Consider the following 144,179-nt stretch of genomic DNA (forward strand, 5'->3'; position numbering starts at 1 on the left):
GTTGTTTGTTAGTTTCAATTCTTTTTATGTATTATAAGAAAATGTTTCAAATGTGTGATGTAAGGACTCGGTGGAGTCCTTCACCTGCTTACAGTGTTTCCTTGCGGACTTGATGCATCACAGTCAGATTTGCAGTCGCAGTCTGAGCGTCTGAGCCAGATGGTGAGCCGCACTCGGAGGCCGATGCCTGGACCATCCGCAGGAAAAGCTTTGGGCTGTCGGGCCGGTCAGGTTTTGGAGCAAGGAAACGTGTCCACTTGTAGCGCTGTTCAACCTGAAAGTAAAAACACCACAACCGTCAGTTTATAGTTGCAGTTTATAACACCATCACTAAAGACTGTTTACCAAAAACACGCATTCTTCTTTTCAACATGAGCAAAGTTTACTTTCTGTGGACTCATGGCAGGTGACGGACCTGGATCCCTCGCAGGAGATGGTTCAGGATCAAAACCAGGTGGTGAGTCACTCTGGGAGGTGGATGGGACCCCGGTATGGACCCTCTTGAAGATGGGGCACTGACCGTTGGGCCGCTCCAGGTCTGGAACATAGACCTTGGTTTAGGTGTAGCTCTTCTTGTTCTGGAGATTAAAACAAATAAAACCATCAGACCACTGCTTCACAACATGTTAACACAATGCACTGTATTGGGTTTTTGCAGATATCTGATATTGCAACTCATCTGGCCAATAACCAATATGGATCTATATACTTTTTTCCCCTACTTAATTTTAGCGATCATCAAATCTCTTCAGTAGTAGAATTAACGTCACACTTTGCGTTCTCTTAATGTGATGGCTTTTCAATGTATCTAATATTTATAGTGCAAAATAAGAAAAAAATCCTCAACCTTAAGGTTTATGTTTTGGGCAATATGAATGTTTGTTCTTTGCTTCCATATCTGTGATCTTTTCTTTTTTTTTAATGTGTCAAATGTGTGATGTACAGACTCTGTGGAGTCCTTGTCCTACATACTGTCTTTCTCTGTTGTCTCGGGCCACATGAGGGGTCAGGGTCCATGACAGGTACGGAGCCGGGTTCAGTAACCAGCGAGGGGCCACCGTCAGTTCCAGTTGGTGGGCCACTCCATGCCGTGACCCTCTTGAAGACAGGTCTCTGGCTGTTGGGCTGGTTGGGCCTCACACAAAGACCTTGGTCCAGGTGTAGCGCTTCTTCTTCTGGAGGTAAAACAAATAAAACCTTCAGACACAGTTCACATCACGGTAACATAACATGGACTGGTATAATATCATGACTAAAGTCATCACATCGTGTGTTGCGTCAATACTTTCAGCGCCTCAGTGCAATAATACATCATGCAGCGTCTGCAGGATACGTAGTGCAGGTGGAGAATAACACAAATTAAATTTCATTCATGTAGAGTCGACAACTTAGGTTTGGCTGCATTGTTACATTTTTAACACCCTCTGTTATGATTGTTTACCAAAAAAATAATATCTGTTGTTTACCAGCAAGAGATGTTATTTTTTGCTCAGTGTTAGACAAGATTAGATCATATGGTCCTTCTGTGTCTTTGATGTTTTTATAAAAATGTGTCAAACGTTTGATGTCTTTGGCCTACTTACAGTCTTTGGACGAAGATGGACATCACTTGAGACTCAAACTGAGAGTCAGTGCCATGTGGGGAGGGACTGTCCATATCAGAAGAGGGGCCAGGATCAGGGCCAGACGAAGGACCGGGACTCATGGCAGGTGATAGACCAGGATCCGTGCCATGTGATGCACCAGGTGAGGAGCCAGCTGGAGAGCCACGCCGGGGTTTTGATGGCTGGACCCCCTCGAGGTCTGGCTGTGGGCTGTGGGGCAGCATGGCATCTGCCCGAGCAGGGACCAGGAACCACTGAATTTGCTCATCCTTATGAAAAAAAACCCCAAATACAACCATCAGACCACTGTTTCACATTATGTTTACATACCATGGACTCTCACACCATAATGAAAAATCATCACATTGCATTACCACAATGCAATAACTCACCTCCAAGTTTAACTCTGTTATGATTGTTTACCAACAACAGATATCTTTCTCTCAAAGTCAGACAGCAGACTATATATATGCAAAAATGCAGCTTTTACAAAGCAAAAATTTACGCCTGGCTTCATTTAAAAATATGTCAATTTTAAGCTCTATTGTCTATATAGAAATGTCCATATTGGCATTTTTTTCCTACATTTTAAGCATGCTATGGCATTATTGCTCAACAAATAACTGAAGCTTGGTATTTAACTTGAATGCAGCTTTAATTTACTCATTAAAACTTGGTAACAATATTTATTTTAAACTAACTCCAATCTGATTAATGCACACTGCAAACGGAAAATGTTGCCAGGTTTGAAATTATGTAGCCTACATCTGCGCTTTGGTAAAATGCATGAAAAACAACAGGGGTTTCAAAAAGTGATAAAATCTTACGTCTTCCATGAGTGAATTCTCGATGTCGCCGACAGCAGGTCTTCCGAGCTTCGAGGGGAAACGTCTCTGAATTTTTCTCTGCCAGAAAAGTCGTCGAGAAAAAGTGAGTTTTTGGGTTTTCGGGCTCGTTTTGCAGCAGTCTGGTCGAAATGTTCGATTATCAGACAGGACGCTCGAAGAACACGTGATAACGTCTCACCGGCGTTTCCAAACAAACAAATAAACAACAGACTTTTAAAGTTTTTCTTGCGCCAGTTTCAAATAAACGAGCCGATGCGCTGTATTGTGACCATGATGCAAAATTTTGTTTGTTTTTAATTATTTAATTTTTGCGTCTTTCTTTATGATAGTACTAGTACTTAAATGTCCCATTCACGTGGACTTTTTTTTTTCAAGACACCATATGTGAAAAAATAAAATACAAAAAATAAAAATAAAAAGTAGCCTATGTAAATACACTCATTTTATATTCATATTCACCTGTTAAGTTAGTGACATCATCAACCATTAAAAAAAAGACTTCCTAAAGCTGACGCTAGATGTCACCCATGCGCCACTTCGCCTTTTGTCTCCAGGTTGAACAGCTAAAACGATGCTCATTTTTTTGATTTACAGGTGCAGAATATTCAGTGCTGAAATGTAAATAAGTACACTTTTTTTCAAGATACTTTATATTTACGCCACTACATATCAGAGGAAATATTGTACTTTTTACTTCACTACATATATCTGAAAGCTTGAGTCACAGTTTACTTTACAAATGATTAATTTTGCATTAAAAAAAGCACAAGAGGAGTTTATTAAACATGATGTATTGTTATGAATTCACAGAAAATTAACTGCCAAATATTTTGGGAAACATTTAAGTCTTTTCCATTTTTTAAATGATTTTGAGTTTCGAGGGTTGTTCTTAATTTTGTTTGTAATTTGGGTTACTAATATGGGTTTTTTTTTTTTTTTAAATATTTTGAGTTTGGGGGTGTTTTTCTATTTTATTTTAACAATTTTGGGTTTGGGATTTTTTTTAGTTTTAGCTGTTTTTTCTATTTTTATAAGTTTGACTTTTTGTATATTTTTAAAATAATTTTAAGATTTTTTGCCATTTTTTTACAATAAATTTGAGGGTTAAAAATAGTTTTTTTCTACATTGTATACGACAGTTTTTAATACTTCATGTACATTTTCCCAATTATATTTACTATTAATTATGTGCCATTTTCATTGCAAAACTTTTACTGGAGACTGGGTGTTTTCACAGGTTGGTAGTGTACTTTTACTTGAGACGGATCTAAATACTTCTTTCACTACTGTAAATATTACACTTTTTACTGCATTCCATTGACTTTACAGCTGTAATTACTCTGTGGATTTAGAAAATCAATACAAAATATAAATCAACTAATAATTGTGACATACATTTGAGTACCCAGTAGTACATAAAGTAATTAAACAGATGGGCCATTCTGCATGATGAGTAAGCTGAGTTTTATATCCGGTAGGCTACTTTGAGTATATTTTGATGCTTATATTTTTGCACTTAATACTTTTGAATGCAGGACTTTTACTTGTAACAGAGTATTTTACACTGTTGCTACTTTCACTGACATGGGTACCTCTTCTACCACTGTCTGTTAACATTAGTGTTTTCTTTTTTTTTCTCTCTTAGACACATTTCGGACACAGTTCATGCAGTGTGAAGTGTCTACCTTCACCACAAAAATTGATAAAAATTTAGGAGAATGTTGCTGCATTATTTATGTTTAACATATTTCTCACACTTTTTGTTGTTTAGCATGATATGCAGAAATTTGCTATTGAAACTTTTTATTCAGTCTTAAAACATTATGCAACCAGTCAACATTCAGGCCACTCTCAGTGTGCACACACACTTACACACACTCACACACACACAAAGTGCAGACATAAGACAATGTCATCAAAACAGCACTGTCTATGACAGATAGGCAACATGAAGAGCAAAGGTGCTTAATATTGCACATTAAGATCAGTTCAGGAAACTTTTCAGCCCGTTCAGCTTTACTGGTAGATGACCGCAGTTTTTTTTTTTTTTTTTTTTTTTTAACAATCAAAGCAACTGATTACAAAACAGCTAACAGATTACACAAATTCTGCATGTGGCTACCAGCATTTGTCATGGGACTGACGTTGATTTCCTGCACTGATCCAGTGAAGGTAGATGCGACTCTGTAGGAAGAAACTAAAAACGAGGTAACAGTTGATAATGGCCATCTTGCACACATCTCAGGATGGAAAGCTCCAAGTGCTATAAATTCAAAAAAGGAAAGATATTTTTTGCCAATCTTTAACTAACGAATGAAAACCAATTAATTGTACAAGTGCAGAGTACACTTGATGAGCCTGGTTTTGCATTAGTGAAACGCTGCAGAGAGCATGATAATAGTATGGCCTGGATAGCTGCAGAATTACTGTTTTTTTTATTGCCTTGTTGCTCTAAAAATAAAGTATTAAGTATTTTTTTGATTGAAATTATCTGTCACTGTTAGGCCATACCTGAGTCTCATAGATTGTACCATTACGGGTAAACATAATGAACCTTGAAAGCTAAATTATGGACTGTGCTATAAGCAATAATAAGAGTGAGTTATTGCTTGGAAGCAGCCTTTTATCAGGCCATCTTGGATATTTGTTCCTGCAGGAAATTACATACAGAAAACTACAAAAGCCACACAAACCAATCCTTATTCCACCAAGTGATAAATTAGCATTAAATTCCAAAACCACAACCTCAAAACCCAGCAGTGTCCTAAGTGGCTGCCCTCTCTGTCTCAGGAGCAGTCAGTAAAGGTGGTTACCATGTTACCCCTCCGCTGAGTCACTGTCCTGCAGTGCTGCTTCCCCGAGCCGTGGAATCTGCTATCAGTCCTGGAACCGTGTGCGTTAAAGGAGAACATCTTCTCCAAGTCCTCAAACATGTCGTCAAAGAGTCCTCCTCCGAAGCCTCCCTGCTGAAACTGCCTCCTCTGTCTGTTCATGGACTCCCGGTGGGCCTGGAAGTGGCCGTCAAAGTGTCTCTTTTGGTGGGTTTGTTGACCGTGGGAGTGAAAGTGGTGCTGGTGTTGCTGTCCAAAAGTGTCAAAGTCTTTGAAAATGTCATCAAAGTTGAAGGACTGGTAGTGCTGGTGGAAATTATAGCCGCCTCCACTTCCTCCGTGGCCCTCTCCTGGTGACGGGCCATGGCCAAACTGGTCATACTCCCGCCTCCTCTTATCATCTGATAACGTCTCATATGCTGGTCGAGACAAAGACGCGTTTTGTCAGTCATTGTGTTGGTTGTTTGGAGACTGCTGCTCTGAAGTCTCTGAATATTTTACAGTAAATCTTGAATAAAGCCAAGAATAAAGAGGCAGCTGATCTAATGATTATTTTCACTATTAAATAACCTGCCATTTATTTTCTCAATTGATTGCTTAGTCAATAAAATAAAAAAATAAATAGATAAAAATCTTAACATGCCCAGTTTAATTTCCCAGGGCGCAAGGTGGCATCCTCAAATGACACATTTTATCATACCAACAATCCTAAAATCTCAGTTCAAAGCCAGTCAAACTGATGCTTTTGTCATACATATATTCCTCACATTTAAGAGGCATGAAAGCAGCAAATGTTTGCCTCCTGTGGCACTAGGATCCCAAGCTTGCTGAATTGATATGCACAAACACAGAGAAAACTCATTTTATGTGGAAATCTACTTGGCAATAAACTAGAATCTGGAAAAAAAACAACTATACAAATATTGTCTACCTCTCATTTGTGCAATAACCCCCACAGCTGCTACAATGTTTTTGTTTACACAGTTTATATACTGGTTATTCTTTTTTGCACTACACTGTTTACACTGTTTATTTACTGATTATTCTGTTTCTGCACTATTTATTCTGCTGTTTACATTCTGTTTATCTGTTTTCTCTCTACTGCACTCATTACTATTTTTGCTCTTGTTTTTTGTTTTTTTTTTCTTTTGTTTTGTTATAGAGACTATATTTTTAATTCTTTAATTCTATTTTTAACTCTGTTGTGCCTGTGCACTTTACTGTTTGCCCTGTCCTGTCTGATATCATGGGATAGTGAGAAACGTAATTTCGATTCCTTTGTATGTCAAGTACATGTGAAGAAACTGACAAATAAATCTGACTTTGACTTTGATATGTTATTTAACCACTGACATTTCTCCATGTAGGCTACTTATTATATAAATATATTTTACTTTTAAAGACCTGTTTACCCATTGCCCCACATTCCGCACAGACTTACCCTCTGCTATCTCCCTGAACTTGGCTTCGGCGTCTGGGCCCTTGTTTCGGTCCGGATGGTACTTGAGGGCCAGCTTGTGGAAGGCTTTCTTGATCATGCGCTCAGAGGCATCTCTGGGCACCCCCAGTATGTCGTAGTAGTCCCTCTTGGCCAGGATGAACTCTGAGATGAGCAGGACATGAACCGCTAGCAGCAACACCGACTGCGCTGTGGCCATACTGCTGGTTTCGGCTCCTTTGCGGCTGTGAAGAGAGTTTGACAGCTCGGTTAGCGTTTCACACACCCCTGACACACACTGACAGACTTTTAAATACGGTTTAAAACGTCTAAGTATTCTTAAAAACAGCCACAATGTAAGCTGAATTGCGTTATCGGTGCACTGACGTTACCTGGTTTCAACAAAAAGGCGTTAACTCACTGTTTTGGTAAACTTTAACCGACTCTGCCGCCAAAAAAGCTTGTTAATAACACTCAGGGGTTTTTGGTCGCTGTTACAGATGAAATACTGACGACAAATAATGTTCTTGCGTGTTGGAAAAAGAGGTATTACCTGGAGAGAGGGTCGAAAACAGCCGCAGGACACGTCAAACAGCCTCCAACAAGCTCCAGCTGATGCGAAACGAAAGCTAGCAGTTGTTGACGAGCTGCATTCCTGAGCGGTAACACCACGACTCGCAACGCCATTGGTCCGTTTCTGAGCACAGTGACGTACTTCGCTGTGATTGGTGGAAACAGTGCGCACGTGGAGAGTGGGGATTGTCTGGAAAAGGACATAACAGAAGCGAGAGGGTGATCTTCGTCTACTTCCGGCTTTGCTTTTCTATGTCATTTTGGCGTTTCGATTGACTTGTAAGACCTAATCATGTTTTTAACCCAGTATGTTATATGATTTAGTTCATATGTTTACTTTTTGCTTAAAATAGGTGATGAATGTTTAAATTAAACATGAACAGACATCCATACTTTATTTGAGTGTTTAAAAACCTGAAATGATAAAATGACCCAAAACTTAGCAACCTATTGGTAAAAGCTTACAAGAAAATTGCTGGAAAATTAGCGCAATTTTTTTTTTTTTTTTTTTTAAATTATGTGACTTATTTTGCAAATATAATTCTAATAATCAAAGAGACAGTTTCTGGATTATTTTTGGAAACTCACAAAACGTTTTGCAAATAAAAAAACGAATATATAAATACACAAACAAAGTCAAAAAATAAAATGCAAATCTGTGAATACAACAAATTAATTTACAACTAAATTAAAAACACTTGTGAACATCTTCCTCACATTTAAACTTTGGTATTTGTGAATCCATTTTCTATTTGTGAGTCTCAATTCTATGCTTTCGGATTTGCATTTTATGCACACGAGTCTTCTTTTCATATTTTTGGAATTTGTTTGTGTATTTGCAGATCTTTTTATTATATTTGTACAAAAATTTGGGGAGTTAATGTGTGTCTGTGGAAGTTGATACTGTTGGAAGATATATTTACAGATTTCACATTCATGCACAGATTGTCAAACTGCTCACACAAATAATACTGAAATGAATCTATCTCCAATCATCTTACATTTTACCAGCAAACCTACTTTAATAGACAGACCCTTGATTAAGACAGTATACAGGTTAACATGTACAGTGAGGCCTTCCTTCGTACCATATCGTCCACAAAATAATTCCAATATTAAAAATGTAGACGCGAGATGGGACGATAATTATCTTGATCAATAAACACAGCAGCCCAAACGTCATCTCCGCTGAGAACTCCAACCCGGAAGTGACAGTTTTCGAGCTGGTTTTGTGTTTTCAAAACATTTTAACAACAAACGTGTCTGTGTGAAGCGTTTTCATGCAGTTTCGCAGCAGATATGCCGCGATACTGTGCTGTGAAAGTTTGCAGAAACCGCGGGGGAAGTGCATCGAGACAAGACAACAAGAGAATTAGTTTTTACCCGTATGTTGACTGTTTTCTCTCTGCTCTCTGACTTTAAGTGTTTGTGTGGTGCAGCTGCAGGTGCTTCTTTTCTGTTTTATATAGTGTCTTATGCGAAGATTATATTAGTCATAGAGACGGTGATATGTTGAAATGAATGTTTAAATCAGAAGAGTAATGTGTGTAAGGATACCTGTTTATAATGTTACTGACTGATATATACTTTATACAAACAGGACCAAGATCTCATTTAAAAATATAATAATGATAATGTGGATAACATAATATAATGATAAAATTCTAAAACATCCTCGGCATGGGTATAAAATTTAATAAAAATACAAGCATATCATTTTACACAATCCCACCATAAATCAGTAGCACCTCTAATCACATTTTTTAATTGTCGCATCAATATGTAAAGTGTCAGTCTGCACTGTAAATTATTTCAGACAATGGGGCAAAATATTTGAAGGCTGTCGTTCCAAGATGAGTGTTTACTGCAGGGACAGTCCTAAAGGGGGGTGGGCGTCATGAATAGAATATTGATGATAAATAAGTGATGATAAATAAGGTTGTCATTTTTGAAGCAGTGCTGGAGTGAATGCAGAGCAACGATAATTATGTTAATGATGCAACATTCAACTGGTGCTGAAACCATGAAAAGTTTAAAATCAGCCTTTTACTGTATGTTTTCCTTGCTCCCCTCAAAGGTTTCCCTTGCAAGACACATCCAGGCTGCAGAAATGGGTGGACAACATGAAGCGGGAGGAGTGGACCCCGAGTCGACATCAGTACTTGTGCAGCGAGCATTTTACAGAGGACTGCTTCGATATTCGCTGGGGCATCCGCTACCTGAAGAACACAGCCATCCCAACCATATTTCCCTCCACTGAGGATGTATGTATCTTTCTTGTTTTCCTGTCTAAACATCCATCACCGGTCTAATATGGATCAATCAATCCAACAAGGAGGAAAAAAAAGGAAGAGCGCACTTTCAGTTGCAGAAAATACTTAAAATTTTGAGGTTTATCACTGATTTATTGCCGTGAAACAAGCTTCTTATTCACTCTGTGATCTTTTGTGTTGCTTGTGATTAACCAGACTTTACTTTCTTTTACCTTAGGATGGAGACACCAAAGTTACCACCTTTAAAAGAAGCCCAAAGGCCAAACCCAGGACTTTAGACACTGAGTCGACTGGATTTGACTCTCCTCTCAACAAGAGGCCGCTCATTTTGAGCAGAACGTGCAAAAAGGTCCAGCCAAGCACAACAAACAGCATCGCTGGCGAACACACAGAGATATTTCAATCACCTCTGGTGTCAGAAAGTGGCATTTCCTGTCATTCTGATCTCTTAGAGAGACAGACCGCTGCTTGTGAGTTACCAGGTGACAGTGGAGTGACAGCAGCGTCCTGCCTCACACTGTCCCCACGAGGTGAGCCGCCGTCTGAAGAGCAGACTGACTCCATTGTGACTGTGTTGTGCTGTGAGTCGTTGGGCTCTTTTTTGGATGGAGAGGAAAATGCGGATGCAGCTGCCCTCCAAGCAGCACTGGGCCAGACTTTTAGCTTCGTCCCTGTGGAGACAGTCAAAGACGAACCCACGGGCTGTTTTTTGGAGGAGAGGGGACCCAGTGACGGAGAGCACATTTCTGTTTACGAGCACTCGTACTGCAGACCGGACACAGACAAAGATCAGCTTTGGAGTAAGATCCTGAGTTTGCATGCAAAGATCTTGGAACTGGATCGCAGGGAGGAGAACACTGTGGCCAAAATCCGCGCTCTGGAGACTGAGGTGGCAATCCTGAAGAGAGACGGAGCTGTTTTTAAAGAGAAGCAGAAAATTTTAGAAGATTATATATCATCCATGTTGCTTTGATTTTGAAAATAATTACACGATATGGACTCTGAAATTGAATTGTAAACTTGTGTAATGGATTTTAATTGTTGCCATTGAGTCACTTTTGCTAACATGTTGCACATGCTCCCATACATAAAGCACAGCGGCACAAATTGGGTCTTGTGAGACTCTATTGGTACTCAGTGCTCCGCAACATTAGCCAGGTAAGACCATCCTGATGACGTGAGCTCAACATTGTGTTTCTCTGGATTTTCTGCCAACCCGAACCATTTCAGTGGGCGGGTGTTACTCTCGTTGACAGACAAACACCTTCAGCCAATCCTGATGTTAGCATTAGCGTCCGCTCGCTCCTCTACTGTACAAATATATCATCAGTTAGACAGTAACAGTCATAAAATACCATTTTTATATATGTACCCTTTGCATGTGACCTAGTCAATAACAATCCCCACAAGGTTTTTGCGATACACTGGCATGCAAGTATATTTTGGCATCTGCATGGTCGTGATCCTCAGCTTTGCAGCCCCTTCTATCTGCTCCTCCGTCACAGCAATTAGCGATTATTAGCAATTATTTGTATATGTGCATTTTTCTCACCACCAACAGAGCCAGTTAGTAAATCAAGATTTGGGCAAATCCATTCAGACAAAAGGAAAAAATGTAATTTTCTTCAAGAAATACCACAAATGCATCCTCTTGTTTTTTTTTATCAACTCTATCACTGATTTAACTTCACTTATCAGCTGTTTACTCTGCTAATGTGAGAGTTAACACTTGTTGCTGTGCAGGCTGCCGTTTATGTTTTCAAAGCCTGCATGCTACATCATCCACCATAAAGCGGTCCCTAAATTGGCTGCCTATGTATTCAGCCACAGACCGAAACGGTGATTGGCCGGACTAGACTGTGGTGCATTGAAATTGTTCACGGTGCATAAAGTCTAGACTGGGACAGGAAGAGAAACAGAGTGTTGAGCTCATGTGATCAGGATGGTCTCATCAGGCTACCACAACATTGCTTTCAATATTCCTTCTCCGTGAAGGACATTTTGACTTGTCACAGTAGGAAACACACAGGTATAACTTATCAAAGTAATGATGGCTGAATTCAATTTAACTGCTTTGATTTCCTGTCTGGTATTCTGCATGCTGCCTCGCCGTCACTTCCACTAGAGCACTTAAATAGAGCAGAGCTGTTGTTAATGTTATTAGTAAAACCTGTGCTTTTCTTGCTATGACAATTAAAAATGCCTGCTGTGAGAAGGGCGGGGGCCCATCGTGTGTCTTATTATCTGTTTTTGTCCACATGGTGGCATATCATTTCAGAGCGTCACTAAAGCATTGGTTTTTAGCCACTTATTGCTATGCATTTCTGATACATATCTGAGATTTTTTGTCACGTTTACAGTTTTTGCATGATTGTATCTTTGTTGTGATCAATACACAGTCATTGAGAACCAGGAAAAGTCATGGAATTTCCCAATTTTCACGGCATGGATAATTATATTAATGGAATTAGTAAAAATCATTGAAAGATTTGGAAAATTCATGGAATTTTCTTGTGTGTAATGCAAATAGTTGTTTCAGTAATTTTCTTAAATATTTTTTGTAAGGGTAGTGCTGCCATGCCAGAATAAAAAAAAAAAACAGATCAGTATCAGGTAATAACATTGTTTCTTGTTATAATGATGTTTTTCACATTTTAATGTTTGAATGTACAATTCTGTGAACGGTCATTGAAATTCGTTATGGATCCTTGAAAAATCATGGAAAGTTTGGAAATCTTGTCAATGAAAACCTGATCAATACATTGTTAATGGCTCACCATGAATCATGCCTGAACCCTTTTTAATATCTTGATATACAACTGGCAAAAGTTATTTATTTAAAAAAAAAAAACACAAAAAAAACCCCCAAAACATCACCCACTAAATGATAATTTGTATATCAGTTACTGATTGCATATTACCTTGAATAAAATAAAAGGATGAAGTTATGCTCTTACATATTAAAAAGTTCAGCTTCACTGTGATATCATAATGTTTTACAGAAATCCTTTACTGGCCGTTACTCAACGCCATAACTCAAGAACAAAAGGGGAGACATTTGGTCAGATACTGCATTGGTGAAACTAATTTTGATACTCCAGATCGTATAGATCTTCGGTGCTATTATGTGCATGACGCATCCATGCTTTCACAGACATGATTGTAAGCTGTAACTGCTTCACTGGGACATTCAAGTTTTCTTCACGGATTCAAGGTAACATGTAGTTAGTAATTAACATACAAATGATCATTTTGAGAGCGAAGCAGCACATGATTGAAACAGCTACAGCTTTCTGTTGATATTCAATTCTTTCCACTACACAAAAAACACCATTCATACTTGTAATGACCCTGACTTCAGTGTTCTTGAATCACGAGCAATCACCGGCCTGTCATTCTCTGCAATATCCCGCAAGTCTAAAATATTCTGTTTCACAGAAAAACTAATGAATCAATTCTGAGGTAGAAAAGAGCACGTTGTAAAGGTGTTTCTAACAGCATGTGCTTCTCAGGGGGCTGTGTTTGTGTCCACTATGTCCCTGGTGATTGTTTTAAACCCCCACAATGACATAAACATGAACCAGCGGCAGGATTTATCTCCCACTTTCCCACCCTCAGGCTCTGAATTAGTCATCATAGTATTTTTCCAAATGAGATATCTAATTCTGTTTGAAGCAGTTTTCCAGAAAGAAATGCGCCATAGGCTGTCTTTGCACCGTAGCAGGTCTGGGCACAGGGAGTGGACTGTGATCAATGTATTTTTATCCCACACCTGTGGTGACAATAGCAATGAATTGCTTAAATAACACCTGTTATGCTCGTAACTAGCAAGCATCACGTCACTCAAGACTTTAATAAGGCTAAAAGGGCAGTCACAATGATGGCATGATGATGGTTCTGGGAGAATGCAATGGTCTTTAATGTGATTGAGAGGTAGGAAGGGGAGAGGCTACATTGGTTTCAAGTTAATTAAAAATTGATTGCACATATGAAAGGATTCGCAATTGTGATTTCAAATGACTCCCAGGTTTTGAGTAACATGAAAAGGTTACACATTTCCCTTGCAAAGATCGAGCCCAGCAAGGATTAGCAGAGTGGATTCTGAAAATTAGTAATGAAAATGGCATGGTTATAATCCTTTTGTTCCACAGCTCAGCGGGAAAACAAAACGTCATTGCAGTGCATTAGTCTCCTTAATGCACTGTGACAATTTTTCTCTTGGCAAGGAGCAAATCCTCGAGACATAAGCATAGGTCTTGATCTCAAAGCACGGTGGAGTAATGATACTAATCTTTGTTTGGAAACACGCAATATTAACAAAGTCAAAAACCTACTCAGAGCTAGGGGAATGTAAAGGCAGTTCAATGAACAAGGATTAAGAAATAAAATCTTCATGATTAAATTTAAAAAAAAAAAATAGGATAGCAAATTATATTGAGAAACTGGAGGAACCTGGAGTCCTTTTTTAAGGGTTTTCCACACATTCATTTATTTTTGGACACACACATATTTAAAAGCCAAAAAAGAAAAGACTAAAGTTTGCTGTCAGTATTTAAAGGTCACATTTTAATTACATTACAACATTAAAAATATGTCACATATGTCTGTCGATGTTGTGTCTAGCCTGGCATTCAGTTTCTCTGTATAGCGTGTAGAAAGAAAATACAGGTTTTTGTCTGAGATATTCTTTTGTTGCAGGTTTATTTTTAAAGTCTGACATGCAGAAAACCAAAATCTTAATATTTTTAACCAAAAACCTTAATATCAATATTGTAGGACTGAGTATTCACAAAATATTTATTTACACAATTAAATATTTGATAAATAATCATCACTTGTGTGGATATACCTTGCGATTCAAAACGCATATTTTTACTTTTATAGTATATACTGCAGTTGCCCTACAAAGTATGTGCTGTTACATATATAGTATGCATACAATTAGGGCATGCTACTTCATCATACCATGAACTTTGACCCTCTTGCTCATATTGTCGTCACATATGCCGTCTGTATTGCAAAATCTTAAGCAAAAAGAAAAAGTATGCGATTTGGAACGCAGCAATAATAAAGAAGCAGTTAATGGCAAATGAAAGAAAAGCTATATCAGCCTCAGAAAATCACATCACTTTACTGTAATGCAGCCTTTAAAACCAGGAAAAGACAACACTTACGATATTGTCATATCCAAAATCTAAGATGGTATCTCGTCTCATGCATTAATATTGAAATATTTCCCAGACCTAACTCCAGCACTGAATGAAGGGGAGTATTGTGCTCTATACAAATGTGCCTGGGGAAAGGCTGGCATGTTTTATATGACATAATGTCTAAACTTGTTTGACCAGCTGCTACAACATATAAAACATGTATTTTTTCATGCATGATGGATAACTCATGTGCACACACACTGAAACATTGACTGAGAAAATATACGCAGAAGCTAACAGAAATTCAATCTCTTGTAAGGCAATGCTGAAACTCATCCAGTTAGATTTTTTCTTAATAATTAAAGAGCATCTATACACAATAACAATCCAAGTTGTATCTGGAGCTTGTCAGGTCCTGGACTGTATCTGATGTGACAAATCCCTTGAAATCAGTTTTAGTTAACGTAATTTTTTTTAGCTATAGTAGAGATATATCCAAGGGTTTGTGCAGCTGTTGAGGCTGGCCAGCAGCATTATGATGGCAAACACTGGACCTGCGACGGAGAAAAAAAGAGAGAAATATAAACAAATTATGAAAATGGGTGCAAAAGTCCAAATTTTCTGAGGAGCAAAGTTATGGACAAACTGTTTCAAAACTGGGGGGACAAATATGAAATGTGGGAGGTTGGGGGTCCACCAAGAAATACTGAGCGTCAAGAACTTTTTGTAGTGCATATTTGTGCCTATCCTGCATCAGTTTAGGATGGAAAGGAGCGGTGTGTAAGATTTAGGGGAGTTCAGTAGCATCTTGCGATGAGGATTTCAACCTGGTGAAACTTCTCCAAGTTAGGATTCCCTTAGAGTCATCGTTCAGGGGGTTTTAACCAGGAGACAAATTATCTGCAGAGATCTGTTCCTGTCCAGAACAAACAGAGCTGTTGCTTTAAACACGTAAAAAGAGAATAAAGCTGTTCTGTGTTACAAATCAGTGTGTCTCCAACACTGTTTGGCTCGTCACAGACGGGCCGCTAGTGAAGCATCTGCTAATGTGTGCTCACTTTTGTTCCTCTAATAACCTCAGATTCATACATTCAGGAGGTTTTTAACAGGAGCTGAATTATCCACAGAGGTCTCTTCCTCTCCAAAACAAATGGACTAGGTGATTTAAACAGGTAAAAAAAAAAACGGAATAAAGCGGATCACATTAAAAATCAGTGTTTTCCCAATGCTGTTTGGCTTGTTGCAGAGAGGCTGCTACCTACAGTGACCAATGTGAAATGCGAATGGACCAGAGAGACAGCCTTTGGACTGTCTGTTCTCAGCCACTGTAGAAATGTGGTGGTGCAACATGGTGGACCCATGCAAGAGGATCTGCTCCCTTTGTAGATGTTAAAAAAGCTCATTCTTACCAACCAAAAACACCATAATTCTTATTTTAAGATGGTTATACTCTGAAAACATACTTATATTCCATTTCTCATAAATCCTACACATTATAGCTTACCTTTAAATATATTATTATATCACTATATAACTTGTAGTCCAATCCCAAAGTGACATTAATATAATGTATCTTTGGTCCTCAAAGGATGGAGACCTGATAGACCTCATTTGGACAAACCTTGAGTAGGCGCACTGCTAGGGCTCCAAGCAGACCATAACTGGACAACAAAGAACGGGCTCCAACACACCGTGTATGTCATTATAATCACAAATGTCATTTTCACAGTCTTCAGCATGGTGTTGGACACCCCCTTCATGCCCGTGCGTCCTGCTTGCAGCGCCTTCCTCTTCATGTTGAAGTAGATTGTTGTGCATATTCTTATTTGGCAGTAAAGCACAATGACTGCAGGCAGGGCAAAAACTGACAGGGTGATCCAGGTGATGTAGACCCTGCTCCCCCACGGTTCAATAAAAGTCGCCCAGCAGTCGTACTGGTTCTCCTTCACCTCCTGGAGAGAGAAGATGGAGATTTGAGGGGAGCTGAAGGCAAGAGAGATGAGCCACGCTGCGCCTATGGAGAGGTATCTCCTTCCGCCATTCAGGAAGGAAACCATCGGCTTACAAACCGCGTGGTACCGGTCTATGGTCATAGCTACGATCATGTAGGTGGAGGCAAACATTCCGACCACCTGTAGGTATTTTACGGACCGGCACAGGAAGTCCGTGCCGCGGAACCTGTGCGTAATTTCCATGAGAAACTGCGGGAGGACTTGGAAAAAAGCGACCACCAGATCAGCCAGGCACAGGTGCAACAGAAACAACTGCGTCCTCGTGTTTCTTTTTCGCTTCTTCCAAAGTGTGCACAAGAAGAAGACATTGCTGCACGTTGCGAGGACAAAAACCAAACCCAAAATGCCAGCTCTGATGAGCGCGAAACGTTCATACGCGTCTCCATCCTCATCTGTCGCCTTTTGAGAGCCGTTGCTGCTGGAATCCATTTAATTTCTGATTTTTCCTGTGTGTCCAGTAACTTCTTGGTTCATTTGGCGTTATCGTTCAATATTTAGAGGTTTTAATACTGTAATGTTGGCACAGAAGCATCTCAACATTTTCCTCCTTTGCGTGCGTAATTCCAAGTGACTGTGGTGGCTGTGAGAAGGGAGAGCCATCCACTTGAATGGGTGAGGGGAGGTCACTCACTGGGGACTGAATGTTCACAAAGACATTTAAATAAGTCTACAATTTACTGAATTGTTTTTTTTTTGTTTTGTTTTTTGTTTTTTTTTAAACGCTTGATCAAACCAACTTGAAATTTTCCAAAATAATATTCAAAACCACAAAATGCACACAAAATCCATATACACTTAAGACCAAAATGAGCTGGTGCTCTTTGAGCATGAGCGGATTATGAAACAATGGGCCCCTGGGTACAGACATAAAAAAAGGCCCCACCACCTTAAGAGCAAGACACAAAGACTGTTGTTGTTTAACATGTATTTATAGTCATTATGCATCTCTTGCAACTATCAAACATGGACATACTGTATTTGCATAAGTGAAAGGTGCAAATAGGGTACATATTTTTTTATATTATTGTATTTGATCTGATGTTTTTTTTTTGTTATATTGTATACTTTTTTTTTTTTTTACCACTGAGATCACTTTTTTTTGCATTTCTCTCTTGCTCTTATAGCTTCGGTTTTGTGGTTTTGTGTCTCATTATGATAATTTAGTGTCTACTTGTTGTTTTGTGTATGTTTGTTTTTGTGTCTTTTTAAGATACATTGTGTTTGTTTTTATCTGAGTTTTGTTTTGGCCATGTTGTGTCTCTGTGCAGATCTTTTTGTGTCTCTCAGATTATATTGTGCCTATTGGTCGTTTTGTGTATTTGAGGTCATTTTGTGTCTTTTTTGGTCATATATCTCTTTTGGTCATGTTGTGTTTGGGTAAGGCCAAATTGTGTTTATTTTGGTCTTTTGTGTGTCTTTGAGGTCATTTTGTGTCATTTTCTGCAGTTGTGTGTGTCTTTTTTGGCCATGTTGTATGCTTTAAAGCCAAATTTTGTCTATTGTTTTTAAGGTAACTTTGTGTCTTTTGGCTATTTTGTGTGTCTTTTAGATCATTTTGTGTCTTTTTGTGTGTCTTTTTTGATGATATCATGTCTTTTTGGCCTTTCTGTGCAGATCTTTTTATGTCTCTGAGATTATATTGTGCCTTTTGGTTGTTTGTGTCTTTGAGGTGATTTAAAGTCTTGTTGGACTGCTTTTTGTCTCTTTAGTCATTTTATGTCTCACCTTATACTAGTCAGTGCAACAGGAGCCTTCTATTGTAATACTACAAGCTGTTTCGCTAACTCATTATAAACTGACTTTTATGCATAAAATCAGTGGAGTACTTCTTTCAAGCACCACACCATACATCATACAGAAAATATCCACTTTTTGTCTCTTTATTTTTTTCTCGCTATTTAAAAGAAAAAGTTGAGCATTACAGTGTGGCATAATTGAGAGCCGTGTCACAGAATGTGTAGGCAGCAGTTACCAGTAAACGCAGGAACATATACATATGCTGGAGCAGTGATAACAAAAGGGAAAACTATAATGTCTTTGCCATGACTTCACGGATGACAAATATAATATAATACATACTTTCTAGGTCATTAAATGGTGTTCATATTGCACAATAAAAGGTGGCGTAGGCAGAAAAAGATAACAATGTGTCAGTGTCACTAATGCAGCCTCCATTATACTCTCTTACCCTCTGCTACCTGAGACAAGTGAACAGAAGCTGTTTGTTCTTAACAAGTACCTGAAAGAGCTGCGGGTATTGCTTCAAAAGAAGTTGCAATAGTAACCAAAATGCTATACTGACTTTCAAGATGTTCATTTCATTATGCAGTTCCTGTAAGGTGCAAAACTATAAATATATAGAGTGTAACAGTATGCTACAGTGGCATCAGTAATTGGTTGCGCTGTTTTTTTTAAGTGGGTGTCACTAATCTGATTATAATGACTTTTAATACCATATCATCAGCAAGATTACCACCCTGTGATACTGAAACCGATGTTTCCACTGTGCCTCTTAAATGTTTTCAAGTGAATTGCTTAACAAAAATGGCTGTTTCATTCCTCATCATATGAACATAATCCTTCTGAAAAGGCACCCCCACATGTATTAACCTCTATCCCAAAGGGGCAGCCATTTGTCCGTCTCTGTCAGATGGGAAACATATTATTATCATCAGCAGCAGTCTGAAGCCATTGTCACATAGCAAACCGGCCTGCACATGAGATAACTGCTGCCCAGCATGTGAATTGATGAGAACAATGTTATAATAATAAATTATGCATTGGCTCATAAGTACTGTGCCACCCCACTGACTTAACAGCCCTTAGAAAAAACAGAGAGTGAGACACAAGTGTGTGTGTGTGTGTGTGTGTGTGTGTGTGTGTATGTGTTATTCGAGAAAGAGCTAATAAATGGTCAATTAGTTATAAAAGGACTTGGGGTTTAACACATATTTAATTAACTCCAAAATGTTTTCTTTCTGAGAAGCATTTTCATCATGAGATGTTACTCTTTCAATGTTCAGTGGTGTAATGTAGGCTGACAAACATACTTTTACTTTTACATTACTACTTACATTTCCCTATTTTTATTTATTTCGCCTATTTCACATATGCATTATTCATTTCATTTCCTTAAATTTGTCATTTTATTGTTTTCAACCCTAGCCTAGATCCCTCTCGCTTGTGCTCAGTTGGACTGTTCAGTTGTCTGTTCTTGTATTGCCTTCTATGATTCCCATTCCTGCTTTTGCTTTGACTGTCAAAGCACTTTTCAAACTCTGTTTTTAAAAGTGCTTTATACAATAAATAAAGTTAAAGGAAAAAAATGGATGTGTTCTTTAAATCCTGAAAAAAAAGACCTTGTTTTAATTCAAGAGAAATATAAGCTCCATCTTTAAGATGGTGTAGATTATGAAATATTTATATATATATTGTAATGCTCCAATTTCTGATCACTCAGCTTTTTTCATCAACAGCATTTACTTGTACTTTTAAAACTTAAATACAATAAATATCAGATACTTTGTTTTTTGCTCTTTACGTAATAGTCCAATTCGTATTGATGTGTTTAGCTTGTGATTGCTTCTTCTCTTGCAGTGAAATGTATTTCTATTTCAGATGTTTTGTCGACACTCAGCGGCACAAACTAAGCATTGCCCTGTAAAATGCCCCAAAAGCTACGACACTGCCCTGCGTCACTTCCGCCATTCTTCCTGTTTATTTTTTCTAACTTGCACCCATACAAGTACTATACAAGCCCCGCACTGAATGAACTATATTCCTCAACGCCTTTATCTGTCTCCATTTCGTATGGTAAGAATCATTTTATTTATCTGTAGCATTGTGTTAAATTAATCAATCTAACAATACACTCTGTATTTATTAGCTCACGGTAGGCTAACAGCTGCTAATGTAACGCTAACGTTAGTTACTGTACCCACCGCCAGCTGTTTGCCGAGCAAGCCAGCTTGTAATGGGCACGATGTGTCTGTTTTTAATGGCAGAGCATATTATCAAACACAAACTATTGTGTAGTCTTGAAAACGAGCTGAATTTGTCGTGAGATCCAGCAAAAACGTACAACTTAGATGTGTAACGGTAATGCTAACGCTAGTATGAAACGCTAGCTAGCTAGCTACAGTCAACCAGCGTCTACTGTCGGAGGTCTCACTCATTTTTAAGCTTGAGACTGTTACTTCATTTTTATTTTCGAAGTGGGTTGATACAGACTTGGACAAGAGGAAATCCAAAGCCACTTTGTGGGATTTAATGCCGAAACTTAACACATTTAGTGTTACTTTTGATAGTCTTTAGGAAGGTTCCAGAAATCTTCTGGGGGGTTCAAAGGTCCACAGCTTTCCGGAGCAAAGTCTTGCTCTCAATAATGTCCACCAGCCACTTCTCTCTGAACCTGGTCCTCCCGGGTGTGTGCACCAGCCTGTTTGACTCCACCACAAAGTGCACCTCCACAGGCAGAGACCGGGGCTTCACTTTAGATATCCCCACGGAGAAGTAGACGCTGGCTGTCCCCTGAATTGGCTTCCGAGAGGTCGGGGTGGTAAAGCGGGCTCGGTAGTGGTAGAAGGTTTGATGCTCCTCCTCAGTCGAGTAGAGGAAATCCAGACTATAAAGCCAGCAGGGCGGCATCTCCCAGGTTTGGACATACTCCCCGATCTGTCTTTTCCCTACCTCGATAGTAAAGTCTTTGCTTGAAACCCAGTTTATATTGTTGACCTCACTGTCAGGGGAGTCCTCCACCGGCTCCGTTGAGACTGAGTGACGGTGTCTTCCCAGCACAGTTTTCACAAGCTGAGCGGACTCTGATGTGAAATTCAGCAGTCGATTATTTTCCATATTGTCTTTTGTAACAATGGACAGCACAAAGGACGTCTTGGATGCCTTAAGCTGTTAGTTTGTTAAAGCTGTTTTGTTGTTGCTGCTGTTTCCATGGCACCCAGGATGGGTGTGGTGGCAAACAGAGCCCTCTGTTGGCCCTCTTTCCATTTGCACTGTAATATACTAGCTCCTATGAAGAGGTGTTGTACTAACTTTTTTTTCGAAATGCTAACACAGTATATGGTAACTGTGAGAAAAGGCATAATATATTTATAAGATATGGTGAAATGGTGATTCAGTGTGCTCTACCAAACAGTTTAGCAGGATGTTTAAGGGTTTTAATGATTTTAATGATCTAATATATATATGTTTTATTTATATTTTTTCTCAGGAATCATTGGAACAAGCAGAAAATTTTCCCTCTAAAATGGAATTTCTACTATAACATGCTGATGGCAGGTAGTTTGCCAGAATGCTGCATTATTTCACAGACATTAAGCATCATCCTGTTGCCTGATTGACTTCAATTTCTTCGCTCTTGTTCCGGGTGAGCTAGCAAACGCATGTCGCGAATCAGGACCACACTCGACAGTGTCACCAAGGCAGTAGGCAGCACAGACCTCATCTCCAAATTCTCCCGCCTCAAGCCTGGCAGTGCCACAGTCGACAGCGCTCATGCAGAAAAGGCTCTTGTAAAAGCCGAGATCTTAACTTCAAACAACACAGCTGCAGCATCGCCACCCGAAACCACCATGAAGGAAGAAGAAGAGGGAGAGAGGAGCACAGCGGAGGAAGAGTCAGACAAGCATCGGCAGCCAGTTACAGAGCACCCCTTTGTTGCCACAAAGAAATCTAGTTTAGCTTCAGCTGCAAATGTGTCTGCGTCTTCTTCGACTGTGGCAAAACAAACGATGCAGCTGTTTCACCCAGCAGCTCTGTCCACCAACATGGATGAGACCTACAAAACTCTGGCTCAGCACATTAATAGTTACTTTGGCACCAGCACGCAAGAGGGAGAAGGAGACCACAGGCCATCACAGCAGCAGCAACACAGAGAAAGGGATGATCCTGTTTCTGAGCCCACTCTCAGCTCCGTTGCTCAAACAACAAGGGACCACATTCCTAGTTTGTCTACAGTGGCTGAGGCTAAAAGTACTGAAGCACCTACTACCTCTTCTCCCCCTTCCGGTTCAACTCCATCAGAAAAGCTGAGTCCTCCGGCAGGGACGCCCTCCTCTGACATCCCTGCATCTGAAGGTGCAGTTCAGTCCACCTCTGTGCCTACTACCTCCCCTAAAAAAGGCTTCACCCACTATCTCTCCTATCCTCGGCCCAGCGTTCAGGCGTTTGTGGGCAGCTACATCGCACCCCTGGTCCCCAAATTCAGAGGTGATTCCAAAAGCATCGCAGCTGAAAAAGACAAGTCTGCAGCAGTCACTGTGGCAGAGCCCGCTGTGGACAAGGCAGGAGAGAAGACGGATAGTGAGGAGGAGAAAGTGGATAAAGTGAAGCAACAGCTATTGATTCAAAGAGAGAAGGTAAAGAGCTCAGTTTGGATCTAATGAATGCTCACGGCAGGCCAAAAGGGCTCAGATTGTTATTGTCAGTGTCTGACACCATAATAGAAAGGACCCTACAGAAATATCAAATGTTTTTCTTTCTCCTTTACTTGATGCAGCCTGTTTGTTATTGAGTGTGTATCGAAGTCTTGCTTTAAAATACAGTAAGTCTCGCTCTGAAGTCTTGCGAGATGTGACTTGTTGCAGGAAGATAAGCGGTGGAGACGTTAGTAAGAGCTGGAGGGAGGAGTGCTGGTAAGAATTTGTTACGAAAAGCGTGTCTCAATGTCATTGCTGAATATTTAGCTGATTTCGACAATGTGGAAAAAGGGTTTTAGACTTGTCCTTGTGCGAGACTTGACTGGACACAATGACAAACAGAGCAGATTAAGTAAACGGTAAGGAAAAACATTTAATTTCCATTGAGGGTCCTTTCCATACTGTTGTCAGACACTTTCAATTTGAGGATGTCAGTAGCAAAAACAAGCACTTTTAGTTGACATAAATTAACAGTGCAAAATGCCACGTGTTTACATTATAGCCTGTTTAGCTGTTCCCTGCAGCAATCCTATGTCATATTGGACCAATGCCAAAAATTGCCATCTCCATTAGTCAAATAAAAACAAAATACATGGGAAAATAGGGTACTGTTTGTAAAAAAAAAAATAGTTTCCCTTTAAGGCCTTTTAAATTAAAACGTGTAATTGGCCTTCTATTTATCAGATGGTCCTAATGTTGTGTACGTGTTATATATTTGTAACGCAGATAATAGCCAGGGTGAGTGTAGACAACAGGACGAGAGCCTTGGTGAAAGGCCTGCAGAAAGTGACTGATGTCAAGCTCCTCACTAGTCGAGTGGAGGAGCTCAGTTATCACCTCCTGGAGTTCCCAGAAACGCGAGGTGTTGCTATCAAGGTCAGTATGTATCACTGTTGATTTTTTTTTTTTTTTTTTATGTACCCTAAAGCTCACATGTATTGCACCGTTTTTGTAAGAGGGAAATTTTACCAGACAGTTTGTTTGTGTATAATTGTGACTTTTAGGAGCGTGTGCTGCCCTGTCTGCTGCGATTGCGTCAGGCCAGAGACCTCCCTCTACAGGCTGCTGTTAGAGAGGCACTCGCTCTGGTTGGCTACGCTGAACCAGTTAAAGGCAGAGGAATTCGGGTCCTGGCTATAGATGGAGGCGGAACAAGGTAAACCGAGGGGTAAAAATGAAAGTGCCAGAGCCATTTTCATTTAAAGAAAAAAATTTTTAAAAAATCCTTATAATTATTCCAATTTGAGTCAGTCTGCTTCTATATTTTCTGTTCATAAAGCAAAATGTGACCAACTGTAACATATGTGGGCAAATAAAAGAGTGCAGAATACAGAATTTACAGCACAAAGACAGAAAATCCAGAGAGAGCAAAATGACAGTGCTGAACTGATTTCTTTCTATTATAACATGACAGAAACACAAAGTTACCTATCATCAAAGGCCAACTGTACAAGGCTACCTCTATTGTAGTGATATAGTATATTTGGCTGCATTTTTTCAGTCTGTAAACCTTGTGGCTATGTTTCAGGGGACTGCTGGCCCTGCAGACTCTCCAGAAACTGCAGAACCTGACGGGTAAACCAATCCACCAGCTGTTCGACTACATCTGTGGAGTCAGCACAGGTATGTTGTCATCACTATTTTCTTTCTCTTTCACTCTTCTCAAACACCGACCACTCATGGGAATTAAAATCCAATACTGCCTTGCTCAGTGGCACATCACACTCGTTCTTTACAACTTTAGGTGCCATTTTGGCCTTCATGCTGGGAATTTTCCAGATCCCGTTAGAGGAGTGCGAGGAGATGTACAGGAAGCTGGGCTCGGATGTCTTTAAACAGAACGTCATTGTTGGAACCGTCAAAATGGGCTGGAGCCATGGTTTCTACGACAGCGAAATATGGGAAAACATCCTCAAGTTAGTTAGTCTTTCTATTCCTTTACAACTCGATTTCATCCTTGATTTCAAAGACACTGGGATAGTCTATATATAGTGTGTATATATATATTTTAATCTGTTTTTGTATTCTCCTCAGGGAAAGGATGGGCGAGGGGCATATGATTGAGAGTGCCAGGGACCCACACTGCCCTAAAGTGAGTCACATATTTTTGTCTAAACAGTGTGGAGCTGAAAAGAGGATTTGTGCATTAGTTTATTTAATTAAAGATGTTTATGTGCAGTGTAGTCACACACAGAGACATACAATGTTCTTTTTTTTCTTTCTCTTTTTTGCCCTTTGTACAGCTAAGCACTTAGGGAAACACCAGCTTGTTGAAGTGCTGTAAAAATAGAGATGACTTGCCTTGCTCCTCTCTGAATATGCTCTCTGTATGTCCACCAGGTGTCAGCAGTGAGCACCATCGTGAACAGGGGTTTACCGCTGAAGGCCCATGTATTCAGGAACTACAGACTCATGCCAGGAGTGAGATCTCACTACCTTGGAGACTGCAACCACAAAATGTGGCAGGCTATCAGGGCCTCGTCTGCCGCCCCTGGCTACTTCCAAGAATACGTCTTGGGAAAAGACCTCCATCAGGTACGACACTGAACTGAGAGAACTTGGGAATGTCTTTACTAAGTTTAGTTCGAAATTTAAATATTGAGGTTTGAAAAAGGAGGTTGATGATAACACAGGAGGAGTTGCCATATGTCATTTCATCCAATAATTCAACAACATGATCAATACGTTCTGCCACTGTCCTTGGTTATCTAAGAAGTCACTTTTCTCTGAGAGCCCTTGTTTAGTGCGAGGGCGTCATTTCCTTGAAATCTTAGCAATCAATACACTAACACTATGTCACTGCATTGCCAAGTGCCAAGGACAGAAGCACTGAGCATTACACTGCAGTCTGAATGTGTGTGTGTGTGTGCGCGTGCGTGTGTCTACATCAAGGGTATGTGTGCAGATTTGCTTCACTCTTCCAAACCTTGAAGGCAGTCCTTTAATTGGTACATTTTTCTCCTCTGGCTGTCAGAGGTCTGACAAAGATAGAGAAAGTGAACAGAATGAGATGGAGGTAGAGAGAGAGAGACCTTGGACCGGCCCTTGTGCCCTAAACATCAAAGGCCTTGTCCTATTGTGACTTAGCCTGCTGTCCTATAGAGACACGCATACAAAGCTTCTGATTTGATCCCAAATGAAAGATAAAAGCTAACAGGACTCCTGTCTGTCAGACCGACACTGTCTAAAAGCATGTTTCATTTGATCCAAAATAGGGGAAAAAAACACATAGGATATGATATTAATCATCAGTCATCTTCAGTATAATGAGCTTCACATCTCTCCTTCGCATTCTCACACTGACTAATGACAGTGCATTAGGTAATAAATGCAAGCTCAGTTTTCCTTTCTTAGGTTCAAGAACAGTCGATTAGTTTTAAGTAGGGTGTCAATGAATGAAAAATGGCTGCTGAAACATCTGATAAATGACTACATTGTTTGTAGCATTAATGTAGTTTATTTTCTACCACTGTGATCTTTTCTAATACTTGGAGCCACATATCACAGAGCGCCTGTATTTTATGAAGTTTGATTATTAGGCCAGATATCTTTAGATGGTTTTTATGGGCAGCAATTATGCTCAAGGCTTAGCTTCATTTCGATAACCTACTTAGGCAAAATTAGCCTTGTCCCTGCTCCTGACAAGTATTTCTCTCCCCTGCCATTTCCTAATGCGAGAGTCCTGGTAGACAGCCCTTAACAATGTTTCAGTCAATAACAGATTTGTATCTCCAGTCCCAGCCTGTATGTTTACCGCAAGCCTTGATCCTTCTCCGCATTTAGAATGAAAACAAATGGCCTGCTAGTCATTTGCTTGAGCCGAAGCTACTTTGTTTGCAAAATAAAAATGTAAATGCAGCCTCTATCCCCAAAAATGTGATGTTTGCCAGTTTTGCAACTAATGTATAAACAAAGCAGAAATCTGATCATACTTTGTATTAGCATTGCTACATAACAAGATGATCTTTTCTTAACATAACCAGTCTCCAGTTAAAATGTTTATTCCAGAGGAGCACGATTGCATGAGATGGAGGCATTCGTTTTTATAGTAGCTTTTGACAGGCAGAATTCAAAGAACTGGAGATTTCGACCTCATATAACAATGCGATGGTTTGGATATCACTTTCATGTCTAATGCAAGTTGTGTTTTTTCCGTTTGCACGTTTTTGTGTTCTGTTTGCTTATTTCTGTTCCCGTTCACATGTTTGCAGAAGTCTCTGTTTTGAGCTGTTTCCCAGCGACTGGGAAGGGATGACAGCAGGGATGGAAAGACAGAGAGTGAATGAGTTGTATGCGTGTTGTTCTCCACATTCCTCTTGGAGCTGCATAGTGTTTTCATCGACAGTTTTGAGCTACCGTTGCCACCCACCGGTCTCACTCCTACTCTAGTTTTCAGCACCAGCAGCGGTATTTCTCAGGAGAATTCTGCCATTGCACATTAACTGAATGGAGAGTCTCAAAGAGAATCAGTGTAGAGGTAAAACATTACCGTCTTTCAGAGGCTGAAGCGGGCTGAGTTTTAAAGCTAGAGTGAATATACGGGTATTAAATGAAACTGGAGGACCGAAGGAATCCAGTATTACCAAACATGGTTAAATTGTGATGAGCAAAAAACTTTTCACAGGGATTACTTGACCTCACTTCCCAAGATATGCTAATGAAAATGGGTTCTCTGAATACCTGTGAGTCTCCCCTGTACAGACATGCCCACTTTATGTTCATCCCATGCAGTTTTTGGCAAAACCATGTAGTTTTTCTGCATGCGGTACAAGTGTGTTATTTTCTTCTGTTGTATTTGAATATTTATGCATACTTGGGTCCCTAAGGAGTCTTGCATGAAGATTGATGATTCTGGTGGTCCCCACAGTAGCAATTCCATTTCATTGTTCATTGGCATTTTTGTTTTTTTTTAATGGACCTCACTGTATAAAATGACCTCTCAGATAATCACACCCTCGTGAAAATTTACAGTCACAAACTAGAATTCTGGAGCATTCAGCAGGTTTCCAGAACAGAAGTGCTCACCATCCAAATTGCCGAAAATGTCATTTGCCTTTTTCTATGTTGTTCCTCAAGGTCTTGGTGTGTTAATATGGTATTTTGTTTTATCAGTGCTCAAGTGGTAAAAATGCTTTATATTTATTTAGCAAATCTATGAAACAAATGGTATCAACCCAAAAATTTCTGAAACAACTTATGAGACAGAATGTCACCATGTTCTAACCCCTATACTCTCTAAACTTTAAACATTTGAATTGGCATTAGAGCAAAACACAATGTTTATATGTTCATAGGAAACAGTATGAGGCCGTAGCAGTCATTTCCCTGCGTGAGGATGCAACTGAATTGTATTTGTGTTGTGACTGGATGCAGGCTGGATGTCATTCAGTTACGTGAGACCCCAGGGTGAGAGGTTGAGGGTCAGAGCTGTGGAGCAGCTGTGTAATTAACCTGCTGTCTCAAGAGTGCGAACTGTGTTCCCGTGTTTCTATAGCTTACACCGATGGGTAAACAGCTTCATTGTTACGCTAAGAATCGTATGTTTTAGGCAGTATTGTCCCCACAATAATAGCAGGTTGGGCCAGTTATCAACCGACAATTTAAAAAAAGGTTTCCTTGAACAAAATATTAAGCATATTGGTTTTTTTTTAACAAGTTAGAGTGAAGAAAAGTCATAGTCAATAGTTAATTAATCATGAAAGCAAGTATTAACAGATGAGTAGGAACATAACAGTAGTTTGTTCTCATGTTTCTTTGGGTATTTGTCAGCACCCATGTTTTTGGGGTCTGCCTGTGTGTGTGGTTGTTTGGTTTATCCCAAATGAAGGAGAGGATTTAAGCTCTTTTGGATACTTTTCTACTGTCCACCCGCTGAAGAGGCGTAGAAATGACCTTTACAATCACTCTGCTGGGCCGGGTCGGACCTCTTGTGCGCCACACTCTTCAGCTCCATTAATCCAATCCAAGAGCCCTTCAGTGGTTGGATATGGTCCAGAACTGGACTCGGGGAAAGACTGAGTGAGAGCGTTTAGCACTAAATCGGCCCCGGCATCCTTTCAGCTTGATTGTCCTCTTTCTGTCATTGTTGGCAACATTTAGATAAGCAACTCTTTCATGAATCCAGTAACATTATTAAGAGGAAAAAAGCATGTATTTTGTGATCTAAATTAAGCCAGACAAGATTATAATACTCAAATTCAATATGCTGTGTCAACAAAGCTAAAATCAGGGTAATGCAGAAATTAGACTCTTTTATTTAACTGAATTCTAGACCAAATTATATTTAAAAAGACTTATTTTAACTGCTAAAAAGACAGTTTTCCTACTTGTTTACTTCTGAATAAACAGGGCTGTTTGCCAGAGCAGCACATCTCTGGCCAGGCAGTTTCTTTTCCTCCGGCTCAAAGCTGTGACGCTCTGGGACAGCTTGTCCACTTCACCTCATATGTCCCCTGCAGGCTGTCACAACAAATATATTAAAACTAGAGGCACATTCTATACATATTAAGTGTCCTATATATGTGCATCAACCTTGCTTAGTAAGCATGAGGAAATGTTGCAAGGTGACTTTGCAGTCTTTGAATCTATCAGCCAACATGGCTGATAGATTAAAAAGCTAATTTTCTGCTGTGTGCGAGTTGTTAAATTTAGGTTACTTTGGGAGTCTTTGATAATTTTATTGGTGGTTCACCTTCATTTTATCATTTACCTTTCCATTTTTAGGACGGAGGACTTCTCATTAACAACCCCACAGCGTTGGCCATCCATGAATGTAAGTGTCTGTGGCCTAACACGCCTTTGCAGTGTGTGTTGTCTCTGGGCACTGGACGGTACGAGACGACAGGCAAGAACAACACGACCTACACAAGCCTCAAGACCAAGCTCACCCACGTCATCAGCAGCGCCACAGATACCGAGGGTAAGACCATACATCATTTTGTTTGCATTCGTTGATGTCCCACACACATTTATTTATAAACCACAGATTAGAGGAGTATGGCGACAGGCGGCATGATTCCTGTAACTGGTGTTGGACTTTGACAGCTAAAGGCTCCCGACTCTGTCCTTATTTCAGAGGTGCACACCATGCTGGACGCGCTCCTGCCCCCAGACACCTACTTCCGCTTCAACCCCTACTTGAGCGAGGACATCCCGCTGAACGAGAGCCGTGTGGAGAAGCTGAACTACCTCAAGGCCGAGGGGGAGCGCTACCTGGAGCGCAACGAGGCCAAGCTGAGGAACGCGGCCAGTGTGTTGGCTCAGGAGAAGAGCATCATCCAGAGACTGGCCGAGTGGGCAAAGCTCAAGGCCGACATGTACGAGGGTCTCACCTTCAACTCTAAGCTGTAGTTATTGGCTTGTCAACAGCGTGAGCACAAGTGAGTTTTTAATGTAAGAAAACTTAAAGTGTAAAAACGCTCAAGGCCCGAGAGACTAGAGGGCAATCTGGACACAAATTGAAAGAAAATTTGAAATTACTTGCTCATATTTTGTGATCATCATGTAACTAACACTAAAAGGACTGTTTGAAAAACCTATAGCTGTAATTATTCATAAAAAAGATAAAAGTATTCTGTAAATAATAGCGTGAAATTACAAATACGATGTAATTTATTCTTTTTTTGGAACAGAAAGTGTCTCTGATGGTGATAGAGTTGGATCCATTTCTGGTTTTGTTGGTCCGGTCTGGTGTACAAGCTTGAACTGGTTTGATTTTATGCAAACTGCAAAGTTTTGTTTGAAAAGTACACACTTAGAAAGACAGCAAGTACCCGCCCATCTTGTAAGTGGTTACGTCTCCAGTCTGATCTCGAGCACACAGGTAATAGGTCTGTGGTTTGTTTACATGACGTGACAGAAGTGCATATTAAATTGATTCATTGTCGACAGAGAGCCCCGATGTGAAGCAGTAGTTGGATGCTAGTTTTCGGCATTGTGTTCCACTCGAGCGGCTGCTGAGTCAAGTGTGACACAGTGTTTAGCTTAATATCAAACCGGTTTAAATTTTTCACACCAGCCTAACCCTAGATCGGGTTTTGACAGTTTGATGAACTAATTTAAAGGAATTGTTCGTAGTTCATAAATGTATGAATTTTAACATGTCTGAACGTGTTGGTTAACTCTTTGACATGCTGGTTTTTGTTTTGAAATGCTAATGTGGCACTGACACATTACCATATTATGAATAATTAATGGTAATATGATATCTGTTGTTATTTTATAAAATACACAAGACGACTGATGTCCGCTTGCATTTTAAGTTACTTGAAGACATTAAGATGTAATTAACATGTGGTTGCACAGGAAAAACAAAAACATGACTGCCTATTTCTAACACTGTACAGAAGAAAGACCTCATGCACTTTGTAAAATGGAATTCTTAACCAAGAAAATGTAAATAATACTTGAAGTAATAATGAATTATTTGAGTGCTCTTGCTAGAATTTAAGAATATGACAACAAAAAAGATTCTTAATTTCCTGTATTGGCACATCCAGACACTGACATCTGTTCCAGTACGAATGATAACGTGTCAGATTGCGGTTACTGTTTTCCTCATGGTACAAAGCATGTTCTCCATTGTGGCCCATTATTCCATGAAGTGTTTGCCTTTAACCTTACTCAAGCTTGAATTCCTCAGCCCTGGTTGTTGCTGTCGCTTTATAAATTTAACACATTTTTTACATTGTGAAAATCCTAACAGACCTGATTCCTTTCCTCCTTATTGTCTATAAAATGTCATGAAAAAATAAAACATTACAAAACCTTGATGTAGATACTGTTTTTGGTTTTTTTTGCATGATGTTATACATATCTTTCTGCTCATAAAGCCAGTGGGTTTGGAGAATATGTGACATTATTTAAATCATGTTTATCTGCTTTTACATTCTGCTGACACACACATAACTCAAACACATCACAAAGAGCCGTCACCATAGAGCCGTCACAAAGGAATGCAAAGTGTCCTCCTATGATGAATTGCTTTTTTCCCCAATCGCACACATTGATTTTCTGCTTTATTGTTTTGATCCCATTGAAGATCCACTTAAATTCCATGGCGTCATTCCTCCCAGTCACACTGTTGTTACCCCAATCAACGTGAACAATACACCACAAGGAGGCATACCTACAAACCACCGCCACCATGACAGATGTCAGAAAGATATAGAAAGATATGTCTTGACTGATGCTTCACTCGAGGTTTCAAACTGTCAAAGTTAGAAGTGGCTTGACTGAGAGATTCATGCCCCCTTTTTTCCACTGCCAGCTTGAGCTTCACCCAAATGTCATTTCTGATTTATGACTATTGCCTACACTTGGCCTTGCTCTAGAATGGTCTTTCCATTCACGACAAAACCTTGAGTAAATGATCCTACAACAGTATTTACGTTGAATGCTGGTATTATAGTAGAAAATGTGTTTTTTTCAGAGACAAATAGGTACATAAAGTCTAAGTTTACATTTACCAAGGACTGCTAAGCAGCTGTTCCTGATGCACAAGTAGGCAAACAAAAAGTCCACAAGCAAGACAGCTAATTTCTGAATTTGACTTGTTGGAACACACTATCCTTTTTAAGGAGTCAGTTCACCCAAATCCCAAAACACAACTGCTAATAGTCAGTGTAGGGAGTGTTAGTTTTGAAATGTAATAGGTTACAAATGGCTTGTTACACTATTAAAAGTGTAATAAGTAATGCAAGTATTTTAGTTACTTCATCAGAGTACTGTGACTTATTAGATTTGATTGCTTTTTGATGATTTGATGATGATTTTTTTTTTTGATGATCAATGACCATTAAAACAACAACAACAAAAAAAAGTTTGGTAAAAGGCTATGCCGTATGAAGGCCCGCTAGATAAATAAGACTGGGATTATACTGCATGAGTTGTGTCAGAGATGTTTTATATCGTTTTGCTGTAGCCCTCAATGACTTCAATTAATCAAGAATTGGTTTTAGGATTCTTTGTTCACCCTTGAGGCATGCCAGAAACACTGAATCTTCTTCATGTATTCAGTGTAACACAGGGTAAGAAACTGAAACTCAAATGATCATTTGTGGCGCAATGTATGAGCAGCATGAACATAATTCCCTTCATGTACACTGTTGGCTTAAGAAGGACTATACTTCTAGAGTAAATACCTTCAATTCTGGGTTTGTAAAGCCAAAAACTATCTGAATGACTAGATACCACATGGAGGAAGTGACTTAGGTGAGCAGACCTTTTATAGGTACAGATAGAAGAGAATTTTCAGGTGAGATTGATAATTTTACCACACACAGTTTTGCTGATCTGAAAACTTTTAATGCAACCGTGTAATGTTGCTGTAAAATTCCACCATCAAATGATCAGTATTTGTCTCCTGCTCAGCCGTGTGGAGACTGAGTATCTTTGACAAGCACAGTCAAGACAGACAAATGAGGTGAACATGAGATTAACACTCTGTGGCAATGTTCATCCTGTTGGCAATTTGCTTGAGCGTGAAAGGCCAAAGTGCTTAGGTAAAGTCTGCCAAGCTGTGTTTACACGAAGAAGAGGGAAATATTTAAATATAGTTCATACCACTGCACTATTATTTGCTTGTTGTGGCAGGAGCTATCCGTCTCTCCTCCTCCTCCTCAAACAGAATTGAATTGTCTGGTCTTATGGTGTTCCCTAGCAACCGTCATAGTTCTCGTTTACAGTCTTCTCAATGTATGTGTGCCCACGTTTGCCTAAAATTGTCCCTGATCTGGCAGAAATGTGTTACACAATCGACCTCCTTTATTTTGCGCTGAAAGTGGGCTTTTGAGCGATCACATTGGAGTTGGCTCACTTTTTCTCCTCTTGTTTTCAAGCTCCTTGCGGTGGCATGCAATGTTTATCAGCTTAACGTCTGCCAGGATGTGCCTTCTTCTTGTACAAACAACAGTCCAGCATGCAAGGAGAAGTTTGTACAAGTCGTCTCACATTGTTTTGTTATGGCTCTGCTTTTGTTTTTAAATGCGCTGCAGCATCAGAATCTTTGGTTGTAGATGCAAATAGATAAAAAAACGGTTGCCAGCCTTAAACAGGTGATCATAATTTATGGGTACAGTCACTGCAATGATGCAAGTATACCAGCAAAAAATTCCCTGTGGAGTTAGAAGTGTGTGTGCAAAGCCAACACAGGATTCATGCGTCCTATTTGTCAAAGCTAGAGGACAAACTCACCTAAAAGACTCATTTAAGGCTCATAAGTTAAGTTCTTCTGCGCTTTCTTACCTAGGTCATCTCAGGATATGTTCCCCAGGTGCTTCACATCACTGATTGTCGGTGATGTTGCTCTCTGACCAAGTTAGGAAGGCCGTAAATGATAAAAGAATGGAAGCTGGTATCTGTCAAAGAGACATTGTCGCGCTATAATATATCCCATCCTGTGTAAACTGGTTTTAAAGTACACAGTGCCCCGGAGAAGGCTTGGCACAGATCCCAAAAATGTGAAATGATACTGGAACATGACGAGTGTTTTGTCTTGGACAATTCGCTGCAGCTTTGGGTAAATTACCGTACATATCTAGTTTACTAACATTTTAGTCCAGTAGCTATAAATCAAAAAAAATCTCCTTATGGTCCCAAACAGCCAAACAGAAAAAAATCTGCCTCTTCTTTTCAAGCCCCACAATCCTGGAATTAGCTGCAAGGCAAAAACTTAGAAACTTTACCTTCTCTTGCTATCTTTAAATGTGTTATAAAATCAGTTTTTATAGGACAATTCTAGTGCTTTTAACCAGTGTTTATTATTTGCTGTGATTCTTTTTAGCCCCCAAATCCTATGTTTTGTGTCTCTTATGTTTTGATTTTTTTATTTGCCCTGCTTGATATGTCTGTTTGAAACAGGTATGCAGGATTGTCAGTCTATGTAAACGCCCTTGCCAGCAAAAGTGAAAGCAAATCCCAGGTTTAGAGTATGGTCACACATTAGCGAAATTAACATTGATGAATATTTGCCTCCCAGCGACGGTCACTCGCCTGCATTTGCTCATGTGTAACCGTGTCCTCACTCTCATGTGGCACTTTGTCTCGCTATATTTGTGTTTTTGGTGCTGTATTTTTTAAATGCTTTCTGCTTATGGTCTGGCGTCTGGTTGCCATCCTTTTATAAAGCCCTGACCTCACCTGAGAGCTGTGGTATAAACGTCTCAAACACAGAAAATGAGAAAATATAGGCAAACGGCAGAGTCTCTGCTGATAAATACACCACCACACACTTCTAATGAGTCATAAGTAATGGTTATTGGGGTTTACTTCTCAATGAGATGATGCACTGTTTATTTCCGTTTTAATCCTATATTTAATCCTGCAAAGAATAACTTTAAAGGATAAATAAAATTCAAATATATATATTATAATAGACGTATGTAACAGAGACACAGTTTGAGAAATTGTAATGAAAATATCTTGAAAGTGTCTGAGAGTATTTCACACTCCCCAGCAGTATTTCTGTAATGTCACATTGTAGAAAAACACATCTGTCTGTCGTATCGTTTCCTCATTGACAAAAAAAAATGGCAGAGCAGTTTACACGGTGGTGTGACTCTCCACACATCTCTGCCAGTCAGTTACACCTGCACACACACACACACATTGTATTTGTCCAACAGCCGTGCACAACTGTCAAACAGCTCTGTCTGTGCCCACCGTTTGTAGCTTCTGTGCAATGTAAACTCAGTCCTCTGGATCAACATTAAGATGTTTGGAAAAATATTCAATGCTTTTTAAGTCACACCCCTGGAAAGCAGTTACGCATTTGAATCAGTGTGCTGATGCAGAACTCTACAGGTTTCTGGGAGTCTTGCACATGAATGCAGACATGCATTTTCATCTCATGTTAAATCATGTTTTGTGAGAACAGCTCTATTGCCAAAAATTGTCGTTGTTTTGGTCCCAGCCTTCCCCCAGGACTTGTCCCAATCACTTGTAGCAACAGCTCATGACTCAGTCATGAAAGCCCCTTGGCGCCAGCTGAGTGTTACATGCATTTATCATGTGAAGAAACTGTACATGTACACCCTTTTTTCCCCACACAGTGCCGATGACCTGAACAGGCTTTACAGTGAGTTATATGTGAATAAGCCGTGGCAGCAAAAGCCAAGCCTGCAGGTTTGATTCTCAACACTTTTCATAAAAAATGATGCAGTTTAAACAAATGTCAGGTATATTATTTAAAGCAATCATTTGACTGGTAGACAAAGAGTGAGAGAGTGGACATCACTGGTATAAATGTCAGGGTCTTAATGTGTGAGAGACATGCTTCGGCTGTCCCGGATTGAAACTGAATGATGGTTGTTCACACTCAGCTGCTGTGTGAGTTCTGCAGCTCAAAATGTGTCAGATAAGACACACAGGTGTGTCTGGTGTGTCATGAGAAACATCCAGAACCTGCTATTTATATCCATTTTAATCCACATGACACATTTTCACATGTGTCCTTCAGACTGTCTGATTAAAACATACCAAACTCCATGTATTTTGGGGGAATTTTAAGCTTTTTTCTAGAACTGACAATAGAGAAATGGCAGAAAATGACTGAAAACAAAAAAGAAAGGCCACCAGTTGACAATGCAGTTTACCGACAGTGTCCCAGGTCACCACGGTGCCCGTTTGTTTGTGGGCGCAGTCGCTTGAATTTTGTCTTTTTAATATGAACTTGAATAAAATAATGTTGTGTATTTCCTGTTTTTTTATTTATACATTTTTGATTAATAAAGCCATGAAAGATTAAATGTGAGATCAGATATCTTATAAGGTGCAACAATAATAGATCTCTGCAGGGTTATTGTTTTTTTTTCTCACATATCTGTCTGCAGGTCCCACTGCTGCCGCTCGTTAATACGGGGTCGCTGTAGTTGCGATTTTCTTTTTCTCTTTCTTTCTGCACCAGGTTGGCACCGACTGTCAGATAGAGGAGGGGAAATACAGAGGTCTCACTCTGAAATATTTGTCACGTACCAGAAAACACATGTGGTAGAGACTGTTGTCTTGTTGGGGTGGGAAAAAATGTAAAGTGAATGTTTATAATGTGTAATACAATCAATACATATTTCAAAGGGTTAACCCCTTAGAACCTGAAGCATCATCACTTCTCTTGTGCTGCCTTTAAGACAATCAAAAACCTTTTCATATATATATATGAACACACACACACACACAAACGAATATATATGAACTGTCCTGCAAATTGCCAGAAATAAGTGGAAACTTTAAAGAAATTAGAGAAACATGTCCAAAAAAACTATAGTTATATTTATCATGATTACATATTTGAAGTTGTTCAATAGAGCTATTATTATTATTGTTATTATTATTATTGTTATTATTATTATTATTATTATTATTATTATTATTGGTATTATTTTTAAGCACTATTTTCGGATAATTTCCCTGTTTATTGTTGCTAATTTTTGGGTAATATTCTCTTAAGCTGCTCATTGCCTTCTTCCCATGTTTTTAAAAGACATCTAGCCAATCTGCTCAGGTCTATACGGGTAAAAAAAACAGGGCCAAGGTAAGGCTTGTAGCGCGGTTCATCTGGTATCAAACAATTTCAACAACCTTCAGCCCCTTAAAGGTGCCCGGTTTTCGCTCCTGAGTGAGTCCTCTTGTCGAAAGCATAGACGATCTCTGTGGCTGCTGGTTTTTGACAGCGGCGGGGGAGCTGGTGAGGAGAGCGGAGGATCCGTGTGGACCACAGCTTGCTGCTGCAGCGGCTGAGGGGGGACGGACACACACTCGGCCGGGCACGGTCCCTCAAACACACATACACACATACACACACACCTCTTCATTTTCTCCAGCATCAACACACACTCAAAGCCAGGGGAGGAAGCAGGAGCCGGTTACAGCAGACGGTGAGTTTGAACGCGCCTTTCTTATCCTTTTTTATTTTATTTTTCTAAAGATGGAGATTGCATTCTTCCCCTACCGTTGTCTTCAGTTTCCTCATATGTCGCTTGGTGCAGTGGATTTGTCAAATGTGCACATTTTTTTTATTTTATTTTCACAAGCATCCCGGTGCTGCCGCTTGACTAGGATGACCAGATGCAAATAATATAGCAATATGGGCGCCGATTGACGTGTTTTTTCTATTCTGCTGAGCATCAAAGGCAGACCGTTGCAGCCTCACCGCACTGCATGTACTGCATCTTGAAGAGCAACCATCAAAGCAACTAGAGGGAGGGAGAGCAATGTGTTGATCGGCTGCTGGGCTGGATGAATGCATGGAGCGGTGGCTGCAGCAGCAGCAGTAGCAGAAGGGTTTGTGCTTATTGTTGCTGCCGCCGGCCGGTGCAGGCAGGCCCGCAGGCTCACAGGATTATTTGATGTCTGCCGGTGATGCTGCTGCCAGATGTAGCTCAGCTCCTCCAGCTGTCAGTCCAAGTGTGTTGACTTTAAGGCAGGCAGCAAGGCAGCACTGAGGCCTTGTTTGCAGATATGAGATGCAGAGATATTGATAGTCAGCAGGTGTCAAACAGTGTAGGGGGTGGGGGCAAAAACCTCGTATTTTTTCTATTATTGATCAACATTTTTCATAGATTTTTCCATAAAATAAATTACAGGGCTCATTGGAGGAAAAATGATGTTGATATTTTACCAGTTTTCCTCGCAAAATATTGTCTGATAGAGGGAGATATATTTTTTAATATTCCTCCAAATGCAGATGCATGGACATATCAGAAGTTGGAGTTTACATTGGATTTGTCACAGTCAATCAAAGAAGATGATTCATCCTCTTGGATTTGAAAACCACTTTAGCAAAGGAATCCTATAAGCCTCATAATAGCAGATAGTTTTATGCCATAAATTGCAGGCATGGGCGAAAAAAATCAGTATAGTGTCATGATATTTTGCCAATGCTTTGACAATATTGTATGGATGCACTGGTGCAAATATATTTTTTTTCAAATTACTGTTGATATTGCAAGGACAAATGAAATTACAGTTTATCGCAACATATGTTATTATAATACATATACGTTAATACATTGAAAATTGCAATAGCAGGACTTAAGTATTGAGAAAATGTTGTATTGTTACTTGAGTATCGTGATAATATTGTATTGTGACTTATATCGTGATGATATTGTGTTGTGACTTGAGTATCAGGATAATATTGTATTGTGACTTACATAGTGATAACATGGTATCGTGACTTAAGTATTGTGATAATATCCTAATGTGGGACCTCTGATGATTCCCTTTACATTTTTTTTTTTTAAATCACGAGAATGCAGGAAATGAAGTACTTGCTGCTCAAAATTATCTGGTGGAGATAGAAACTGTATGCATGTTGATATGAATGTGATGTAGCCTAATGTATATAACATGGTTATTTTATATTGCCGGATATCATTCTGTGCTAAAGACCTAATTGTTTTGACATTTGGATTTAAAGATGCAAATTGATAGACGTGTGCAGAGGCGTCTTGTCGCTCAGATAACAAACAGGCTTTCATTCCCACTGGGGCCACAATTCAGTATGTTGGATTTTTTGCAGAACACGTTTGTTTGATTGGTGATATATATCAGATGCTTGGCAATGTATGTGATCAGTGTATCACACCTGACTACAAAACAGTCTAAGAGTGGGAAGAAACACTGTCATGTTAATAAAAATCTCACTATGTTGAGTTTAGAGTTATCTGACGCAGTGTTAATGTTTGCATCTGCTGTTGTTGTCACATCATGTGATAGAATATGACACGTTGCACTGTTTACTTTGACCCTAAACCATACTTCATGCAAATATGTCCCTATATTATTATTATTATTGAGCATTCACACATCTTTTCTATGTAAAGCTATTCAGTTGTGATCAGCTGCAGTGAATGGGAAGCTTTCTGTTGTGTTGAAGCTGCACTTGAATGCTAATATCAGCCTGTTAACCCACATTCTGAGAGCCCCAGTCAGCATTTTTTACCATATTAGTGTGATATCTGTATTTTCTCCTCTAAATAACAGCCATACTCCTAATGAGGCTCTCTGCAGTTATGCTATGACCTTTCGTTCGTGAATCATAGTATAACATTAACAAAAAATCAGGCTATTTAACACTTGTAGGCCTTTTTCACAGAGGACATGGCGATATGTCACAGAAGAAAAAGCACAGATGTAAACCATCAAATTAAACAATGGGCAAATTCCTTTAAGACTGGAATAAAGCACTGTCATCGTTATGTTATAACTAACACCTGTGCTTTTCATACTATTATAAGTCAGAATGTCTGCTATGAAATACCTAAAATCTAGTGCTGTATCATGTTGTGGCATGGCAAGTATTGTGCGTTGGCATCACGTTGGCAAGATTTTTTCCCCCCAAGCGGAGTCACAGACACAACCTCAGTCTCCTGTGGTAACTCCCCCAGACTCGTCAGTGCGGAGCCATCGCCGAGCCATTACTCACGGCAGATGCAGTGTCATCGTCACTCTCCCGCTCTCCTATTTATCCATGGCCCATTAGACACAAGTCAGGTGATGGAGCTTATGGTGGTTTAGGTTCTCATTCTGTCGCCTTAAGTGATAACATAATTTTCAGTCACGGAGAGGCGCATAATTTTGCTTTCAGGGCTGTTTGGGGATTGGGTTAAGTTCTTTTATTTCATTTAAAGAAAGAAATTAAATGTACAAAACTCCATTTACCTTCTGTTCTTTTGACTGGTGGTTTCTGAGGTGGATGGTGGATCAGTCTCTTGCTCGAAAAGTTACAAAAAAATCCACTGTGGTTCACAAGAATGTCTGTATACTTGACGTAATAATACAGCTAATTGGCCATTAAGTAAAAAAAAAAAGAAAAAAAGGTGCCACACAGTGATTTAGCATTGGCCAGCACTCATCATTGGGCAAGGATTCATCGGTAACACTTAACCCAATTTCCTTTTGCTAATAATATGTTGGATTTATGTTCATGTGTATTTTCAGACACATTTGAATTTTTGAAATAATAGAAAAAAAGTAAATCAAAATTTAAATTATCAGTAGTTTGGTGGCTCCTCTGGCAGTAACGCTCAGGACCCCCAGGGGTCATGGACCCCCTGTTGGAGCGCCAGGGAAAAATTGTTTCTTAAATTTAAGAAAAAAATGAAAATTTCTTGTCACAATTTCCTGATGTCCAAAGAGATGCCTTCATTTTGCTTGTTTTGTGTGGCCAACAGTTTAAGACAAGATGAGGGGAATTCACACTTTTTAAATGATTGATCATTAAAAGTAGTGAAAAAATGTCCATCACAAGTTCCAAAAACTCAAGGGGATGACCTTAAATGCCATGTTTGTGTAGACCGATAGTCCAAAGTCGAAATATATGAAATCAGCAATACTAAATAGTGAAAAACAAACAAAAAAAATGCATCCACGTTTGAAAGCCTGGAACCAGCACAAAATTGTTCTTTTTCTTGACTAACTGCTTAACACAGGCACACTTGTCTTGAAAAAAAAAAAAAATTACAAAACTGCAAATTAGCATCACTGTCAACTCATATGGGTAATGATTTGCCTGCAGCCCACACCGTCCCTGATAAACTGAGGAAATGCTGTTCAAAATACTGTTTGCACATCTGCATTTTCCAGCTGCATAATGCTGCTTATGTTTTGTGTAACACAATGCTGCAATTAGGGTTTCGATTCTTCTTCTCTGCCTCTGACACTGCTGCAACCAGGAAACAATGGCTCTTTTTTTAATTCATCCCTTGAGGTCGTTAAGCTTGCTCTCTAAATAAGCAACCATCAGTGAAGTATGCAGGTGCACGAGTTAATGAAGTCATCCTGTTTTTTTGCTTTTTTTTTGTCTCAGTCTGGATTTATAAGCTCACGTCGATTAGACCACTGTGGGGGCTGCAGCCAAATGCATACAATTAGCATCATAGATTCTTCAGTATGCTTAGGGTTAATAGCATCAGCACCCTGCGGCGATGATAGTGGGTTTGGGGGGGAATCACATAAACACCCCCACACTCTCGGCTCACAGCTGGACGGACATGTTTGGGTGGCTGTTTTCATTAAAGGACCAGGACATATTAAATTATCATGACTGGCTGAAGATTGATGAATTGGAAAATGGGGGAAAGTTAAAGCTGCGGCTGGAGTGTGATACTCTGCTGCTGATTTGAGCAGATGCTGTTGTTCTCGCAGCCTTCCTAACAAGACAGATGGTTTTTTGTTGTGTTTTTTTTTTGGGGGAAGATGATGTTATTGCTTGGAGATGGGAGAGACCCAGTTTTTGCACAATAAGGAGTTGTGAACATAACAGCTGTGTCAGACATGCTGGATTTCAGCACGAGGGTTTAATGTCAGGTATATTTCTACCACTGTGATGTTACACTAAAGCTGACACGGTTAATTAATTAATCAATCAGTCGATCGACAGAAAATTGCAATGAGTAATGATTTCACTTTTCAAGCAAAAACCCCCAATATAAGGTTTTGCTACCAGTCTGTTTCATGTCATTGTAAACTGAGTGTCTTTGGATTTTGAAATCTTGTTAGGACAACACAAGACAATTAAATATGTCACCCCAGGCTCTAGGACAGTATGATGTCACTATTTTACAATTTTCTGATATCTTGTGGACAAAATGACTGATATAGAAAATAATGGTCACATTAATTGATAATGAAAATAATCATTAGTTGCAACCCAGCACTTAACACCTCGCACAGTATCTCAGTATAAGAGTACAAGTTGTTGTATTATAGACATTGAATTCATCAGTCTAAAAATAAGGTCTTAGCTGGTATTAAGTTGGCTTAGATTAATAAAAATTCTTAGAAATTCTCAGACATGGAAAGCAGGATTTTATGATTTTTTTCTGACGTTGCATTGTAAAATATTACAATAATAGTTAACATCAATTTTTTTGTTAAATAATTTGATAAATTCCTTTTCTTAAACAAGTCATGATGAGGATCCAAGCACTGGAATCTCACATGCACACAAGTGGCATTAAAAAAGGTCTTAAATCTACTCAGCCTTGAGCTGCAGGAAAGAAAATAAAAATAGGAAAATAAGAGGGATGAGAGGAGGTAAAGAGATGCCGAGAACACAAAAGGAGAAGAGGAAAGGAAAGAAGAGGGATGGAGAGGAGCGCAGTATAGGGTAAAAGAGTGATAAAATCATGAGTGGAATGACTAAGAGAGAGGAAAGCTGCAGTAAGGGGGAGAAGAATAGAAAAGAAGAGAGAGGAGCGACGTGCTGCTGTGATCACCAGCTGTGCCAGGACGCATCTGAAGAAGAGCTCGAGACTGGAGATTAATAAAAGGAGACATAGCATGCCACCTCTGTCACACACATATGTGCACACACAGTCATGGACACATTCCCATGATAAATAAGCTTTTAAAGGTCAATAATGTACACATACATGTTTTTAGTGTACCATAATGCATCAGTGGGCCGCAGATGAGTTGTTTGTGTGGATCAGGTGGGCAACAGATGGGAGAGTGGGTGAGAGCAGAGGAGTTGCCAGACTGGTAGTAGCTGTCACTTGCTGAGTGTAAAAACATATCAGCAATGTTTGTCTGAACGGGTGATTTAATTTTATGTACTGAGCCATATGCAGGAGATCACTTGTTTTCAACATGGTGGATGAAGTTTAATCCACTCATAGATTAACCCTTTGAAACTTAAACAAATTGGCTTGATTTCTTTTAAAAATATGGAAAGAAGACAGTTAGCAACTTAAGAGGAAATTACTCCAAAAATTATGGAAAAAAAACCTGTTCAAAAGCACAAGAAATGTACCTAAAAATTAGCTAAATAAATAAATAGATAAATAAAAACACAAAGAGAAGTAAAAAAAAAAAAAAAAAAAAAGCAAAAAACCCAAAATGAAAACAAGGAAATGGTCTTTTTGGATATTTTCCCCTTGCTTAAAAAAAAAAAAAAAAATCTAAATCTACTTATTTCTTGCAATTTGCGGAACACTTTTCGCCAAGTTGCTTGTTGCCTTAAAGGGGTCTGAACACAGCACAAGAAAAGTGATGCGTAAAGGTTAAGAAAAATGAAGGTAAAAAGAAATTTAATGGGAAGTATGAGGATTTTGGCTCTTTTACAGACAACAATCGTAATATGTAAACTTCTGTCAGAGGCATATGTTATTTATATATATTCTCTTTTTTTAACAGTGTTAAGGGAAACAAAGGAAAATGTTCAAATCCCAGTGGTGGGAGCTTAATTCTTCGTACAGTAGGCTTAAAAATAATATTACCCCCCATCCAGCAGGATCTTTGTCACAGCTCTAAAATGATTAGTGAGGATTTGGGTCAAAGAAGCCATTAAAGAGCTGCTCTTATCACATCACACATCCAATTGGTTCAAGGCACCAGGGTCACATGACGGGTGTGAACCAACCAGCCTTAATAATTATTATTAAAGATGTTTTTAAAGGGCATAATTGAATCTGTCAGCTATGGATGATTTTTTTTCTGTAGAGGACTGAATCATCACTTTAGGGAGGGATAAAAAGTGAGATTTTTAGCTTCTTTTCTCAAAGGTAGACATCTTTTTACCCCCAGCCATGAGGAGATTAGTTTGATGGGAAATTTATCTTACCAGAGCCTTTACACATGATTTGTAGAGTGTGTAATTATGTATAGCTTTTTAGGGCTTTTCATTGGCCCGAAGCTGATAATGTTTATGCTACACCTACGCAGGTCCCCGAATATTCCCCGTGGCAAGACTGGTGTCATTTCCTACACTGCAGGGGGCATTTATATCTGCAGAATATACTGGTAACATATGTTGGCAGATTTCACCCTGTGTGTTGTGTCACAGTGTCTGCAGGTCCTAAAAAAGTCTTAAAATGTCATTAAATAGTCTTACGGATCCAGTTTGTAGGATTTAGGGGGATATATTGGCAGAAATGGAATACAGTACGCTAAGTATGCTTTCTTTATTGTAAAATCACCTAAAAATAAGAATCCTAGTGTTTTCCTTAGAATGAGCTGTTTAATCTACAAAAGAAGCAGGTCCTACAGAGTCCGCAGTGTCACACCGTCATGTCTCTGCAGAGGCCCAGAATGGACAAACAAAACACGGACTCTAGATAAAGTCATTTGTTTTTGCATTGATCACTATCATTAGCAGCCCCCTCTGCAACCAGTCGTTTTGGAAAAACACAGCTTTTTAAATGTAAAACTATTTTAACAGTTTATATCACCTGGTCCATTTATTTAGAAGAAGATAATTGGATAATTTAGCTCCCAGTAAAAACCTCCTGAATGTCTGGATCTTACCAGTGATAAAAGGTGAGCACATATAAGTAGGTGCTACCATGTTTTGTAAGTTTTGTAAAAATACATTTTTTTTATTGTGTAACTGCTACATTGAGTGTTATTACTGGTTTAAATAGCTGGATGTCTTTGTTTTGGAAAAGAAGAGATGAATGTGGATAATTTGGCCTCTGAACAATAAACACTGAAGGAAATCTAACCGGTAGAAGTTTCAGCTGGTTGCAATCTGCAATCCTCATCACTAGATGCCACAAAAGCCCTCTAAATTTTACGCACTGCTCCTTTAAAGAGTCTTATTTTATAGTCATAATTTGGCTTTGTGAGATCTTGATTGTCACAAACATTTTATGTAATTTCATTTATCCATCTTTTGATTTTTTTCCCCAAAATGAGTCAAGTTCTTCTGCATGAAAGTCCACATTTCTAATTATAGAAATATTTCAATATAGTATATAGCATAATATATAATATAGCCTGATAGTCTCTTTATACTTTATACTTGTACCTGTTGAGGAATTGTGGATTAACCAATAATAACCATATTCCTACATAAAACCCACTTCTGCATGGGACCACATTTCTTCAATAAGAAAAGTCTCTTTTGTCCAAAAATCTGTCTTAATTTGAGTTAAGAATGAGTTTAAAAAGGTCTTAAAAAGCACTAAGTGTTTAATAACTGTAGACAGCCTGTGTGTATGTCTCTTCATTATTTAGTGAAGTTGATCTCAGCAGCATTTGTGAATTCTATCTTCCAGTAGCATTTAGGGGGACTCCTGTAGTAAGACATATACTTTGTGGCTTAGTTGTTGTGCGCATCTGCTAATCATCACTTTGTGTATGGTGTGGGAAAAGCGGCTCCAGTTCAATGGAGCCCGCATGTGTCCTCAATCCTACTCGTCTGACCCCAGAGAGAAGGCCTTTCTGAGGGCAGCCCGCCTTCAACAAGTGCCCTCTCCTCGTACTGAAAGAATGTCTTTGTAGAAAAAAGATACAAACTGTCAAACCGGCAAATGAGGAGGACGGAGAACAGAGGCAGTGTGGAAAAGACATCTATCAACTTAAAATGTTTCTGCTATCAGATAAACCAATTAAAGACGGACAGATTCTCATCTTGAAGAGAGAAAGCGAGAGTCGTGTAACATCTGTCTTGTTAAACATGCTCTGTTTATTCCAACTTTTAATTTGATTGAAACTGTATGCTCAGACTGTGCGGTGCAGGGTCAGTGGAAACCCCCATATAACACTCACTTCCTAACGTATATGTGCAGCATATACAGCGCTGCTCCACAGGACTATGATAAAATTTTCAATGGGTTATATAAGAGATGTACAGCAGCACATACAATGTGTGTGTACTTACAATTGCAGTCTCATGATAGGCCAGACTGGGACACTGGCATGGTGTATTAGAGGCTCAGAGTAGAAAATATATACACTGCATGTACAAAAAAAGGGTACGTGTAATTTCTCTGCATCTACATTGATTAAAATTATATTGATTTTCATTGATTAAAAGCCAGTGATGATAACTTGCTCAATTGTAAACAGCACATAAACCCATGTTAACGCACCTTTGTGTCTCAGCACACTGCGATGCGGTCTGGCTGTGGTTACTATGACTTACTGTTCGAATAAGACATTTCCTGTTTGTTCTTGCTCAGCATCATTTGATGCCTCTGGATGTCGGCCCATAAAAGTCACTGGCGTTTCACATCAGTGATAATGCCCCACCCTGCCACTTTAGCCACTCTGTCCTCTCTGTCTCTTTCACCCCTAAAACTGCTGAGCCCGCTGTTTTTTGGGCTGCCAGATACCCTGCATTGTCCCATCAGAGCCAGGCTGCTTTACTCACCTTGCTTTTTTTGCACCCTGACGTAATGCAGCCGCGGCTGCTGTTGTAGCACTTTAGCTTATTGCAGTCGGACATGAGATATGAGACACTTCAGCTGAGGATGTGGATATATCACCTTTGCATGAAACAAACTTGACGTGATTTTCTCTCTGAAACTCTGTGGCTGGTACTGATCAAAAGGAGGAGCAGATTGTGATCAGGCCATTTTCTATCAAATTAGCCACTACCTCTGCTCTCCTGATGTCTGGTCTGTGGGGAAGAGATAACCCTGATGTCCCTGCTCTGACGGCAAAGATACACAGTGAAGATAATCATACAGCGAGATTGAAATCAGACACACTACCTGCCCATAGGGCATGTACTGTACACACAGAGATGCAGTGCCACAGAGGACTTGATTTCATTATTTCTAATACGTAAATTCACTCAGTGCCACCAACAGATTTTAACAACATTAGTCGGACATAAAATGACTGAGGCTACTCCTATCCTTTAGAAATTAAGCTAATTGTTGACATCTTTTCTTTCTTTTCTAGCACAACAAAAAACTATTCCATGGAAACAAGGTTGTTATGCTGTAAAAATGACGTTATCATATATGACATTTGAACGCATCTACATTCTTTAAATTGTAATCACTTCCATGCCTGGGAGGGCTGCACACGGCTCTGCACTATGCCTGTTTGCCCAGCTTTCTTTTTCCTCCCAGCATTTTCCCACCATATACACACTGCTGGTATTGACCCTCAGCCCACTCCCTCTCTCCTCCACTCGCCGCTCTGATCCGTGACTCACAAAGCCCATTTAACCTTTACCCAACGCTCAGTTGCTTCCCCACCGTCTGCAAGAAGCAAGTATCACTTTTTTTGTAGTTTCTGGTAGTTTTTATGGAATTGTTTTTATGACATACCACTTAAACCTTAATATAGTTTCATGCAAGCAAATATATATGAGGAGAGAAAAAAAAGCAGACAACTGGCTCAAAGACTGGTATTGATTACTGCAATGCATCAGTGTCTGTGGAGTCTGTAAGGCAAAGGAAGCCCCTTCACTTTGTTATATTCATTCAAGCCAGTCATCCATTACGGCTACGGGATAAATTACCTGCAAGATATTAACTTTACAAAAGGCCCATTAATAAGTGGGAGAGCAGCTACTTTTCTAAAATGGGTATCACATACTTTTCCCACGCTGGTTTCCTCCATGTGCACACTCATATAACCAGGGAGCACAAGCTATCAGGTGACCAGGGAGTGTCCCGTAACTGTTGGATCACATGAACTGTCACTGTCACGTCATGGTTTTAAAGCATTATCAGGGAAATAATAGGATGTGTTTCTTGATAGTGAGTGTACTGTGAAAGACCTCAGTTCATCCTAAACATGTTTGCTATTGTCACCAGAATCATGGGATGTCTCAGCCTGAGCAAAACTGACATGACACAACAGAAAAACATCGACAACTGCCATTACTGACTGTCATCTTATATGCTGATAGGACGACTGCAGACAACAAGACAAATATTGGCCCATACTGAAAAACTGGTGCATCTCTAATCACAATTCTATCCATTAGTCTGTCAATACACACATCACTACTAGACTGAAACAGCCTGTTATTTCTTTTATGATATTTTAATAGCATTTAATATCGCACAGCTTTGATGCACTTCTAATATATTTTGTGGCTGCCCAGCTCTATTATCTCCCCATCAATTATCCATCTATTCATACATCAATCTTTATCCTCCTCTCCTCAGCAGCTGGTGTTTTCAGGGAAGACCTGACTGATGTATATCTGCCTTTCACTGGCCTGCACAACAAAGAGAATATAATATAGAAATTTTGTGCCCAGAAGGCTGATAACGATGTAGACAACCATTCACTTCATAAATGTTTTAGCAGGGACCAGCCCTCTCTCAAAAACATTTTGAAATGAGGCAGTCATCCTTCTCCTTACCTTTGCCTTTACCTTTGTATGCATGAAATAACAAGTTACTAACTTGCAAAAAATGCAAACTTTTACTGGTTCCAGCATCTCAAATACAAATATTGGCTGGTTTTCTTACCCTTTTCATAATATTAAATGTAATATTTGTGGTATGATAATGTTGGATATAATGGCCAAAATTATTAAGCCAGCTTGGACTTTCTTGTATTTTGAGATGTTTTACAAACTAAATGATTAATAAAATAAATGAAAATAATAGGCAGATCATTTAATCATGTAAACAGCTCTGGTGTTAAACTGTTGGGGCCTGACACGCCAAACCGATGGTCAGCCATCGGTCAGTGTTGGGCCATTGGTGAACATCTGTCGCCCTAGTTTTTGCAGTGTGTTCCACAACGTTGGCAGTGGTCGGCCCTTTTCACCATTTTTCAGCTAATTCACATCCAGCATGTTGAATTAGCATTAGAGACGGCCCATTAGTTAATAAAATCAATCTGACTAGCATTTCAGCTCAGAAGCATGAGAAGCGAAACGGAAGTGAGGAAAGTAAACAAACTTTTTTAGATAGGATCAGATAGATTTTCAGATAAGATTTTGCCATTGAGCTCTTTAACAGATGGTGTGTATTTGTTTGTATTATCATTTGCTCATGCACAGTCGATATTGTTTGTTTTTTCAACTTTGGGTTGTGTTATTGATGTGCTAACTGGCTAACTAGCATCTTGAATCCATCCTGTCAGTCTCCCACTTTCCCTTTTAGAAGTACAAATACAGACTGTGACCGCCTGCTGGTATGGAGAGTTATTTCCTTGCCGTACATTGTAGTTGGCCATTGGTTGTAGTCCTTGGTTGTAGCAACTTTTGGTCAAGACAGGTGACGTGAGGTGACTCAACAGTTGGCCTTCATTGCCTTTACTTCTCTGATGTCAGTTTGGTGTTTCTGGGCCTTTAAGGATCTCTCGGTCCATTGCCCATTATGCCTCTTTAATAATGCAGCTTCCTGTGTTTGGCATACTGCGTGATATTAAGGCATTTCGAGCTCGCCGCATGACATAATTTTACAGTATTTAGAAAAATATGTAGAGATATTAGTGACTAAAACTACAAAGCAGTACACAATGTAATACTTTGTAATGCCTCAGGCATTAAATAAACACCCGAGCACACCGGAAAATGGCTAAAAACAACAATGTTAAGCCGCCCTAAATTGCTATTTAAGCTGTTGTATTGAATTATGTCAGGTGTTTTTGGTCCAACGTCTTGCAAGTGTGCTGCAAGCTACAGAGAAAGACTGACTTGAGGGTTGACTGCAGGTGAATAATTGATGTCCTCTCACATATGCAAAAATATGTCTCTTATCTTCTTGCTTAGAAGCACCGCCACTGCTTTGGTGTATCAAAGCCAGGCCACAAAATACTATACTGACTGATGAATTATTGAGTGCTTTGCTGCTTTTGTCACTTGCACTCAAAATTCTCCACACAGCAGGGTTGAATTTGGGATGATTTGGGGGTGTACTGCCCTTCTTCTGTCAGAGAATCTGGAGAGGAATAGAGTCTTTAAATCAGGTGTAGGATTTGTTTATGGTTGTTGCATCGTCTGGTGTCAATTTCCTTTTATTTGTACCTTTTTTGTGATTTGTAATTCACTCAAAGACAGGCTTTTCTCACTCTAGACCCACACTGATTGATAGTCTATCAAGTATCACAAATCAATAGGTATCAGCACATGGGGTTGTATTGACAACAAGATTATTGATCCTGGGATTAGGCACGGGGACCCGCAGGGCAACTGAAAGCTGAAACCCCCGTTTTTAGACAGTACTGTGATCTTTCACAAGCTCATTAACACAGGCTTGAGTGGGTTAACTCAGTTTATCTTGGTTAGCCAAAATCCCAGCAGTCAGATGGGCATTTTTTTAAATGGAGCTTCCTTTAGCCAAAAGAAGGGGGATTCAGTTCTCACCATAGCCAAAAGATTTTCATGGTCAGTCATGTTTTACAGAGCTGCTATCCTGCTCAATACCGCCTTTCTTTTTGCTCAATACTCCTTAAGTTCATTTTAAGGCAAAGCACAATTGGATGAACTACAAGCAAAATACACCAATAAAGATTTCCTTAAAGCGACAGTTCACCTCAGATTCAAATTTCTCCTACCTATCGCAATATTTATCAATCTAGATTGTTTTGCGTGTTGGAGATATCTGCCATAGAGATGTCTGCATTCTCCAGTATGATAGAATAAGATGGCACTCGGCTTTTGGTGCTCAAAATGCCAAAAAAAGACATTCGAAAAAACTCACCAGCAATGTGTCTTTCCAGAAATCATGACCCAGTTACTCAAGATAATCCACAGACCTTGTTGCGAGCAGTTTCATGATGGAACTACAGTATTTTCTTTCTACCCAACTGTACTGCGCTGAACGAAGCTTGGAAGCAATTTAGACTGATAAATAGCACTGCAGCCAAGCAGAAAAATATGTATTTTTGATTCTGAGGTGAACTGTCCCGAAAATGAACAACAAAACAACAGTTCTATTGGTGTCGTGATGTAAATTCTCCTCAAACAAGGCTAGTAAACATAATAGAGGATGCATTTGCACAGATGGGGTTGTGGACCGTCCCAATGTAAACCCGGGGCTGCTTTGCTGCGAGGGTACACTCATCAGCTCAGACAGCATCTGTTTTTAGAGTACCAAAGTGCTGACTGGGGCCTTTGTATAGAGATACAGCTGGGTGCGTGCTGTCTGGCCTGCCACGAGCTCAGCACCACTGGCCAACAAGGCTGTACAGCCCTGTGGGCAGCAGTGAATAGCGTATGCTTATGTGTGTGTGTTTGTGTGTGTGTGTGTGTGTGGTTAGAGATTGAGTGGAAACAAGCTGCCAGGGTCTGCTACTTTGGTACAGTGACATGTACACGTGACGCTGCAGTCATTTTGTGTAGACTTACAAGATGTTTTTCTTTAAGAAAGTGTGGCAGTAAAACTTTATATACATGTTAAGATGGATGTTTTACAGTTTACAGGACAGATCGCTGTCTGCGCTTCAGTCACATTACTCTGCTGGTCAGGGTCTGCTTAACAGGAAAAAATATTAGTCTGTATCTATAATCAACAGAAGAGAGCTCTACAGATTATCCAATGTTGGCTATTTGCCTTGTGGCAGGATATGTAAGAGGGATATGAACCAATGACTCCTGTCTTTTGGTGCATCAGAACAAACAGCATGTTTAAAGCAAGGTGATTAAATAAGAGAATACTGTTGTGAAACTCCAAATAGCCTTTGCATGTAAAGCTGATATAAAGTATGGATTATATTAGAATAAATAATGATTTTAAACCAGTTTTAAATCAAATATTTTTAGATGATCAAGTTTTCAGGCTGATTGTTAAAATGTAACAGATTGTTCTATAATGTGTGTCTGTCTGAGTTGCTATAGGGCAGAGAAAAGTTTTTGGGAACTTTTGCTGTTGTGTGGGAAAATAATGGTCAAGAAAATAAAGGGCAGTGGTCGCTATTTTGATTTTACACTGTCTTAAGTCACGTTTTTTGTTTTATTAATTATTCAGTTAGACAAACCCAGGAGACTTGACTACAAAAACAGAGATCTGAAAAAAATGCAAACCCCGTTTTAGTTTGAAAACTCCAGATGGGCAGAGACAGAGATTTTTAGAAACAATGACACAGACTTCCATGTTTGCTTCAGTCACAGCTTGTAAAGCCAAAACATTATAACTAGGTCTGCGTACTTTTGTGATTTCATCCTTCTTGTGTGAGTAACATTACTCCTTTTCCACCGACATGCTCGTCTGGTGAAGGATAATGCTTCCTGCTGGTATCACTATGTCACTGTATTTGCTTTGCAGCAATTCCCACCTTGTTTTCCACTGCCTTAACCGCCCTAAAGCCATGTGTTACTTTCAGAAACAGTTCCACCTCCCCGTTGGTCCGCTGGTCTCACTTTTGGTCATCTCCATTGTATTTTCTGTAACTAAGCTATCAACTGCAACCTGTTCCCTGTTTATATCAGTTTTGTGTGCATGCCCAGTGTGTTGGTATAGGAGAGATTTTTTTCTGAAACGGTGCAAAAACACTCATTTGTACAAAGATTGTTTACGTTTCAAAATGCCATTTTAAAATGAAAATGTATCAATGTAGATGTGGCAAAAAATACTTGATGTTATCGAGTCTATTCTCCAGAGATGAGAACAGAGGAGGTGTTGATTATAGTCTTTGGGGGATTGTTTGGAGATTGGCAGGTGTGAAAGAACCCATCTCTTCAAATATTGATTTTTTTCTGCTCCAAAAGCCGTGCAAGGGTGTCAAAGGATAGATTTAAGCAGTCCTCCTCAGTTCAAACATTGGTGTCGAATAATGAGGTTATTGGGACACACACACAGAGTCTTTTCTCAGTGGATTATCATTGTCAGACATTTTTATCCAAAGGATTTTAATAGCAAGAGGGTGATAATAGCATATTGTAAACCTGTGACTCTTTGAACCTCTCAGACTGGAGTCTGTTGTTGACTGGATTTGACTGCAGGTCAGCATGAATTTGTTTAAAGAAAATCAGGGCAAAGGTGGGAAGCAAATAAAGTAAGTTTGTCTGTTTTGGTTCATGTGTATGAATTGCAGTATATAGATGCACGTGTGTCCGATTTATGCTACGGTGATCCTGCGTACCGCAGCAAGGAAGCAACAACATCAGTGTGTTACTGAACCATGACAGCATCCAAATAAGTCCGACCACGCTCTCTCATTTTGCTGCTCAGGTGAGGTCACGAATCGCGGTTACATAGTTCAGGATGGCCTCAGGAACATTTGCATGAGGCCCCTGTTGCCTTTTAAGGATTCTTTTGTTACCTCACAAAATGTAAGCTCTGTAGCTCTCATTTAACAAAGCTGAGAGCTTTGGAGGCGAAAGCCACGCAATGCTGTTGAGTGTTTATTTGACCTCAAGGGCCATAAACAAATACAGCACTTATACATGCGAAAAGCAAAGCGCACAAACACGTTTACTCAGCGAACACGAGAGCCCTGGCCAGTGCTTAATGCTGCTGTTTCGGTAACGGTCGGTTTTGTCCTCTTGAAGCTCCAAGTCCTTTGTCAGAAGTGGACTGTTGATGTCAAGTCTAGCAGGTCGAGTGAAGTGAGTTTTAGAGCTTTCACATTCAATCTAGTGGAACTGCTGAGTGGAGTGTAATTAGTCACTTTGGGTTAGCTGTGCACAGACACACAGATTATTACATCTTGCTCCAGTCATGCACACCCTACATATTAGCATTTCACTGCTCTCACTGTTAACAATGACCACCGAAACTATCCCAAGACTACCCCTACAAAAAAGTAGACATTTAAAGAAGAAACAGACAATTTTCCAAATGTCCCTCTCTGCCCCTAGCATTTCAAAGTGGTATTATTGTTTGTATTGCTGGTGCAAAGATGATTCCCACTCAGTGCAGACCTTCTCCTATTAGAGTTTTTCTGTTTAATTAAAGTGCTGATTGGTGGAGGAGTCTAAGCATTTAGTATTTTAAACACCAGAAAAATGTCGGTGTATTTCATTAGATTTTCCCAACTGAGGATGTCATGTTTCTCAAGAATTTTGCATTGATATGGAGTTTTGGGTTTTCTGTCTATCACCTTGAGAGCCTGCTTGTAAATGGAGAGACTATAACTTTTACTTGAGTCCAGCTTGTCGTACAGTATGTAAGTTGGGGAATGAACAATGCATTCATATATATTTTTGCTGCTGCAGTCGTGATTCCACTTTAAAACAGAGGCTCTGGACCTGTGTCATGAAGCCCAATCTGGTAATCCATCTATGTAGAGAGGTCATACTGTATGTGAAAAATCACGCCACTAATCCCACATTGCTGGGGTTCATCCTGGGGTAATCTGTGTGAGGAGGGTCAGAGCATCCCTTTAAGCTGCATCAAAATCCAGAGTTTGGACTGACATTAAATATCATGTTTGACGCTCTGTCAGCAGGACATAGCCTGATCCCTACCCACATTTACCCGGAGGGAGGCGTACTGAGAAGAAAGAACATACATCCCCATAGTTCCTTGATATTAACTTAAAATAGCAAATTCAGTATGTCATCGCCTGTCATCACTCATCTCCAGTTTTGATCATCCTTCAAAGTGTCTCGCGTCGCACGATGTCTGCCTGCAGGATATACCAATTACACAGCTGTGAGGCGCTTTGTTTGTGTGGCGTGAGACAAGCAGAAGAGTGAGAAGCGTGTGCAGTCTTTTCTCAGTATCATAAAGCTACAATCTGGCGTCAGTCTCCACGCAGAGGCTTTGTTGAACCATTAAAAAAAAGTGATATCCCATTTACAGTAATCTCACTTGGTTAGAGCTTCACTGCCAAACACAAGTGTAATATCTACTCTTGACTGTCACAGTGAGCCGCTGCGGTGTGTCTGAGCTGCCTTTGTGTGAGCTTGTCACTTCCTCATCACAGCTTTAAGCCTGAGAACAAGTTTTTGTGAAGGAGTCCTAAATTAATGAGATCACATAGAGAAATCCCTCTCTTCTGGTGTTACTAATATTAGGAGGCCTCAATCCTCTGTCCTTCTTCTTCTGCCTTTCTCTGTGTTCACTGGAAGATATGCAGTCAATATTAGACATCTCCCAGGCATCCTATAGGTCTATACCCTCCACTGTTTGCCCTCCCTTTGTTCTTCACACTCTCATTTCCACGTTTCCATTTCTCACTGCCCTCCACTCATTTTCACTCTGCATCTGTCTCCATCTTTGCCTTTCCCTTGCCTCCTCTTTGTGTTCTTCATTCAGATAAGATGGTCTCTAGCGTGCTGGCTGCATGGGCATTTCTCCAACGTGTTGCTGACATGTCATGTCACTGATGGCCAGGCTGTGCTTGGTAATCTCCATGGTGATGCTACAGCCTCTCAGATCTCGATGTATCTGATTTCTTTAGTGATACTGACCACTATCAAGTCATTTTGTGTCAAACAGAGAAAATTATTGACGAGAATATTTGGTGAACTAATTGATAAATAAGTGTAAAAACAAATGAGTTTCATCCAATTGATTTTTGCAGTAATTTTTCGCATCTTTCCTTATCTCCTCTCTAACACAGCCACCTTAAAGTTTGCTATGGTTAGAAAAAGATCATTTTTGGCTTAAAATAACCGGTTTTGGTGGCACAATCACCATTGGAAACGCAGCGATAACTAGTTAAAAAATAAGCCTTTTTCGTGGTACTGTCTACAGTGGACACTAGGGTTGGGTATCAGTACTTGATAACTTTAAGGTATTGACTGAAATAACCCAGAATCAAATCGTATCGAAAGAACTCCACTCAAGCAATACCTGCATCGGATCTTTTTTCCACAGGGAGTCAGATCATATCTGCTGGATAAGCAAACTTTCTGCTGCTGCTCTTCTCTTGGCAAACGTTCCCAGTAACCCAGCATCAGCAGCAAATAACCAAAGCTGAGCCTCTAAACAGATGCTGGAAACATGGCAATGACTTGCTAAAAAAACAACCGGTTATATTGTTTGTTGGTCTTAAACAGTGGTTGGCATCTTGGCAGGGGTCTCACCAAGGTGTTATACCGCTCGATGTGCAAAAATGCTTCTTTAAGTCAGCCAGTACTGAAGTCCTAAAAAAGCTTAAAGATCAAGTGGTAATGTTTAAAAGCTAAACACGAAATCTGTGACCAACTAAAAAAACTTTCTGTCTAACTCTGGCCATGAATATTGCTTTAAGATAACACTTAAAAAATGTGAACCTATACTTTTAAACTGCAAAAATACCTAATATACATCCACAAATGAAGTTTGAAGTAAATTATTCAGTTTATGAAGCAAATACTCATTAATAAAGTAGCTTTTCAGTTGGGGGCAAGGTTTGGCGACGGGGAAACACTCTCCTTTCCCGCAGAAGCCAATATCATCAACATCCTAAAATGGTTGGATGATATCATCTAAAACCTTCTTCCTGAAATACAAGCCTTTTTGCCAGTACACATTCTGACTTGTCATAATGGGGAAAGCAGAGGTGATGCAGGTATATTCCAGTATATGTTACAGTAAACCAGTGAGCTAGTGTGCACAATATCAGGAAGCTATCAGGAAGCTCAGCCATCATTCCTTTCATTATTTACCCCTGTACTATTCCTGCTGTGTCATGTCAAAATGTCTTTCTTAAAAAATATCTATTGTCAGTTTTATGGAGATAACAATAGATGTAAAAAAAAGTATTTCTATAAGTAAAACAACCCCCTGCACAGCCTGCAGAAGTCATTCATTAACATAGAAATCAAACTCCTTGGCAGGCCTCTCTCTCACTGTGACCGATTTAATGGAGCCGAGCGTCATAATCTGCATTGATGGTGGCCGTCTTTTTCACTCAGTTTACAAATCTTCTTTCTCCACAGTCTGTTTCGTCGTCTGTTGCTCCAGACCTCCCACTCTTCTGTTCATCCATCTCCCTCTCCTGCTCCACTCTCGCTTTCATACACTCCCTCTGTTGGGGCTGTAAAATGACTCTGATGATTGAATCCTGTCCCCAGAGAGCTCTCATACCTGGACATTTTTACAATACGCTCCCCTTCCCAGAAATCTAAGCAGAGGATCAGCAGCAGAGGAATGCTACTTCCTACTGTTCCTTAATCTTGATTTATCTTTCTCACTCTTACCATCCCTCTGTGTGTATGTGTGACATTCTTGATGACTCCATTGTGTGGTGTCGAGTGGGAACAGTGGGGATGGGAGAATTGTCCCTTTAACCTCTGGAGGGGGAAAAAAAAAACTTCCAGGCGGCAGTAAATCTCTCTGATTAAACCCAGCTCCCTCTGACCGCTCTTTTTGTGTGGGACTGGTCTGTGTGTGTTGTCTGTCATCTGAAGGATGCTCACAGACTGTTCAAATTAAAAAACCTTCAAATAGCCATGGTTACCAACTCCCCCTTCCCCTCACAGTCTCTGTGTCCAACACACACACACACACACACACACACACACACACACACACACACAAACATTATAAGGCAATGTGTGTTTAAACTCTTTAGTGGAGACTTCAGAGGCATCTGTAAAGGCCATCCTCACATTATAAACCGTGCTCCTCTTTTGTGTGGTCCCCCAGAGTTCTATTCTGGGTCCGCTTTTATTCACTATATACATGTTACCTTTGGGGCAAATCATGCATACACATTACACTGATTTTTATTGCAGCAGTATGTCCTGATTACACCTGGTACCACCAATGTGAGGCGACTATATCACACCTGTCCAATTTTAATATGCCAGGGGATTTTGTAAATGGTATTGTGGAACATTGTCTCAATATGACACAATGACACGGTGTACTGAACCCAACCTGGCAACCATCTTAATTAGGTCATTTGTCATTTTCTGTGACTATAGGCACATGTAGACAGATGTGCATGGGCGCACAATACGCATGCACACACCCACAGTAATAAATAAGCCCAAGGTCTACACCAAATCTCATCACACACAGATGGTATGTCTGCGACTTGATGAACAGACAACCTTCAGGCTCCAGACAAACAGTCGTCACCGCTCAGGTTCCACTGCTTCCATGGATTACGACGAAGACAGTGTGGCTTTACGTCTCACAATAATCACGCATTTTACGTCTTGCTTGGCGATGTGATAAACTGAAAAACAGTTGCAAATTCCTTCAACCTCTTTTCTTTTGTTGGTCTGCTGCTGATACCCTATATTTGTTTTAAAAAAGCAAATGTGTTACTTTTGTGTTTTTGGCTGTTTGCACCGGTCAGCTCCGAGGCAACTGGTGTCTGGAACGTGTTTCAAAGAGTGAGAAAGTCGGACTTCATTCATGGCTGCCTGGGCACTGTGCTTTAAGTAATACAGACTATTTTATCGTGTTTTCCTCTGGTGTTAGTGGAAGAGAATAGGCAGAAAAATGAGGACTGATCCATTTGGATGGCAGCTTACACCTGCTTTTATAGTTACAAGACCCCAACTGTACATTTAACATAAGGAAACGTGGCTTTTTGAAAGTGGCTTTTCTCAAAAATGATGAAAAAGAGCATAAAGCACTGATGAAATTTCTATTGCATACCTGCCAAGGTTTCATTTGAAATGCATATGAAATGGGTTTTGAGGGTCCTCCACCAGAAAATTTTGAGCATTGCAAATTCATTACCTGCATTCTGAGGATTTTTTGGCACCAATGTTTAGCCTTTTTGCATCAATTTATGGTGTAAATGACTTTAATTTTGCAAAACAAAGTTCTCTGCAACTTTCCTGTTTTTATTGGGGAACACACACATGTTCTATGCCAGTTTTACCTTCTGCTACTCCTGTAATTGAATGTATAATATTTTTGGTCCTTAAAAGGATTTCAACCTACTTGTAATTACATTTTGGTCACTAATAGTCATTTGAACCCACATTCAAAGTAATGTCATGTATGGGTTTTTGAGGATGTGTATTAACCCCTGAGTACAGAGGTGACATAGGGGTTGTTTTTAATTCATCAGTTTGTGTGTATTTGTGTGTGTTAATATTGTGTAGAACCAGATGAAGGTAGAAGTGGGTGTGGGTCCAGGCAGTCAGGTCATGTGTTAAGTGTTTTTTTTGGGCAGCTGCTGCCGTCACTGATTTCTGAGGCCCCTCAGCCTAGGGGATTAAGACACACACACACACACACACACACACACACACACACACACACACACACGTGCATCCACATTTTTATTCACGCCTGGGGTCAGTTATTTCATCACAGTCTGCAAAACCCTCCCCATGTGCCACACACACACAGAGACATTCAAACACATGCAGAGCGTACTGGTTCCCAGTGGATCCATAAACTCAGGCAGCTAATTGAAACAGGAGATAGATAGTGGTATTGCACCGGGCTTTGGGACATGCGGCTTTAGTAATCAGACATATAGTGATCTCACTGTAGTTGGTATGAGGACATTCAGAGAAACACTGGCCTTTATCTCCAGGCAGCGTTTAAGTATTCACAGAGCTTACATTTCACATTCACACTGTTGTCATAGAGATATTTTAGTTCCCAGCAGAAGATGAAGTGAACGAGTCAGATCTATTTTTGCTTCATGAATTCTTCTGAAGGCTCATCAGACAGATTCAGACATTTATTCTACACTGTGGAACACTTAAAAATGTATAACGCTTGTCAGGTCGCTCCTGTATTGTCTTTGTCAGCAAATGCCAATAAAGTTTGTTGGGAATAGAGTCAGCGTGCTAGAATCATATCTGATAAGTGAAAATTTACTGAAAACTGTTGGGAGTTTCACTTGGCTGAATGTTACAGCTTTTGAATAGCAGGGTTTCACACATAAATACGTTACATAATGCTTTATATGTTTAAGGATGTTTTTTCAAAGTAATAGTGTGACATTTAAAAAAAAAACAAAACACAGATTGCTTAATTTTCAATAGTTAGATGAAAAAGTGATCCTTCTCTCATGTCTGTTAAATATTAAGCTACTACGAGCAGCCAGTTAGCCAAAACATAAAGGCTAATTTATTAATATATTTCACACAAAAATCAACAGAATACAAATCATTCAGGTAACTCAGGCCGCATTGAAGCATCGCCGGTAAATACTCCCTTGAAGGGACAGAGAATTTCACTTCACAGTGACAAAGCCAAAAAGATCTTAGGTAGGGTTTGTTATTTTATAAAAAAAAATGCAAATGAAACTTGGACATAGGGATTTTTGGATTGATTGACTGGATTGATTTTAATAACTTTGATGTACTTAAAGTTTGCATTGTGCAGCTGTAGGAAAATTGAAGTATTGGATTGGGACTCTGTACCGGCAGATGATCTGCTCAATATTAAATTACTTGGATTGAGAGCGGGGGCAAAAACAAAAACGTGATCAAGACATCTGTAGTTTTTACATTTTTTTTGTACATATTTTGAATGTGTTGTGTTCATTTATTAGCTCTAGACTTGCTGGTAGGTGGATTTTGTTGGCTTTGGGCAGAGCTCTGCCAGCTGCTTCCAGTCTTTATTCAAAGCTCAGCTAACCATCTCCTCCCTGTAGCTTGTCGTGTTATTGGTCTTATCGTCTAACTCTTCACAAAAAAGCAAATAAAACTATTCATTTAAAAACTATTCCGTTAAAATGAAAATGCATTCTTTGTTGTCATATGGTATCCAGGGTCTGTCTCTCCCGTCGTCTCCATGGTAATGCGTTGGAGCATGAGGTCGGGCCTGCTAGTGTCTCTCCCCTGCCATCTCCCAGCTCTCCTCTTCTCTCTCTTCTTCTCCTCTATCGCTCTCCACCCCCCTCTCTGCACTCTGATGATGAAGCGCTTTTAGATTTGCCCGTTAATAATGCATGTTTCTGATTCCCTCTCGCCCTTCATTTTTTTATGTGTTCTCTCTTTCTTCACACTCTTTCTCCCATCATCCTCGCTCTGCCTCTCCTGCCGGGGATTTCTGATGTCTCGGTGCGTCCCTGTCTCCGTTCATTAACATCTCCCTCCCTGCCCTCTCTGGTCTCACTTTGACTCAGTTCAATTTGTTTTAGTTCAGTCTAGGTTACTGAAATCATTCAGTTCAATTTGGCACGTTTATACTTTCAGAATAACTTTAGTTTGATTCCCATGTGCTGATGTTAGATGGTGACGGGTCATGTCGCAGGCATTCTTCCAACCTCTCTTGCTGTGACAGCAGCTTCTCACCCCATGTCATCGGACAGAGTTCAGAGATCTTCATCTTTTACATGCCCGATGAGTTCAAACAGCTCAACCTCAGCTTATTAATGGCTACTCACATAATCCACGGGTCTTTCTGCTCTGAGCTAACTACAGTTTTAATGGCTTCACGTCTAAATGGGCCGGCGTTCTTTGTCTGTCACATTTGTTTTGCTAATGTGAGATGAATGGAGAGTCTCTCTGGAGATTATGATAATGCATTCACGGTCACGGAGGAAAGCCTGTTTGCGGGGACACGGGGGGCACTGTGTCGTTTATGCGTGTCCCCTGCTGGAGGTAAAAGTAATAAAAATGACTGCAGACATTTTGGTTATTGATTGAAGGTCCTTGTGTTCAGCAAGACAGAGTCATTTACTGGGTATTCCCTGGAGAGTGAAGAGGATGTGCTCGTGTATTCATGTCGTGCTGTGTGTGCGACACTAGCCTGTATTGATGAATGAATTCAAATCTGAAATCTGAAATCTCAAATAGAGTTTTTGGTGGCTGTGCGTCTCTTTGCAGTCTTTACGTATCTTTTGTGGTTTTGTTTTGTCTTAGTAAGGTCATTTTAAGTCCTTTTCGAGTCATTTTGTGTCTCTAGGAAGTCATTTTTAGTCTTTTCTTCATCAGTGCATGTAAACTTCATTGACGTTTTGCAGGTGAAGGTCAGGGGGGGCCCTGACACTTTGGCAGAAAAGCACAGACTATTCACAAATACAAGGTTACACCTTGTCATTTCGTAGGTGAAATTTTGCTTTAAGTGCTTGTTGGTGACCTGATGCTGATTTGGTAATAGGAGTTAGCTGATACAATTTAGCATGAATGGAAGCTGCAGGACTTTGACCAAGTATTTCTTTGCCAAATGAAATGTGATGAAAACATCAGTGCTACACAATATCACAGGAGATAAGATAGTAGCAGTTGTAGTAGCACATTTTTTAGGATTTTAAATTATATACTGTATGAAATTATGCTGTCAGTTTCAGAACTGATTAGCCAATTTTGGCTGAAAAACACCCCCATTAGCAGCTAATGTTCTTCTCATTATTGCAGGTTTGAACCAACTCCTGAAGACAGAAAGCAGCTGAGATTAAATCCTCATAGGTGAGTCAAATGTTGCAAATACTCTCTCTGCTGAACTTCGCTTTATTTGTCTCTAAGTGTCTTGTGATGTTGTTATCCTCTGCTCCTGTGTTTTGTGTACACACTGATGTTACTTGATGTGTGAATCAGCAGCACCCAAACATCCTCCTGTTCTAGTTTTGGATCACAATGTTTGCTGATTTCATGTCTGGCCTTGTGCATGTGTCCCAGTAATATGGGCTGTTGTGCTATGTTCAGCATCACCCTGAGGTGACAATGTATTGTTTCTTGGATTTATATATGCATTAACACATAGTATAGTGTGGCTGTTACTGACAGCACTACAAATATTTGTGTTTGGAAATGCACTGAAACTGCATTTTTACTAGTTTTTCAAATCATGGCTGTATCTTTAATAAGAAAGGTCAGTTAGCATGGATGAAAAGTGCTGAGTGTTGAGGCGTGCCTTACAGCTGGCAGTGACTGATTCATACCATTTGCAGCCTTGGCTGTGTCCTCTTGGTATGTGCAAGTACTAACCTAGCAAACTACAGTAGCGTGGTGCAGGGGTGGAATTTTGATTTCAAATGTCTTATTACTATACAAATACAGTAATAAGCGACATTTAGCACTACTATGTGAATATTTTAAATGATAAACAAGTATAATGTGCTGAGTATGCAAAGTCGGTTAAAATATAAAGTATAAACTAGAAGCACAGTAATAATAAAAAACAATTAGCACAAGTATGTGAATATTTGAAAATGTACATGTCCCCTGTGTTCCGCCCTTGTGAATTACGCCCTTGGCTTGATGCTTGTTGCAACATCCTTGTGTGATGTTAAAGACTAAATACAATTACGCTGATGTGGAAAATAACTAATAAGTGAGGTGAGATTCTATTAAAGAGTGGATGTGAACACATCTATGGAACAAGCTAGTAGCTGAGGAATGTTGCGAGGTGTCAGATTAAACTCATGGTTTTAAAGATAGCTCAGTTATTGGAAGAGTTGAAGATGAATCCCTAAGCTGTGTAACAGTTTTGAAGTCCATATTGGCAGGGTGAAGGAATTCTTAACAGATTGCCTTGATTAGGAATGAAATGACAGCAAAAAACTGCATGGGATGAGCATAAAGTGGGCATGTCTGTAAAGGAGGGACTCATGGGTACCCATAAAACCCATTTTCATTCATATATCTTAAGGTCAGAGGTCATGGGGTCCCTGTGCAATGACCCTGCTGTTTTTCCGTAGTCAAAAACACTGGAGCGTTATTCTGCCCCCTGACTGAGAAACTAGCATGACATGGTTGGTACCACTGGATTCCTCAGGTCGTCCAGTTTCATGTGATTCCATAATATCACTCTAGCTTTAAAACTCAGCCTGGTGCACTCTCTTAACAACAGGAATGACGGCCGGCAATCAACGACGATTAACACGTTAACACTGACAGCCCTAGTAAAAAGCCTTAAGCCTACATTAAAGAAAACACTGACAATAACAATGTGTCCACACCCAGAGAGGTGAAAGGATAATATGAATATCCAGCATGTGTTTGTTTAAATGCGACTGGAAAAATAGGAGCCACATGTCTTGGCATCAACTGCTGCTCACCTGCTGACACATGACACACTCAGGTGCACACACCACACACAGACAGAGAGCACAGATGCTGTTCAACACACACTGATATAACACATGAAACAGAATGCCAATTTTTTCCACATTGTTGTTTTGAAAATAATATTTCATTTTCCACCAGTTTACAACCAAATGTTGTAAAAGGAAGTAAGTACAGGATGCACACTATGCATTTTGAAGAGTATTACTGAATGTAAACTTTTCTTGTCTACAAGAAAACTCCACCAATAGCAGGCCAGTAGTACACTGAGCATGCTGCCTTATGGAAACCCATAAAACATATTTGTCAGTAGGGAGCAATGTCTTAGTAAGTAGAGCAGGCGCTGCAGCACAGTATTACATAACACACCACTACAATGTTTCCACCTCCCTTTACTATCACTGCTACCTGAATAGCCCCATGAGAGCACTCTTATATTGCACTGATCCATAATTTTAACATTGAGTCATTATCACAGCAGTTTATTTTACTGAAAATATGGCACAGGAAAGTGGTTTGAATTCAGTTATTGTAGGTTGTATTGATGTATTTCGTCTCCTCTCCCAGTCTTTGCCCTCCTACAGTTTCCTCTCTCCTCCTCCACCCCTCTCTAGATGAGTAATCCTGATGAACAGATGGGTGGAGGAGAAAAAAAAGGGCCATGCCAGCTTGTTGCACTGCCACAACGCGTCAATCAGTCCCATCCCCCCCCCTCTCACCCCCTGCCTCGTTTCCATCCCATCATGCACTTTTCACACTGTTACTCCTTTATCATTATATTCTTATATTTGCTCTGTTAGCCCTGATGGTGTTGTAGCCAGTCCATTTATCAGTCCACCATCTGGCTAACCTTTCATCACCACCAACAACTACAGGCCAGATAGCCATTAAATTTACAGTGAACTTTTCTTCTTCCTTGACAATAAAATGCGACCAATTTTGACTCTTCACAGAAAAAAAAATTAATCCTTAGCACGACAACAGGCCCTAAGAATAGTAACATCATCAGTATGCTGAGCAATGCTTTTGAAGGGTGTGATGAAGCTACTACAAAGAAGGTCCTCAGAAATTGATCAGGCCCAGTAAAATAGAAAAGGTGTATAGGAACGTCAGCCATAACGGTCTTGACCTGAAGGACACGAAAACACTCATACAAATGCACATACACTATAACTCATGTCATAGTAAAGCCCGGAGTCACGCACCAAGGCCACGTGCATCTATCTGCTCATCAATACCTTTTACCTAACAATATCACACAGGAATACCAATGAGACTCTGCTGGTTTACTGGCCCAGCTGGATTTATGTGGCTGTGTTCACGCTGTCACACTGTATTAGAATGAAACTGAGAAGTATTGATTTTAGGGGCCTTTTATCCTTTTTATTTTGCACGGATTAGTCCATCAGTTCGTTTTTTGTGTGTATTATACATCTGAATATCTAAAACATACTTTATTTTTAAAATGCCAAGGTTTTTTTTTAATATATTTCTAAAATATTATTAATGCAAGTATTTGTGTCTGTTAAATTGACCAGGGTATGAAAATTCAGACCCGGCACATGCTTTACACTTAATAACTTTGCAGATGAGTTTACGCCTCGATGTAGACTGGATCGCTAGACTGTGGCAGTGGTGCAAGCAGCGTACTGAGAGATGATATTATTTACATTTGTTTTAGAGAGAGGTTATGATAAATGTAAATGGCAGAGACGAGAAATATGATTGGATAAAACATGAGTGTAACCAAAAAGACTGAAGTACCTGAGTGATAAGGAAGGGTGTGTGATATGTTGCATTTTAGAAAATAATTTATTTTTTACGGGACTGTGTTTTATAAAAAGCTTATAATTGCTAAAGTCACATTCTCATTTCCATTTGTCAAATACTCATGCTTGGTCAGTGGCCCTGCACGTCAAACTATGGCGCTCTAGGTACTCCTCCAGCATCAGTTTTGGACGCTCAGGGATGACGTGTCGATTGAAATCACCCATCATGGTTTGGTTTAAAATAAGTATTTTTACCACCTTTTGGCTCACAGGTGAAAGTGCAGAGTTTATTTGACCAGTCCACTTCCCTTTGCCCACCTAATACAGACCTTCTTGCTCTGTATACTACAACAGCTGCTTGTATGTCAAAAAACAAAGGGCCTGGATTTCTTAAGTTAGGAGTGAGACCGGGTTAAGCAGATTGACATTACAATAGGGACTGTTACATTCAAACCTCAGTTTCCACAAGACAGAATGTGTGACTATAAAGGCAAGAAAATAATAGAACACCAGACTCAATTTGTTTCCTCAATTTCATATATGAATTTGTACTGGTGCGCACACAAAAACACACGGGAGCAACCACACACATATAGCCAGCATGGCTCTCTGCTTTGGCTGAGCTCACAGCTTTTGATGAGATGACCCTAGACAGGCGAGACATGCACTCACAAACACACACAAATGCATACACACTCATGTGCACATGGGCACACACCCAACACCCAACCAAGCCCCCGGCAGCCAACAAACCAGTCCATACGCTTGGCAAAATGTGTGCAATTGTCCAAATATCACAGCGCTATAATTGGATGTCAGATGAAGCGAATTTTAATGGCAGCCATCAGTAATGGCTTTTGATGAGTTACACATGGATGAGTCCCATGTTTTGTTTTTGAGCAATTATCATTTTTTCAAAGCCATTCCTGTTTAATGATACGCTGTTGGTTTAATTAAACCCCAATTTATAGCTATTTGAATTTATATTTTATACACATAAATTATCACATTTTTTAAAATGTAGAATTTTTTTTCTTTAGCTTAGTAATAATTGTGAACACTTTAGACTGACCATTTTCCCCCTATTTTGTCAAAGCAGGTTTTTTTCTTTTACAAGATTAACACAGCAGTTTGTGTTAACAATGCCTCATCAGGTGGAGGGTGTGACACCTTCTGAGGTGTCCTTCCTATTTTTTCACCTTTTCAAAGAGGATCACTCAGTTCCCTGAATGTGCCTCGAGCAAAGCTGTTGAGATTCAGTTCATGGAAAGGCAGGGCTGCTCTCATTCCCTGAAAAGGAAAAAGAAAGGGGGAACAGGAAATGACAATAAGATATTTCTATGGCAATTCATGTCAGGGGTTTAAGAGTGTAGGGGGATGCATGGGAACTCATCTCAGGATGGTTCAATTTCCAAGCCGGTAGATCATCAACTCTTCAGCTTTGGTCGTCACCTTTAAACTATTCTGTAGTTGTATATTTCACTGTTCAACTCGAATAACGCAGAATTACATTACATACAGTAAATGAAGATAAGGGACTGAAATGATTGTGTCCGCCTGGGTATTTCCATCACTGCTGATAAATACTAGTGACTAAAGTCATTTGTGCGAGGAATAATTTGTGTTTTTAAATGTTTCCCAATAAAGACAAAAGCCAGATATTGGTGTCTTTTTTGTCCAGTAGGAAAGAAGCTATAGAAAAAGCTGTTCAATGAAGGTTGGGACATGGTTTTTCTGCAGAATTTAATTCTCACCCCTGTCTTCTTTTAGTATAAATACACTTATTTTTTAGTATATAAAAGTCTAAGTATAGAAATAAAATATTTTTCAACATAAGGTTGTTCTATGATAGTGCACCACCTAATAAACCATTTGGCAACATGCTGCAATATAACAGTGTCATAGCATTCAATAGCCTTGGCTATACAGGCTTTTGTGACAGCCATGTGAACTGTCATATGTGTCCTTGAGCAATAGGCATAAGATTTGCATTCTCTGTTATTGTACAGTGCCAAATTGGTCAAATGGAGATGAAGTTTAGGAGAAAGCCACTTTAGTTAACATTAGTGTTTTGAGACTACTTCCAACACCATACACCAAGTTTTATAATTACATTTAAATTAGAATTATGTATTTATATATGCAGATGACACTACTCCTTGATCTGTAGTGTATCTTGTTTTTTGGACACTGCAGAGTTTTTATTTTTTGTACTGTATCCAAATCAAACTTAAGCACCATTTAGTATGTGTGCATTTTTCCCTTCTATCATAACTGCACACACTCAACCACTGTTTTATTGCCGGAGGTATCACCTTGTGCCCTAGAACACCCCTGCCGTTTCAGCGTTATCCCAGTGGTAAACAACATGAAGGACAATAGCCCCCACGGGTGGTTGTAGAGTTGTGGATGGAGAGCAGGGAGGGCGGCATGCTGACCATCAGCACTTCACAAAGCCTGAGAGAAAAGCAGTCGCTGGGGGATTGTGCGGATGGTGCTAGAAAAACTGAACCCAAAAAGGGAAGGCCCTGTGTGTGTGTATGTGTGCATGTACAAAAAGAGGCTGAGATAGTTTGTTCTGATTTTGGTGGCTGAGTGTGATCCGGTTTGGGGGCTATTGGAGACAAAGAGGCTGCCAGTTCTGTCCTTTCAATGCAAAGAAGTGGTGTTAGTGTAGCGAAAGCTCCTCTTACAATAACTTCCAGTGTAGCTGCAGCTTCCGATGATGTCAGCAGTTAAACACGAGGTTGCTTTAAATTAAGCAGTTGTGACTTGTAACTGGAGAGCTGCTGGTTCTAACCGTGACAAGGTGACATGGCTGAAGTGCTTTTGAGCAACAGCTAAACCTCTTATTGGCTTTTAAGAATATACCAATAATCTTTCAAGTATGTGTTTCTGAAACTTTTGAAATACTATTTGTGCTAAAACCGCCACAATCTGGACATATTTGGGGTATTCTGTGAATATTTCCTTGGAAATAAGATCATACCAATGATGCAAATATGCCATTACCTCATCCTCACTATTAAGTTTTTTTTTTCAATAAACTTCACACCTCCTCTTCCATTCCCTATTGTCAAGTGTTAACCATAAAATACACCCTGCATAGCTTCACTTTAACTTGAGAGTGAGTGCTTTATTCCCACCACTCATAATGTCTCTCCTTACCTTCCACGGTAAGACAATGGCAACATGATCCACCCATTGTCTGCAGCACAAATGTGTTTTAGTAAATAATACTTAACGTAAAAAGATATGAAACATGCATGAATAGCAGCCCATCTGTCAGGATGGATTAGTGAGGCAATGCTGCCCCTTGTTTTTCCTTTTTCATCAAAAAAATCCAGTCAAGGCTTCGCCCCAAAGAAGTAAGGCCATTTTCTCATCTTACAATAGCCTTTGTTCATGGCAGACCCATCACTTGATGAGGGTTTGTGGAGGACGGAGAGAGAAAGAGACACGAGAGACTGAGCAGACGTCCAATAAAAGTTATCAAACTGACAGATACAGAGACAAGGACAGAGAGAAGTTCGGAGGTTTCCACTCAGGGTCAGCCCTTTTTTCATGTGTTTACACAGGACTGGTATGTTGGCATGTCTTTGTATTTCTCCGGCTGTTTAATACATCTGTATCTGTATTGCTGCACATTTGCATCCCTCCTCTACATACACTAGAAGTGTGTTCAACCCGCAACCCTAGCCTGTGTCTTGATGTATGAGAAAAAGCCATATATTCATTTAAAGCTGCTATGGATCACTCTTGTATGTGAAGGGGGTCGCTAAAAGCGACAGCTAACAGTAATGAGCTCACTAAAGCTGAGATCAAAATAAAGGCTACATTCAAAGATGTGTGCAGCCCAATCAATAGGGTCCCCCATTATAAGCTCCTGGCTCACATTTCTTTTAAATCGCAGACAGCTGTATTGTGACTGAAGTAATCCAGTTGCAAGATGGTCTCTAGTAGTTTTGTTATTTCCGGCTCGCAGTTTTACTAGTTTTAAATCACTCTCATCAGCGCCACTTTTTGGCAACAGCAGAAAACAAAAAAGTCCAAAAACTTTTGCTACATGCAGAGCACCAAACAACAAAGTCAGTGACTTTTTGGTGACCATAGTGGTGCATTTAGAGCTAGTTATTCACCTCAGGAGATCGTGGAGACCAAAATCAAAGCTAATAATGGTTCCATAAAAATTAATTTCAGATATCTGCAAAAGTTATGTTCAGTCTCTAAAAGATAGCATATTATACACTATGCATAGAATATTCCCTGCTGGACGCACAAGCACCTCCTCATTCACACATGATTGCAGGATCAGTTTTCTAAATACTGCGATAAGTTCTAAAGTTCTCACCTCAGGCATTGGCTGCATAAAGGTGTTTGTGGTCCATATGCACTGTTTGTGTATTTGTGGGCCCTCGTTTTTCTTTCCAACTATATGTACAGTTTCAGGGAGTCACAGTTTTAAGGGTGTTTTTGAAGAAGTTCAGATGCACATTCCCCCGTAATGAAGTTTTAAGTCTGCTCTAAATGTCAGCAGTGAAGTAGTAGTTACAGTGGCTTCACATTTAGGCTGCAGTTCTGCTTTGTGCATTTGTGGAAACTCTCATGGCTCACAGCTCCTATTCTACTGACCTGGTTACTGGAGACTCTCAGACTGTATGAAGGCCACCACAGTTCACTGTAGTCTGGTTTGTGTGTGATGATGCATGTGCTGGATGTCTACCCCAAAGCAGTGAAATTTCTCTGCAAAGAAAATCCAACACAATTTCTCGATAGACCACGAGTTCCAAGATGCAAACTTATGATATTTGTACATTTATGTAAAAATAACAATGTATATAATGTGCGTACTGAGCTACACACGAGGGAGCATCAAGTCCAGTCTGGTTGAAAGCGGTCCGACTCTGAGTCCATTGTCTTAGCAATATCTCTGTTACTGTGATCTGATGTGACTGCAGATGACTGTGTTTTCATCCCTGCCTCTAATTCTCTTCCTGCCTCCCCCCTCATCTGTCTAGTCAGGCTGTCATGCCTCAGTGTCTCTCAGTGTGACTGAAGGCTGCGGAGTGACCAACTTAGCACGTTGCTTCAGGGTTTGCAAACTGAGAGGCAGGGAGACTGTTGGGTTTGTGTCAGCAGACTTCATGTCATTCTTTGTTGGTGAGGATTGTTGACTCCAGTTATATATTGAATATCCAAAATATATATAAAGTCCTGTCTCATCTCTTCCTAGAAACTTTACACTATACTGGAGATATCTAGGGACGGCTTAGGGCAGTTTCATTGAGAGCAAATACTAGTACAATGTCTTGCTCAAAGACATCAAATTGCACACAAATGGTTGAAGGGACACATTGGTTTGAGATGTCCACTTCAACAGTTCAGCATATCACCAAATTATGCAACATTTTGGATAAAATACAATTTTTGCATTCTTGCTGAGAATGAGAAAAGAAATTTGATAAGACATATGAACAACAGGTTACCTTAGCATTAATACTGAAAACATGGGAAAATGACCCTTTTTGAGTGTTATCACTCAATTTAAATGGCCGTTATTAGTCATCATCAGTTCATAAAAATGGATTAGATGGGTCCTGCTACACCGACTAGTATGTCCAGGGTGCTGTAATCAATGCATTAAATCCAGCTAATATCAGGAGTTACGTAGGTTTTACTGAAGCAAAGACAACATTGTTAGGTTCAGAAAAAACAGATTTGACTGAAAGTAAGTTTGTTACATGACATAAGTAGGACTGGGTATTGTCTAAAAAATTATGACATCATACCATTAGCAGTACCCTTTAAGTGATAAAGATACCAATAAAGTCCTTAATTTGATACCTTTTTTCTTTATTTTCTTCATTTGATATCCATTATGCACATTGTACCATTCAGCTGCGTAAAATGCCACCAGATACTCACGGGCCACTCACATGTAAATCGAAGAATGCTTGCAGTGATTGGCTGTTAGCAAAACCACATAGACTGAATTTTTTTTGCCAGATCTGGGTACAAAAAAGATAGAATGCAAGTATTCTTTGACTAGTTTTGATACTAGTTTTGGTTTTACTTGGAACTGGGTTATTTAATTTCACCATCTCTGACGTTTCTACACTCACTTTAACGCTCTTTATACTAATGTCAGTTGACTTCCTGCTGCATAACAAGAAACATTTCAATTTATACACTGATAACGGTATTCTGAACATACTTGTCAGTGTAAGTGACAAGTGTATCTATAATGGTCAAAACCATCAATAATACCTATGTAATCAAGTAATAACATTGCAGCAGGATGGAGAAACTTTTAGCCTGTCTTAGATCAAAGGTAACAGAATTATTGTATTAGTCTTCTTACCTAATTCTTGGAAAAAATTAAATAAGCTATAGATCCAACCAATAGATCCGGGTTTTTCAACTTCAATATGTGGTGAAAATGAAAACTAAAAATGGATTTATTCGGAGGCCAAGCTGCTGTGCGACCTCACCACTGAATTACATTTTCATAAGCACTTATATAACGGTCCTGTGGTGCAGTTTCATGGCTTCCTGTAAGAGATTGGGTAATAATGACTCATCCATTAATGAAGACTCCAAGTGTATCATTGCAAACTCTCACTGTTGAGCTTGAAAGGGCGACAGAAGGTCGACTCAATTTAGGAGAATGTGTGAAGATATAAGCTTTGACTTTTTTTTAGAGTGGCCAGTGGACGTTTGCTGTCATCATCTAACAAAATGTCCTTTTGAAACGTTTAATGAACACCCTCCTGTTCACTCATGCAGATGTAACACTGAGACCTCAATCAGAAATTTTAGTCTGACAAACAACCAGACGACAGTCTGGGGTCATGGCCTTTGTTTAAGAAGAAATGCAAAAGAACAGATCACAGTGAAAAAGAAGAATGGAGACAGGAAATGGAGAAAAGAGACAAGGATAGAGTGATGAAGATGGAGAGGCAAAGTTGGAGGACTCTTTGACCTATGGGCTTTGACCACTGAGTCAGAGAAGAGAGGAGGGTGAGAGATGACCTGCCCACCAGCCAAAGTCATCCCACTCATCCTCCTGTGAGTTCGCTTTGTCATCATCTTTGGGGGTTTTTGTGTGTGTGTGACCTGTAAGGAAATGAGCAATGGAAAATGATAATTACCCACTTCACTACAAGGATGAATGTTAATCTGTATATGTGTGCTTCTGTGAGAACCTTTCTATAAGGTAATATCGCTTACAGAAAAATAACTTCCACTGCACAGCAGGCTTACGGTAAAGCCTTTAGCTGTGGAAAAATTCACTCAACAGACTTCAAAAACACTTTGCAGCATGATCAAATAGGGTTAAACAGGTATGAAAGCATGTTGGTCGTCTTCACTTAAAAGGTCAAAAGTTTAGTTTAATGGCGCATGATCATGCAAGTGAAATGCTGCGAGGAATTTCCAACGTGAATGCCTCAGCGGTTTATTCCAGTTAACACTCTGTGACATTCTAGCTGTTGAAATATGGAGATGTTGACATTTGTACATGGCAGCTACTTTTGTGTATGTGTCTGTTTTGTGTTTGTGCCCGTGCTGGGAGAGTCATCTGTGTTGTCTTATGATTTTTTTTGTTTTTACCCGGCAGGCAGTTAATCTCCCTCTGCCTCTCTGGAAATGTGACCCAGGTCAGACATAAAAACAGACCGACACACAGAAGAAAAACATGACAAAAGGAAGAGTTATTATATATCCATGTGGGAGGAGTTTTTAAACAGAAATTATTACTTTATTAGTGTATAAGTAAGTATAACATGATGAGTTAGCTTAGATTGGTACAAAGGCCAGAAAGAGGGAAACAGCCAGCTGGGCGCTGTCTAATGGTGACAATAATTGCCTACCAGCACCTTTAAAGCTTAATAATCGTCATATCATGTTTGTTTATTCCATACAAAAGAGTAATTGTGTGTAAGGAGGATTTCACTGCTGGAAAGGCGGTCTTTTCATGAATTCAGTAAAAAGACAAATAGTTGAAATTCATGCTACATGACAATAACCTGCTGTTCCATAAAATGGAAAAAGTCAGAATTAGCCATGCTCGCTTAATACAGCTCTCCCTGCCCTGCAAATTTTATTTAAAATTAAAACAAATAAAAATCTGATAGCCTGCTTTTTCTCTCTTTTTCGGGAGTTTGCTCCTTTTATTGTTGAATGTGCTATACCACTTATCAAGAAACATAATAAAAGACAAAAAGTTAACTTGAATGCAACCCACGTACACTCAATCTGCAACCCGTATTAATCGGGCCCTGCTTTAAAGGAAAAGACCAGTAAAGCAGTTGATGCATTTTATTTTCCCTCGGGCTATACAATTTCTTTTACCTCCTCATCTTTTCGTCTTTACTTCATTTTTACCCATTTGAATATTCTGTTCATCTGTTTCCATCATCCACCTCCCCTTCTCCTTTTTGACACTCATTACCTTCGAGACAAAAGTCCCAGCCTTAACAGGTAAAAGGCTTCACTGTCTCTCTGGGAGAAAATGGCCAGAGGTCCAGCAAGGCTTAATCTGTGTGTCGCCGCGGGGGAGGCTATTTCTGCCGCAGTAGCACGGAGCATTATTGTAATTAATTTGAAGATGGGCTATTACATTTGCATGATATCACATTGCCTTTTTCACAATGAGATCAGAAGATTTAGCATGCATGGCCGGCTTTTAATGCATTCAGTCCACAACATTGTGTTGCTCTCTTTTTCTCTCTCTCTCTTTTGTCTTCCCTCTAGATTAACTAGCGAGAGTAATATCCAATAGGACGTGTCGGCGTAATTAGCTGTGTCCTGGGGTTGTATTAGCTAACACACTCTGCCTAGCTCAGCGAGATAAAATCTGACACACTACTTTCTGTGTGTGTGTTCATTAGCGTACTCTCCCTATGTCATCAGACATGCTTCCTCTCCAGCAGAGTGGAGAAGTAGCAGGAGTAAGTCAAACAGTGAGCTTGATTGTTTCACCTTGAAATGCTTCTGAAGACTTCAGCCCCCCCGTGTGTGTTTGTGTGTGTGCTCTGCCTGTGTACGCACATGTGTTTGTGTGTCTACATGTGCAAAGATGCATGTGCGAGTAATTAATAATGAAGATGTCAGGTTTCGACTGCGCCGTTTACCTGGCAGCAGCACACTGCTGCACCTCAAAATCTCTCTCTGCCTGCTGACAGGAGTTACTGTCGCTCTTTGGCTGCTGTGGTTCAACCAGCTCATGCAATGGAAGAAAATGTCTACTGCAACATATCATTTAGTCCAGAACTGAGAATTAATATCTTGTCTTTACACAATAGCAAATTTATCATGTTTGGACAGGGACATTCAGCAAAACCAGTATATACACAAGAGTATCTTGATGCCATTGGTGCAATGATGTAATACCACTTTGATAATAAATTAATGCACTAATGCACATGTGGTCGAGGCTCACTTCAAGACAGAGCACGTAGAAGGGAGATACACACACAATGTCCTGCTCCCTATGGTGCAGTTTATAGAAGCCCATTAATGCCAACATTGTTCTATGTCTTTGTGACGGCTGTACGTATCATCTGTCTCATTCTTATAGACCACGCAACAGAAGCCAGCGCTCAGGGCTTGCACTCATGTGTAACTTGATCCATATAACACACTGACAATGATACTTTCGCTACTGTGGTGCGTTAGTGCATGCATGTGCCAATCTGCGCGTAGCAGAGTTGTGATTGTTCCGGGTGAGCGCACTCACATGCCATATGTTTACAGGCAAACACGTGGTGGACAGGGTATCTCAGTGGTGCACATGGGATGTTGTAGTAAGCAACGACTCTCAATTTAAGAACACAAAAGACTGCTTAAACATACAAGTCTGTGTCTTGTTTGTAAAATATAGAACTGGCAAGCCAGGATACTCAAGTTGTTTAAGTTACAAGGTCTGGAAATAAGTTTGTTTTGACTTTCTCTCCTAAAGTCTTTACATAGGCAGGATGACAGACTATCCAACAGACAAGGCACCTGTGATCTGTGACTTATACACCCTAGTTTGGATGTTAACCTTTGAGAACAACAGTGAACTTTGGAGAAAAATGCAGCAAGTAAACTTCCCAATGTGGTTCAGGCTAAATACCCTGTACACACGTCTTTCATTTTTTATGAACTGATCTGAGATACTTAGTCATTTTGACCCTTGTTGGTGTATGTGTGTGCGCTTGAGCCATAGACTGTAAAAATAATTGGCATAGCTTCTGTGTCACCCATTGGTTTGTGCCTGCCTGGTTTGACCCTTCACCCTTCAATCCATATTTGGATGAAAGGGTGGAGCTGTGGAGGAGCAAGGGGTGAATCTGAGTCAGACTGTGGTGACGCCTCACAGACAGGCTGTCACCCTAAGCAGTCCCTTAATTATGTGTGATTTTATTCCTTAATAAAATGTAAATGTGTGAGATAAAAATTTACTCCCCGTTCAGGTGTCAACTGGTCATGAACAGAGAAATTAGATACCACAAATGTTTTTTGTACCGGCTGTGAACATTTCTGCTGTTCAGTTGGGCATTTTAACATGGGGGTGAATAGACATTGACTCGCTCTTGGAGCCAGCCTCAAGTGACTATTCAAGGAACTGCAGTTTTTTGCACTTTGGCGTTAATTTTTCAGTCCTGAAAGCTGACGCCTGGTTTGAGCACATGCTTGCTGATCATTCAAAACATTTAAGTGACTTAAATGTCACGTGTAGTCATGTGTTCTCTTTTGGACCTCTGTACAGTGTGAATCCAGACTTCAGTTGCTACGTTGACCGCCCTGATCGTGTCGTTGAATCTGGACAAAAGGCTTTCATCGTGACACACCCAACTATGGACAGGAACAGGAAGTGGGTGCCGAGCTTCGGAGCAGTGCTATTGACACTCTTGAGTCACATGACCTCAGCACTGGAAGTGCCTCTTGATCGTAAGTAACTTTTATTATACTTACTGGAATAGTAAATTCAGAAAACTTTACCAATTACTCTTCTTTCATCAGCCGTTAATGCTCTAGGGAAAACTAATGAAAACACAATTCAACACTCATGTTGAGTAATAATTTCATGATGAAGAACATTTCAGCCTTTCAGGGCCGCTCAAGAGGTTTTAGCTGCAGACTGAGCAGCAGTTTACTGGGTTTCTTGTGTTTCAGCTTTGCATGTTTTAGCATGAAACTGAGTCTGCAACTTTGAGTTATGAAATACAATTGTGAAGAACTCTGTCTCCCTATTTATCACACATCCTGTGTGACATCCCAGCTGGCCACCGACATCGTTTGACAGTGACAGTGGGTAGAAGTTGTGACGCCGGCTGACCAAATTTCAATATCAGGACAACATCTAGTGCCAATGTCAATTGGACATAGAATAGTGATGACAGATGGCGTTGATTTTTTACTGGTATTAAGTTGTGTTGTTGAGTAACGAAAATCCAACGTCTTTCAAAAATTTTAAGCCAACTTCATCTTGTAGAAGAATGACAACATTTAGTTGTAAGTTATGGAGAACTACATCCAATGTCTGCAAAATGTCATAATGCTAACGTCTACACAAAGTGAAATTCAAAAGTCATTTGACATTTAAAGTATTGTCACCCATAGCGACCTCCATCTCACTTTGTAGTGTGCACGCCCCATGAGGGTTGAGGTCTTTGCAACGGCCCGAGTTTGAGTAGTCCCACAAGCAGCTCTCTGCTGCATGTTATCCCCCTCTCTCTCCCACCTTTCCTTTAGCTCCATTTCTGTCCTAACAATAAAGGCAAAAAAAGCCCAGTCAATAAACTTAGAAACGATATACAAAGATATCATCCAACCAATTTTTATCCCAACTAATATTTAATATGTGTTTTAATATGTGTTAAAGATGTCCAGTGCCAGCTGGGATTATATTGTCTTCAACTACTTTTCCTGCATTGCTTGAACCTGTCTGATGAAACTGAAGCCACAGACGCATTTACTCACACAAACATCAGCCAGGCTCAATATAAAATGCTTAAAAGTACTTGAACATCCAACTTTCACCTGAACCTGTGCTTTCCTCCTTGTAAAAAAACTAACTCCTTTCCTCAATATTCTATCACTGTGGTACGGCGTGTCACGCTGGACAAAAAGCTAAAGTACTGGAAGGATGTAAGTTGCCTCAAACACTGCTGTGACTTATAGTGTTGAGTTTTTGCACTGATTTTGCTTTTGTGTGGATTCTAGCAATGGTAGATGTGCATGCGGTTATCTCAACACTGTTACTGTGTGAAGTGCTTGTTTTTGGAGTGGTGCTTGGTTTCACTTCATGGACGGGTAAGTTGTTGCAGCCCCAGATGGTGCTACACTCGATTGTGTGAATGTTTGTTGCATGGTGCTTGAATATGTTTGATTCTGTAAGCCCCCCAGTGTGCTGTGTTTACATTTCACTGTCTGAACTATGCTTCTGTTCATGTTTCTCCAGTGCCACAGCCCCCCACTATCACGCTACAGTCCCCGAAGGATTACATCTTTGATCCCCGGGAGAACATCGTCATCCACTGTGAGGCCAAGGGGAAGCCTCATCCCAGGTGAGACACTCCATTCCTCCCATCCCACTGACGCTTGTTTATCCATCCCAATCACATACTACTGTACTCTTGCATATTTTACTTGTTATTTTCACAATAAAAGCTTGTGAAATGCTGAACATAAAACCTGAAAGTCCCAGAAATCAGCATCAGATAGATTTTCATTCAGCTTTATGTTTGTCTCTGAAATAGTATTTGTTAATTAATGAGGGCAGCTTAACCTGGAGCAGTGTGGAAATATGAATCGCTATAGCAACTGTTGCCATGGAGACCACTTAAGAAACACACCTGGCAGAGAGAGTTAGTTTAGATTTGCCTCTAGCCACTGAATCATGTTAGAAGCCACTGAACTCCTCAGAACGAAATCACTGATTACGATCAGTCTGCACGAACGGCCCACAATGCATGTTGATGATTTGAACAAACGGGCTAATACTGTGACATTTCCGCTCATTTGTGTTTCCTAATAGCTTCAGGCTTAGAAAACAGGGTGATAATTATTATTTGTTGACTCCAGCTTTTCATGGACAAGAAATGGGACCCACTTCGATGTAGAGAAAGACTCTAAAGTCCTGATGAAGCCTGGTTCAGGAACTCTGGTCATTGACATCAGTGGGGAAAAGGCTGAGGCCTACGAGGGAACGTACCAGTGCACGGCACACAACGAGCACGGCACGGCTGTATCCAACAGCATCGTCATCAGACAGTCCAGTAAGACTTCTGATTCTATTCAGTTACAATAATTACAGTGGTTTTTGTAAAGTAGAATTTATTTTGGAGGGATTAACTCTTTGAAACCTGGAGCAACATCACTTTCTTGTGATTCTCTCAGATGCCTTTCACGAGTATTAACACCAAACAAACTGGTGAGATTTAATTGAAAAACATGGGAAAAAAAGGCAACGAGAAACTAAGAAATGTCCGGCAAATTGTAAGAAATTATGAAATTTAGAAGATTATTATTTAAATATCTATAGAAAAATAAAAAGCTAGGGAAAAAATGTATTTATACTGACCAAAATTACATATTTTATAAATAATGGTACAAAATTATTATAATTTTAAGCACCTTTTCCAAGTCTTGCTAATTTTTGGGTCTTCTGTTGTTGCTGTTCTTCCCATGTTTTTGAAAGAAATCAAATCAATTTAGCCAGGTTTCATAGGGTTAAGTACAAGTTGTTTCAATTTCAAGTTTCAATTTTAACTTTGATTCCCATTCTCCTTTATGCAAAAAATGCTCAGTCTCACATTTGCAAATATGAATTCATGTGATTCATATCATTGTGAATGTATGAGAAGCTGTCAGTGCCTCTGTCTTATGTGTGTGACTCGCAGGGTCCCCCTTGTGGTCGAAGGAGAGAAATGAAGCCATTGTGGTGCAGATGGGGGTCTCCCTGGTGCTGCAGTGCCGACCCCCTGCAGGGCTGCCCCCTCCTGTTATCTTCTGGATGGATAACAGTGAGTCATATGCACGTGTTCTTATCTGCACAAATGGCTCAAGGACATGAGAATCTCACATCCAGTAGAAAACAAAACAAAGGAATGGACACAGTGAATATCAGGAGTCACTGTGGAGACCCAGCTATCCATACATGCCAACTTAAATTCTGTGGAGAGGACTGATGGAAAAAAAGCCTGATGAACCCTCAGGAAGCATTAAAAAAAAAAACTAAAACAAGCTAATTACAGTGACATTTTCTTTGTTTCATGTCCAACTGTCTCTCTCCCCGTCCTCCAGACTTCCAGAGGCTACCGCTGGATAAACGAGTGTCCCAAGCCCTGAATGGTGACTTGTACTTCTCCAACGTTCTCCCAGAAGACACCAGGAGCGACTACATCTGCTATGCCCGCTTCCCTCACACACAAACCATCCAGCAGAAACAGCCCATCTCAGTCACCGTGCTGGACAGTAAGTCAAGAAACCTTATACAACTTTATTTGACTCTCTTCTAGGACTTAAATGTTAACTGTTGTGTATGTGTTTTTTCAGTCGAAGGTCTTTTCCAGACAAATTATTTTTTAAAAAATTACGATTTTTAGTTTCCTTAATTTGACATTTTACAGGCCAGTCGCCAAGAAGAAATGGCACTGTACGTTCCTGCAAACGATATGTTGCATTTGTATGTTTTAAGTTTTAAAAGTGCAGTATGGAACTGACTTATCAGGAGGTGAAGGTGATAATGGATGGCGTGACACTGAGGTGAGACCAAGCAGTAAACCACTGTTAGAAAACAAACAACATAACCAGTTGATTTTTAGCAAGTCATCGCTGTTTCCAGCAGCTTTTTTGCCATGAAATGTGGGTGTTTTGTGGCACCCCAACACTGCATTTGCTGCTGGAATAGTGCCACAAAAAGTGGTTGTTTTTTTACCAAGACATTGCTGCACTTCCTTCCTGGATTCTTCCCTCAAAGGCAGGTATTTTATGTCAAAACATGATCTATTCCTAACCATAACCACATGTTAACCACAGTGCTTTTGAAGTATAAATTTGCATCGTATCCATGACATAATAACGTACAAATGTTGCATATCATTGGTTGTCAGAAATGTACAACGGCAATTCTTTTTTTTGCTGGCAACTGGGTTGCTTTTACCACCATTTTTTTTAAAGGTTTTAAAAACTCTTCAATTGCAGTTTTGATTTCTATTCATGTAGCAGAGTATGGGATTTTCTGTCACTATTTTCCCTTTACTGACACTTTTATTTCACGTCTAGATGTTTTCCCACATTTTGTGATTAATGGGATCTTGTGAAATCCATATGTTGCTCATGCAAAACTGCATCAGCCTTATGAATCTTTGTTCTTCCTGTACTCTGCATTTGCTGAACTTTTTATAAAGTGTTTCCAGCATTAGAACAGTTGTCACAATAGCATATATGTAGTGTTATAACCATAATGTGTTAACATTTTTGCAGCAGCACAATATTATTTTGTACTTAAAATGCTTCGAAGCTAATACACTGGTTAATACACTGGGGGAACCATTGTGAACAAACTTCTTTTCATTCCTAGTTTTGCATGCTTATGATTTTCTGTTATATTACAGTGGAAACAATGAATGAGACTGTGGCTGCTTTATACAATTTCACTGATTTCTATAGTGGTGAGTGATGCTGGTTTATTCTCATTCAGCCCTCCTCAGTGTGAACCCAGCCCTGTTATTACTCCCTGGCCTTTAACCTAACACACACACACACACACACACACACACACACACACACACACACACACACAACACACACACACACACACACACACACACACACACACACACACACACACACACACACACACACACACACACACCTTTAACTTGGCCTCAATACCCTCCTCTGTGATTATTTAACAAACTCTCCCTCTGGTTTCTCTCCTTTTATCCATATTAGTTTTTTTGTGTGGAGTATTTCCTTACCCAAATTAAAAGGTCTAAAGATGGAAACTTTGGTTAATACGAAATAAAATGTCTTGACTAATGCATGATAAAATACTTGTGCGGTATGTGGAAAATATAATAAATCCTGAGATATTCTGAGCACCCTATAAGGCATGCAAAGCACTGCCAGCTATCATAAATACACTTAGGACTGATTTTGTGATCTGCTATCTGCTGCTTTCGAGTGCACCCTCAGTGATTTTCCAAGATGGCCACATATGAAGCATGATATTATATTGCTCCTTTTCCACCTTCTGAAATGGAAAAGGCTCATTCGTCATCCATTTTCTGACCTTTTCTGCAAATGAATGTTAAAGACATTTAGATCCTTCCATTAAGAACTTCTGAATGATGCGTGTGTCCCCGGGGGGTTGCTTCTCTCCAAGATGAGACCCCTGTGTTGCCATAGCAACAAACCGACAGCTACATGCCCATAGGGAGATTGCTCTTGCTCTCTGATTCTGAGATACTGCTCATACAGCATGTGACAAGGTTTTAAGAAAAAAAAAAAGTACATTGTATTGGATCACATACTCATTTACTGTCCCTTCGTGACAAACCACTGTTGTAACTCCTCCCTTCACAGTGTTTCCACTGCTTTTTTCCCTTATGAGAATATGAATAGCCCTCTTAACTCATTGTTTTTCCCAACTCACAATGTGGCACAAGTACAGAAATGTTTGTTGTGGTGCGGTTCTGATTTGGTCTTGTGTCCTCATGTGTTCAGACAGCCCAGAAGGGGAGCGTCGCCCCGGTTTCATGTTGCCTCTGGGCACCACCAGCACCAAGATGGTTCTGAGAGGGGAAACTCTGGAGCTTGAATGCATCGCTGACGGCTTGTAAGTTGGCATCTGCTGTAACTTACAACTTAAATGTAACTGTGCTTTATAAATGTTATTTGATATAAAAAAAAACTGTCAGTCTATTATTAAAAGTATGCAGAAACAAAATGTAGTAATTGCTTTTATGACAGGCCCACTCCAGAGATCTCCTGGCAGAAGGATGGCGGAGAGCTGCCGAACAGCAGGATGTCCTTTAATAACTTCAAGAAAACACTCAAGGTTTTGGATGTGACAGAAGCTGATGGTGGGGATTACCGCTGTACAGCCACAAATAACTTGGGGACTGTACACCACATTATCAAGGTCACCGTCAAGGGTAAGCAGGTTAACAAATTTTTTTTCTTGTTTCAATCAGTGAAGGGTGGCTCACCGCCATAATTTTTTTCTGTGGCCAGGAGGTGTGTTAATGTGTTTCAGGCAGAAGTTATTTTTTGTAACATGTCAGCATATCACAGGAGTCACATGACTCAGTTTACTGTTTGGTTGCTTACTTTTTGGCCTCAAGTGGCTACTAAAAGGTAAACTATCCCCAATACTTGATTCGGCTGCACCTTACAGGCCACAGGCCACAGCTTTGATTCACATGGCGGCTTGCTGCAGGCTACACGTCACTGCTTGGTGTATTTTCCGTGTTAGAATTTGATTTTAAGGTTTCTTTTGTACTTTTGGAATTTATAGTAAAGGGGTTTAGGTCGGAGAACCAGGATTTGTGTAGAGACTTTTGGTTTATCAACTGTGTTTTGAATTTAACAAAAATGGCAAAACAAAATGTACTGAAAGATGATAGAGCTAAGTGTTGATTGGCGAATTGGGATTGGTAGTGCTGGCAACACTTTAACAATTTTTTTTGTCAGTTTTAAAGTGAAAATAGAAAAATTTTTTTGCTTTAAATTCCATAATTATGAAGTAAGCACAATGTAATGGCTACAGAATTATGAAAAGTTGTTCAGATTTATTCTTCATAAGCCTTGCTTTTACTAAGCAACTCTGTCTATCATTAGGGACGATCTTTGGTGGAAAAAAAATACTAATTTTAATCTTAAATTTACATTGATGCAATTATTTCTGCATCTGTAAAGTACCATATCATGTAGCAACATCATGTAACAAAGGGCTTAGCATTTTGTCTGTCTCTCTCAAAACTATTGCTCTGTCATCCACAGCTTCTCCTTTCTGGGTCAGCGCTCCCAGGAACCTGATCCTTGCCCCTAATGAGACTGGCATCCTGACTTGTCGAGTCAATGGAGATCCCAAACCTAATTTCTTGGTTTGTCAATGGCGTCCCCATAGAGAGTGAGTAACATGGGACCATGCTTGAGATATTATACTACATATATAATCATTTATATACAAAGCAAATGAGTTGTTGTAGTGGGAATTGAACTTCCAGTTGCAGTTTTTTCACTACACAGTATTGTATATAGTTTCATTTAATGCACATTAATTGTAATGTTTTGCTTTTACATTCACAACTTTAATGGTGCAGTTGAAGAACTTGGGCTGGAAAAAATATTTTTTCATGGTTTTAAATACCCCATCTCTCTCATCATCTCTTTTATAGATGTACCTGAGGACCACAGTCGGAAAGTGGAGGATGACACTGTGATTCTCAGCAATGTGCAATCAGGGTCCAGTGCTGTCTACCAGTGTAATGCATCCAATGAATTTGGTTACCTTTTGGCCAACGCCTTTGTCAACGTTCTCGGTGAGTTAAACTATCTGTTTAGCTCAAAATATATACAAAAGCTGATCTTAAAGTTTCGATATAGAGGCCTGTGCATGATGGAGGTCAATGAAGATATAGTTAGTGCTGAATTAGATCATGTTGTGCTTCTTCCCATAGCTGAGCCACCAAGGGTGCTCACTCCACCTAACCGCGTGTACCAGGTCATCACCAACAACCCTGCATTACTTCACTGTGCCCTTTGGCTCACCGATACCAACCATCACATGGTAAGATATGGTGAAGACCATTTCAACGAGAATGTGCAAAGAAACTATTTCAAAACTGTAAACTATTAAAATGGGTAACGCCACTGAGATTCAGAGTCTTGTTGTTTTTTTTTACTACTTCCACACCAATTGTGCTGCTCAGCACCATTGTATACTTAAACTTAATGTTGTTTGTTGTTTCTGTGCAGGTTTAAAGATAGTCAGACTAGCATTAAAAGTGGTGACCCTTATGTGATCCATGAGAATGGTACATTGGAGATCCATGTGGCCCAGCCACTAAACAGTGGAAAGTACACCTGCATTGCCACCAACAACCTTGGAATCAAGGAGAATCATGTCTACCTGGAGGTTAAAGGTCAGATATAGGGATTGGTGGTTCAACTCTTAGCCTGTAAATTATTATAGCTCATAAACAAGGTCATGTGACCATCAAGCTGTACTATTTGTTTGTATAAACTCTGTATTTTCTCAATCTTTCAGAGCCGACTCGTATCCTGAAACAGCCTGAGTACAAGGTGGTGCAGAGAGGAATGAGTGCTGTGTTTGAATGTAAAGTCAAACATGACCCATCCCTCGTTCCCGTCATGACCTGGCTCAAAGACAATGGAGAACTGCCTGATGATGAGAGGTACAAAGACCTTAAGAAACATAAGAGATGATTTTTTTTCATTTTAAAGGAATACTTCACGTCAATTCATGAAGAAAAATCAGTTTTTCTTGCATGCCTCCACGGTGAACGAAGAATCCAAAAATGGAGAAAATTCTTGACAAACTGAAGTCATAGGGCTTTATCAACATGTACGTTAATGGTCTACCACTGCCTCGATTGGTAGTTTGAGTTATTTTGTGACTTTGGTGAATCAGACTTTAAGCTTAAAAACACCAAAGTCACACATCTCTGCAATACTCTATTATCAGGTTTGTTGTGGACACGGACTTGGATAGTCTGACCGTCAAAGACGTGACAGATGGAGATGAGGGCACCTACACCTGCATCATGAACACCACCCTGGACAAGGACTCAGCCAGTGCTATGCTGACTGTCGTAGGTATGTTCTTTAAGGGTTTTTGACACTAAACAGAGCTCAGGGATCGTGAATGTAGAAATAACCCAATTTTTACATCCCCTAAACTGTTGGTCCCTTTTGTGCCAATTTTTTTTGTGTATCATTATTGGACCAAACTTACCACAGCATTTTCCCTGCTTTTCTGCAGTTTCTAATATCTGCCACTAACATCTAATCTTTTCTTGTACTTAACTCTTGCTTCTCGCTGTCTCAGAGGCTACTCCTACGCCAGCTATTGTCTACGGTAAACAATATTCACAGATTAGGATTTTGTAGCTTTCATTGTCTGCACCCAACCATCAAGTTCTGTTTGTAAAACTCTCCGTTTCACCTTAATGTTTTTTTAGTTACGTTGTTTTCAGTGCTTTTTTAAATTTCATATTGTACCATTTGATATTTATTCAGTCTTTTTTTTTATGAAGGGTATGTGTTTAAAAATTTGTTTTATTTTATTGTCTTCACCCAAACATCAACTTTGTTTGTATAACCTTTTTTTTTTTTGGTTGTTATTTATTTTATTTATTCTATGTAGTACCTTTGATTGTCATTCAGTCTTGTTTTATATAGGGTATGCATCTTAGAATTTGAAGTGTTTTTTTTTTTTTTTTTTTTTTTACCATTGTGGAAAAACAGCCTCCGCACACTCATTTTTGACCCACACAGGTGTTTTCACTTCTCCTGCCTGATTAGAGCCCTGCTCAGGTGTTTGTGGGCCAGCTGAGAGTGTGACTGATTGCAGAGGTCAAATCAACCAGGGGTGACAGCACCTGTCTGTGTGTGCATGGTCTGCTTAATCTCACAAAATGCTGCATTTTTAAAGAAAAAAATTCAAAAATGTTTTCCCCCCAAATTTATTTACTTCTTTCCCTTCCAGTGTGTTAATAAAAATAACGTGAATAACAGTGATATATTTGTCCACAGTTCAACTCTTTTAGTTTACTTTAATTCCACAGGCATTTATCAGAAAAAGAAAAATCTGTTTAAATACAAAGTTTTTGACTTCAAAAGCCAAACTTCAGCTACAGTATTCTAAGTAAATTGTCCTGCAACTCATTTACTGTAGAACTGTTTCAGTGTTTAATTTTTAGTCCATATGGTCGAAAGGACTTGCTGCAATTAAATAAAGAGTTTCATTTTTCTGTGGTCCTGGGCTTTGTGTTTTCAGAGAAACCCGACCCTCCGACTGACCTGGAACTGACAGACCAGACAGAGAGGAGCGTTCAGCTCACCTGGATCCCTGGAGACGAACACAACAGTCCCACACAGAGTATGAAAAGTTCAAACTACAATACACTTTCCCCAACTTGAAATTGGTTACCTGATAAATATGGGTCATGTAAACAGGAGTAATATATGAATTTTCATTTTCAGCCATGTAAAACAGCTTTTTTTCTCAGAACAAGGGCAAAAGCTGGAATATCTTGTGAATGTAAACATAGTCATGGACAAAAAAATAAATACAAAAATAATCCACGTTTAAAAAGTCAGAATTCTCTGTTGTGCAGGAAGTTCGGATAACTTTAGCAGCAACTGTATTTTTTAGTGAATAAACATAACTGAACCTTTGTAGCTGGAATGACAGCAATGAGCCACCGTGGCTAAATATACACAGAATGGCTTGAAAAACATTTTTTTGTCTTGTTTCTTTGAGGCAGTGTTTAAACTTCCATCTTTTTAAAAAATCTTCCCCAGAGTTTTTGATCCAATACGAAGATCTGCTCCACCAGCCAGGAATCTGGATCAACCTGACCGAAGCTGCCGGTACTAGCACCACAGTGCGGTTAAATCTTTCTCCATACGTCTACTACTCATTCAGAGTCCTGGCTCTGAATCACGTCGGCTACAGTGAGCCAAGCCAAGCCTCAAGCCAATACAGGACCAACCCTGCAGGTGATAAACATGGTCACCCTCCATTAAGGAAAAAAATCAATATTTAAAATATTGAAAAACATTCACATAACTTTTTTTTTTTTCCTAGCTCCTGATGAAAATCCATCTAATGTTCAGGGAGCAGGGACAATGCCTGGCAATCTAGTCATCTCCTGGACAGTAAGCTATCCTTTTAGATATATGATTGTGAGCTGCATGTGAGTAAAAGCTTGTTAAATATTTCACTGAACTCAAGGTAATATTTCAGTGTGCTATTTTTCACTGACAAAATATTTTCTGTGCAGCCACTGACAGGATTTCAGGCTAATGGACCCGGTCTGGAGTACAAAGTTCAGTGGAGACAAAAGGACGTAGATGAGGACTGGTCCTCAAAAACTGTGGCCAATGTTTCCCAGTTTATTGTGTCTGGAACTCCGACCTACGTGCCCTACGAGATCAAGGTTCAAGCTTTAAATGATTATGGCAACGGGCCAGAGCCTGAAGCAGTGATGGGATACTCTGGAGAAGACTGTGAGTGAACCATTTATACTTAATATTTAAAGGATTATTTAGTCACCGTGGTTCAAAATGCCCTAAGTTCAGTTCTTCAAAATATGTTGATATGCTTTGCTGGGATTCAACAAATCTGGCAAAATAATGCACTAAAAGCTGCAAGAGCTGCAGACCAAAGTGCTGATTCGCTGTGGGATCAGTTGTACTAGCAACACTTAGCAATCACAGAAAGTTACTAGAGTCAACATGGAAGTGGTAGTTTACATTTTTAAAAGTGGGATTGTACTTGCAGCCAAATACATTGTTAACCATACTGGTTAGTTTGTGTTATTCTGTGACTTTGGTTTTGCAAAGGGTTAGTTTGGATTCACGTAAGTCACACAGTAAGACAAACAAACTGACTGTGGCTTACAACAGCAACTCCCATGCTCTGTGAGGTAAAAATACTGTTTATGTCAAAAGAGTTCAACGACTTTCCCCATTAGATAAGGCTGTCTGATGGTAAAGGTAAAGGGGTAAAAATATTCTAAATATAGGGTACACTTAAACTGATGTTGATGGTTTTTTTTTATAAAACATATTTTTCTGCTTCCCAGTCCACAGCAGTGTATTACATTGTTTCTGCGGCAGTGCTCCTGCCTGGATCTCTAAAATGGGAGCATGCCGACCGACATCTCCATCGTACACCCCACTTAAAATCCAAATTATTTCTTGATTATAAGAATATTCAGTCAACATAAGTTGTCATGTCATTTTCCAGGTGTGCTATTAAATTTAAACATTTGCCATTTTGACCATTGACTCTGATCCTTTGTAGCAACATTTCTCATAAATTTGTGCAGCACGTTAGGTAGAAGTCTTTTCATATGACTTAATGATGATAGGTAGGTGACTTGATATTAGATCTCAACTAACTGCTTCTTTTTCACATTTCTCTGCAGTGCCTTTGTCTGCCCCTGACAGTGTGCAGATTATAGTGCGCAACAGCACACTTGCAGAAGTGCATTGGGAGCCTGTTTCTTTCCCCTCAGTCAGAGGAAAACTACAGGGATACAGGGTAATTTGTTTTTTTCTGCAGCATGTCTTCGGGTGTTGTTATGCTTGTCATTTCAGCGTTCGAGTCGCAAAAGTCTCACACACACAAGCTTTTTTTTTTTTAAACCTTGCTGCAACTTTTGCACAAATTCACTAAATGGAAACAATAAGCCAGCAAAACTAACAAATGAATGTAATGTCATTTGTTCTCTGTATTTAACCCCCACATTTCAGCACACCTTCCTCCATCAGTCTTTTACAGAATGAGTGAAAGCCCTGCCTATATATACACCCCACAAAACGGCTGTCCCTTTATCAATTATCCAATGAGGTTTAGACACATATTGACCCGCCTCCCAGGAAGTTTTCACTGCAAAACAGAAATTTCAAAATAAAGCTCTAAGCAAGGCAAATGAATAAGCGCTTTGTGTGGTACAATAGAGAGGTCTCTCTCAAGCCAGTTTTTTCATCATAAACCCATCTGCATGTTGAGGAAAACTCAATCGTGCCAAATTTCTAAATTAATTCCTGGTGTTTCTACTAGGTATACTACCGGCGTGAGCGTGGCTTGCATGAGACAGAGGAGGACACTGAGCAACAGGAACAAGTTCTGACATTCAGTGGGAATCGTAGCGAGGGACGCCTGCCAGGCCTCCAGCCTTACAGCCTCTACAACCTCACCATCAGGGTCCTCAATAGCAAAGGAGAAGGACCTCCTAGCCAGAGCGAGAAATTTGCAACACCCGAGGGAGGTGTGTATTACTGACGTTACCAGACATGGTTGTTCTGCAGACTGAAAGCGTCATGCATATAGACTTGAATAATCCCATGCAATGTGCAGACTCTGACTGTGGTTCTGTTTTTGTTTTCAGTCCCAGGGCCTCCTTCTTTCCTGAATGTCATAAACCCTGGTTTAGACTCTCTCACTCTGGAATGGGGCCCACCAATCAACAACAATGGACGTCTTGCTGGATACACACTGAAATACCAACCAGGTACCAGCTGCCTGACACTCTGTTGTGTTCTGCACAGTATAGAGTTGAACACAAAGTCTTATATTGATATATTGACAGTTTTATCGGTACAGGTACGTGCCTCTGCGGCCAGCCAGAGAGCAAACAGTTCTTTGATCACAATGAAAATGTTTTTGAAAGCTAAACATACAGATTGTGACTTTTTCGACTTTTTGACTCTATAATTCTCCAAAGTTATCTGAAATGTTTTGCATCACTTGCATTAGAAACAATCCTACACAGCCATCACTGGAATCTAGAATTTAAGTCTAGAAATTACACTAATATAAGTGTAGCTACTTTTATCTGCAACTATGCAGAAATGCCAGGTTTAAACAAAATGAATAGACATGGGGAAAAAAATGCTGTGCCATATTCCAATGTTGATTTAGAAATTGAATGTCTGTGTTACATATGAAGCTTCAAACTGTTTAGTTCAGCTCTAACACAGTATTATGCATCATCTATGCAAAGCAAAAAAACACTCTGTGTATTCCTAACTTTAACCTTTGCTTCCTTCAATTTCCTCATATTCCTCCTGTAACTCTGTCTCTGTAGTCAATAACACCAGTGAACTGGGACCAGTCAAGGTCATGAACTTCCCTCCCAATGAGACCACCATCACCCTGGGCAACCTAAACTCCAGCATGCTCTACAAGTTTTACTTGAGTGCAAAGACAACCAAGGGCTCAGGCCCCTTCATCACTGAGGAGGCCTTCACGGTCATGGACACAAGTGAGTTATTTTAGTTTCATCCATTGCAAATTATAAGCAAAACAGGAGAAAAAGGTCAAACTCTTATTTCAGTGGAATTTAAGCAAATTTAAAAAAAGAGTGCAAGGGTCAGACTCACAGTGTCCTAACAAATATTAGCGAATCACATGAGTTTAAGCATTAGGTCCTACTGCATTCCACACCTTATACCCCCTCTATCTCTTTTTTCCTTAAAGTTCGTACTCAGCCCCTGTAGAGCCGGGCAAAGGTAACCTGAGTTTGCCACTGGAAGCACCTGCATGTTATCCATACCATCAGAAAAAGAGCATAGATATAGTTTATTTATCCCTGCATGTTACTAAGTCAGCATGTCTGAAAACATAAAAATAGGGCTCAAGTTTGACAGACTTCCATGGCATCTGCAAGCAAACCATGCTTGTGTCCTGTGCTGAGATAATAGGTTGTGATTATTGCACCATATTAGATTTTTAGAATTCAATGTGCTTGCAATCTTGACCTCTTGTATGTCTTCAAATGAACATGCTTTCATTGGAAGGCCTCGCGCATGATGCTTGTGAATGTTTCACTCCAGCACTAACACATTTTATATACCTGCTGATGAGAGAAACTGCGCAATTAAATTACTAGAATTTGGTGTAGTACGCATGCTGTGGTGCTCTGATTCAGAGTTTCAGGTGCTCATCATAACTCTGAATCTGAGGATTGAGAGGTGTTGCAGCATGTTGTTTAATGAAGCATGTCAGTAGCAGCTTTTTTATATGAAACAGCGGCTGGTGTTCACTGTATGCAGACGACTACGTTGTCTATGTGTGTTGTCTCACTCTTTTCCGTGTTCTTTCAGGCCCTACAGAGCCCCCTCACCCAACCTCCCCCATCACTCAGTCTCCGAGTCCCCCGATTCATAAGGGTACAAGCACTCCCTGTGTCCCCCTCTACCTCCCCCAAATATCTACATGTATTCTGTGCTCTGCGAAAAATGCTCCATCTCAGAAAAAGAGTCTTTAAAATAGTATTTTAAAAATTTGGGTCAATTTTCAAGCTGATTTCTGTTGGATTTCTCTCACTAAACTGACACCTGACTTATTTTAAGAGGACAAATGTAAGTCCTCAGGGAGATGGCCACTTTTTCGCAACTATATAACAAATCTGTTTCTATTGTTGCGGCAGGACCCAACACTATATGTATTTTGTCATGTACCAAAAATAGTGGCGCTGTGTATTGTATAGTGGGACAGTTTTCTTAAACTGACGTGTGAGGCGGGACAGAGAGTCAACGGCCAGCTGCTTGTAAATTAAGGCTCTGCTCAGTTGTACATTTTTTAAATTAACTCTGACACTAGAACAAACATGGAGTTTCCTTCTAATTCGATGATGTTTCTTTTCAGTGTTGTTTCTCCTCACTCCTGTACTTATGCTCCATAGTAGTATTCGAAAGGTTTTTATTTAATAGGAGGGACTTTAACCCTGTTCTCATCCCCTGGACGTCAAATAAGGGCACTTAGCAACTTATGTGTGGTGTGCAACTAATACTAGAGTCAATACTTGATGCTGAGAGTGTTATAGTGTAACGCCGAAAAAGCAGCAGCAAAGTACAGCTCGCGACAATTTTTTTTTTGGTCCATGTCTTTCAGGCAAAATGTCATGTTTACTGATAGACTGCTGGCATTCTCTGACGGCAATTCACAGCTTAAACACTTTGCCACAGTATCACATAGCTGCAGCTCAGAGTGACTGCTGCAGCTTGGATATTGCATGGCAGCTTGCCGCAGGCCACACTTCACCACTGCTTGATGGGTTTTTGGGCACAAAGTAAGAAAGTACGCATAAGTGTAGCAGTCAAACAAAACCAGCCTTTCACAGAGGAAAGCACAGATTGCATCAGTGTGAAACCACAAGTCAACATTGTTAAGCCTTAACATTTAAAGTAACGTTACATCACTTACATACAGTGGTCACTTACTTTGCATATTTACGTCACGCCACGTAACCAAGGTACTTATTTTAACCCAAAACAGCTGAAACCAAATGTGTTCCACGTATGTCACATAGAGATGATAAAGGGTGATTGTGCACCGCCAATAGATGCCAAGAGTTTTTGAAAACCCGGGAATGTGAACATGTTGGGACTTTGTAAAAACTGGTCCAGGAATTAAAGGAATTAAAGCTCTTATTTTGTTTTTCTCTCTTGTGTGCTAAGCGCCACCTGTCGGCCCTGCGTTTGGCACAGTTAACACATCTGTATCGGAGGACGGTGCAGTGATCAGTTGGGATTACTTTGGACACCATAAGAATGTATATGTGGAGTATATTGTAGAAAACAGTAAGGCTTTGCTTTGTATTTGCAGTCATCTCGAAACATGAGTGCATGCATTGATTGGCAGTTAATAAGTTGATCTAGAAACCATCAAAACTGATGTTCAAATATTCAAATAATTCCTCCCAAATGCTCCCTGAATCTAATCCTTCTCCATCCGCTACACCGATTCCAGGTAAAGAGGACTGGAAAAAGGAGTTGGTAAATGGTTCACACTGGCATATGATTAAAGGTCTAAAGCCGGGGACGTCCTATAAGGTCCGTGTGGTAGCTAGAGACCCGGCTGACCCGACTGTCCACAGCACAGATGAAGTGTTGATTGCAGTGCCAGGTGAGGCGGCATGCCTCAGGATAGATGTTTGTAATTTGTGTCTCATTTTTGCCATCCCCTTTCTGTTCCAGCACTGTGTCATTATCAGACATGCATTCGGACATGAATGTACGGTAGTTAGTTTGCTAGTTAGTGTAGAAGTCGGTCTGATGCATGTCCATTATATCATCACTAAGAGATCCATTTATTTTTCTGTTGTGGCTTTTGTTTTTTACGTTTTCTTGTGTTTACAGTGCCTAATTTGATCATTGCATATTAACCCATTTAAAAAATGTCATTTCTGTGTTTACAGCCTCTTTTAATCTCTTTGTTGCTCTGCATGAGGAAAACAGATCGCTCCATTTTAGCAGCCTGGATTGAAATTTGGACTGACAGTAATGCTTGTCTCTCTCCTTTCTGTGTGTTTGTTTAGCTGCCCCCAGCCGGCAGGTGGACATCGCAACTCAGGGCTGGTTTATTGGACTAATGTGTGCCATCGCTCTCCTCATCTTAGTACTCCTCATAGTGTGCTTCATCAAGAGGAACAAGGGTGGCAAATATCCAGGTAAAACAACAGCATTATCAGTATATGCCAGGCATGTCCAAAGTCTGGCTCAGAGGCCAAATGTGGCCCGCGGACCATCTTTTAACAGCCCTTGGCTTGACTTTCAATGTATGCTATATGTGGCCCTCCACACGAAATTGGTCAATTGGTTTGCATTTTTTTCCTTAACCTCATTATGTCCGCACTCACACAGTTCGTTTACATGCTATAAGTCTGAACTGGAACTAATTTTTTACCAGTTTAACAGTTACTTAGCAGCAGACATTTCCTGCTAGGTAGCGGACATGGCCAAGGCAAGAAAGTCAACAGTGAGGGCCATCGGTACTACATGGTAGAAAGTTTCTTTTTGGTGTATTGTCACTGAAAGATGAAACAGTTGTGTTTGTTATTTTGTTTGTGATTTTTTAAATGTTTAATAACCCGTTTCATGCAAGAAGCAGCTGGCCCCCAGGCATTTTCACATTTTCTAATCTGGCCCCCCACTCACAAAAGTTTGGACACCTCTGGTATATGCTGTAAAGTCAAGCTTAATGACGTGGATGGATCGAAATTTGAAAAATAAAAATGTGTAATCTACAGTGAAAGAAAAAGAAGATGCTCACCAAGACCCAGAGATCCAGCCTATGAAGGAGGATGATGGGACATTTGGAGAGTACAGGTGAGAAATGGAAAAGAAAAGACCACAGCCGGGCATACACTGTATAATATGAGCTGCAAGACTTAGAGTTGGCTAATTTCTGCTTCGTCAAGCATAGCTTGCCATGCAAAGAGACGATCATGGTCAGGTAACTTGCTCCTGACCTACTGTTGGATATTCATATAAAGTTCTGATATGTGAAAATTTTGGTCAGCAGTTGCCAAGCTCTCACACAGTTGAAGCAGAGCCACGAGTTAATTCCCCAAATTCACTACTCTGGTGCAAAATGGCACATGAAGCATTTGGAAGTGTAATGATGTATCACGAGGACAGAAAATATGGAGCCGATGTTGGCCCCACTGTGGCAACAGCATCATTGCCTCCTCAGGGATGTACAGTCAGGAGAGGCAATCAAGCCAATTTTTGGGGCCCCCCCAAATTTTTGAGAAAAGGGGCCCTTGATGGCACATTTTGCAGTTACAACTGTAACCCACCTTAAACCTCCCATAAAAACACACTATACAGTGCATCACCACTGCCACAAAATCCTCCAAAGTGGGACCCTGTGTGTGTGTGTGTGTGTGTGTGTGTGTGTGTGTGTGTGTGTGTGTGTGTGTGTGTGTGTGTGTGTGTTGTGTGTGTGTAGTTGTGTTTCTATCAAAAGCTTTCAATATAGTACCTTTGGAACCAAATGTAACACCTATGAAGAGGTACCTTGACCCTAGATCTGTTTAGTGTTTCCACCAAAGACAGTATTCTTAGATGTTGCCACTTGTTGCTTCGTCCAGCAGCACTTGCTGTGTTTCCTTGTTCACCGGTGATACAGGGTAAATCTGCAACCAATTTATTGTCCAAAGAACGGGGCTGCAAGCAGGAGTGAGAGCCTCTCTCAATGATAAATTCATTTTAATGGAGCATGGGATCCACAGACTGTATTTTCTATTTTTACACATACAGTGTGAGCATTAAAATCATGGCTTGACGATCGGACCGCACAGTGTGAGCACATAAATTCTGAGCTTCACATGATAAACGATTTCCTCGTACAGTGGGAGTTGGAATTAAACAACATTGTCACAATTGTACAGTGTATGCCCAGCTTTACATAGGACTACAGCCCACATTAGTTTTATGATTTCTTTTCTTTTTTTCATTCATCATGTCCTGACTGTTTGTAGAACATTTTACCAGGCTGCAGAGACACTCTCCCCACCAGACTCCATTACCAAACACTCCATAGAGGCAAGGCAAAAATCAGCACAGCTCTGTGTTGATTCTTATAATGATCAACTCACCTTCATACTGACATTAACAGTTTTGCACAATGCAAAATATGTCCATTTTAACAAACCAGTTAAATGCTAACTGTTCTCACAACAAGTCTACTATGGTGATGTAGTTTATATCATCACATTTCCACATTTTTCCAAGAATATTGAGGAAAAGTTTAAATAGTTAGAAAGAATGAAATATATGTTAAATGTAATGTGGATGTCACTTTGCTTTAAATGTTTCCATATGCATGCTCTGTCTTGTCTGTGCATAAAAGAATAGACACTCATTGTGGCTCATGAATTGCTTTTCATGTGTCCTTCCATTCTTTGTTTTCCGTTGGGTTTAGGTCTATGGAGAGGTAAGACAAGATGCGGTAAAACCAGCATGCAATTCTAATTCTAAAAGCAAGGAGAAAGCACATCATCTGATCCGGTTGACTATGTCATCATATTCACTGACATAGTCAACACCATAACCCACAGTTACAACATTAACACTAAAACTTAACATGAAAAATGACTTATTCTACTTCCCTCACTTCATGAATTAAATTTAATGCAAATGCATTCAGCTTGAAAAAATGAATTCAAATTGTAGAGCTTGCATAATATTGACTGGAATATTTCTTTTTAGATCAAATAAAAACAGCCTTTATTTTGGGGGAAACAACTAAAAATAAGAGTGCATATTTGACGATTGCATGTAAACTGAGAGCATATGGGTTGATTTTATTTCAGAAACTGAATTTGTAACCTGGTAAAGTACTGCAAGAGACTGAACAGCACGCATTTGCAAAATCCTCCTCAACAGTGGTCACCAACCCTAAATCTTAACAGCACCTGGCACTAACCCTATAGATAATACTATTAGATACCATTGATGTGGCTGAGCTGCTCCACTGTGCAAGTAGCATGAAATATGTTTATACTGTACATTATAATAAACCTTCATATAATGAGCAATTCTGTGTGTTTGTCAACTTAAAGCTCGTAGGCAGTTGGGTGGAAAAAAAGCGGGATTTGAAAATACACCCTTTACACGCATCTCTCCTTTCTGTATGTATGCTTATGCTTCATACAGCAATCCAGTGTTTTCCATACATTGATTTATTTAATCTAATTTCATTTTAGAGTTGCCCGAGTACACTCACTCAGCCCCTCCTTGCCCCGCTCTCTCTTTTTTTTATCAGACCACAAATAAGACAAGAATTATCAACCTAGCCACCCTGTGGTCCCTCTGCTTTGTTCCCCTTTGCTGTGGACTGGCAGAAGGGGGAGAAGCAGAAACTCTGGAGTCGGACATTCAGTCAACAGCTGTAGAACTTGAATTCAGCCCAGCAAACACTAGAGCCATGTGTCACAGTGGGCTAGTGGCCAACAGCAGTGCAGGGTCTAACCTGTGTAGAGGCAGCAACAGAAAGCTTGCTGCGCTAGCTAACATTTCCTACCACTGCCACTGAAGGGCATCTGCATTTGTAGAACAGTCAATACGAACGCCCTCTCCCTGAAATGACCTGTGGTTGTCCATAGTCATCTGTTATGGGCTAGATTTTCATAAGCCTGAAATTAGATTCAAGAGGAGGTGCAGAAGTCTAGTTGTCTTTCTGTCCACTTGAATTACAATATGCTGAAAGTTTATTTTGGGATTTTTGCCCAATGCCACCAAACAAAAAACTGCCTACCCAAGCTTTAATGTTGCTTTATAAGCACATTTGTACTAAAAATGTATACAAAATACAACAGCAATGCATTATGTCATTACATATATGTGGTATATGTGCAGTGGAAAGGCGTACTTATGTAAATTGCTAATGCTTGGATAATAGCCTGTGCCATCAGGGTTTCTGACCACTGCAGACAAAAGTTCAAGCTGGTTTTCTCAATAACCTTTTTTCTACCATTTACAGTGACACTGAAGACCACAAGCCGCTGAAGGGCAGCCGGACGCCGTCCAATGGGACGGTGCGCCGCGACGAGAGTGACGACAGCCTGGTGGACTATGGGGAGGGCGGGGACGGACAGTTCAACGAGGACGGCTCCTTCATCGGCCAGTACAGCGGCAAGAAAGAGAAAGACACACATGAAGGCAACGAGAGCTCGGAGGCCCCATCGCCCGTGAACGCCATGAACTCGTTCGTCTAACGAAGGGGCCGCGGCCTGGCTGCGACGATTGCTATGGCCACTCCATGTCACCCTGGCAAATGTGACCATCTCGGCATGGTGACAGTTGCTAAGGTGACAGTCGTTGTGGACTTCTACCATGGTGGCTGTCACTCCGGTGGCCCCCCTCGCCACGGCTACCTGTCACCAAGACTGCTGACACGCCCTCATCTCCCACACCCACCCTGTCACACTGTGACCCCCTGATCAACACACACTCAACATGGCCAAAACACCACATTCCCACATAACCATTGAAAGGTGTGAAACGAGGGATGTGAGGACTCTGAGAAAAAGAGGGAAGGAGAGAGGAAGCAATACAGAAAAGCAGAAGGAATGTACGAGAGTTTTCCCACTCAGACTGAGCAGAAGTGTGTGTGTGTGTGTGTGTGTGTGTGTGTGTGTGTGTGTGTGTGTGTTAGTGCCATTTGATCTCTCCAACAAACATGATGTATCCAAATATATATATTTTATCAAAGTGACCCGCAGGCAGGCAATATGCATTGAATCATAAACATCTGCATGTAAATCATGATTCTGTTGAGCATTTTACCACCTTCGTGTTGCAGAGGTGAGCTGTGTGTTGAGACTGTATATGGTGCACGCCTATAGCGACTGGGTATTCCTTTTTTTTTTTTTCAGTCAAAGTGTTAAATGGCGTATGATATATAGAGAAAAAATGGCGGCAGGGTCTTTTGTGGACACCACCGCGAAAAGTGTGACTCAAAGTAGAAGCTAGCATATGTCTTTTTGAGACAGATGAACTGTTTGTACATATGTAACAGAATAAGAAGAAAGCTATATTTCAAAGTCGGGGATGTCAATGTGTCGTCATTGGAAACCTGGCGAGAGAAACACTTCGGTCACCAGCCAGCCAGAACTCCCTCACTTATTGTAATCGGCCTGTTTTTACCCTCATGTTCTCTCCAGATTGCTTGCTTTTTTCCTTTTCTTTCCTAATCTGTTCCTTCACTTTGAGCCTATGCTTCTTGCGACAAAAGCACTAACTGTACTGCTGTGATTGAGCCAGTGTCATCGTCAAGTGCTTCCTAGGCCTTTATTTTAGGTGATTGTGTTGTTGTTAACACCAACTGCTGCCCCAACATCATCTTTAATAGCATTTCCATTTATGTACTGGCAGAAAGAAAGGAATTACATACAATTAATGCACCTGAGCAGGATCCAGTGGGACACACTTTAATTTCTGGATGATTAGATTTTGATGATCAAGAACCTCTCAGCACGGTTTCTAGTGCCTTCGTAGAGAACAGTGACATAGATCCATAGTTACATCCCTCTTCATACACAGGACAGACCTGGAATCAGTGCAGTTCATGAGAGAGTCCATGAATACTTTGCATTACAGAATACCCCAACATAATACTAAAAATGTGTTCCTGGTAGCATGTTTAAACTAAGGTCCTTTATGGACACCAAGTCTATAAAACATGTGAGGCTGTATTAAAAATATACTGTGCAGGAACTGTTTGTTAACAGTATTGCCAGCAAAAAGTTGATGTCAATCCCAGTTTTTTGCACTTGGAGTTAGTTTTGTGTTGATATTATATATGTATATATATATATACACATATATATATACAAGGAGATGGATGGATCAGACTAAATCTGACTTTCATCCTGGAGACCACAGTTTGTGTCCAGTGTGAAACCAAAAGTCACCATTGTTTTAATGTGAGGTTATGTAATTTACATACTGCTGGGTGCACTAATGACACATAACTCACATGATGTATTTGTCATGTTATTATGTATCAAAAGTACTTATTTAACCCAAAACATTATCTTTTTTCTAAATGTAACCCAATAGTTTTGCCCTTTAAACAGCATCAACCATTTGTTCCACTGTGTTTCAGCTGTGTGCCCTGTACACGAGACAGAGGAGCATTACAGTTCAGTATATGAAGCCCTGGGATGAGAACAGGCTGGATTATTTTTACGAGTCTAGACATTCTACACAATCATAAATATATCTATACATGTATAAAACTCTGCACAGTATATCTTTATATAACTTAACATAGCATCTTTGAGTCTCACTTTGGGGTCCAGGGTTCCTACACAAAGCTGAAAACTATTTAGGGATTTCAAAAAATTCACATCGGCATTACTTGCAAGGAATAATTTTCAGCTATAGATTGTTATGGCCTTATTGACAATCATACACAAAGTTATTATCATCAGCTCATATGGCATACAAACAGCCCGCCAAAACATACCATCCAGCTACAAATTAAAGGAAAAAGTGTGGAATCTTAAAATGTGTAGGAAACCTGAGGTCAGAGCATGGACGTCTTCATGTACTCATATCAAACATCCTTCCCTTAACATATTCATCTTGAGGAGGAGCCGCTGCACCGGCAGCACTAAACTACTGCCAACCTACTCACCAGGTAACTGCCAACAGGAACCAGACTCGCTGTCTGGTACAGACTACTGTTAGAATGGGACTTCCTGTCACTGGTAGCACTTAGAAAAGAAGGCGTCAGAAAAAATTATGCTGAATGTGGAAACAAGTGTATCTGTTTATGTGAATGAAAAATATTGCTTGTTTCACTGCAAATGGTAAAACACACTGGTGACTTTGGTTTATGCATTTAACCTTATATCTGTGTATGTCGTCACGCTCTGAGCGCCACTCTCAGTGAGTTTTCTATTACTGTAAATGAATGAAGCTTGTGCGTGAATGTTTGGGTGCACGAGTGTGTGTGTGTGCAGCACATGCATGCTACTGTGTTACAGCGTGCGTGATGTATAATATCGCTTTTCCATGGATAACAGTCGATAATTCTGATGTGCGTCTACTCTCAACAGGAGATACAAGACCTTTTTTTTTTCAGAGAACATTTCCACATTTTAGGTTTATCATAACTTGCATCAAGTTTTTAGGCTGCAATGTGTCAGCTTTTCACGTGTAGATATTTTTGTTGTATTTTGTAAATAACGGCTTGACTTGAGAGCAGATATGTCTGAGGTCACAGAGGTGAGAAGTTGACCTCAGTGAGCCCCCCTTTGCATTATGGGTGGGAGGGTGTTGTGTGAGATGAGACTATTTACAATTTTCACTCTTTAATTTGCTGTGAAATTTTGTTTCTTTCATTTTTTTTGTTTTTGAACTTGTCAGGTGAATTTGCTAGCTCAAATGTTTAGCCTATCAGGTATCAAAGGAGATTATTTAACTTGTGACTGAGCTCTTGTGACACCTGTATTGTTTATGTCTCTGACAGTTCATGCACCTTTTCTGTATTTTTTTATATAAAAAAGGCACTTTCTTAAACAGGATGTGTCATTTCAAACACATCTGGTTTACGACAACATCTGCTACCCGACCGCAGCATTTTGTCCCAAACTAGACATCAGATGAAACTGACACATCCTTTTAAGAGTGCGAACCTAAAACAAACAAAACAAAACTGTAATTTGGAGCAAACAGAAGGATGGCCGGCATGGACGAATAAACAGACTGGCACACTGGAGTGTGAAAACCCAGGAAACTGTTCTAGTGACTGGTGAACATACAGTAGGATATATATGATATGATATAATATGACATTCTGGTTAATGTTGAAGCTACATGAGAAGCATGAAAGGCTGTCAAAATGGTTTACTCTACAATATAATATTGCGAAATATTTTGTATTTTAAATGAAGTTTAAAAAAAAGAAATAAATGTTGGTTTCAGGATTTCAAATCAGTTTTTCCTTGTGGGCATGCAAGATGTGCTACAAGCATGTGTGTGTGTGTGTGTGTGTGTGTGTGTGTGTGTGTGGCTCCATCTAGTGTATGAAAATGACATTTTTTTTTTTTAATTTGTCAAATACCCCACAGAAATAAAACAGCAGAAGTTAATCCTTGCAGGATTAACATACATCTTGTGTCTGCACATGCGCGGTGGCTTTTATGCTTATACTGGAATAGCTTTACTGTAGTTTTCCATGTTATCTATTTCCAAAAAGACAGCCAATCAAAAAATATGACGGCTAAGATGTGTTTAAAATGACATTCTCTCCCCAGATAGTTTCACAATTTTCAAAACAAATGGCTCCCAGTGTTACATAACAAGTCCAAAGTGTAAATACATAAATTGTTAGATAAATTCAGATTACATACAAATACAACTGAGGACTTATTTTTTGTTCTAAAAATTTGTTCAGTTTGATATATTCAGTGACATTATGTACACAAAAACAAGAAAAAACTAACATGGTGAAAAACACAATAATTCAAAAAGCAAAGCCCCATTAGTAAACAAAATAGCAGGCTATCAGAAATATATGTGAAAAGTAAGGAGAGATGAAAAGCACTTTTGATATAAAATAACATACAGTGGTAAGACAGTTTCAATATTCAAAAATTATAGCTTTATTTGTCATTGGGGCCTGGGATAAATCAGTCCCACTATGATACCTCTGACAAAATAATTCACTCAACTCATATGACTGCTGTGTGGAGTCTGTCATTAATAATATATTGATCTGAAGGTCATTTATGATGCACAGCACATGGTGGGGAGGAAGATAAGAACCATGAACTCCATGAGCTGTAGGAAGATTTTCTGGATTTTTTAGCATATGTTCCAATATGTCCTAATTTTTCTTAAACACCTTAATAGAGACAGTTATTATTAGACAGTTAGACAGACATATCGAGTGTGTATGGGCACAGTGACTTATAATAATTCTTGCACTTGTAGTTTTTTCTTTAAGTCATATGATTGGAATTAAAGCAATCCAAAAATTGCCTATTCTATGAATAGCTGAAAGAAAGAACTGCTTTAATGATTTCTTATGTATTATCTCCATAGCCTGGGATGCGCAGCAGCATGATGCCCGCATCCCTCCAATCATCCCGCCCATCCTCCCTCCCTTATGGACCAATCGCAGCCGCGTCCTCGCTGCCACCAGAGGTGTCACTCAGCTGCTCTCCTCCAATAGAAAAGTTGAGCTGAACGGGACGCTCCGGCGGGTGGGCTGTGGGGCGATGCGGTTCGGGTCCAGGTGTGCCATGCGGACGGTGCACTGAAATTCCCCCCATTCTGCCTTAAAGGTAAGAACGATACCACATGCGGCTGTGTGCATGACCTGATTGGCTCTTATGTCTGGACTTTAGTGAGGATAAAGAGGAAATATATGTTCAGCGCTGTGCAGCTGAAATGGACCGGCTCAGGAGTACCGCAATGCAGAGCAGTGAATTACCGGTGCCGCTCAGTCGTCATTGGGGTGAAGTGATGTAAAGGGCTGCGCAGTTACTTTTGGCGGCTGCTGCTTTTTCGAATGACTGCGTCAAAGTATTGGATAAGAGGTCGTTTTGGCCTCTCACTTTGCGCATAAAATAAGAAAGTGTGTCTCTGTGGATGCAGGGAGGAGACAAGGTGAAAGTGTGAGACACTGTATGCGTCAAGGGCGCAGTAAGCTGCTGGATGCATCATGGCATCTATTTGGGAAAGGGCACACTGCCCTTCATGTGTAGGAGGGCAACTGTTTAAATATTGTTGTCTGTGGCTCTGAGATTAAGTTAAATGTTGCAAATAATAATATATATGTACATATGTATGCTCTAGAAATCATTTACTCCCCCCATTGTCCCCTGGATTTTAACAGAAAAATGTAAAACGTGACAGGCAAAAAAAAAATAAAAAATCAGCCAGACCCCTTTTTAGATCTCTGAATGATATATCATACTGCCATGGCTGCAAGATGATAAAATTTATTATTTCTCCCCTAACATCCTCAACACCAGACCTAATTTCATTTGATGCTTTTATTTTGACATATTCAATCTCTGGTGATGCACAACAGACATCCAGAGCCGGCGCTCAAACAAAATTAAAAAGAAGCCAAATTAAATCTACTCACTCATCTATACGGAAAAGTACAGATTAAAGCAGCATCATTTGGGATATCTTTTTGTTGAATTCAAACCCGACTTTGAATGTGATTTTCTGCAGCCTTAAAACAAACATGCAGGCGGTCACTGAAACACTGGGCTTAATTCATGTGCTGACCTAAATTTTGCTGGTCTGTCTAAAGAGGATCTGTGATGGGATTATGGCCAGGGGAAACACATGAAAACACTCTCTGATGAATTGATTAGTGGAGGAACAGATTGCTGCAACTATAATCTATGAAGCCAAAGCTTACTATAAAGGTGTCATGAAAGCTTGTGAGGAAAAGTTTAATTATTTTCAATTTTAGCAATGATTAATCCATCTGTAGGATGTTGCATGTGCAGAGGAGGTCTCACTTTTTGCTGCTTTTATTTTATCTTAAAGATTAACTGTGAAACTGTGCAAACACAGCACAGATGCAGCCAACTGCTACTGTCAGGATATTAGTGTTGAGTCATCAAGAGTTAACAGGAGGAGTCAGTGCTGCAGTCTGCATGAATGTACTGTATACTGGGTTTATACCTCCTCTGTCTCTCCCTCTCTCTCCAATTCTGGGTGTTTGAGACACACGTGGTTGCTGAGGCACATGGGAGGTGCCTGTCTGGCACTTTTTTCTTCCGACATTGTGCGTTCCTATTTTTCTCACATCCAGAATGACTCAGTAAAAACACAGTGAGAGGAGCTAGCTGCTGGCTAGTCGTTGCATTTGTTGTCAGGTTGTGGCGACTGTGGATGCGCACTAAGACATATCACTGAAAACCAATGAAATCTGTGTGTGGACGAAACATGTTGACTGTTTTCACATTATTTAACCAAAGAGCCCCTTCTTATTGATTTGTTGCTTCACCTGCCAAGAGAATGCCGAAGCCCTCCCACTTTGTCTCCATATATTACAGTATATTTACATATTTCTCCTCCATTGTTGTTGTTATTCAGCACTTGTATGCATCAAATGTGATGATTTATCTTTGCTGTATGCTGTTATTCCCTCGTCCATTGTGACTGAATGGCTGAAGTGAAGGTGACGATTGCAATGTTTTCACCAAAACATTTTTCAACTTTTGAATTGTTTCTGGAATTGTTTTGATGGACAAAGACATGAGACTAGAGATTGCTGTAGTGTTAAAAATATGTTGGGGATCAACTAAATGTAACTGATAATGGAAACACTGTACTTGGTTATGACTTGGACAAAGAGAGTGTATTTAATGACAGTCAGTCCGGTCATAGCTGATAAAGTCAAAAACAGTGCAGATACCAATTTGGTTGATATCCTGATTTCAAGTTATTGTATGGGATGTTATTTGATGGACCCCATATTTCCCTACATGTTAAGCTTGTACATACAATACAATAAGATATCACTACAGATGCTTACAAATGTTCCCCTTGTGCTGCGGTGTATCCTGTAGTAAAACACTGGGAGCTTTATAAGAGTAAATAGAAAGATCAACCCTCCCCCACTTTATCCCCTCCTGGTCATCTTTAACAATCCTGTGTTCATCCTTCTTTACATCTCCATGTTCCTCCCCCAACCTTCTCTCTCTTTTAATATCGCTATCTCTCCCAGTGTGTCCCGTTTGACAGTCAGAGTCGAAACACCGCAGTTGCTCACAGCAGTGCTGCTTTTTCATCCTGCAGAAGTGATGTGTAAGCATATGTGACTGTGATGGTGCAGATGGAGCCATCTACATACTGCAGTGCTACCTTGTGTTTTGTTGACAGACAGCCCTGGTGTGTCAAACACGCAAAGTACAGGCCTGTGTTTCTGCAGGTGGATGAGCACACACTCCACATGACTTTTAGCAACATTCTGCTGAGTCATCCACATCCTGAATCATTTATATGCACAAGGAGGGTTCTAGCTAGTTCTGCACTGTGTCTGTGGCGTGATAGATTGTGCACAGTCATCAGTCTGGTGTAACATCCTGAGGGTCACATAAGTGTTTTCATAAAACACAATGGGGGCAAATCATGTTAAACAAGATACTTATGTTGTTATTTATTCACCCATGATATTGTTGTTTATTTTTGTTTTTTTTTACTCCAGTTCATGTCCTGTCCATCCACTTCTTGTTTGAGTCCCTCTGCCCATTAGCCAAACTCACGTTACTCCAATAACTCAGTCTGTTGACCGTCATGGCTTCCACTGCTTTGCTGTTCCTGGCCCTCTCCTCCTCTGTCTCACTCACAGGTAGGAGGCACAGCGATGCCTAAAGTTAGACAGCTCGCCTCTTTAAATAAAGTCAAATGTAAACCCTGCACACCATAAGCTCACATGTCCATGTTTCTGCTCTGCAGTGGCAGTCCTGTTTGGCGAGCCAAGAATCTATGGAGGTGAGTTTCTCTGAACTGTTGTCCAAAACAGTCATTCACTTCACAATGTGATTTTAAATCAGAACGTCTTATGTAACGTTTGTCAGATGATGCTACTGGATATGGCCCCATCTTTGAGGAGGAGCCTGTGGATGTGGTCTACACTGAAGACTCACCAGATGGGAGAATCTCCATGAACTGCAGAGCTCGAGCGAACCCACCTGCTTCATACAGGTTACACACACACCAATGAGGTTTATCATACAGTTGTAGGAATTCAAATCTCACTTGATTAGTCCTAATGATTTGGAGAGGGAATTATGAGTTATTACTGTGCATGACTTGTCTCTAGTGACATAACTCATTAGAGTGTGTAACATAATAAGGAAATAGTCCTCCTTGTGGGCCACACAAGAGAGGTCAATTCGAATTATCATTCTATGATTTTGCAAGGTCGTAGGTCTTTTCAGGATAAGAAACTTAGGTGCAAGCACAAGAAAACACCAACAAGTTGAGAGGTTGTCACTGTGCTCTGGTTGGACATCCACGATTAATTTCTGGAGATATAAAGAAATGTAACTGCCTAGAAGGCAATTAAAAAAAAAACCTATAACTCTGTGACTCTCTGCAAGAGACCAAAATGCAGAGGAAAAAAATACATTTGCAAATATATCTGTAACCATGTAGATAGGTCCTTAGCGATGAGTTATGATGGTTAATGGTGGCGGGATGTTTATCTGAGTGCTACCAACAGCTGGCTCTTGGAGATCTTCAAGGATCAAGGGTGCTTTGGGTCAGTGATCTGGTTTAGTGGTCATGTAGGAGAAAAGGGGTTTTCTTATCTGATCATTGCTGTTTGCAATAGCTTGTAAATCTCTCTGATGTCTAGATGATCCTATGGTATGACAAAATGTGGGTCAACATCTCAAATAGAATTGTTTTGACCACTGCAAGGTGGCGCCGTGATAACTGGGAAATCAAGCTAATGGAGCAGCCAGACGAGCACTACAGCCTAGTGGGGGGAAACCTGGTCATCACCAACCCCAAACAGAAGAAACATGCTGGGACGTACGTCTGTGTGGCCAAAAATGTTTATGGCACCGTCATCAGCAAGGAGGCCAGGGTGAAGTTTGGATGTGAGTCACAATTTCCCTCCTTGGTTAAAGTTTGTGTTGCAGTTCTTATGTTTTCTATGATTCATAATATCTGTTGCTCTTTAAATTCTCTCCTCACCTGCAATGTAGTTTTGGAGGAGTTTCCCCAGGAAGAAAGAGACCCAGTGTATGTCAAAGAAGGACAGGGTGCTGTTCTGCTATGTGCTCCTCCAAAAGCCTGGCCACGTACGTACAGGTCTTCACACCCCATTAGAAAGCCAGTCTTGTAAAGATAACAATAACAACTTTGTGTTTTCCTTTTACAGAGGAGGTGACCTACCGCTGGATCTTCAATGAGTTCCCAGTTTTCCTGTACACAGATCGCCGTCGGTTTGTTTCCCAGAAGACAGGCAACCTGTATATAGCCAAAGTGGAAGCTCAGGATGCAGGAAACTACTCGTGCTTTGTTTCCAGCCCCGTCATTGGGAAGAGCGTCTTCTCAAAGTTCATCCCCCTCATCCCCTCACCCCCTGATGATGGTTAGCAGATAATAGCTCTGAAAAAATATAAACCGCTTCTGGACATTAAAAAATGTTGGATATAATTTACTTTCTTTGCCTCAGGTGAGGAGAGAAAGTACCCAGCAGACATCAGAGTGAAGTTTCCAGATACGACGGCCATGCTGGCCTCTAATATTACATTGGAGTGCTTTGCTCTTGGAAAGTATGTTTTTAATTTTGTTCGTTCAAAGCACTGAAATAAGTAAATGCAAGGTATCATAAGATGTATACTTTTACAAGGGCACTGGTTTAGTTTCTTTGTCTTTTCAGTCCCATCCCTCATATTGTTTGGAGGAAGGTGGACTCCACAGATCTCCCAGCAAATCATGAGATCAGTGAGTCAGGAGCTGTGCTTCATCTGTACAATGTACAGTACGAAGATGTTGGAGCATATGACTGTGAAGCCATCAACACTAAAGGAAAGGACTGGCACAAGGCCTGGCTGTATGTGGAGTGTAAGCGATTTTACTGCAGGTCCATCCATCCATCCCATAATTGTGAACTCATTATCTCAAGAATGCATCAAGGAAGTTATTCAGATTTGGCACAAATGTTTACTTGTAAGGACTGAACTGATTCGATTTTTGTAGTCAAAGATCAAGGTCACTGTGACCTCACAAAAATAAAGTGCTTAACTAGGCAAAATAAAACAGGCGAGGGAGAAAGGCTACAAAGAGCCTTGAAAGTAATCAGTAAAATCTTAAAATCTAAAACATACTGTCAGCCAGTGAGGGTAAAACTGGTGTGATCACGTGTCTTAGTTTAGGTAAAAAGCTTGGCAATGAGTTCTGGAGTCAATCAACAGATTTTTGGTTCAGACAAGAAAAAAGACTTGCAATAATCCAGGCACGATGAGATAAATGCTATAAATGCTAAAATGCTAAATTATCTGTCTTTAATAGTCAAGAAACATTGTTTTTGAATGATCTCTAAGATGATTAAAACATCTTTGCATGAGTTTTCAGATGTGCTGCTGAAAACTGGAATTAATTTCAAAACAAAATTCCTTGCAAAATGCTTGATATGATCCAATTTTCATAAAAGATTGAAGAGTGTAGACTGAGAGTAGAGGTGATTGCTTACAATTAAAAACCCCAGTGATGTTCTTGGTGTTTAGCCACACTGCCACAATAAGTGTCACTTTTGTGGTTTGTACAATTGAAAATCATGTTGCTTATAATTATTTTTATGCCTGTTTTGTTTGCTCAGCTGCTCCAGAGTGGGCAGAAACCATCAACAATACTCAGATCGACATCGGCTCAGAGCACACCATGCGCTGTGTAGCATCAGGGAAGCCATTCCCTTTCATCCGCTGGTACAAAGATGGCTATATGGTAAAAAGTCAAACTTTTTCTCATCTGCCTCTAGAAAAATTGGGGAGTCCATGCTATTAACTTAGGTTTGGGTTGTGTGTTTTACAGTATGGAAAGGGGGAACTGAAGTTCTCCAGTCTCACTTTTGATGACTCAGGAATGTACCAGTGTATTGCTGAGAACTACTGGGGCATCAAATACGCCAACGCTGAGCTGCGAGTCATCGGTGAGACCTTTCAAGTAACACTGACTTTTTTAATAGTAGGAAGAATTATTTTTTTTAAACATTTTCAAGGGCATACATGTTGTTAAAACAAATTGCTGTTGGTGTGCAATAATATAAATTCCACCTTATAATCTCCCTTCAGCCTGTGCTCCTACGTTCGAGTTTAACCCTGTTAAGAAGCAGCTCCTTGGAGCCGAAGACGGCCGTGTAGTGATCGAGTGTAAACCCCGAGCTGCTCCGAAACCGCGGTACACTTGGACAAAGGGCAAAGAGCTCCTTTTCAACAATTCGCGGTCAGTCAACATTAAACAGTGTACTGCAGCACTGAAATGCCCTCCAATATGGTGTGCTTGTATCATTATCAAGCAGCTTGCTTACATATTTGTCTTCATTTAAGGATTTCCATCCTGCCTGATGGGAGTCTGGAGATTCTCAACGCCACCATTAATGATGAAGGCGTGTACACATGCTTTGCTGAGAATAACCGAGGAAAGGCCAGCAGCTCTGGCACTCTCACCATCACAGGTCTGTGAACATGTGTATATTTTTGTGTATGCATATTAGAATTAAGAAAACATTTACAGATTTCTTGATTCTTAACTCAGAGGCCACTAGCATCATAGAACCGCCCGAAGACTCTGAGGTGAAGGTCGGTGATGAGATGATTCTGAGGTGCGCTGCTTCATACGACCCCATGCTGGACATTGCATACATCTGGTCCATAGACTTCAGAGTCATTGACTTTGACGCTGAGTGGCAACACTATGAACGTGTTTTGGTAGGGCTATGATTCAGCCTAGCTTCCATCACAATCTATCATCAGCTAATGACAGATGGAACAGCTCTGTCTCCTCTCCTCACTCTCAACCTTTGTCTTTTATCTCTTTGTTTTTGCTTCCTGCTGTCCAGAGAGACGATGGAAGCGGGGACCTGAGAATAAAGAATGTCCAGATTTGGCACGAAGGTCGCTACCACTGCACGGCTCAGACAGTGGTGGACAGCGATACTGCATACGCTGACCTCAAGGTTGTAGGTCAGTCCCAGCGTGGTTTGCCTCAAATTATTACATTACAAGCATAATGACTGCAAAGAGATACGAAGCTGCCACAAAGTCTGCTCATACATAAAACAGAAAACTGTAACATGAGTGCACATAGTCTAATTTGCCCTAAATTTCATGCACTTGATATGAGTTCTGTGAGAAGGCACCTATTTTGCCAATACTGAGTAAAAATAGTTGCGCCATCTACTGGAAAAGGAAGCAGGCCTTGTGTGTCAAACATCTTTAGATTTACATGACTGCTTGCAACTTTAATATTTTACTTTTAATTACATTTTATTTGTTTGGTTGATGTCCTCAGCAAATGTACAACAGAAGAACAGACCATCAACATAATGCACCTTGTTTCCATGCGCCTTTCCTCCCTAATCCAGGTGTTCCCGGGCCTCCCGGTGTAATCCGGATAGAAGAGATTGGGGACACATGGGTGAAGCTGTTGTGGTCTAAAGGATCAGACCATAACAGCCCCATTCTCTCCTACACCATTCAGACCAGACACTACTGGGCCCTATATGAAGACGACTGGAGGGACGCAACCACCAGTGAGTACTGCTCACAGCCAGCACGGGGCCAAATCATTTTGAATCCAGCATTGTGACATTTTGTTACCTGATCTCTTTAACCTGCAAGTAACATGTGTTTGCACATTGTTTATAGGACTGCTGGATCATACTGAACCAGCAATCAACAATATAATTTGACGTGCCATTTGTGTCTCCTTCAGGTCCAACGTTACTTGATGGCAATGCAGAGAGGGCAGAAGTGACAGATCTGTATCCCTGGATGGAGTATCAGTTCAGGATTATTGCCACCAATGAGTATGGCTCTGGAGAGGCCAGCATCCCATCTCTAAAGATCAAAACCTGGGATGCTGGTAAGGAGAGAATACTAATATCTGACACATATTTTAGTCAGTACAAGTGCCTGATAAAAAACCCCCCAAAAAAAACACTTAATGACCTTTTCTCTTCTCAGCTCCTGTGGTTTCTCCCACTGATGTGGCGGGTTATGGAGGTAGAAATGGCGAGATTGTCATCACATGGACTGTAAGCACGCCCTCAGTTCATGTGAATATATCAAAAATATTTTCACAAGTTACTGCATTATAAAGAGTTGTTTTTCTTTCCTTTCCACTTCTGAATCTTAGCCTGTGCAGCCGTGGTATTTCTACGGCAAAAAGTTTGGCTACATTGTGGCCTTCAAGCCTCACGATGCTTACGACTGGTGGTATGAGACCATTTCAGATCCTGAGACGAGGCGTTATGTCCACAGGGACTCCTATTTTATTCCCACTGATGAAGATTTCCAGGTCAGAGAGTTTCAGGTGAAGATCAAGTCATTTAATTTGAAAGGAGACGGACCATACAGCCTCACCAAGGTCATTTACTACCCAAGAGATGGTAAGGAGTTAGTTTTTCAGTTTACGGGACACTTAAAATTAAAAAACTGAATTAAACCTAGCTGACTGACATGTTTTGTTTCTCATCCATTTTCTGACTTCTCCAGTACCTACGGAGTCTCCAACAGATGTCTATGCCAGGCCGGTGTCCTCCACTGAAGCTCTGGTGTGGTGGTTACCAGTGGTTGACACTGGTACAGGCCTGCAGCAGTACATTGAAGGATACCAGGTACAGAGCTTCCACTGTAAGGGGACAATCACACTGAGACGCATAGCTAGAGAAGCATGGCCAGCAAAAGGATTGTTTCCCTATGGTACAGCACACCTGTGGGCGCTCATCTCTTTCTACTGCAAAACACCATTTTTTGTGGCATTTGTACTCATTTAAAAGTTAAAATATTTTCAACTTTCCACTCAAGGCGTGGAGATGTACCGCCCTTCAGTGTCACTTTTGGCCACAGGCACGTAGCCCTGCTCCACAGGCGCTACCAGCTGTTTCTCCAAATGTGCTTCCAAGGCGTTTTTGTAACGGTTGTGCCTGGGACGATGTGCATTGGTATGATCACCCCCTAAGGGTTCAATACTGAATGTTACTATCGCAACATTTTTAGGCATATGCAAAGAATAGAATAGACACCTATTATTTTGCTGTGCAGGTACAGTAAATGACTTAAAGGAACAGCTCCCCCCAAAATAAAAAAAACATATTTTTCACCTTACCTATTGTGCTATTTATCAATATTATTTTAGTGTGAGTTGCAAAGTGTTCGAGATATCAGCCAAAGAGATGTCTCCCTACTCTTAAATATAATGTAACTAAATGGCACTTGGCTTGTGGTGCTCAATGCACTTAAAAAACAGCAATGTCTCTTTCCAGAAATCATGACCTGATTATTCAAGATAATCAAGATAATCCACAGACCTTGTAGTCATGTAGAAACTATTTTATTTCTGCAGAACCACACCTACTGGACCGTCTAATGAAAGTGTCTCTCTTTATCCAGTGATTATTGTGTCATACTGTAAAATCAACAAACTGACAAACATTTTAAAAAAATCTTGTTTTTTGCTAACCAGGTCAAATACTGGAGAAAGTATGATGATCCAGAGCCCGGAGCAAACCGAATATTTGTTTCAGCTTCAGTCAACCAGACCAGGTTGGAGAACATGCTGCCAGACTCGCACTACCTGATTGAGGTCCGTGCCTTCAACGGAGCTGGCCTGGGACCCCCTGGTGAACACTGTGAGATGTTCACAAAGAGGCCGCGTAAGACCAATCACTCACAATCTATAGACAAATAAGCAGCTACAATGAGAGTGATGATATAGACGTGGTCCTAATAAATATATAAATATCATGTTTACAGCACCACCAGATCCTCCCAGGATGTGGAAATATGTTACCTGGACAGGACAGTGGTTGTATGTGTGGTGGGATCACATCCAGTATGACTGGTTTGGCAATATCTCCTTCCCACTCTACTACAAGGTGGGTGTAGAAAGTGTTTAAAACTGACTATTAGGCATTTTAATACCTTTTTTTAAAAATACATTTGATGTAAGACTAATTCCCTGGTCTACACGTAAATAACCAAAATAATGAAAATCTCCCATTTTTTATTTTGAAGGTCATGTTCAGAAAGACGGGCTACATCTATGGCAAAGTCTACATCACTGGCTGGCATTTCATGGACTTCCCCATGCCTCAGACTGGAGACTATGAACTTATGGTACGCGGCCGTTATGAAGGAGGGGACGGCCCAATCAGGAAGATTAGTATTAAGGGTAAGGCTAAAATACAAATATAAAAAATGTGGTCGTTTGTCCTCTTGGTCTATTTGTCTCATGTTATTTCTGCTTCCTCAGGTAAAGCATCAGTGATCACACCAATGGTAAACCTGGTGTCTTTGGTGCTGCTGGCGCTGTGCATCGTGGGATTGCAAATTTAAGCCGTGCTGCAAGCGACATGTATATAATAGACTCTGGGAAGTGAATCTGTGGATAGAGATCCAGTCTCACACTCCTCACACTGATAGTTGAGATCATACATCATGTATCAGTTCTGTTGTAACACAACACAGGAAGTTGTTTTTCACAATAAAAGCACTGGGTATTTGCCCTGACACTTTTTATGGACTTATTTCATCTTCTAAATGATCTGCAACAGCAGTGAACTGTGTAGAACCCCCAAATCAGCCAAATCTGAATGTCTAAACTTAAGATAAAACACTTTCAAATCCAGATATTCACACCAAAGTCAGAGCCAAAACGGATATAGATGGATGACATTTGTTGATATAATTAAGCTCCCAAAACACTATGTTCAGCTAGAAGTAAAAGCATCCAGAAAAGTAATTTTTAAGTTGTTTCTGAATGTATAAAAAGTTCTATCACTACTACCTTATTCCATTTCCTGTTCCATCATTCAACTTTCTATAATCACTACTTCCTGTTTGGAGCTGAAATGAGCTGGACAAACATTACCAAGGTAGAATTTACCCCTTAAAATGGGGGAATGTTATTTATAACAAGCACTATAAATCTCTCAGATGGTCAAGCTATTAATGTTATGTAAGCTTGTGTGATAATCGCTGTTTGGTTTGGAATGAGCAGGGACTGTAAAGATTTTATGAACTTTTCGTTTGAGCACATGCAGCATATTCACTTTTGTTTAACTTTTTCAGAATGATTTTCTAAATATTCAACAGTGCTGTGTACAAGGACAGATGTTAATTTATGTTATCGGCATAAGAATCATGTGCATAGTTGTAGTTTGAGTTCTAGCTGCAACACTGAAAGCCATACATCGACAACAACAACATTTTGATTTCCGAAAGTGACAATGTAATATTTGAATGAACCATGAGGCCATGGTTGGACGGAAGCTGCTGTATATCACATAAATGTATGCTAATTTCCTTAATGTCAGGCTGCGAATCCATTAAACAGAGTACAACAATATATATTGTCTCTTTGTTGAGTTTTAGTTCATATTCAATAAGCCAGTACCAATTCAATTAATTTTGGTGTCCCCAGAGGGCAATTCTGGAGCAGCAAAGACAAACTAACATTGAAGAAACATGCTACGCATATACAATAAAAAAGCACAGAAATAAACAAAGTCTGTAAACAATTAATAGTAAAACCATCACTTTTGCAGAGTATGTAAAAAGTGCAAGTAGTGGAATGTGCAAAGTGCATATTGCTATTTTAATGGCTTTTTAAAATGAATGCATGGTTCAATGATGTATGGTGTGTATGTATGACTATAAATGAATATGTGCATGTGTATTGTTATATGTATGTACAGATATGTACAGTTTTGATATGATTAAATATTTTTTTTGTTTTGTAAAATTTATAAATAGATATAGTTCTAATACTTTTTATTGTAAATTTTGCATGTACTCAGTTGTCAACTGTGAGCACAAATGTTATCAAACTCAAACTCGACAATAAGAGGTGGATTATAGGTTGAGTTAAATGGCCGCAATCAGCTTGGAGCTAAAGGCGAACACTTGATTTTCTGAGCTGCAGAGTCCTATAGCTCCACCCAGAGGCCAGAGGGTGCAACTCCTCACCAACATGACAGTGGCCTTTTTCACCAGGTGTTTTCTATACAGAGCAGAAAGACTGAGCCGGGACATCCCTGTAATCTTAGAGCGGGTGTTCACAACTCTCTGTAGCTTTGTCTTCTTCCTTACTTTTAAATACCTAAACCATCAGAGTGAACTTTTTGTCCACTTGAAAAGCTTTCTCATTAAAAATAACCATTGTTGTGTGCTGGAGTGGGTATTTTTTAAATTTTTTTTAATTTAAAAATCAGCATGCCATTTGTTTTGCTTATGGATCTTTAGGTGGGAATCCCAACATCAGTCAAAAAAACAACAACTTGGTGGTGATGGTGACAACACTGCTGAGCTGATAGTTGCTGTTAGGGGGCAGCACATTGATGTGGTGTTCTTTTAAACACTGTGGCTGTGCCCATTTCTGATGTCAGAATAATTGACTGTTGTTTCAAACTCAAACAATCACAAAACGTTTCTTTATGTAAAAAAATACACAATCCCTGTTTAGATACTACAGCCATTTCTCTAAAGCAGTATTTAGAGTCCTTCAACTTTAACTACATGATTTCATATTGCTTTTGCCTGGGTGTTGGTGTTAACTTTTCTAAGTGTTTAAGTGTGGTGAACAAGGAATTTCATTATTATTATAATGATAATAATAAATATTATTATTGTTGTTATTATTAAGTTATTACTGTTTGCACTCTCAGAAACTGCAAACTGAAATGCGTTGTGATATTTTAATCAGCAGATGGCAGTATATCCACATGCCATTATAAATGTTTTCAATATCAATCAGTCTAATCACAAAGCCAATTTAGTGCCCCCCCCCTCGTACATTTAAACAGGTACAATAAAAAAAGAACATTACATTTGTATTTATTTGTTATTATTTTTTTTAAATACATTTTCCCCCATGCCAAAAAATGAAATTCAAAAATTCAAAAGATAATAAAAAGTTAAAGAAATACATGAATAAGTAAGTAGAATAAAATAAATAATATAAAAACACACACATAAACGCACAATCTGAATTGCCATTTTTATCATCTATAGTTTACTTTAAGCAGAGGTTTGCATTACTAAAAAAAATGTGCACATGAAGAATCAGTTTAATTTCAGTGTATGGGTTCTCTTTGTTTCACAGCAATATCAGTCATATCTCCCATCTGTTAAATGCTACTGTAGTTTGGTTTCTCTTTATGTTCCTCTTCTATTGCTTAGTCTGTTCAGTGTGGACATGATATCCATCATTTCCTCTGATGGTGTTTCAGGAAAAAAAGAGGAAAACGCTTTTTTTTATGTCTGTGTGCTTTTGTTTGTGCTTTAAAGCCAGCTTGCCTGCACACTGTACAGTAGTCTCTGTGTAGAAGGCTTTTATCTCTCCTGTTTCCACCTCCATTACCAGCATTTCCCCCATTTTACCTCCTTCCCTTCAAACAAATTACCCAGGCACAGAAAATCCCATGTGAGGCTGAAATCAATGCTGCCATCATTTACAAACAATCACAGCAGACACACAAAGGTGAGTCCTCGATGGCAGAGAGTCTTCCTCCAGAGGAGGATATTGAAGAGTCGGTTGTTTTGATACATGGTTCCTTCTGCTATTATTTACATGCTCTGTGGCTCTTCTGTGGACAATGAACAGCAGCCACATACTCTCTGTGGCTCAGACAAAAGTTACATCTCAGAAGGTACACAACAGTGGGTTTGTCAGATTTATGGTGAAAGTGTCCACTATGATTTTTTTTTTTTTTAAAGTACATTTTCTATGTGAGGCACCAAATCCCAGTTTAACTGTAGTGGTCGGACATCACACAGTCAGTAACATGGAAGACTGCTTGCGTGCAAAGCATGAAATGCTGCTAATATGTTCTTTATCAGGGTGGATTTATTCCTCATGGGTCTGACTGATATTGTGCTAAGATATGTGCAGAAAACAATACACTATCCTGGGTCATTACTGTAAATAAGAAAGGTGATAAGGTCAACTCGCCTGATCAAGGATGCATATGCAAACTAAACTCCAGCATTGTCTGCATTATCAAAATAAAATGCATGTGCACAGAGAGTATTGACACTCATACAGCAGTTTGCAGCACACTGGACGCAGCAGCTTTGGTGGATGGCCTGAGTAAACAGTTCAGCAGCCAGTGTAATAGGTCAATACTTTTTCAAAGATAGCTTAAAATCAAATGATGAATCAATGAATGCATAGATGAATAAACAACAATGGAAAGAAGATAAATACTGTCACTTAAGTACAGTTTCGACATACTTGTACTTTATTAGACTATTAGCATTTTATGCTACTTTTTGAATATTTTGTTTTTACAACACTACATTTACTTCCTACATGCAATAATGAATTCAGCCATTAGTACGGTCGACGTATTAAATTTTTCTTTTTTTCAAACTGATGTGTCTTGTTTTGCACCATCTGCTCTGTTGCTGTCCCCGTCTCTGGACTAATCGTATCGTATTGTATCGTATCGTGTCTTATTGTATCTTATATTATCTTCTGTAATTTTCTGATATCTCATGTTATGTTAATGTGCATTATCTTGTCTTGCGTTATCGTTATCCTGCGTTATCTTCCGTCATCTTTTCTTGCGTTATCTTATGAAGTCTTGCCTTACCTTATCATGTGTTTTCTTATCTTACCTTATGTTATTTGACAGCTACAGTTTCTAGATTCTCTACAGATTACTGATTGTTATAAACAAAAGTTATGATGTGGTTATGAAATATGATGTATCTGTTATAAACTTAACTGTCCAAAATGAATAAATCAGTTAAATAAGATCAAACTAGATGTGGTATGGCATTAAAATGCTGCTTAAAGCATCAACAGGCCACTCTGCATAATAAATACTTGTCTCTGCAAATAAACTCACTGATTCTGACACCAGGTGTACTAATGCCAGCAGGCGTCAACTACAGTAGATAAACTCCCACAATGCAGTGGAATGCAGCTGATTATTTGCGTATTAGGTATTCCCTTTGCTGCTTTCCATTTGATCAGGAGACGCTCTCTGGCTGTCAGGTTGGACCTGTGATAGTGGGAGCACATAAATAGATTTAATAATAGAGCTCAGTGCTCAAAGCAGGTTCAGCCTGTGTGGTTTCCTACCATTTTTATCAAATCCTCTCAACCCTTTTAGACTAATTTCCATTCTCTGAATTATCCTCTATCCTTAACTGTACACCAGTGGCTGTGTTTATGCACACTATAAATTTCAGTAGGATGTGTTTTCTATAATTTAGCAGCAGTGTTGCAGCACCAGGGGGGATGCTATGAATACTATAAGCACCAAAGGTATGGGAAAGCACCAAATAGAGCCACCAAAGAGCCAAACCGGGACATATGCAAAGCAGCCTGTATTAGCCTCAGCACTGGCCCATAAATCACATATATTTGGCAGGGCCCCCTGGCTTGCTGGCTAGTTAGCCCCAGACTAGAGAAGCCACTCCTGCTGGTCCCACAGAGTGAAGTCGCCTATTGAGCTACATCAGATGGCTCCCGGGTTTTTGAGAGAGCCACACTAAATCTCTTGGACCAATTTGGCATGGCAGAGCAGGCCTGTGTTAGCAGCGCAGCTAACTTGGTTAGCAGCCTGTACAAGCACAGTTGGAGGCCCCCTCCTGCTGTTCGATTGGCTGAAATGGGTTGCGGTGTCAGATCAGGAAGTAATTGCCTCTTCTATGGATAGTTTATGACCCTGTTTACCCTGTGAAGAATAGCTCCTTCACATATCCCTCCTTCTGGCCGTGGTACTTTGTCAGGCTGATGGTTGATGTAGGTGCCCTCTCGCTATTAGTGAACAAAAAGAATGTGCACCTTGAGGCTGAAGGAAACAATTTTAGCTGTATTGTGTGGCATTGAAGGGGAATTGATTGCTTACTGAGCATTGTATACTCTCACAGAAAAGGTTTTTCCTGTCCATTGGCTAAATTGGGAAACTTCATTGTGGAAATATTCCCAGATGCCCAGCACCCGACAGTGCTGTCTAAATTCCTAAATAACAACAGACAGGTTGTGCTATTGTGTGACTTGGTTTTGTGTGGCTCATCAATCCCCCTGCCAGATTTGTGCTCTCCCTGCTCCCGGACCCCCTAGTCTGCTTTGGCAAATCCTCTCTCTTCTTCTCTGTCTTGTGCTGGCAGATCGGATGCCTGGTATCGCTGATGCCAGAAAAACAGTTTCCAATCCTCTTTGAGTCCAATTAAAGATTAACAGCAGTACCTCCGCAGAGCCAGGAACCTTTTATTGCTGTAAACACCTTTTCAGCTTTTGTTTGGGGGATGTACTGTATATTTGGGGCAATTGCTGAAATTGGGAAATGGGCAATCCACACAAGACACACTGTTCACAGCTGTCATTGTTTGACATCAAAAGCAGAAATGGTAAACATTGAGGCCAAGGACAAGTCCAAGTGGGGGGATGCATTTATTCCAAGATGTGGATCAAATGCCTTACTGACATGAAGCAAAGACAAAAGAAATGATTTCTCTCAGTCTGTGAAAATCTGTTCTAATCTTTAGCCACACCAACAGCGTGGTGCATGAAGATTTTAGATAGGACACGTCCCACTCAATATTTACAACATGCGCATTTATCCCACCCAATTAGAAAAAAAAGGAGGACTTTTTTATGTGACAAAATTGGCATTTTGCATAATAAAATTATGCAGAAAAAAGGCAAAAACTGGTGCATAACAATTCGCCACAAAATGCACAAAATTAAGTGCTTGATGCTTAAAACTTTTTTGCAATAGACCACCCAAAAGTTAGTACTGACATTGTGGTCATGTGTCAAAGTCTGTGTCCTGATTTCATCAGATTTTTGGGAAGACTAGTCAAGTGTATAAGAGTCATTTGAGTTTACTGTCTTTATTGGAAAGTCTTGTCTTTGTCTTTGTTTTCACTTGGTTTGATTATTATTGAAAAGATTGTGTTTTTTTGGATTTTGGGTTTCAGTTTACTATGTTTTTCCCTCCTGTGTTTCTAGGCTACCTTTCTCTCTCTTACTCAGCTACACAGCTGCCCTGCATCAGCCTCGTTAGTCCTTCTCTGCACCACGGTTTCTCCCTGCCTGTTCTCCTGCCTCATCACCTTCTGCCCCTCACCTGAGCTTCTCTGCCCCTTTTCTCCACCTGCATTTCATCCCCTCGTCACTCTAGTTTGTATTTAAGTCCTGGTTTTCAGTTCAGTCTTGGTTGGATCCTTATTTTGGTTGTGTGATATTTAGTTTCTGTTCCTTCTGATGAAAGAGTGATCTTTTTGAGTTTCTTTTGTGCTAATGTTACCGTTTAGCTCAAAGCACCTTTGCCCTTAAGTACAGTGTCATAGAGCCACCAGCACGGCTGTAGACTTTAGGAAACCTACAAAGCTTTTATGACATATCATCACTGTCAGCTGTCACACAGGAGGCCATGTAATGAAGAACCGATGTCAGCCTCGTGAAAGAGGGATGTGATACCTGTGCAGTCAGGGAGGAGAAGCTGGAGGGGTGGTAGCAGAGAGAGGCAGGAAAAAAACAGAAAACAGATAGTGAGAGAGGGAAAGAAGACAGACTTTGCCACAGAATGATGTGGCATCACTCAGTGCCTGTGAGGTAAAAACATCACCTCTATCCTTCCTCACACCCTCAGAACGATGGCAGGATTTATCACTCATTCCCTATTCACAGGGAAGATTTCTCAAATGGGGCATGAAAGTAAAACTTAAAATTTAAGTTTTCAAACAGCTCTATAGCATCAAAATTTGACTGCTGAGCTTCACCCAACAAAAATAACCTCTTCAATTTCCCCTTGTTATGCTGAAAGACATCGTGAAAAGAACTTCAAAGGTCTTCTTTTCAGACTAAAACATTGTATTCATCTGAATCTGAAGTGGAAATGCATGCAAAGCAAGATGAGCCCTCTGTGGTGTCTGTGTCTGCATATTTTGTCTATGCATCTGTCTGTGTCCCGTAGTCCTTGGTCTCAGCTTTAAAGGCAATCTTTTGGGAAACTTGCCTTTTTTCTCTGACGGCAACCGACATGAAATCCTTTTTCGTGCCTAGACTCCCACATCATGTCAGACTGGTGTCAGGAAGACTCACAGATTGCGTCAGATGTCGCAGGCTCAGGTTCAGCCACAAAGACGGGCTCCATTGTTGACACAGCGGTTACAGTCATTAGTTGCATTGTTAAGTAAGGTGACGGATCTAGTGTGTCTCTTTGTGTTACACACATCAGTACGCAGCAGACACTGTCCATCTTAACAAGAAATTTTATCCTCTGTCAGTCATAAAATTTTATTTCCACTGAAACAACAACACAGCAGTAAATATGTCATGCCTGATAAATGATGACTTCCCTGTGTGGGCCAAATAGTAACAAATGTGTCACATTGTAAGCTTTAACAATGGCTCCCCTTTTTTGTTTGACTGTGTGACATTGATAGCAAACAGTTGTAATACGCTGCTTCGGCTGATAAATGTAATGGATAAATATGTGGCGTAAAATGATCCCCAAGGTTCTGCAAAACCCAATAAATTAATGTGGTAAGGCCTCCATTAGGCCATGGGTGCACTTTCGAAAATATTTAAAGAGCATAATGTAATTGAATTTCATCAAAATCCAGGCAGTCCAATCATAGATGTGTGTATGACAGATAAAAAAGAAATGGAATTGTACATTATTATTGTATTACATATATTTTTAATTATTTCTAAATTACAATTAAATGCATGCATTCCCTAGTCAAACTGAATTGAGTCAAATTATTAAAAAAATAGCCTATTTTTGCTTATACACACTTTAAGGGAGTAAGTTACATGTAGCTACTTACGCTAAATTACAAAATAAATGTAATTGTAATCAGTTACAGTTACTGAGAAAAAATGTGATAGAATTGCAGTTACTAATCAAAATGTAGTTATTACAAATGGGTTACATATTTAAAAAAAACCTTTTCAGTAAAACATATGAACAAAACATCCATTCTGTTGCTTCACATCTTTTTGTCGTACAGGAATGTCTTCTTTTGGCAAATATTTGGAAAACGTGGGTCAGCAAAGCCATTGAGCACAACATTTATGCACTTATGTTTCAGGTTTTTTCAGCTTTATTGCCCTATTTAAAACATTTGTTTGAAAAGTAATCTAAAAGTAATCGAATGTAATAAGTTACATTACTTTGAAGTAATTTAAATTGTTACATAACTTAAACTTTTAATGGGGTAACTGGGAAGCTATTATATTTTTAAAAAGTGACCCTCCCAACACTGCTTATACATTATATTACAAACAAAATGTGTCCTGTCAATAGACTCATGTCTATTCACATTAGGACTAAACCCAAGTACAGCTAAGGCTGATAAGAAAAGTTTTCCAGGTTTATGGACAAAGCAGTGGACAAATTAAAATTATGTTACATATTATCTCTGCAGGCTGTGAAGTATTCCCTGTGAAACTGACTTTGACATTACAATCAGCGAAGTGCCTCTTTAAGTTAGCCTAGATCACACACAAAACCTCTATGAAGCGCCACCTGTGATGTACCTATGAAACAAGGATTTTTGCAGTGGTCACCCACACACATACGGGTAAATACAAGAGGTGAAAATGCCTCCTGTTCTAAAGAGTTAATGTGTTATCACCTTAATTGAGACAGATGCATTTTTAATGACCCATCCTTGCTCAAAGCAAGAGAGGCATCAAATTATGCCAGGCAAGTGAAAAATGCTAATGGATATGGCTCTGGGTCGCTGCTGAAAGACGAACTTTGCAGTTTTTTAATGTCCCTTCCCCTTGGCAAAATCTTTTAACCTGCATTTGTTTTGGTCCTGAAAAGCTGAAAGGGCTGTGTAGTGTCATTTAGCATCACACCCAAATATCTAAACCTTAAAAATACCATAAAGAAAAATCTGTTGCATTCTGTTTGACACAAAAGCATTTAGTAAATACAGACTGTTCATTGCTTCACAATCTGTAATAATATTCACAATCACCAAACAAGCATCTGTCTTCCTCCACAGTTCAGTTGTGTTCTTACGTTAGCTTCATGTCTGACTTCACTCCTGCAGTGGCATTTCAATTGGGATGCAAACACATTCACGCAAATTTGTTTTCACATATACAGAAAAATGTACACAGACGGGCACATACACACAAATAGACTGATTTCCTTTGCTGCCATCTGTCTGATGTAAAAGCCTCCGGGGAGTTACAGTAGGCTGCAGACTGAGCCACAGTTGGGTGCTAAATGAACAGCATAGCAGATGCTTGGACTGCTTTGTAGTGAGCTCCTATACCAACCTCCAAGACGAGACTGCCTGTTTCACTCCACATGAGAATGCTCACTGTGCTCCTGTCATGCAATAATGTCACTTATTTAATGGCACTACTGCAAACTGGTTGTAGAAACATCTGTGTGCTGTTTATGCTTGTCTTTGTGATGGATGGGCTACATAAGCTGAAGCAAGTTGTGTCAAGACCTACAGAGGAGAACCCAGCAAGGGACGACTGCAAAATGTTGTTTCTACACAAACACTATCTCATGTCGTGACTTACACATCTGGAACAATCTCCTTGATTACATTGTGTGTTTGACTAAGGCATTCTTGTATAAAAATATTTGAATCACTTAGACATAAAAACATTGTTTCCACTTCTACTTATGAAAATGTGACATTCATTTATTATCTTGGAATATTGGGTCTCATGCATGAAACAATATATAAACGGATATTCTCTTATTTTTGTTCATATCCACATTTTGTTCTTTGTCAGTACCCATTCATTTCTGGGATTCACTAATCTTTACTTATTTCTCTTCTCTTTGCTGTGAGAAAATTTTACAGGTGTTTTAGAGCACTCTTAACAAGATAAGAGAAAAAACATCTTGTTTTCACAGTCAACAAATATTTTATTTATGTATAAATATATATGCAAGGAAACATTAATTTTAAATTTGGGGATTTTTTAAAAATGCATACATGGTCATTACACCCATGGTTGACATGAAAATATTACTACAACTATTTAAAAATGTCCAAACTGCTCAAAAAGACCTGTGAGTTTGGCACAGCTCCATAACTATAGGGGTGGAGAAGAAGGACGCAGAGAAAATGGTTTGATATGCACGCACCCAGTATGACATCACCACCTCATTGTGAAGAACGCCTCTCAGACAATAGGAACCACGTCCCATCAATTCCCAGCAGAAATGATTCCACAGCCTTGCATTAGTCATTGACGGATGACACAGTGAAGCCCCTCTTTCCATTGTTCCTGAACATTACCCAAATTAGCCAAGTCTCTAAGCTCACTCCCTGCTGATGTCAACAGAGCTCCTCTGTGAGAGCAGATTAGTTGCTAATATCTGTTTGAAGGAGTAAGCCTTTAAATAGGCCCTTTCTTTGAGGAGTGATATACGGTTCTACTTTTGGATCGCTCTGTTTGGATAAAAGATTGTGAGAAGCTCAAAGTCGTCAAAGAGAGGGGTGTTCTGTACTTTTTAGATTTGGAATTTAGCCATCACCCTGATTAAGACTGAAGAGATGTGTGAGCAAGGGATTTGAAATCTCAGCAAATTGGCTTCGATACTTTGAAAAGCAGGGCAAGAAAGCAATAAGCAACTTAAAGTAATGGCCAAAAAAAAAAAAATAATAGAAAATGAAAATTACTTCAAAATAAGCAACAACAAAGAAAGGTAAAAAACAAACAAACAAGAAAATGACCTTAAATGAATGCTATAATAGGATTAGGTCATTTTAAAAATTGTATACAATTTTCTAGACATTTTCCCCTAGTTTTATCAGATAATACATGACCCCTCTACTAATTTAATGGGCCTTTTCTTGTCAACTTTTACTTTTTTTCCCAGTTTGTGGGACACAAACAGTCCAGTTTTTTGTTGTTTTTTTTTTGCCAAGTTGCTCATTGCATTTTCCCCATATATTCAAAAGAAATCCAATTTTCTTAGTTTCAATGCTTGTTAAAGACATCTGAATGCAGCGCGAGAAAAGTGATGTTGATCCAGGTGTTAAAGGGTTAATGTCTTACTCTAGGACACATTTAGTAGCACTATTTTCCATGTACCATAGAAAAAATGTGAAATGAAGAGCTTGAGCTAATGCAGGCCTACGTTTGTCAATCTAATTCTTCTCTCTATCAGTTACTTTTATGACTTTTAGACTCCACTGAAATGTCTTGTTTTGGAACACATGTCTCATGGGTCATCTCACAGAGGCACACACTGTTTGATTCACTTTAAACTTTTGAGTTTGTTCCCCGATTGGGGTCACATGGAACCATGTTTCTGTGTCACCTCTCCCGCCATTCTCCCCTGTGTGCTGTCCAACACGCACAAAATAAATCCTAAAAAGCAGATATGTACAATCCCCTGTCTCAACAAACCATTAACCCCTTGCACGGTGAGGCCTTACCCATCGATTCTGGACTCCCTTTTGTCAGGTTTAATTTCTGAAACCATATCTCAAACTTCTTCAAATGTACAGGGAGCACCCTGTGGATAGAGCACCAAACACGTTTTTTTAAAAAATATGTTTGGTGCTCTATCTATCTATTCAGCTGATGACCACTGAAAAAAAACAAAAATAATGAAATAAACACACGTTTCACTGAGACAAGACAAGCTAAACAAATGCAGGTTAACAAGTGCAGCTTGTCAACCTCTTGTGACCAGTACTTGGTTTCCTCTCCGTGCAATACGTTCGAGAAGTGACAGAGGGCGTGACCCCAGTGTGTGCGGGAACGTTGGGATGAGGCTAAAGGTCAGAGGGCATGAGCTTTGATGTAATAAGGTCAGACAGTGATACATTACTGTAGACTTAATGCAAACAAATCTTCAAGAGGAGACCAAAGAAGAGGAGGGAGGACAAATGTTATAAGAGATACAGGTCAGTGACATCAAACCATGTTGTCTTTGTTGTGACGAATAATAACTTTTGGTATTAACTGAGGCATAGGAGCTGTAATAGCAGCCACGGAAATGTATTGAAAACGTAGTCAAATGTTTGCTTTGTATCAGGGTCCTACATCATAAACCTGGTCTCACTCCCAACTCATTAATTACTGACGCTCGGTCAGAGGCCCTCGGTATTAGATATTGACGCACCCTTTAGTGGCTGCATGAGATGGACCTTTTTGCTGCTTTGCGCATCAGCTGTTGAATTAAAAAGTCCACACAGTGCAAACAGGTGGGGAGGCGGATAGATGAAACTAACTCCAGATTTTCATACAGAAGAACGGCCCGTTCTCATTCTGTGTTCGATCCACATTAGCTTCCATAAAGCTGTTGTTTCCTTCGGTTTTTATTATGTTAAGTTTTTTTTAACATTCATCTGAACAGAATCTGGCATTGTTGAGCACTTGCAATCTGTTAAACCCCTATAATACTTTAAAAATACATGCTAAAATTGGCTTTTGTTGTGCAGTCATGATATCCCAAGTTTTAAAGTACTTATTTAGAGTTCTTCAGTCATGGGTTCTCTCTGACTAAAATGCACTTGTGGTGTGAAAAGGATGAAGAAATACCTGGTTTGAATGGAGATTATTTCAAGACCTTTAACCTTTAGAATGACCCCAATTACATCCGAGACTGAGGAACAACTAACAATAATGAGTAATTATGGTTACTAGCAGTCATTAGAGACAAGAGAGAGAGACCCGCCTACTGATCCATCTTTCATCAATAGATTTCAAAGGTTAAAAGCTTCATAGGGAAAGTGTGATAAAATACACAAAGCCATTATTTATCCCCAGATTTCAGTGTAGCAAACACAATCTGACACACTTGACAGATTGCTTTATCTTGCTACTTATGCCCAACACATTGTCACACATAATGTGGAGATTTTTGTGTGCAGATAACGGGGTAATATGCCAAATTCTGCATGCAGAGCTCGTTGCTGAAGATCTGACATGGCACATGGCTGATGGATCACATTTTGGCTTGCTGAAAGGTACAAAGCTGTTGCAGTGTGTCTGGAGCTCTTTGAAACAGCTCTTAATTAGAGATAACATCTGGACTAACAGGCCTGGAAAAAATAAAATGTCAGAAAACTCTGACATTTAAAAGAAAAAAAACAGCTATACCTACAAGACAGAATTTAGACAGATTACTGTTTCGGTTGTACTGATGTTGTAGAAGAATTTTATGTGAAGTCGATATCAATATGACATCACAAAGTTGCCTCAAGGGACTTTACAATCTGTACAGCATACGACAACCCTTAATTTGAATAAGGGAAAACGTCCTCTCTGGGTACAGTTGGGAGCCCTGTATTCTTAGAGCAGAGAGCACTTGATGGAATATGTTGTTTAAGGAGATCAGACAGGAATAAAGAGGATGCATATTTAGAAACTTGTATTCTTGTAATGCAGGTAGTATTTGCTTTAGCTGTGGATGATGAGAAGCTAAGTCATTGGGTAAGGCTTAGAGCAAAGCTAACAGAACGTTAAGATGATTTTAAAAATAAGAAGTGGCATCTCTAGCCCTGAATTCATGTGGTGTTGGAAAAATTGAGTTCCTAACTGTGAAAACTCAAGTGAAACGTTCAAGTCGGAACAGCAACTCGGAAAGTCTGCTAAAATTCTGGTAAACCACTTGCCGCGCTAATGTCATATTACGCACAAACACGGCAGACAACAGTAAACGTTTGGTTGATAGTTAAAAAAAAAACCATTTCATTAGTTCAGGTATTTTATATACATTTTTCAAAAAAAAAAATGCAGTTCATTGAATGACCACTTGGGGCTGGCTCCAAAACAGCTTAACCACCCACAGACCCCCATGTTAAATATCCAACTTCACAGTGGTAATAAATGTATGGGCTAATACAAAAAACAGTTTTGGTCTTTATAGCCAATTTCCCCAGTCATACTGTGCATTTAAGCACAATTTTATTAGCTCAATAGTTTACATTTTATTGAGGCTTAAAGTTCTGCATAATTAAGGGCGGGCCACTTTGAGTAACAGGCTGTCTACCAAAAGTTTCCTCAGCTTCAAGTCAGATCCAACCCATTATGTTATACAGTTTATGGGTTATATATGCATTATATATATTATAAGATCTAGATTTGTAAGGAAAGTTGTTAATTAGCATTACTCAGGTACCTGAGTAATTAGCATTACTCAGGTAAGGTAATATTTTAGTGGTTTTAGAGAATATTTCAGTGTAGAAACAAGTGAGAGGCAAAATCACCAATATAAAGGTTCACACAGTTATCATTATGCTGTTTAGAGGCTCTAGCTCTCTAAGCTATGAAATATAACACATTTTCTTTGCAGTACGATGTTGTTTCTACATTATGTCTTAAAAGCTCACAATCACATCAAAGTTAAAATAACAACTTCCATATTCAGGGAAAAAGAGCAACTGAGGAGCACATTAAAGCAGCATAATATTATATGGACTTAGCACCGAGAGAGCTACAGACTAGATAAGTAGAAGACTAGAGATAAAATTTAAAAAAAAAAACATAGGAGAGAGCATAGATAGCAGTTGTTGATCACAGCATCAAGACAGCCAGCAGACAGTCAACTCTTTATCAGAAACACCAGCCAACCTTTCATTTTATAATGACTGTTATTTTTTTAAACCCCCGTCTCGACTAAAGATAGAAAGAATTGTTCAGAGGAGCATATTTGCATGTGCAGTGAAGAATAAAACTGTGACCTAATGACCCTGAGACAAATGAAAGTAGCGGGCCCTGATGTGGGCAGCCAGACTGACAAGCCTGCGTATGAGAACCAGTTCCTCAGACAACAAGACTTGCAATTATCTTCACCGCAGGCCAATCAGACACACTGCGCTGAAGCAAGAAGACCGCAATCAATCTCCAATGCTTGTAATGAGAAACATATTTTTCTCTGCCAGTGAAAAGATAATCAGCATCTGAACGGAAGGGTCAACAGGTCTTCTCTGTGAGGATGTAGCGAAACAAATAACACAAATCTCTATCAGCCTCCACAGATTCATAGCTGAATCTTCAAACAAGGTTACCTTCAAATCTGCAGACCCTTAACTTAGCTTCTGGCTGTGGTATCGATCAGTTTGTGTGTGTGTACTAACAGTTTCCCTATGTGCCCTATGTAAAGGATGCATTGATTTGAACATGTACAGTTCACACTCATAGTTTTCACTGCCAGGGAAACATAGTATGTGCGTATGGTTGTGCCTCTATGAGATATCCTATTGTGATTGAGGAAAAGAATGAAGGTTACTAAGTGCTGTCAAAGTGTGTTAAAAGGAGTGGTACGTTTTCACAAAATGACTACATTCATAAATGGACTGAATTTCTAAGAAATTTTCAACACTTTGGTGCAAAAAACCCCCACAGCTTTTAGGAATAACCTGAGGAAAAAATATTTAAAAATTATTCAGCTGAATACATTAGAGCTACATGCTGTTAAAAATGAGTGTTTTGGTTCACTCATTATTCATTTTAGTGCTCTTTGAAGTACATGTGTGCATTTTGCTTGGCTACATAATTTAACACTTTGGGTCATTATACAGATAGAATATATATAGATTCATATATGACATGGTTATATCCCTCAAAAGGCCTTAAAGGCATACAGTATTATTCTTCAAAACAGGCGTTTGATATAATCCTATACACAATACTTTCCATGAAGTTACTGCAGACTTAAGTAATAGTGTGGCATTGAGAAATAAGCTTCCTTGTTTTTTGTTTTTTTTTAAATTTAGACGAGAAGATCAATACCACTCTCATCTGTATGGTAAATATGAAACTACTACCAGCAGCTGGTTAGCTTAGCTTAACACAAAGACTGAAAAGCACCACTTAAAGCATGACTTAAGCTCATAAACTAGCAAGTTCGATCGTGTTTGTTTTTTGTATGGATTAAACAAAGTATAAAAAATAATTAAGCTGATTTTACACAGAAATAGAAAAACAACATACTGCGAAAAGAAGTGAGCTGTGGAGGTGCTGATAGATGAATTTTGTTAGCTTTGTACAGACAAGCGAGCTGTTTCAGTGCTCAGTAGCAGGCACAATATAATAGGACATGGAGATGATTGATTTGTTTCACTGAGGCATCCACAGATGATTGAGAATTAAAAATTTGCAAAATAATAGATCATTAACAAATGGTTTGTACTGGAAAAAAGTTTTATTGTGTACCAGGCGTCATACCTTTATTTTTAATGCCATAAAAGAGTTTAGTATCAATCTTTATATTATTTTGACAAGAAAGCATGTTTCCCAAAAACTATTGACTATTATGTCCTTCACTGTAATATCAACTGCAGCTCCTCAAAGGTGTTTTTGTATTTCTCTTCTCTGCAGACACTTGTACAAGACCCTCTGAATCCCACTGTGCTGTTAAATAGACACAAGCATCTGATGATTTCCAACAAATTACTTTGTATTATTTAATATTTGTAATAATTACATTATTCAGCAAGATAATATCACCCCTGTGGTGTGTCACTGCATGTAAGAGTGTGCGTGTATTCAGTGTCTGTGTGGGTGTGTGCTAATGTGTGGAAGTTAATGGAGCTCGTTGTATTTTGCCATTGTTTGTGAGATGGAGGTGAAACCAATTTGAGATAATTGGAATCAGTAATTGAAATTTATGTTGCCCTCTTCAACTTTTATTTTGCCAATAAGAGAAATACATGAGTGCTGTAAGTTTGAAAGTGAAAAAAGATGAAGCAGAAAAACATGTTAAATAATACAACAAATCCAATAATTATGGCCCTCTGCTTTTTATTAGTGGGGAAAATTCAATATCTCATTTCTGCTGTGTGGTCTTTGAAGTTTATATGTGTTTATTTTATAATTGGGAAATGATCTAATTCTTTCACCGCTTTGAAGAGTTTGCAACACTGTGACTGAACAGGTTATCGGATGTTTACCTTATGCAATCTCTGCAATAGTTTATATATTGAAATAAGTCACAAAACAATCTTCAAAGAAAACATACTCTTTCAAAGTAGCAGTTATTGGAATGACATATTTTTCTATCATATTCCCTAGTTTAAATTACTTTGGTAGGATTTGTTACATACACATTTGTATCAGTGGTTACAGCTGCAAGAATAAGCACATAGAGATAAGGACAGCCACAAAGGGTGGACAGGATGTATTTCGAGGTGACCTCATTGTTCATCTGACCTATTGTGACTCCCAGTTTATGACCGGCAGGACATAAATCCATATTAGTCACTGTGGAAGGGATAATTGGAGCAAGCCCATTATTTATTAGTGAAGGCTTTTGTGAGATGCTACATTTTATATCTGTCAGTTGCTACATGTGCAGGACAAATTGCTTTTGCATTGTGATGGCTGAGCAATGGCGGCGCTTAAATACCTTGGAAACCTATTTTCTCAGTCTGCTTCTCATTGTCAGCAATGGGGTCCTACATGACCAGAGAAAAATCTGGAGTTGGAACTTCATTTAGAGATTTCCGTATTTTTATTGTATGTTTCTGCTTTTGTTTTAGTGCTGATTTGAGGTGGGGGTGACTCAGTAGGAAAAGCCATTTCATGCACTGATCAGAGTTAAGCAACATGTAAAGCAGCATGGTAATAGTTGTGAGGTTGTTAGCTTACATTGCCAGTTATGCCAGTTAAATTTGATTAAACCACACCCATACAGTCGTTGCACAGCCATTAGAACCTACACTGAGGAATCATGTACACTGTAACATGCCAATTCTGTATATGTTTTTTTTTATTTTCATGGATGTTTTTGTATGAAATTATGTGACCATCTGATTTTTTTTAAGATTATTTTTTGGGGGATTTTTCCCTTTATTAATAGGACAGCTGTAGAATGACAGAAAATGTGGGAGAGAGAGGGGGAATGACACGCAGCAAAGGTCCACAGGCTGGAATCGACCACAGGCTGCTGCAAAGGTCTCTGGAGCGCACACTCCAGCAGGTCAGGTAGAGGCCGCCCTGACCAACTGATATTGTTGATTGTGTGGTGTTTCCTTTGGAGCTGACCTGAGTGTGTGCACACTCACTTCATTGATTGCACCTGTGACAATTATCTAGTGCTACTCTGATCACTTGGCACCTGACATCAGCCTTAGTGTATCTTTAAAGCTTTTTAACTTTTGAAAAACAGTGTGCCTTGGTGTTTTTGGCTGTGACTTATTGACAAAACAAATTACAAGTCTAACTTCTCCCTCCTTTTTTGATTATGGGGTCAGCCTTCTCTGATTTCCAGGTTGTCATAAACTGATGCTTTGCCCCCAAAAAAAATCACACTAGGATTTTAACTTCAATGTAAACCCATGTGTGGCAATATTTGAAGCTGAGAGGAACAGATTTAATCTTAAAAAACAAGGTATGAACACTAGAGTTTTTTTCATTACATACACAGAATGGACAGCTAGATTTCAAGAGCTTTAAAACTTGCGTACTATGGCGCAAAATAGTTCCTCTAAAACCTTTCCCACAGTTCTCATGATGCTAGACAAGGAAATAGCATGCACAAGCCAGCAGGATGACCATACATCACAGTGACTGTAACACCAAATTATCAGGAAGTGCTGCAGGCATATGGCACTTGTTTGACAGCTAAAGTTTTTGCAACCATGCTGACAGGGTGTCATTTCATGTAGCCTTGTTTTTTTATTGTCCGCACAGTCTGGAGCAGGATAATTGTCATGCATTGGAAGGCAGGGAGCATGACGGGCACAGATAGACACAGAGACAAACCATATATATAAAAGGTACTTGATGCTGCCATTTGTCTCAGCCAAAGCGGTGCAAGCCAACCCTGTCTTTTGATCAATGGATTTTTCATCTGTCCATCTTTCTTTCTTACAGTCTCTCCCCCACCCCCTCCTTTTTTTATACACTACTGTTTTATTTCTCCTCTTTCTTATCTCTCCTCCTTATCCCACCCACAGACAAGGCAGCATTTATGCATTTATGCTGGCTGTTATGTGAATTATAGGTGTCAGTGAAGTTGTTACCAGGACTTCAAATGGTCAAGCTCTGCGCTATTCCACTAAACCTTTGCTCAGATATTAGTCATATCCAGTACAACAATACAGAACACATAGTGTGACAAATATACAGTGCCACAGAGAGGAAATGACATAATAGAGTCAGAGCCATTAGGTGTGTTATGAAAGATTAAGGATTGACTGAATTTAGTCCAAAAAATCTTAAAATGAGACTTGGGTTGAATGGTTAATATTGGTATCTAAATAAATGTTTATTGTCATTAGTATTATTGTGTCTGTATTGTGCTGGCCAGCCTCAGCAGGCAGCTGGTCGTCATTAGATGGTCGTTAGCATGATGGAGTTCACCTGGGCCCCCCAGGCAATAATAGCCAGTCCATGTGCTCACTCTGTTTCTCCCTTCACACAGCTTACATCCACTCTGCAGAACTTTCTTTTGGTTTGCACCTTCAGCACCTCCACACACTACTTTCATAGCTGAAACTGCTGATTTACACACTCCATTGTGCTTTTAAGATAACTTTAGTTTTATTTCCCTGAGCCAGTATGTGACAAATTTCAAAAACACAACACAACTTTGTGTCCTTTAACATATGAAATTAATGACAACATTGCTATAATTTGAGAAATGTATGAAAAAAAACTGGGAGTGATGAGTGAACTCAAAGACAGACTTAAAACAATCAGCCTATTTCCAACAAACAACTAACTAACAACTAATTAGCAGCGTTCAGTAGCTAGACATGCGCATTCAGTGGTCAGAAAGTCCTTAATCCTGTCTTTAAAATCTCTCATGCAAATAATAGAGTCTGGTTTATGGTGACTCTGCAGCTGACACCAAAATGAGGGAGCAAAACGTTTAAAGCACTTTCACCAAAGACGGTGTCTGTTTAGGGAATGAAGTCCATATGTCTTAGCCATGATGAACACACAATTATCTCTATCAAGTTTAACTTGCATACTCAAAGGTGACATTTACTCTGCAGATGCAGGGGACACCACTTTCTGAAATAGCATATTTTGGTTTATTTGCATGTATAAATACATAATGCAATGTAAATATAGAAGAAACAAAAGTGCATTGTAAAAAAAAGTAACATAAGATAAAACAAAAATATCCTTTAGGATTCTAAAATGACCCCAAAACATGCAGTACTGATCAGTAACTTTAACAAAGTTTTTGACATGGTTTCTTCTTGACCAAGTTTTCCATTCTCTCTTTGTAAACATGACATCACATAGGAGCTATTAAGTCCAGGGCTTTATAAATTAATCAAAATGACACAATGTGTCAATGATGTGAATAGGTTATTCCCCCAAACAACAGAGAACCGAAGAGTAATCCATGCCTACATATGTGCTGACTCGCATTAAATGAAGAAAAGAAACAAGTCGATCTACAGGAGAATAAGTATTTTAGAGTAGTACAGAATGTCGGAAAGGCTTAATGCATTATATTCCACTATATTTGCATATTTTAAATTTTCACCCTCCCCTGAATTATCTTTTCCTTTACATAAATTAAGACATTTCCACCCTTATTATCTTCTCACTTCAACGTTGCCAGTTCTATCTCAGACAACAAAGTGACAGGACAACATTACTGCATATTAAAATCAGGTCATAATGACAAAAAAAGAACATTTAATCAGGGTCAATGATACGACAGACACATTATTCATCTGTCATCATATGATATTAAGTCTGAATGACATCTCACATATTGTAACATTTCAGTCACAGTTTTTAATTAAATTTAATTTGTGACCATACGAGTGCTGTCACTGTTTCCTGAAAATGGTGAAAATAAGAATTGAATGGATAGATGGATGGATGATGGACTGATAAATGCTGAAAGTGCTCAGAAAATTCGGGGTAGTGATGAAAAAGTAATGGCTGGGGGATGCAAAGAGGCCTGACCGTAGAAGTGGCCTGTTAAATGCACCTAATATTGCACCATTACGACCTATTACATCTGGCTATGCCTATGTTTGGCATGAGTGGATGCTGAGACCTTTAATAGAGCGCTTCGTATTTTTGTCCCTCATGCTCTAAAAGCTTTGAGTGGTCTTGGTCGCCACTGCAGCACTTGAAGACACTCATGGATGCTGCGAGCCCAGACCGAGCTGAAATTATCATAAACCCAAACATGGCCTCAAAGATCAAGTAACCACACAAATAACAGATACTCAGCAATGTGGTTGGAGCAAATTTATCATTTCTTATCTGAGTGCTTTAAACTTTTAAAAACTAACTTTTAATTACCTGCATCATATTGCTCACACCGGTATTACTGTGTTTTTTTCTGTTAAACCACATATAAAAAGCATAAGCTGATCAATCAAAAACCAGTATCTCCCTGCAGTAATATGTGGTAATATCTGGAGGGAAGGAGGCGAAATGAGTCAGAGTGAGTTCAAATATTCCTCTTCACACATACTACTCTCTGGAAATGCAAGGCACTGTCAAATATGTCTGGATGTGTTAGCAGCACACCTCTAGAGTTCTCTAGTACTCGACTGAACTGCATAGAAAACATGGAAAAAAAACTTGCTGCATTGCACCACTGTTGCTCTGGCACTGTAGAGACGTGTATGAAAAAAAAAAACTATAAATTTAAGAGTGATAGCTGATGAGAGGTTTTTTGTCTGCAGTGAGATGTGGAATCAGACCTATGACCAGGAGCTATTCAGCATTCTGGTAGTTTTACCCAAGATACTGTGTGAGGACAACCTGAGGGCTGAACTCAAACTTTCTGAACTCTTTTTCATCTGAAGTATTTCACCCGGTGACTGTTTTCACAGAACTTAGTGAAAGAAAGAAAAGAACTGATCAAAGGTTGAGTGGTGCTTTTTGAACTCTGACACGTTACTGACCTTGTGGCATCATGGATCCACTAAACAAGCTTCCCTCTCATGAGATTAAGCCTCTTAACCATTTCGATCTTCTTGACCGAAGAAGATCCCCACTGGGACTTGGGGTGACCCTAACATGCCCTTATGTGCCGCTCTGATGAATTGACCACTAAAGGTCAACAAAGTAGAAAGTGCATCTTTGTGGTAAGAGAGGTGCAGATTTAACTGCCAACTTTAAAGAGAGCTGCAGGAATGAGTTAAAATTTTGGCTCTCCTGGTTCCATTGTCTCATAGTTAATGGGTTTTGAATGGGATTTTGCTTAGATGCCCTAAAATTAGGTGTGTGGTTAACACAAGCTGACAAGCTCACAAGACAAGTGCCTTAAAAAAGGCAGCTGTTAAAAGGTGGCTAACTGAGAATACAGAAGATCATCACGTAAAACACGGCACAGCCTTGTTTTTGTAAGGCTGTTCAGCCCGTTATCTAAAAGCCACGTTTTGTGACGATAACCGTTTGCATCAGTTTGTAATGCAGCAAAATGGAACCTTTCACATCCAACAAACCAAGGACTTTTGACTGGGAGCCTGGTGTTTGCTATGTAAGGCCAAACCATGTAGTTTGTTGCCTAAACTTAACTGTGCTTTTGTTGACAAGCGACGATAGTGGTGGCAACCTGGAATGTCAACAACAAATGCAGAAGGATACCAAGCGTGTAACATTCATATGGAAGTCCACTAACAAAGCGGCAATATGTGACAACTTGGGATATGAACATGTTTGGATGTTAGGTCATGTGACCATTGTGTAGTTTAACAGCTTTACGTTAGCTTTTAACTCCTGAAGATTGGATAAAGGCTTGAAAAAATCATAAAAGTGGTGTTCATTCTTGAAGATTATCTTGCGGAACAAAACATGTAAATATCAAACGTTTGCTTGCCACAAATCTTAATTTCTGCAGTAACCCAAAATCCCATTAGCTTCTTGATGAGGGAGTCAGGGTCATGCCAACAATATATAGAAAATGTCAAGTGATTGTTGCTGCAAACCAATTCTCCAACGGGGACAAATAAAATATCTAGACCGCTTACAGTCAGTTAGCAAACTGTTTGGCTTGTTTGCTTAATCACTAACAGGACACGGTTTATTCAAATGTAAGCTATTTGTACCATCCGCCTGTCTCATAACTGTCTGCAAACCATTACTAATCGAAGTTTTTACTCCCAACAGGAGATTAAATAAAACTGGCAGGTGCAAAACAGCTAACAAGGTACAATAACATCCGTTGTTTTGGACTCAACATCAGCCACTCAAGACAGCATGCTTTCAGTCAACATTGCAAATTTGCTGGTTAAATTAAACCAAAATCTGGCTCCAGACAACAAAATATCCACCTATTTACTTTGCTCCAAGTCCGAAAATCATAGCTAGTGTGACCAGGCCTGCACACCCTAGTTCTCAAACGAATAGAGCTACAAGAACATTGACACACTGATGTTTATAGCTCTCTTTTCACCTTATAAAATCTTTTATTTTTCTAATCCAGCGGCAACCTTGTCAGTTGTTTATGATCCAATATCAAGCCATTCTTTTTACAGCCACCCCGAACAAGGAAAAAACATAGAAGGTCACCATGTAGGTTTTTATTGGTACATACCAATGGTGAAAGTCATAATGCTGTCAAAAGCATTTGACACCATCTTACCTGCTTGTTAAAGACATATCAGCCTGTTAGATATAAGTGGACTTCTCACATATTCACAAATTAATGCACTGATATTTGCACAGTATGTGCCATATGTTTTAATCAAATCAATATTTAAAAATAGTAGGGTGCCTGGCACCAGGGCCTTATTTCTTACCTCCCTTGCTTGACTTGACATCATACCATGGTTGTCATAGCAACCATGCAATATGACAGACCCAGTGACAGAAGAGCACTAAACGAAGATCTGTCACTGAAATGGCCTCATATGGTGGAGCCAAGCTATAATGATGTGTGTACCTGTGTGTGTGTGTGTATGTGTGTGCGCACACACAGATGAATCATTGCAATTCTTCTTCTTGTTCTGCTGCGTCCACAGAAAAGTCAAATCATTTTGGTTTGATTTGACCTGGGAGTTCTTCTCTGACCACAAACATGACAAAGAGGAGATGTCAAGTGTGTTTGGACAGTGTGTGTCATATATTGGTGGCAGACAAAAAAAACAAACAAGGTTTCACTATGTGGTTGTACTTGACTGAGAGTCACGATCACAGGAGTGAAAGTAACCTGAACAAAGAACTCTTGCAATAAAACTCCTCTGATAAACAATGTCTGAGAAGCACTCTTTTTACTTTATCGTTAGGTTGTGTTGGGTGCTAGGTTGATGTAGCCACAAAATTGTGTGGGTGTGTATTGCCATACTTGTGAATAAGGGGTCCTCTGCAATCCTCATTAGCATTGTAAAGACTGAGGCCATCTGATCCGTGCATCCCTTTGACCTCTGGGATCATAACAGAGCTGGTGTCAGAGCTTTGTGTATGTACCTACACGGTCTGTGTTCAGGCTGCTTTGAACCATGTAGCATCAGTCTATAATCTATGAGATTACCTATCTGTCAATATTAAACAGATGGTTACTGTTTAGCATTTTATTTGTTACTCACAAAACACAGATCTCACTATGTTTTGCTTTAATTAGAATTTTACTCTGTATCTGTATGACATATGAAATCTGGTGAGTTCATCCTAAAATAAAACTTTAAAAAAAACATATCTCTTGAGACAAAATGATGAGAAAATGATGTGAGTAAAACTCTCTGTTGATATTTCATGTTGGTAATTTTGCACTTTTAGCTCTAAATGTTTTCTTGTCACACATAAATACTGTATATTGCAGAATGGAATGAAAGCATTAAATTGGACTGTAATGGGTCATCTTCTCCTCGTAAAGCCATTTTTTCTCTCTGTTGTATTGCCGTCATGGGGACAGTAACTATTTTATTGGTCACTTTGGGCGAAGATTAGAACCAGCAGGGGTGCTAAAGGCACGCCCAGTCAATCAAGCAATCAATCACATTTATTTGTGTGCGGATCATTTTGGAGACATTCTGTCTCAAAATATCTGGCAATATTGTGAGCATTAAAAAAAAAGCAACAGCAACGGGGAACATTTGTCGACCCAGACGCCCTGTGGCCCTCCAGCAGATGCAGCACATAAAATAAAAAGCACCACAGGATGGATCGGGTGGCAGAACAGTGTGATGCTTTCATTTGTTTTTCTAGTGATTTTATTGCAGTCATGATGCAACAACAGCAACATCAACCATTTGTCTGGCTTCAACTGCTGATATCATCTTAACACCTAAAGATACAATTATTTTCACTTTGAGGAGTAACTGCATTAGTTACACTGCCTATAAAGTTATTTTTTTAATCATGCGTATTTCATTTCTGATTTAATTTCCTCATTCACCATAAAAATTTAATGGCTCCTTAATATTTACAGAGCCATCTGTCTTATCTCTTCTTGGCTATGATGAATTGATCCTGCAAGGCTATGAGATAAACTTATAAAGTCATTTTCACACATGCATAGAAATTTACACCAATCTGCATGTGAGAATGACCTGATGACCTTTCGATCACTGGCGTGACTCAGAAGAATACAAACATTTGAGGTTGAAGAGGAAGGATCATTTGCACAAAGATGCTGATGAAAATGTCAGGAACCTCTGGAATCATCACACAAATTTAAGAAACAGCAAGAGACTCATTTATGACCAAATTAGGAACTGGCAATCTGATTGTGGTGTAATGTCATGACCTGCCAACTGCACCGCTGAACCAGGGTATCTCGCCTAAACCAAACCGAGCATTCTCAGAAGGTGAGAACGCTTTTGACATGGATAATCTCCTTTTGTGTGCTACATGTGTAGGGTTAATGCCCTAAACGGATTTTTCTGACATAGTCTGGAGTTAATGAGGAAACTAATCAAGTCAAACATGACATATAGCATTTGAGGCTTTCTGCAACTGATATGAATAAGGTGCCTTCACATGGCACATTTTTTATTTTTTGCCCTCAAATCCATTGTTGTCAATAAAGGTGTGTGGAACATGTGCTAAAAAACAAAAGCAATGCCATGGCACCATGAGAGCATTCTCAAACTCCTATTTTTTTGGGGAGAGCAAAGACTACGCTATGAAATAAACAAACTTATAGATCGCAGCAGCACACACTACATGCCATGTTAAGGGGGACAACCAATCAGGAAAGGAAAGAAAAATATGTTCATAGCCTACTTAAAAATACAACACCTGGAGAAAGACCAACTTCGAATTTGGGATTTCTGGAAAGTAGGCTATGAAATTGTGCTAGTGAAGGTCACTTAGCAACATCAGGAACAACCTCCCTATGTTTCCTTGCATATTGGCACATTAGGGACCTGCTGCTTGACCTCTTGTTTTCCAGGTTATAAAAGACATGACGTGTGTCCTGGGCCTGAAGGTAAATTTTTAAAGCATTGCTCTTGCAAAGTTTTTTTTTTTTTTTTATAAAAGCCCCATTCCTTAAAAGCATGTAAAACATGCCCAAAACATGCCAAATCATGTTTTAATGATTATGAGTTGGCTTCAGATTCTAGTAATAGATTTTGAACACATAATGGCATTGTGACAGAAAGGAAAGCATTACACATAGTTAATATTTTAACCCTCAAAATAGGTATATGTAACATTTTGAATTAGACGTCTACAGTGTAAATGAAACATTGCTCCACATTTGTTGAAGGAATGGTAAAGTGCATATAATAAAATGACAAACGTACTCTAAAACACAGAACATCATTGAGGACAAGCCCAACAGTGATTAAAGAACTCAACAAATGATTTGTTTAAATAGACGTTTACATCTGTGTAATAGAAATCCCCCACTGACCTGCTGTATAGATTTACCCAATATAGATCTGTGTTCTTTGGGATTTCCCAAATTACTGTATGTTCTACAATCTACACTTTATTGAGCATATTGACTGTCAGGCCAACCGCTGCCAGTTAGCCAGCCACACCCTGAGCCACAGAGGGCCCCAAATCAATACTGTGTTCTCATTCACTACATGGGCTCGGGGCCCCTGTTGTTACGGACGCAATGTGGCGCACACAAAGCATTCAAATGTATACTCGATGTGTGTTCCTCCTGCCATGTAAAGGAATGGACATCATGAAAACAATGTGTCAAAGAAGGCCATGATTTTAGTATTTTTCCAGCAACCAAGAAAAATCTAATAAAAAGAAAGAAAAAAGAAAGCTTTTAAGCTAATTTCTCTGTGTACCAATGACATCTCACCATGTGTTGTTTTGGTCCAGATGGAGCCATTGTTCCCAGAGCTTTTTTGCTTTGACCACACCTCAGGTTGGCACATTGACATAAGAAGCACCGTAATATACGGACATAAGGGGGATCAAGGAGACAATGGACACTTCCTTATCTTCCTGGCAGGCAGTCGCTTGTCCTCAGTTGGGATTAGGCAGGATAGCGGGCACCAGCAGCTGGAACCAGGAAGTGAGACGGCACGCGACTTTGCGGGCCTCACTTTGAGCTCAGTGGTGTATGACTAATCTTGTGTCCTGTGACCGAATACGCTCTGTCTCTTACACCGCTTTATCACTGTGTGTGGGGGGCCAGATTAAGGCCACATTAATTCACAACAGGGAAGTCCTTTTAAACACAGCCGGTGCACTGATAAAAATCGAAAGGGCTGTGCTCCACCATGGGAGGATGTACATGCAAAAGACAGGGGGGGAAAGACAGGAGTGGGAGGCAGAAAGAGGGTAAGACTGGAAAGCAATCTCTTTCTCTTTTGAAAACTATACTTATGAAAAATTATTGTGTTAATTATTTTAGGGTTGAAGTTATTTTTGCATAACACTGTAGGTTAATATTGCTTACATTGTCATTGGAAATTAGTGAAGTATCCTTATTATTGCTAAAACATTCTAAACCTACAAAATTATACATCATAACAAGTGGGTAGTGGTTAGTTAGCGGTTCATCAGTCCTGAAATCTTACTTTTAGCAAGAGTCATGAATCTATCAACAGCATTGTGGCTGGACTGCGGGTCCACCACTTTTATCCATGCTAAAATATCTCAGCAGCTATTGGATGAATTGCCATGAATTTTGTGTCGATGCACATGGTGTACAAAAGATGAATCCTAAATGACTTATCCTGTAGTGGTGCCAAGAGGGTAAAATCTGTGGGTTTTTAGTGAAATGTCTCAGCAAATATCAGAAGGATTGTCATGACATTTGGTACATATCCCCCTCAGGATGAATTGTAATAACTTTGGTGATCCCCTGAATTTTCATCTAATTCCAACATCTGGTCAAAATTTCAATTTGCCTAGCACTTTGGTTTATGACCAAATACCTGCAAAACTAATGAGTATTAGCCTCAGTTGTACCTTATGTTTAGTCACTATTAGAAATGCTGGATGGCTAACTTCTTAAACATAGATGGAGACCATGATGATATGATACAGAACCAAAGGATGAATTACTGAATACTAATATATATATGTATATATATGTATATGTGTGTGTGTGTGTGTGTGTGTGTGTGTGTGTCCCACAACATCCACATGCTTGGCCAAGCATGGCGCCGGCTCTTATCCGAGAAGCCGAGGTATGATGTGCTTCTCAGTCTGCCTTTGAAGTTTTAGGTTAAGTCTGCATGTGGAAGTGTGTGTGTTTGTGTGTGTGTGCCTACGTGTATGTGTATGTAGGAGACTGGCCTTGTGCCCTTCTGTAATCCTGTTAAGCACCTGGACAATGGAAGAACAGCTGGCTTGGCCTTCCTACGCTCTGCATCGAGTGGAGGAGTAGGAGAGGATATTGTGTACAGCATTCAGATGGAGAACCAAAACTAGAAAAAGATGGACAGAACTAGCTACCTATTGGTCTATGTCCTATCTGTCTGTTTTATCTATCTTCTTCCCTCCCTTGGGTTGCTTATGGCGCTCTCTCAGCCCTTGTGCTCCATCCATTCTTATGGTTCAATACTGGCACAGATGTTGTGGAAAGATTAAGAGGCCCACTTGTGCCATTAGTCCAGCAGCAGGACCTGGGAGCAGCAGGGGAAGACTTCTCTAATCAGTTTTATTGGAGCTATGCTATTGGGTTAACACAACAGGGTCAGGCCGAGGGCCCAGCAACACTCTTGTGTAAATGTGTGTGTGAGCAGACGGGGGTATCTGTGTATATCTAC

The 144,179-nt window shown here is 39.7% G+C and overlaps 7 protein-coding genes across 7 annotated transcripts; 4 read left to right on the top strand and 3 right to left on the bottom strand.

Annotated features, from left to right (window-relative positions):
* Positions 1–4,238: 4,238 nt before the first annotated feature.
* Positions 4,239–7,359, bottom strand: LOC121961291 (dnaJ homolog subfamily B member 9-like). Its single transcript, XM_042511218.1, has 3 exons — positions 7,275–7,359; positions 6,725–6,966; positions 4,239–5,702 (listed from the first exon to the last, which is right to left on the bottom strand). Exons 2-3 carry the CDS (start codon positions 6,939–6,941, stop codon positions 5,239–5,241), a joined length of 681 nt encoding a protein of 226 aa, XP_042367152.1. The 5' UTR covers positions 6,942–6,966; positions 7,275–7,359; the 3' UTR covers positions 4,239–5,238.
* A 1,155-nt stretch (positions 7,360–8,514) lies between these two features.
* Positions 8,515–12,343, top strand: LOC121961484 (THAP domain-containing protein 5-like). The gene is made up of 3 exons (XM_042511486.1): positions 8,515–8,679; positions 9,372–9,558; positions 9,785–12,343. The coding sequence occupies exons 1-3, from the start codon at positions 8,594–8,596 to the stop codon at positions 10,538–10,540; spliced, it is 1,029 nt and encodes a 342-aa protein (XP_042367420.1). The 5' UTR covers positions 8,515–8,593; the 3' UTR covers positions 10,541–12,343.
* Positions 12,344–15,191: 2,848 nt separating this feature from the next.
* avpr2l (arginine vasopressin receptor 2, like) lies at positions 15,192–17,158 on the bottom strand. Its single transcript, XM_042511423.1, has 2 exons — positions 16,339–17,158; positions 15,192–15,271 (listed from the first exon to the last, which is right to left on the bottom strand). The coding sequence occupies exons 1-2, from the start codon at positions 17,156–17,158 to the stop codon at positions 15,192–15,194; spliced, it is 900 nt and encodes a 299-aa protein (XP_042367357.1).
* A 3,313-nt stretch (positions 17,159–20,471) lies between these two features.
* Positions 20,472–31,934, top strand: pnpla8 (patatin-like phospholipase domain containing 8). Its single transcript, XM_042511622.1, has 10 exons — positions 20,472–20,542; positions 21,957–23,103; positions 23,890–24,039; positions 24,168–24,319; positions 24,692–24,786; positions 24,908–25,079; positions 25,198–25,255; positions 25,504–25,698; positions 29,887–30,082; positions 30,239–31,934. The coding sequence occupies exons 2-10, from the start codon at positions 22,129–22,131 to the stop codon at positions 30,511–30,513; spliced, it is 2,268 nt and encodes a 755-aa protein (XP_042367556.1). The 5' UTR covers positions 20,472–20,542; positions 21,957–22,128; the 3' UTR covers positions 30,514–31,934.
* On the bottom strand, positions 21,071–21,583 carry akap14 (A-kinase anchoring protein 14). Its single transcript, XM_042511762.1, has one exon. It carries the CDS (start codon positions 21,581–21,583, stop codon positions 21,071–21,073), a length of 513 nt encoding a protein of 170 aa, XP_042367696.1.
* Positions 31,935–37,888: 5,954 nt separating the features above from the next.
* Positions 37,889–98,908, top strand: nrcama (neuronal cell adhesion molecule a). Its single transcript, XM_042511146.1, is given in 35 exon segments — positions 37,889–38,033; positions 62,969–63,019; positions 77,141–77,322; positions 78,505–78,522; positions 78,836–78,941; positions 79,459–79,652; positions 80,277–80,399; positions 80,680–80,850; positions 83,107–83,218; positions 83,353–83,537; positions 84,385–84,478; positions 84,480–84,514; positions 84,783–84,926; positions 85,065–85,143; positions 85,145–85,174; positions 85,363–85,529; positions 85,655–85,802; positions 86,093–86,223; positions 86,456–86,485; positions 87,407–87,508; positions 87,934–88,131; positions 88,220–88,290; positions 88,416–88,641; positions 89,565–89,680; positions 90,203–90,410; positions 90,531–90,653; positions 91,230–91,406; positions 91,622–91,633; positions 91,636–91,653; positions 92,248–92,313; positions 93,604–93,726; positions 93,896–94,051; positions 94,464–94,595; positions 95,175–95,253; positions 98,414–98,908. Coding segments are annotated over 33 exon segments (3,903 nt in total). The 5' UTR covers positions 37,889–38,033; positions 62,969–63,019; positions 77,141–77,228; the 3' UTR covers positions 98,649–98,908.
* A 4,747-nt stretch (positions 98,909–103,655) lies between these two features.
* On the top strand, positions 103,656–115,490 carry cntn1b (contactin 1b). The gene is made up of 24 exons (XM_042511253.1): positions 103,656–103,730; positions 106,622–106,765; positions 106,873–106,908; positions 106,995–107,121; positions 107,842–108,023; positions 108,132–108,227; positions 108,308–108,520; positions 108,605–108,704; positions 108,812–108,996; positions 109,751–109,875; positions 109,963–110,080; positions 110,223–110,373; positions 110,478–110,605; positions 110,686–110,858; positions 110,990–111,113; positions 111,515–111,682; positions 111,865–112,014; positions 112,116–112,186; positions 112,288–112,540; positions 112,647–112,768; positions 113,617–113,806; positions 113,907–114,028; positions 114,168–114,324; positions 114,406–115,490. Exons 2-24 carry the CDS (start codon positions 106,711–106,713, stop codon positions 114,486–114,488), a joined length of 3,129 nt encoding a protein of 1,042 aa, XP_042367187.1. The 5' UTR covers positions 103,656–103,730; positions 106,622–106,710; the 3' UTR covers positions 114,489–115,490.
* The last annotated feature ends 28,689 nt before the right edge of the window (positions 115,491–144,179 follow it).

Source organism: Plectropomus leopardus, chromosome 22 (genome assembly GCF_008729295.1).
Source record: "Plectropomus leopardus isolate mb chromosome 22, YSFRI_Pleo_2.0, whole genome shotgun sequence".
Lineage (NCBI taxonomy): Eukaryota > Metazoa > Chordata > Actinopteri > Perciformes > Serranidae > Plectropomus > Plectropomus leopardus.

Bases quoted from the DNA above. Each gene is read 5' to 3' on its own strand.
- LOC121961291 (XM_042511218.1), bottom strand. From the start codon at position 6,941: ATGGCCACAGCGCAGTCGGTGTTGCTGCTAGCGGTTCATGTCCTGCTC. The intron at 5,703-6,724 runs GTAAGTCTGTGC...TGTCTCGACCAG, and splicing joins GTTCAGGGAGATAGCAGAGG to CATATGAGACGTTATCAGAT.
- pnpla8 (XM_042511622.1), top strand. From the start codon at position 22,129: ATGTCGCGAATCAGGACCACACTCGACAGTGTCACCAAGGCAGTAGGC. The intron at 24,320-24,691 runs GTAAACCGAGGG...GCTATGTTTCAG, and splicing joins ATAGATGGAGGCGGAACAAG to GGGACTGCTGGCCCTGCAGA. The intron at 25,080-25,197 runs GTTAGTTAGTCT...TATTCTCCTCAG, and splicing joins ATATGGGAAAACATCCTCAA to GGAAAGGATGGGCGAGGGGC.
- akap14 (XM_042511762.1), bottom strand. From the start codon at position 21,583: ATGGAAAATAATCGACTGCTGAATTTCACATCAGAGTCCGCTCAGCTT.
- cntn1b (XM_042511253.1), top strand. From the start codon at position 106,711: ATGGCTTCCACTGCTTTGCTGTTCCTGGCCCTCTCCTCCTCTGTCTCA. The intron at 108,024-108,131 runs GTGAGTCACAAT...CCTGCAATGTAG, and splicing joins GGCCAGGGTGAAGTTTGGAT to TTTTGGAGGAGTTTCCCCAG. The intron at 112,769-113,616 runs GTACAGAGCTTC...TTTGCTAACCAG, and splicing joins AGTACATTGAAGGATACCAG to GTCAAATACTGGAGAAAGTA.
- avpr2l (XM_042511423.1), bottom strand. From the start codon at position 17,158: ATGGATTCCAGCAGCAACGGCTCTCAAAAGGCGACAGATGAGGATGGA. The intron at 15,272-16,338 runs GTTTGTCCAAAT...TCTCCGTCGCAG, and splicing joins TAGCAGTGCGCCTACTCAAG to GTCCAGTGTTTGCCATCATA.
- LOC121961484 (XM_042511486.1), top strand. From the start codon at position 8,594: ATGCCGCGATACTGTGCTGTGAAAGTTTGCAGAAACCGCGGGGGAAGT. The intron at 8,680-9,371 runs GTATGTTGACTG...CTCCCCTCAAAG, and splicing joins AAGAGAATTAGTTTTTACCC to GTTTCCCTTGCAAGACACAT. The intron at 9,559-9,784 runs GTATGTATCTTT...CTTTTACCTTAG, and splicing joins TATTTCCCTCCACTGAGGAT to GATGGAGACACCAAAGTTAC.